General features: G+C 50.2%; 1 protein-coding gene, 1 long non-coding RNA gene and 1 pseudogene across 8 annotated transcripts; 2 read left to right on the forward strand and 1 right to left on the reverse strand.

The window, feature by feature from the left end:
- Positions 1-45709: 45709 nt before the first annotated feature.
- LOC143671229 (uncharacterized) lies at positions 45710-48762 on the reverse strand. Of its 2 annotated transcripts, none has more exons than XR_013169509.1 (3): positions 48712-48762; positions 46161-46335; positions 45710-45932 (listed from the first exon to the last, which is right to left on the reverse strand). It is a non-coding gene; the product is annotated as an uncharacterized LOC143671229 (long non-coding RNA). The 2 variants fall into 2 exon arrangements; XR_013169510.1 differs by lacking the exon at positions 48712-48762 and adding an exon at positions 46555-46645.
- A 773-nt stretch (positions 48763-49535) lies between these two features.
- On the forward strand, positions 49536-118133 carry MAMLD1 (mastermind like domain containing 1). Of its 6 annotated transcripts, none has more exons than XM_077146254.1 (6): positions 49536-49800; positions 91016-92602; positions 93861-93983; positions 111827-112070; positions 116621-116705; positions 117213-117329. In XM_077146254.1, the coding sequence occupies exons 2-5, from the start codon at positions 91070-91072 to the stop codon at positions 116659-116661; spliced, it is 1941 nt and encodes a 646-aa protein (XP_077002369.1). In that variant the 5' UTR covers positions 49536-49800; positions 91016-91069; the 3' UTR covers positions 116662-116705; positions 117213-117329. The 6 variants fall into 6 exon arrangements, with proteins under 6 accessions (XP_077002369.1, XP_077002370.1, XP_077002367.1 ...); XM_077146255.1 differs by having other exon boundaries at positions 117128-117235; XM_077146257.1 differs by lacking the exon at positions 49536-49800 and adding an exon at positions 50536-50615.
- A 17095-nt stretch (positions 118134-135228) lies between these two features.
- LOC143672176 (adenosine receptor A2b pseudogene) lies at positions 135229-136190 on the forward strand (annotated as a pseudogene).
- Positions 136191-142422: the final 6232 nt, after the last annotated feature.

The following is a 142422-nucleotide window of genomic DNA, read 5'->3' on the forward strand; positions in this document are numbered from 1 at the left end:
GTGCTCTTATGGGTGGGGCCGAAACTGTCCCATCCCCTTCCCAATCGACACGGCATGGACTGAGCAAGGCCCTGCCCCAGCACCACAAACCCAAACCCTGTAAGGATTGGCTTTTGGTGACAAAGGGATGGCTTGGGATGGGGGATCCATGGGGTGGCTTGGGCAGAGCCTGGCTTTAATGTGCCTTCCACCCTGGTTCGATGAGATGGGGCCGTGCGAGCAGACGGGCTACTGAGCATGGACCACTCCCGGGCCCTGTCCAGGGACACACGCAGGCCCCAGCAGGAGCTGTGGAGGCAAGAGGCCAAACTCTGTGGCTAATGTGGGGCCTGGCTGGGCTGCCCCACCTCATTATCCACAGCAGGGCCAAGAGGCGGCCGGGGCTGAGGCTAGGCAGGCATTTCCCCCACACGCCAAGCGCTGTGCCAATTGCAGCGGCAGGGCTGAGATAAATGTCCTCATCTTGCCAATATCTCTTACCAATTGCTAGTCGACCCGACCTGGAAGCAGATACTGGGCTTTGAGCACAGCCCAGTGATAGCGTCTTGTTCGCATCTGTATAGCACAGTGGCCTTCCAACCCATCACAAGCCTGGCCATTCTTTTTCTCAATGTTTTTATTGAGAAATATTCACACACATGTGGTCCATACATGGTGTATAATCAATAGCTCACACTATCATCACAGAGTTGTGTATTCATCACCATGATCATTTTTAGAACATTTGCATCTCTCCAGAAAAAGAAATAAAAAGAAAAATGAAAACGCTCATCCATCCCATACCCCTGATCACCCCCATCATTGACCGACAGTATTTCCATCTGCCCAATTTCTTTTATCCCTTCACCCCCCTATTATTTGTTTATTTTTTGTCCTTATGTTTTTACTCATCTGTCCACGCCCTGCATGCCATTCTTGTAACAGCAAACTCGTGGCCCTGCGAAGAGCCACACACTCAACAGTCAATTCCTTCAATCAACACTTAAATTTTAATGTCTGCGAAGGTAAGACTTTCAAAAGGGACAGGCATGTTGCAGCTGGACCCCTGTGAGGCACAGCCTTGCTGCGTGGAGTGCTGCGGATTTGGGTGGCTTGTGTTGTTTGTTGATGGAGGCCGTCTGCGTTGTTTGTTTTGCATCTATTCTCTGAGGCAGGCTGAGGAGAGGGAGCTTTAGACTAAAAATGTTTTCAACAGCAGATTCGTGTCCTGCTCTCACCTGGTTGCCATGGCAGCGGCTGGTGTTCTTGAGTGGAAACTCAGGTGGAGGGGGGTGTCAAGAGCTAGAAGGGAGCGATTGTTAAAAAAAAAAAATCAAGGCCTTTGCCTCAATTGCCATATTAATTTACTTCAGAAAAGAAAGATAAATTAGTCCATCAGACTGTTGGGTTCTGATAGAGAAAGCTCTAACTGCAAACAACAAGCTTTCTCCTGCTGGGGCCACTGTGGCCCCTGGGTCTTCCTTCAGCTTCAAGGCCTGAGAGATGGTCAGTGCCCCTGGAGGATTTGTCCATGCCAAGGGGGACCAGCAGGCAGATGGAACTGGGCTTTGAGTTTCAGAATCTTCTGGAACATTGACAGGAGAAGCAAGAAAGAAAAGTCAAAATCCATTGCTAGAACCCTTCCCCCACCGAGTGTTTGGCTTCAGCCATCTGCACATCATCTCCAGAGTGACTACTGGCCAGGAGGTGGCATCTCCAAGGTCTCCTGCTCTGCCTCATCGATTATGTCCTGCTTAGGTCTGTGTGCTACAAGGGCCGCAGAACAAAGTCACCACCCAAAACCCAACAGCAACAGCTACAAGGGGAGCCTTGAAAACTTAGGGCCAATATAGAGGGTGTTTTGTGATCCTTTTATTTTTTGTTTAAAGTCTTGCGTGGTCTCACAGAACGGTGGGGTTGAGGTGGCAGCGGCTAAGTGGTTACTTGTCCTTCATAATTGTTGTTCCACCATCGTGCCCAGGGGCTGCCATGGGTACCTGCATTCTTTCTTGCCCTGCCAATGTCTGTGGCCTCAGATGAACCACTAACTCCGCTTAGATATTTCTCTGAGGATACAGCAAGGTTAGATGAAAGGTGGAATTCTCAAAGCTGGCTCTGAAACATGATGAGGAGGCCCCGATGGAGACAAACATGGTAACATGTGAAGCCTGAACTTTGGGAAGCTCTGGACGAGGTGCTCCCAGAAGATACTACAGATTTCATGTTACTGAGAGAACATACTTGCAAATCATGTATCTTAGAAGGGTCCAGTATCCAGAATATATAGAGCGCCTACAATTCAACAATAATAAAACACAAACAATTCAATTAAAAAATGGGCAAATGACTAGAATATAAATTACTCCAAAGAAGATATACTGACCAACAAGCATATGAAAAGATTATTAACATCATTACTTATTAGGATAATGCAAATTAAAGCCACGATGAGATACCATTTCACACCCACTAGAAGCACTATGATTTTTTGAAAAAAGCACTAAACAAAACAAAATGGAAAACAAGTGCAAGTGAGGAAGTGGAGAACTTGGAATATTCACACACTGTTGGCGGCAGTATTGAATGGTGGTTTCTCCAAAAGTTAAGTACAGAATTATCCTTTGACCCAGAAATTCCACTCCTAGAACGAAAACAGGGACCTGAAACGATATGTGTGCCTTAAAAAGGAATGAAGTTCAGATACATGCTACAACATGGATGAAACTTGAAGGCATTCTGCTAAGGGAACGAAAAAAGACCATAAAGTGTATGACTTCATTTACAGGAAGTGTCCAGAACACGCAAATCTGTGGAGACAGAAGTAGATCAGTGGGTGCCAGGGCCTGGGTGCAGGGGAGGGGGAATGTGAGGGACTGCTAATAGGGACAGGGTTTCTTTTGTGGTTGCACAGCCTCATGAACATACTACAGACCATTGAAATGCACACTTCCGATGGGTGATGTGCTGTTTTGAAAGGATTCATGTACCCTAGAAAAGCCATGTTTCAAGCCTAATCAATCTTGTGGGAGCAACGTTTTTTTCTAGTCCCTATTCAGTACTATAGGTTGGAAGCGTGATTAGGTTATCTCCACAGAAATAATGAGAAAGCCACAGCAGAGATGAGCAGAGCCACGAGGCCGAGAGAACCAGAGAGTCTCCAAGCCAGCAACCTTTTGAGATTCTGAAAGACCAGACAAAGACAACAGAAAGGCAAGAGCCATGAAGCAGACAACACTGTTTTTGCCTTGTGTCTTTCAAGATGTGAGAGAAACCTTGAACTTCATCAGCCTTCTTGAACCAAGATATCTTTCCCTGGATGCCCTGGATTGGACATTTCTATAGACTTGCTTTAATTGGGACATTTTCATGGCCTTAGAATTATAAACTTGTAACTTATTAAATTCCCCTTTTTAAATACCATTTCATTTCTGGCATATTGCATTCTGGTAGCTAGCAAACCAGAACAGGTGAATCGTGTGATATGGGAATTATATCTCAATTTCAGAAAAGATGATATACAAAGTGAAAAAAAAGTGCTCAGCTACTGGGTCTCAAACAAGCGCATGTTTGGTGTTAGCCTTGGGGAGACCCAGGGATTGCATCCCCTGGTCCCTGTTCTTTTCTGGCTTCTAAACCTTTCTTTCCAAGGCCTTGAGCTTTATGATGAACCTATGGAACTAGTCTGGAGTTCTCAGTCCTCCAGGAGGCGCACTGCTGAGGGAGCTGGATCAGTGAGGAGCTCTGGCCTGTCTGAAGAGGCTGCCCAGCTTCTGGTCACTGAGGAGTCCAGGTTGGTGGTGTCCAGGCTCCCCCAAGTACATCTTTGGGGACCCTCTCTAGTGCCACTCCAAGCCTACCTGCCTCAGCACTCACCTGGGTGAGGAGGGCTGCCCAGGCCAGGGGTTCTCTGCCATCTGGCCTTGCTGCTTAGTTTTATTTCAAACACATGATGAGGAGCCCACCTGTGCAGTGTTCATCTGAATGCACACCATTTCTCCCAGCCCCTGAAGTACAGAACCCTCCACACCACCTTGGAAGAGTGCTCTTGGGCCCTGCTTAAAGCGCTTTCAGAAGTGGTCCTTAGCTGAAGTGAGTGCGAGGTGGGCTCCCCCTAAATGTCATTTGATTTGTGAGTTCCTCCTCCTTGCCTGTAAGCAGGTCCAAGTGGGACTTATACCCACTTCCCTTACCTCTCAGTCCCCTTTTGAAGCTCAGCCCTGGATGAAGAGGAAGGAAAGCAGAAGGGCCCATGGGAGAGAAGGACACTGGGCTAAGAGGTGAAGGGCAGTTCCCATGTGTCTCCCACCCAGGGCCTTAAAGGCCACTATGATCCACCTGGTTCTGGAAGTTGTTCCACCAAGGCCCTCCTTTCAACCTTTTGTCTGGAGAGCTTTGAGGACAGTGGCCTGCCTGCCAATCAGAGAGTTCCCTGGTGGGGACAGGAAGGCTTCCACCTGCATCTGTTCTTGCACAAGTCTTTAGTGCTTGGCCAGTGGCTGGGTTGGTGACATGGATGAAAAGATGGGAGCTGTGGTTCCCAATGGCAGTGCAACCATTACAAAATAGGGAATGGACTTTGAAAGGAAGCCATTTGCCAAATCTAACATATCCATTGGTATCTGCTGTTGTTGGAAGGCACCCTCCTCCAAACCTATTGCCCATGACCTTGAATGTACACATATTTGTGGAGTCACTTCCCTCGCTACTTCAGTCCCTGTCCCTCTTTAGCACAATGCCCCACCCCCACACCTGCATCTACAATTGGTGGATCTTCAGAATTTGCTGACACTCCCCAAACTAAACGAGTATTACGGGGGCTGGCTTGTGGCCTGTGGCCCCTTTCTCATGTCTAAGATCCACGGGAAAGTGGTGGTTCCAAGGTTCCAGGGTCACAGCCCATGTTCTCATGAAGCACCATCATCCCACATGGGGCATTTCATCTCATGGGCTGGGGTAGGCGTGAAGATTCTGCCTGATGGGTCCAAGCCCACATGCAACCTGCTAATTCTCTGATGCAAATGTCAGGGCTGAGCATTCTCTTAGCTCTCAGAGCCCCATGCGGAGTTCCTCAAGATAATCATGCTTGAAAAAGAGGGTTCAAGATACAAAGTTGGTAGATCTAGGCTGGGCTATGTCTCTGGGTGAAAAAGCAAAGTGCTTCTCTTCTTTAGAGAAAGTGTTTGGGCGTCAGGCCTGTCAACTATTTCCTTGGCTAGTAGGTCCAGATGGTTCAGCAACCTCCAGGGAAGGACTAGAATGGGGAGGTCCACTGAGGGCCCGAGGGCAGGGAGCCAGGTCCCAAGGCCCGGGTCTCTGTCTCCGAGGATGTGCCCCAGAAGGAAGAAGACCGTGTGGACTCAGTACCATCTCCTGAGACCCACCTGTGGGCTGGGCACCATGTTGGGTGCAGTGGGAGGTGAGGCCACCAAGATGGATTGGTGAAGATTGGCAAGTAGACTGGGAATTGAGTGAGTGAGGCAGGTGCCCCAAACTGTAACAGGCAAGGAATGCTGCGGAGCATCCCAGACAGCCCAAAGGTAGCCCTGGAGATTGGATTCAGGCATACCCTAAATGGCTGGCCACTTTTACCCTTCCAGCCCCCTCCCATGTCTCACCTCTTCCCTCCTCACGTCTGTTTTTGTTTTTTTCCCTGCAAACTTTTATTTTGAAGAAATTTCAAATTTACAGGACAGTTGCAAAAACAGTACGAAACCCACCCAGAGAACTCCAATATACCCCCACCCAGCTGCCAAGATCCTCTAATCGTAACATTTTGCCAGATTATTCCATATTATTCTATCTACCTATCCATGGACCTACCTGTCTGTGTGTCGTCTGTGTGTCTGGCTGTCTATCTATCTACCTAGTTTCTAAGCACTTGCGCGTAGGCTGCAGACGCATTGCTCCTTGGGCTTCCTGCTCCCACATACCGCCCCCGAAGGCAAAAGGACCTGAAGCGCAGTTGGCCAGTCCAAGCACTTTAACGCTGACTTAAAGCTTAGGGTCTAGATCCGGATGCTTTCTTAGCAGCCTCATTTCTAGGGCCCCTGGAAAAGGACATGGGGTGTGTGCCTCCTCCGGCTGCTCTCTGGGCAGCTGTCAGTGCACGGGCCCCTGTGGCATCCCCCACCACCCTCCTCCACACGACATCGAGGACGTCGTCACCCCTTCCTCCTCAGGAGGTGTTGCCCACCCCCACTGCCTTGCCACCCAGCTCGATGCCATGTGAGGGTGCTCAGAGGGTGCTCGCATGCCACCCACTCTTGGCCCCACGACTGCGGCGTCACTGGTGACACCCACCTGGACATGGGCTCTGCCAAGCGGGAAGGGCCCCATAGGCGCCAGCCCGCAGCCTGAGGTCTGCTGAACGCTCCCCTGGCTGTGTCCCCCGGCCTCGGGTGGGCTTGACAAGGCGCAGCTGCCCTGCCCCCTTCTGCTCCCAGCTGGTGGAGTGGGTCCCCTCAAGTTGGTGCCCCCCTGCCCCACTCTGGGGAAGACACATAAAGCACCTGGTACGTAAGAGGCCCCCGACCAAAGACAGATTTATTCTCTGGCTCCGTGGCCAGCCCAGCGTGGTACCTCGCCAATGTATGTTGAAATATTTTGTATTATTTCATCTGAAGCCAAAACATGCCCCGTGAGGTAGGGTCTGCTGGAATACTTTATTCTGTTGAATGCGTGGGGGAGGCTGAGGCCCTGGGTGGCTAATCAGTTACGTCGCCAGCTGGTAAAAGTCAGAGGCAGGATTGGGCCTCAAGCCTGGGCCAGAGCAGGGGGGGGCAGGGATAGGACCTCACCTCCTCATGTGGCCTCTAGGGACACTTAGGCCCAAGCAAGTTGTCCCCTTGACCCCGTTCCTCCAGGCCAGGCACGCATGTTTCAGAGAGGACAACTATGCAGACAAATGGCCTCCCAAGTCCAAGCTGTAGGAGCCCTTGAGGGACCCACATAAGCCCCTGCTTTGCTTCTGTTTACTCACCTGGGTCACAGATATTGGGGGGATGGGGAGGGTAGAACTTGGGCTTTAGAGCCAAGCAGAACTGAATTCAAATCCTGACTTACTAACTTTCCTGTTTCTTCTCCCAGGATCAGTTTCCCAGGGATAAACTTGCTGGGTTGTTGTGAAGAATGGAAATGAAATATGCACATCCCTTATCATGTAGGAAATTGGACACTCTTGAACGTTTCCTTAGCAAAAGTAGAATCAGATCTATGTTTTAAGAGCTCACGAACTGCTCCAAAGAGGACAGAGTGGGGGTGGGGCTCCAGCCATAATCCAGACCAAAAGTGATGATGGCTTGGACCACAGTCTGGTGGTGGAGACAGAGGGAAGTGGATGGACTCTGGATATATTTCAGATGTGGGTGGATAGGGCCAGACGAGGGAGCGAGAGGAGTCAAGAAATAACAAACCCAGCTTTCTGGCTTGGTCCACTGGGTGATTAGTGATGTGGCAGAATCACACGCTGGGGAAGAGGGCGGTCTGAGGGTGGGGAAAGGAGATGATGAGTTCAGTTTGGGGAAGGTTGGTTAGAGGAACCTGCAGACCATCCACACATGATGTCTACAGGACAACTGGCTATTTAGATGGTGAAGCTTAGAACAGGAGCTAAAGGTGTGACAGGCCATCAATGAGCAGAGAAATGTTCATTGAAATTGTGGGACTGGGTGATAGTACTCAGGGAGCATGAGAGCCAAGGGAGCACCCAAAGAGTTTTAAGCCAGGAATAACAAGATTGCACTTGCAATTTGGAAAGGTCATGAAATGGGGGGGATGGAGTGAGAACGCAGGCAAGAGGACCAGTCAGGAGTTTATGGTAGGCCAGAGGTGGTGGTGGCCTGCAATCTGGAAAGGACGAGATGGATCCCAGGCTTGGAGGAGTTGAGTGGATAAGATCTGGTGCCTGATCAGATGTGGGAAATGAGAGAAGGAAGCCAAAGATGACTCCCAGATTTTCAGCCTGTGTGACAGGGTCACTGAGGGCCCATTTAGTGAGATGCCAAGCCCTGTAGGAGAAACAGGACTCAGGAAACATTGCAAAGTGTGAGGTGTCTGTTGGGAACTCTTGGAAAAGCTATCCCAGAGCCAACAACCAGTGCTCAGAAGGGCAGGCAGATGGTAGAGGAGAGGGCAGCCTGCCAGCACCAGTGCTGGCTTTCACCTGGTCACCAAGCAATGAGGTGCTGCAGTGAGAGACACTGGCCCCGTGGCAAGGCTGGGCAGCATTTATGGGCCTTGGACCCCCCCAGTGGCCCAGAAGGCTTTGCCAACCTGAAACCCCTGTCCTCCTGATGAGGAGGTGGCAGTTTGTTGGCATGCGCTGGGCAAAAGCCAAGTGAATTAGTGGATCAGTCACCGGAAGTGAGGGTGTGAGGTGCCCAGTGCTTTGCTTCAGACAATGCAGGAAGGGCCAAGGCCGAGGAAGTTGAGCACCTGAGTTCTGCCCTCCCTCAAGAGGTCTCCAGAATGATCAGAGGAGTTTGGCTGGCAAGAGAGTGACATGACATGCCACCTGCAAAGCTGGGCAGGTTTAAGAAAGGATCTTGGGAGGTGCTAAGGCCTCCAGCCCTGGGTATAAAGATAGGAGCAGGGAGAGAGGGCTTTCCCGTATGCAGGGCACCTCAGGTTTTCAGAGCACTTCCTTGGCCACTGGGACCTGATATCCCAATGCCTTTGAGCAAGGACTAGGCTCACCAACTGACACCTGGGGAAATTGAGGCTGATCCAATGAATCCAGCTCCAATAGAGCTTGTCTTGAACCTAGGGCTCCTACCTCCCAGCCTGGTGCATCATCAGCTTTTCCCCAGCAGAGGTGCTGGGCTGGCCCGAAGGGCTCCTAAAGGTGATCATTAAATTGTCAAAAATGTGGTTGATGTCACATTGGTAGTTTCAAATCAGCCTTGATGGGAGCATTTGCACTGTGGACACTGGCAAATGCGGACAATCTCCCACCAATGATAAAAGGGTGTCAGAGTCCGCACTTAGGCCTGAGCCTTACAACGTGTTTACAGCACCTGCCCTGGGACACGGAGCCATGCTGATTTGCTGCTGAGGTCCATAACCCAAAGAGAATTTCTTGCTTTCCCCTCTTGCAACACCAGGTCTTAAATTATGAGAGGGACTCTTTGGCATGGGTCTCACTTCACTCCGATTATATTATTTAGGATTTCAGCCTTTTAGCCTGACTTACATCATTATGGAAAAAAGAAGCAACATGTCAATACCAAATCCCAAGGAGGAAGGCTCAGGGATATAAGAACCCCAAGCGATGAAAGGCCCCATTTAAGAAAGAAATAGAGCTCTGTAAAAAAATAGGTATATTATTTGCAATACATCATGTTACTTTTTATGTAAGAGCAAAATGAATTAGGGCGTTTTCAGACTTTTGGAATGAAAGGAGATACAGAGAAGACAGTTTCTGCTGTTCACCCTTAAATAAATAGCTGCTGTTCTTGCTTGTTAAGATGTAAAATTTCCAGATCTAAATGTCAGAGAATTCTAGGAAAAAATTGCAAAACCATTACTTCATAAACATGTAATTGTGCTATGGCTGCTAAATGCAATGCCATTCTATAAATATCACAGTTCAGGCCTCATCATCTATAAATAGACCCAGCTAATTACCGGAAATATGTTTTATTTCTTGAGTTATAATGGAGTAAATTACAGCGTCCCCATTTTCCAGTGGCAGAGTCCACTCCCCATTTTGGGGGTGTCTAACCCCCTAGGCTATGAATACTCATCAGCACTTTTTAGGGCAAGGGCGGAGGGGGAGGCGGTTATTTCCACTTGCCAGAGCCCCAGCCTTGAAGCTTGGGGAGTGTTTAGGCTACATTCAGGGAGATGGGTGTTGACACTTCTGGCCACACTGCTAAGGGTGCCGTTGTTGGGGTGCATGGGCACCCGAGTGGATAAGCATGGGATGCCGTGGACTCCGAAACATCTGGAATGCTCAAATCATGTCCTCGAATGCAGTGAAAGCTAGTGCATGCTTCGCTATAAAATAGAACACCTTGTCTCCTTCCCCCACCGCAATGCACTCATCGGCGCCATAATGGGGTTACATCAGAAAGTCACACAGCCTTGGTGATCTCAGACATTCCATGGCCTGGGGGGAGTTATCATCAGTGACTTGCCTTTGCTGGGCCTCAGGGTCCCCATTAATGAAACTGGGGAGGCTGAGAGGGCCATGGGGAGACTGAGTCAGAAGAGATTAGTTCCATTCTGACATCATCTTGGGCCATGACCTTGGGCAAGTCTCCTCCTTTCTCTTGGGCTCAGTTTCCCCAACTGTGTTAAGAAAAGGAACAGGCAAAATCCTGGCCCTTTGACCAATGGTTCAGTTAACTGTTGGACACAGCCTCTGCCAGGTCGCAGCATGGGTTGCAGCCGCACCGCTGGGCTAGGATTACTGTTCTAGGAAGATTGTCCTGAACATGTCATGTGTACATTCCTGCCCTGACTCTATAAAGGATTGGGGCAGGGGATGCATGGTCCCAGGGTAAGACAATAGGAATACTAAGGAAAAATGAAGAAGTAGGGAAAGGAGGAAGAACAAACTTGGGAGCTTCAAGGATTAACATGATTTGGGGACTAAACATGAAATTTAGCCATGAGTTTACCGGCAGCCAGAGCAAGCAGGAAAGGCATGTAGGACTCCAGAGTTTTCCTGGTCTGAAAAGAGAAAACATCTTTTTAATCTTTTTTATCCCCCAAAAGACCCTGCACGGTCACATGGCTATTCTGCCGGTTGACTGGGAAGGAAAAGAGAGAGCAGTGTCATTCTTGTGTCCCCATATGTCACCAGCCCCTGTCCCCCAGGTCCTCATCAAAGCCCTGGAAGAGGGGCTTGGCAGAGATCAGAGCAGAAGATTGGGGTGCAGGGCAGGGGGCAGGGTGGGCTTCCAGGTCTTCAGACCCCCCACCCAGGTCTCTGGCCCACGATGGGTGCCAGTATCTTCCTTGGGTGGGCGAGCCCACAATAGTTGGCAAGGAGCAAGGTGGCCCCTCTGCTGGCGAGGGCAGACGCTGTGAGTGTGGCTGTTCACTCTCAGCCAAGCCCACGCACTTTTCAGTTAGAAGATGTGAGTGTCCCCAGAGGCCTGGCTGCCTCTTTGTTCTCTGCATTTGGATATTAGTTTGAGAGATTAGTGAGCAGATTCAAGAGTCCAGCTCAGATCATTTAAAAAATCTCTTCCCTTTCAGATTTCATTTCTGCTCCTTCTGGCAATTTCAGCGATTCTTTTCCAATGCTGGATTTTCTCCCTGCTCCGCTCCTTGAGGATGGGGTCTGGCTAAGCTCTGCCCTGGACGGGAGTGTGTGGGTGCAGGGCTGGAGCACTGGCCCCGGGCTGCCCAGCCTCAGGTGCTGCAGCCCCACCCCCACCCTCCTCCGTCCCCTCCCTCTCAGTTGGCCCTGCTCCCCTGCCAGGCAGCCCCGGCAGCAGCCCCTCCTCCCCCACTTTCAGCCTCCACGGGCTCCCCAGCTTTGTCTCTGGGGCTCTGAGAAGTCAGGCCCCCACTGGGTGCACTGCCCATGGGGCCTGAGCCGGGGATGGAGGGGACACACGTCACTACCTGAGCCTTTGATCTGACTCACTTCCCAGAGCCCAGGGAGTGCCCCCACCCCCACCCAGCCCCCAGGCCCCCAGCCCGTCTCAGCTGACTTGTGGGTGTGACGGTAGGACAAGGCCCCAGAGGTTGCAGCTGGAATTCCATCATCTGCTCCAGAGAGGGGTGGGGTTCCCAGCAGGCAGGGCTGGAGGGAGGCCCCAGCCCTAATGCAGTTCCATGGTGCCTTGCAGCCCATGGTCCTCTCTGAGAACCACCTGGTGCCCAAGGCCAGACTCGTTGCATCACAGTTGGACGCCTGTGACCTTGTGGAAACTCAGCTCTGCAAAACTCCACAATGCCAGAGAACTGTGAGGAGCTACGGATGATGTCCCACCCTGGAATCGCCCCGGAGAGTGGTGGGGACATTGGGTGGGGGAAGGCCTAGCAGCTGTTAAGTTCAAAAGGGTTGGCGCCAAGGGAAACCAGTTCCCTCTGCCGTTTTGTTCAAAGAAGTCTTGGAGAGGAGGAAGCCCTGGCTTCTTTATTTGGAGAGGACAACGAGAACCTCTGTCTGGCAACGTGTTGAGAGGATTCAAATTATGTGGAAATTGCCGTAAGTGGGAATACCATTTACTCAAACCTCTACCAGTTTGAAGAATAATTAGCTAATCAGTTGCACAACAAATCTATTTTGAGTCCCTGCTGCACACACAAGGCTGAGCTCTGGGGAAACATCCCAGCTCTCGCCCTTCCATACTCTCTGTGAAAGAAGATATGCCCCATGGCCAGAGAGGCAGAAGGTTCTAGGAAACGGTAAGAGATGCTTACTGACTCTTCCTGGACAGTTAGGAAGCCTGTGGCTTGGACAGGGACTTTCAGCTCATTGTCCCCCTTGGTGTGACAGCGTGTATTGGGCTGGGGGAGCAGGTGGCCACATGCCGTAAAAAAGACGTAACTCAACAAACTCAAAAGATTTGAAATCACAAAGTCTGTGTTCTCTGACCATGATGATATCAAAGTAGAAATCAAAAAACACATCAAAGTTTGTGAGATACAGCCAAAGCAGTGCTGAGATGGAAATTTACAGCACTAAATGCATACCTTAGAGTAATGGAAAAGTTGCAAATCAATAATCTGTCTCCACTTTAAAAACCTAGAAAAGGAAGAGCAAAATAAACCCAAAGCAAGCAGAAGTAAGGAAATGATAAAGGTAAGAGAAGTTATCAATGAAATTGAAAACAGAAAACCAAAAAAATGAATAAACAAAAAGCTGGTGAAAAGATCAATGAAGTTGACAAACCTGTAGCAAGACTGACAAAGAAAAAGAGAAGATGCAATTTACTAATATCAGGAAGGAAGCACATCCATCAGTCATCAAAAGGATGTTAAGAGAATACAGCTGACAACTCTATACACGTTATTGAATCAGGATTAATAAAAAGGGCTGCTCTCCCAGGAAGGATCAAGATGAAAACATAGCTTTTCTAGGGTACATAATAATGCTTTCAAACTGGCACGGTCTCATTTGTTATAGAAAAATTAACTCAAAATGGATCATAGTTTTAAACCTAAAACGTAAATGTAAAAGATAAATTGGACCACATCAAAACTAAAATCTCTGCTTCTGAAAGACGTTGCTAAAAGGATAAAAAGACAAGCCACAGAGTAGAGAAAATATTTGCAAACAACATATATGATAAAGAGTTGGCTAGTATCTAGAATTATATAAAAACTTTCAAAAATCAACAGGAAATAAACAAACAATCCAATCAGAAAATGAGCAAAAGACATTGAGAGATAATTCACCAGGAAGGATCCATGGAGGGCAAAGAAGCACCAGAAAAGATGTTCAACATGATTAGCCATTAGGGAAATGCAAATTAAAATCATAGTGGGATTTCACTAGAGATCTATCAGAACTGCTAAAATAAAAAAGTAACAACACCAAATGCTGACAAAGATGTGGAGACCTTACAGCACTCACCCGCTGCTACTGGGAATGTAAAACATTACAGTCATTCTGGAAAATAATTTGGGACTTTTTAATAAACTAAACATAAAACCATCAGCTAACCCATCAATTGCTGCTCTTGGGCATTTCTTCCAGAGAAATGAGCACATCTGTCCATGCAAAAACCTGTGTAAGAATGTTCATAGCAGCTTTATTCATAATAGCCAAAGAAACTGGACGTGACCTCAATGACTTTCAGTGGATGAATAGTTAAACTGTGGTCCCCCCATACCAGGGAACGCTACTCAACAATGAACAGCAACTGCTGGTACACACAGCAGCTTGGGTGGCACTTTGCTGAGTGAAAGAAGCCAGGCTCAAAAGGTCACATAGTGTATGCTTCTATTGACATAACACTTTCAAAATGAAAACAGTCATGACCTAGAAGACAGATCAGTGGGTACCAGGGGTCAGGGATGGTGGGGGGAGAGGGGTGTGTGTGTGTGTGTGTCACATGAGAGAGAACTTTGAAAGGATGGAATAGGTTTGGCCACTGATGGTGGTGGCTGGTGGGTGCACAGAGTTACACGTGCAATAAACGGCATAGTATTGTCCACACACATTGAGCTGATGTCAGTTTCCTGGTGTTGATATTGTGCTGTAGTTGCAGAAGACAACTGGGTGAAGGATCCCTTTGTAGTATGTTCGCAGCTTCCTGTAAGTCTATTATGATTTCAAAATAAAAAAATTAAAAAAGAAAGCAGAGGCTGCAAGGTCTGCTACAGCGGAGAGAGCATGGTTTCTCTGAGCCTCAGTCTCCTGCTCTGCAAGATGGTGCTGATAAAAAGGCCTCTTCCACAGAGCCTGGGGGCAGCCAGTGGCTCAGGGCCCGGGCATGGTGACGGCCCATGGAAGCCTGATTTATTGTGGACCAGACAGGAAGCCGCCCTGCCACATGGCACAGCCAAAGGGGCCCAGCAGGCAGGCCTGGTCCTGTGGCACGGTCCCTGTGGTGAGGAGCTCGGTGGCAAGGTGGCTCTGGCATGCTCCGAGATGTGGGCACAACTGGGCAGGCGGCCGCCGCTTTCCCCAGTTCCCCTGGGTTCGGCGAGGAATCGTGGCAGGGCTTCAAGTGGTGCATGTGGAGCTGCGTGGCGGTAACAGATGTCGTCACACATTTCCTGGGGCAAGGGCGGGAGGGGAAACCAATCCCACTGCTTGCTTCCCCTGCTCAGGCTGCTTCCCCAGGTCCACTTGTGCTCAAACCTGCCACTTTTCCCTTGGGAGCCCTCCACCTGCCCCCCAAGGCCTCGGCCCAGGCTCTTCCCAGCGCCCCCTGCCCCCCCACACACACACTCAGCAACACCCCAACGTCGGACCTGGGCCGGCCCGGGCCGGCCCTGCCCGGCGGCCTGGTGGCTCCTCAGTCAAGGCGCACAATGAAGAGTGGCCTGGGCCCTGGCAGCAGGTAGCTGTACTCACACTGTCCCCTCCGCACTGTGCAAGGTGGAGGCTTTGCAGCCAGACTCACAGTTCTGTTTGGCCGCTGTGGGCTGACAGGCAGCAGATGGGGGATGAGCACTAGACTGAGAGTCCAAAGACCTGGATTCGGGGGCTGGCCCTGTCTCCGACTCATGCACTAAGGAGCCCAGCGCTGCTTCCAGCATAGAGCCTGTTAGGTTGTCATTAAGACACTTTTATTGATTACGTGTTGAAATGATGTTTCAGGTGAGCTGGGTTAAATAAAAATACTACTAAAATGTCAGTTTGTATATATGTTACTAGGATAAAATGTAAGAAAATCCATGGACCTGGGGGCTGCGATGGTGGCCCAGTGACAGAGTTCTCACCTGCCATGAGGGAGACTCGGGTTCCATTCCCGGCCCATGCACATCCCAAACAATGGACCACAGTTAATAGTTAAAATAACAAAACCACTTTCACCTCTTTCTGTTGTTCTTGTGTGGGGTTGCTAGAAACTTGAAAGGGACAGATGTGCATTGCGTTCTATTTCTACTGGCCAGCACTGCTGTAGCCCAACTCATCATTCACAAAGAAGGGAGCTAATGCCCAGGCAGGGAGAGGTAGAGTTGGCCTGGCCCCCAGTCGCCCCGGCCCCACAGGCTTTGTCATCAATTGTCCTTTTGCAACCATCAGTTTGACCAACATTAGATCATCAAGGGACATTGAGGGAGGTGAGAGGCAGAGTGACATCACCCGGCTCAGGCAGCACCACTTAAGGGACAGCTGGCCTCTGGGGAATGGCGAGGGAAATGGGAGCATTTAATAATTATGTAAAAGAGTTACTTGGCCCCAAAATCAGTGTTTAGGGGTTCGGCCTGTCTGTGGTGACAGCGCTGCGAACTCCACGGTTTCCATTATGCTGCACAGTGCTACACTGGGAGATGGAATTAACTTTTTTTTCACATGGGCAGGCACCGGGAATTGAACCCAGGTCTCCAGCATGGCAGGCCATCACATCGCCCTGGCTTGACTTTTGGTTGTGTGGCTTTTAAGTTGTTTGTTGCACGTACTAAAGTAAGAAACTGTGAGCAGCTGGTGCACAGATCCAAGTCTCCCCCGGGCCAGAAGGAAGAGTTAAGGATGAGAGGGCAGGAGCCCCTGATGTGGGTCTCCAAGGGCTCCATGGCTATCTGGCCCTCTGGCCCAAGTTTCTCACGGCCCACAGGCTCTCTCCAATCCCTTGAATTACTAATTTCAGCCGCTGCCCAAGAAAGTATTATTTATCCTGAAAAATACTCTCTTCCTTCCCACAGGGAGTGCCCATGTAAGTGTGGGGCTGCAGTCCTGGAAATTAAAATCTGCACGTGGAAAATGCAAAAAGAAAAGCTAGGCATTGCCTGCCATGGTGCTTTCAGGGTTTTCTTGAATAGCAAGAAATTAAAGAAATGCCTTTCAATCAAAGTTTATATCAAGCCTCAAGAAAGTAAAAGTCCATTATCTCTAAATGGAGCGCTGGGTTTCCATGTGGGCCTTTGCATCTTGAAATTGTGTGCACCTCGCTGGGCTAGGGTGAGCATGAAGCTTGGGGTTTCCTTGGGATCGGGGTGCAGGGGTGGGGTGGGGGTGGGGAAGCACTGCAGCTCCTTTCTCTACTGCGTTTGCGAATGTAATTAACAGATTGCAATTAGCAGAGAAATGTAATTTGCACTACAAACCTTTCTGGCCCACATTTGGTCCGAGTTTTTCTCCTGTGCTCCCCGCTTTGCCAATTCCAGGCTGGGGAAGAGAGCAGGTTAGCCAACACCCACTCTTCCACGTCTCTCCTGGAGGTCAGCATGGGCTTTGCCCGCTTGGCAGCGCCGGATCCAAACAAGGCACTGGAGGGACCTGCAGCTGGCAGGGCTGGGGCAGGCAGAACCGAGCCCAGGAGACTGCAGAAGCACCGGCACTCACGGCCCACGTCCCAAACCAGGGAAGGCCGAAAGACTGGGACTGTTCACATGTGTCTTTCCACTTGCCCTAAATAGTTTTGCAAGATGCTACTATTGGGGAAAAACTGGGCAAAGGGCACCTGGACTGTGTCTTTTGTGGGTGTGGGTGTCTTCTGTACTGTATTTATTTATTTTTTAATATTTTTTTTGAGAAATCTTCACACACATACAGTCCATGCATGATGGACAGTCAGTGGCTCATGGCATCATCACATAGTTGTGCATTCATCACCATGATCATTTTTTAGAACATTTGTGTCACACCATGTTCTAGTTTGCTAGCTGCTGGAATGCAATATACCAGAAACGGAATGGTTTTTAAAAGAGGAATTTAATAAGTTGCTAGATTACAGTTCTAAGGCCGAGAAAATGTCCCAGTTAAACAAGTCTATAGAAATGTCCAATCTAAGGCATCCAGGAAAAGATACCTTGGTTCAAAAAGGCCGATGAAGTTCAGAGTTTCTCTCTCAAGTGAGAAGGCACATGGTGAACACAGTTAAGGTTTCTCCCTCGGCTGGAAGGGCACATGGAGAGCATGGCATCATCTGCTAGCTTCCTCTCCTGGCTTCCTGTTTCATGAAACTCCCTGGGAGGCATTTTCCTTCTTCATCTCCAAACCACTGGCTGGTAGACTCTCTGCTTAGTGGTGCTGCAGCATTCTCTGCTCTCTCTGAATCTCTTTCATTCTCCAAAATCTTTCCTCTTTTATAGGACTCCAGAAACTAATCAAGACCCACCTGAATGGGTGGAGACATGTCGTCACCTAATCCAGTTTAACAACCACTCTTGATTAAATCACATCTCCAGGGAGATGATCTAATTACAGTTTCGAACATACAATGCTGAATAGGGATTAGAAGAAACGGCTGCCTTTACAAAATGGGATTAGGATTAAAACATGGCTTTTCTAGGGGACACACATCCTTTCAAACCAGCACATGCCAGAAAAAGAAATAAAAAGAAAAAGGAAAAAACTCAAACATTCTGTACCCCTTGCCCCTCCCTCTCATTGACCACTAGTGTATTTACCCTTTGTCCCCCTTATTATTCATTTATTTTTATCTGTTTCTTTAATTCAGATGTGATATCTCTTAACAACTGCATGTGAAACTAGTTATCTCAAAATTTAAAAAGTTAATTTAAAAAATTGTTTCATAGGTTGCTTCTTACAAGAAATGTTATCCACAAACCCATCTGTAACTCCTCTGTGCCTCAGTGTCCTTACCTGTGAAATGGGGATATTAAGAAGCAGCTGTGGCGCCTCTGTGGGATGTGGCTTCTTCCCCTGGTGCTGTGGTCACAGTCATTGGGTGTCAAATTCTTTGGTGAGAAGCCTGAAGACTTTCTGACTCAAAATCCTTGGAATCTGACTTCTGTTTCCTCCTTTGGAAGCTTCTAGAATCTTCTCCTTATTCACAATGTTTTGAAATTTCATGACACTGTGCCTTCCTGCAAAGTTATTTCATTGTTCTGATTCACTTTGCTAAGTGCTCAGTGGATCCTTGAAAGCCGGAGACCCCTGGATTTTTGTTCTAGGGAGTTTTCTTGTTCTCAATAATTTCCATACCTATTTTTTTCCTGTTATCTCTCTTTGGAAACCGTATTGGTTGGATGTCTGATCTCCTAGATTGCTCTCCAATTGCTCAACTCTTTGTCAGTTTGTTCTACTTTGGGGGATATTTTCTCCACTCTACCTCCAAACTTCTGTTGATCTTTTTTTTTTTCTTTTTCAGGTATCATATTTTTATTTTCCAAGAGCTATTTCTTGTCCTCCAATCTTTTTTTTCCTTTTTTCTTTTTGTAGAGTCTTATCCTTGTTTATGACCTGATACCTTCTCTTAGCTCTCTAAGGAGTCTCATTTTCAATCAGGAAAAACAATGGTTGCACTGAACTGCTGTGGAAGACGGGGCTCCCAGGGGAGGACAGTAAGAGGCATTCTGCTGCGGTAACTCACTGCTGTCCCCTGCAGAAAAAGTGCCAAGAGTCGTTGTGCTGTCGGGGTGTGGAGGCTCACTGGAGATGAAAACGCAGACCCACCAGGACCATCGGAAGCAGAGGGGCTGCCGGTAGCCAGTTCTGCCCATGCGCCCGCACCCCAGGACGGGCTCAGCTGGGGAAGAAGGGAGGGGGAGAGTCGCGCGGCCCCGCTGCCCTGAACCCTGCCTGGCGCCCGGCCCAACTCGGGAGAAGCCCCCTCTCCTGTGGGGCAGCCCCGCTGCGCTGGCCCGGGGCCCCGGGGTGTCGGGGCGGCTGAGAGCCGGGCTGTGTGCCCTCGGGGACCCTGTGGTTGCTGCCTCCTCTAGACAAACTGGAGACAGACCCAAAGAGGAAAGAAATCGTCAGCTGGCCAGGCAGGGACCCGGCCTGCGGAGACGAGGCAGGACGGAGGGCTCCAATTTCCTTTCCGTCTCCTGCCTGTTCTGCACTGCTTTCAGTGTCTTAATTGATTCCATCAACCGTGCTTGTCTTCCCTGGACAAGTCCGTCTTTACACAGAAGAGGCAATTACCAGGGTGGGTTCCATCCCATTGGGCAGAAACAGGCAGGAGCCTCTTTGGGGCCACATGAGATTATATTATCTGAATAGACTCTGAGATTCAAAATGAGGGCAATTATTTCAGACTTATAGCCTTTTCTGTTAGCCTAAAAATATCTGGTGCTGGTGCCAGGCCTCAAGGCAGGAGGGCTGACAGCCCAAGTCTGCCTAAAGGGCCCGAGCTCAAGAGGGACACAGGGCAGGCCCCAGTAGGCTGTGTGACCTGGGGGAAGCTGCTTGCCCCCTCTGAGCTCTGGCTGCATGATCCAGGACAAGAAGCTAAGACTCCCTGCCTTGCCCCCATTAAAAGAAGTTTAGAGGGCAGGCCACAGTGGCTCAGCAGGCAGAATTCTCGTCTGCCATGCCTGAGACCCGCGTGTGATTCCCGGTGCTGCCCATGTTAAAAAAAAAATGTTTAGAGGACCCCACGAGATTGTGGGCATCGAGGTATTTTGTCATTTATATGAGAAATATCTGTAATAGGAAAACTCAAAGAGACAGAAAGCCAACTAGAAGCTACCAGCGGCTGGTGGGGGTGGACAAAGGGGACAGGGTTTCCATTCGGGGTGATGGAAAATGCTGCAAATGGATGGTGGTGATGGTAAAACAACATTATGTATGGGATTCATACACTGAATTGTATATATGAAAGGGGCAAAACTGGGAACCCTTATAATGTGTATGGTATCACAATGTTTTTAAAAGGCTGAGAAAGAACATCCTAGAAGCATAGCATTTATTGAATGAAAAGACCTTTGAGATAATCTCGATCCTGGAATAGGTTTTGTAGGGCCCGCGAGCTAAGAACGTCCTTTACAAATGAAGACCTGTAACTGATTTGATAAGGAACACTAACTTAGAACTCCAATTCAACAAAGCATTTTCCCGTAAAAAAGGGGAATTTTATTCCTCTCATGAGTAAACTTGTATTACAGAAAACTTGTGCTCAATTATGATATTTTGATATTTTGAATTTCATTAATAAAAAAATGTGTGCAGAAAACATAAGGGGATGAATGAATCAAATATGTCACCAAAGACAGACAAAGGGGCAAAAGGGAGCTATTTTGGGGGAAATATCCAGAACCTAAGGGCCCAGCTCCCTTGTCTGCCACCCCCTGGCACCCTTGATTTCAGGAGCGAGTCCTCAGGAAGAGGGAGTTTCAAGTGTATGTGGAAATTTTGGCCCCAGCTTCTGCCTGCATGGTGGTGGCGGGACTTGGAGGCCACCAAAGTTCCCAGTACATCGTCACATCTGAAGAACAACACACAGGCTTGTGGGGCTCGGTTGTCTAGCCAGGACACTGAGGGGTGGGGAATAGCCTGTGAGGGCTCCTGTGTCTGAGAGGGTTCTGGGTGGCCGTAGACATGACCTTCACAGTTCCTTCTGGAGGACAGGGAGGGTAAATGACCCCGTCAGGAAGCCTGGTGTTTCTGCTTTGGGGTCACGCATGATGTCTGCAGGATGCCCCTTCCCTGTACCCAGGACATAGTGACGCCTCATTAGGATGAGGAATGAGGATATGGAGCTGGTGTGGAGCTGGGTCCCAAGGGCTTGGCTGTAATTGTGGAAGCAGCTACCCTCCACCCCAGAGCCTCAGCTTCCTGTGCCACTTTGGAAGTGTTGTATACCCCCAGAAAAGTCAGGTCTCTAATCCTCATTCAATATTGCTGGGTGGGATCTTTTTGACTAAGTTGTTTCCATGGAGATGTGACCTTCCCAATTGTGGGCGGGACCTTTTGATTTGGTTGTTTCCATGCAAATGCATCTCTACCCATTCAAGGTGTGCCACTTTAAAAGGGAACCATTTTGGATAAAGCTTCAGAGCCCACACACCCAAGACGAGTCCCAAACATTTGGAAGTGCAAAAAGAAAATGCCCGTGGGAAGGCTGTTTGCAACGAGAAACCAGAGTCCCAGCAGACCCCAACAACATGCCTTCCCAGCTGACAGACGTGTTCCAGATCCATTGGCATTTCTTGAGTCAAGGTATCATTCCCCGGATGCCTCAGTTTGGATGTTTTTATGGCCTTAGAACTTCAGATTTGCAACTTAATGCATTCCCTTTACAAGAACCAGTCCAGAGGGAGGGGCCAAGATGGCAGCTTGGCAATGTGCACATATTACTTCGTCCTCCAGAACAACTACTAAATAACCAGAAACAGTACAGAACAGCTCCCAGAGCCACGATAGTGACCAAACACACAGCGTACCCCAGTCTGGACCAGCTGGACCGGCTGGAAGTCTCCAGAACCGTGAGTTCCCCAAGCCGCAGTGGCCGGCGCCTGGTGCCCCTCCCCCACAGGCGGCTTCCCAGAGAGAAAGGAAAGAAACTCTAACAGTAGCAGGGACTGAGTCCAACCAAACACCAATTGTGGCATTAATAAACAAATTCTGACTACTAAAAATAGGCCCCCAGCTCAGACGAAACTGATCAAGGCGGAGGTCGCCTATTGGGCTAGCTGAAAAAGAAGAAAGGGGATGAAACGGAGCCTTCTGTGGCTGTTTCTATGGAGGCTTGGCTGCCTCTGGATTCAGCAGCGGGATTACACAGGCTGCAGCGGCCCCAAACGCAGAAACAGGCTGCTTTCAGGGCTGTATCCCACCTGAGTCTTCCCCACAGGAGGGGTAAAAACGCAACTCAGGTGGAATCCCTCTCTCAAGGAATTCAGACCCCAGGGCTTCACAATTTGAAGCCATTAAAACCAGCCTACAATCTTTCCTCTGTCTCCACCATGCCCCAAGTGGGGAGAGCCTTCCAAAGTTAAAGGAGCCACAACATCTTTTGCTGGGGGGACCCGCAGACAGACAAGTGCCACATACTGGGCAGGATAAGAAAAACAGAGCCCAGAGACTTCACAGGAAAGTCTTTTAACCTGCTGGGTCTCACCCTCAGGGAAAACTGACGCAGGTGACTCCTTCCCCCAGAAAGGAGGCCAGTTTAGTCTGGGAAAACCCGGCTGGAGTCTGTAATACCTATGTAGACCCTCCTAAGGGTGGGAAGGGAAAAGGCACCTTACAAGCAGGACAAGAAACAAGAAAACAAGAACTGAAAAATTACCCTCTGTTAAACATAACTTAAGCTAGAGGCCCAGAAAAAGCTGAACTGAAGGTCAAAGAACAGATAGACAACAAACTCATCTAGCAAGAAAACCCTAGGTAAGAGAAGTAAAAGGAATCTCCAGAATAAACTAATTAAGGTAATTAAATGTCTAGATGCCAGCAAAAAATAACAAATCACACCAGGAAAATTGAAGATATGGCCCAGTCAAAGGAACAAACCAATAGTTCAAATGAAATACAGGAGCTGAAACAACTAATTCAGAATATACGAACAGAAATGGAAAACCTCATCAAAAACCAAATCAATAAATTGAGGGAGGAGGACATGAAGAAGGCAAGGAATGAACAAAAAGAAGAAATGGAAAGTCTGAAAAAACAAATCACGGAACTTATGGGAATGAAAGATACAGTAGAAGAGATGAAAAAAACAATGGAAACCTACAATGGTAGATTTCAAGAGACAGAGGTTAGAATTAGTGAACCAGAGGATGGAACATCTGAAATCCAAAAAGAAACAGAAACTACAGGGAAAAGAATGGAAAAATACGAGCAGGGACTCAGGGAATTGAATGATAATATGAAGAGCACAAATATATGTGTTGTGGGTGTCCCGGAAGGAGAAGAGAAGGGAAAAAGAGGAGAAAAACTAATGGAAGAAATTATCACTGAAAATTTCCCAACTCTTATGAAAGACCTAAAATTACACATCCAAGAAGTGCAGCGTACCCCAAAGAGAATAGATCCAAATAGACGTTCTCCAAGACACTTACTAGTCACAATGTCAGAGGTCAAAGAGAAAGAGAGGATCTTGAAAGCAGCAAGAGAAAAGCAATCCATCGCATACGAGGGAAACCTAATAAGACTATGTGTAGATTTCTCAGCAGAAACCATGGAGGCAAGAAGACAGTGGGATGATATATTTAAATCACTAAAAGAGAAAAATTGCCAACCAAGAATCCTATACCCAGCAAAATTATCCTTCAAAAATGTGGGAGAAATTCAAACATTTTCAGACAAAAAATCACTGAGAGAATTTGTGACCAAGAGACCAGCTCTGCAAGAAATACTAAAGGGAGCACTACAGACAGATACGAAAACACAGAAGAGAGAAGTGTGGAGAAGAGTGTAGAAAGAAGGAAAATTAGATATGACATATAAAATACAAAAGGCAAAATGATAGAGGAAAGTACTACTCAAACAGTAATAATACTAAATGTTAATGGATTGAACTCCCCAATCAAAAGACATAGACTGGCAGAATGGATTGAAAAACAGGATCCTTCTATATGCTGTCTACAGGAAACACATCTTAGACCCCAAGATAAACATAGGTCGAAAGCGAAAGGTTGGGAAAAGATATTTCATGCAAATAACAACCAGAAAACAGCAGGAGTAGCTATACTAATATCCAACAAATTAGACTTCAAATGTAAAACAGTTAAAAGAGACAAAGAAGGATACTATGTACTAATAAAAGGAACAATTCAACAAGAAGACATAACAATCATAAATATTTATGCACCGAACCAGAATGCCCCAAAATACATGAGGCAAACACGGCAAACACTGAACAGAGAAATAGACACATCTACCATAATAGTTGGAGACTTAATTCCCCACTCTCATCAATGGACAGAACATCTAGACAGAGGATCAATAAAGAAATAGAGAATTTGAATATTACAATAAATGAGCTAGACTTAACAGACATTTATAGGACATTACACCCCACAACAGCAGGATACACCTTTTTCTCAAGTGCTCATGGATCATTCTCAAAGATAGACCATATGTTGGGTCACAAAGCAAGTCTCAACAAATTTAAAAAGATTGAAATCATACACAACACTTTCTCAGATCGTAAAGGAATGAAGTCGTAAATCAATAATAGGCAGAGCACCAGAAAATTCACAAATATGTGGAGGCTCAACAACACACTCTTAAGCAACCAGTGGATCAAGGAAGAAATTACAAGAGAAATTAGTAAATATCTCGAGGCGAATGAAAATGAAAACACAACATATCAAAACCTATGGGATACAGCAAAGGCAGTGCTAAGAGGGAAATTTATTGCCCTAAATGCCTATATCAAAAAAAAAGAAAGGACAACAATTCGGGAATTAACTGTCCACTTGGAAGAACTGGAGAAAGAACAGCAAACTAATCCCAAAGCAAGCAAAAGGAAAGAAATAACAAATACTAAAGCAGAAATAAATGAAATTGAGAACATGAAAACAATAGAGAAAATCAATAAAACCAGAAGTTGGTTCTATGACAAAATCAATAAGATTGATGGGCCCTTAGCAACATTGACAAAAAGAACAAGAGAGAGGATGTAAATAAATAAGATGAGAAATGGAAGAGGAGACATAACCTCTGATCTCACAGAAATAAAGGAGGTAATAACAGGATACTATGAACAACTTTATGCTAATAAATACAATAATGTAGATGAAAGGGAAAAGTTCATAGAAAGGCATGAACAACCAACTTTGACTCAAGAAGAAATAGATGACCTCAACAAACCAATCACAAGTAAAGAAATTGAATCAGTCATTCAAAAGCTTCCCGAAAAGAAAAGTCCAGGACCAGACGGCTTCACATGTGAATTCTACCAAACATTCCAGAAAGAATTAGTACCAACCCTGCTCAAACTCTTCAAAAAAATTGAAGTGGAGGGAAAGCTACTTAAATCATTCTATGAAGCCAACATCACCCTCATACCAAAACCAGGCAAAGATATTACAAAAAAAGAAAACTACAGGCCAATCTCTCTAATGAATATAGATGGAAAAATCCTCAACAAAATTCTAGCAAATCGAATCCAGCAACACATTAAAAGAATTATACATCATGACCAAGTAGGATTCATCCCAGGTATGCAAGGATGGTTGAACATAAGAAAATCAATGTAATACACCATATCAACAAATCAAAGCAGAAAAATCACATGATCATCTCCATTGATGCAGAGAAGGCATTTGACAAGATTCAACCTCCTTTCCTGTTGAAAACACTTCAAAGGATAGGAATACAAGGGAACTTCCTTAAAATGATAAAGGGAATATATGAAAAACCCACAGCTAATATCATCCTCAATGGGGAAAAACTGAAAACTTTCCCCCTAAGATCAGGAACAAGACAAGGATGGCCAACTATCACCACTGTTATTCAACATCATGTTGGAAGTTCTAGCCAGAGCAATTAGACAAGAAAAAGAAATACAAGGCATCAAAATTGGAAAGGAAGAAGTAAAACTATCACTGTTTGCAGATGATATGATACTATATGTCGAAAACCCTGAAAAATCCACAGCAAAACTACTAGAGCTAATAAACGAGTACAGCAAAGTGGCAGGTTACAAGATCAACATTCAAAAATCTGTAGTGTTTTTATACAGTAGTAATGAACAAGCTGAGGGAGAAATCAAGAAACGAATTCCATTTACAATTGCAACTAAAAGAATAAAATACTTAGGAATAAATTTAACTAAAGACACAAAAGAACTATACAAAGAAAACTATAAGAAACTGTTAAAAGAAATCACAGAAGACATAAATAGATGGAAGGGCATATGATGTTCATGGATTGGAAGACTAAATATAGTTAAGATGTCAATTCTACCTAAATTGATTTACAGATTCAACGCAATACCAATCAAAATCCCAACAACTTATTTTTCAGAAATAGAAAAACCAATAAGCAAATTTATCTGGAAGGGCAGGGTGCCCCAAATTGCTAAAAGTATCTTGAGGAAAAAAAACGAAGCTGGAGGTGTCACGCTGCCTGACTTTAAGGCATATTATGAAGCCACAGTGGTCAAAACAGCATGGTACTGGCATAAAGATAGATATATTGACCAATGGAATTGAATAGAGTGCTCAGATATAGACCCTCTCATCTATGGACATTTGATCTTTGATAAGGCAGTCAAGCCAAGTCACCTGGGACAGAACAGTCTCTTCAATAAATGGTGCCTAGAGAACTGGATATTCATATGCAAAAGAATGAAAGAGGATCCGTATCTCACATCCTATACAAAAGTTAACTCAAAATGGATCGAAGATCTAAACATTAGGTCTAAGACCATAAAACAGTTAGAGGAAAATGTAGGGAGATATCTTATAAATCTTATTTTTGGAGGCGGTTTTATGGACCTTACACCTAAAACAAGAGCACTGAAGAAAGAAAGAAATAAATGGGAGCTCCTTAAATTAAACACTTTTGTGCATCAAAGAACTTCATCAAGAAAGTAGAAAGACAGCCTACACAATGGGAGACAATATTTGGAAACAACATATCAGATAAAGGTCTAGTATCCAGAATTTATAAAGAGATTGTTCAACTCAACCACAAAAAGACAGCCAATCCAATTACAAAATGGGGAAAAGACTTGAACAGACACTTCTCAGAAGATGAAATACAAATGGCCAAAATGCACATGAAGAGATGCTCAATGTCCCTGGCCATTAGAGAAATGCAAATCAAAACCACAGTGAGATATCATCTCACACCCACCAGAATGGCCATTATCAACAAAACAGAAAATGACAAGTGCTGGAGAGAATGTGGAGAAAAAGGCACACTTATTCACTGTTGGTGGGAATGTCAAATGGTGCAACCGCTGTGGAAAGCAGTTTGGCGGTTTCTCAAAAAGCTGAATATAGAATTGCCATATGACTCAGCAATACCATTGCTAGATATCTACTCAGAGGACTTAAGGGCAAAGACACAAACAGACATCTGCACACCAATGTTTATAGCAGCATTATTTACAATTGCAAAGAGATGGAAACAGCCAAAATGTCCATCAACAGACGAGTGTCTAAACAAACTGTGGTATATACATACGATGGAATATTATGCAGCTTTAAGACAGAATAAACTTATGAAGTATGTAACAAGATGGATGGACCTAGAGAACATTATGCTGAGTGTTTTAGCCAAAAACTAAAGGACAAATACTGTATGGTCTCACTGATATGAACTGACATTAGTGAATAAACTTGGAATATGTCGTTGGTAACAGAGACCATCAGAAGATAGAAATAGGGTAAGATAGTGGGTAATTGGAGCTGAAGGGATACAGACTGTGCAACAGAACTGGATACAAAAACTCAGAAATGGACAGCACAATACTACCTAACTGTAATGTAATTTTGTTAAAACACTGAATGAAGCTGCATGTGAGAATGATAGAGGGAGGAGGGCTGGGGACATAAATGAAATCAGAAAGAAAGGTAGCTGTTAAAGATCGAGATGGTATAATCTAGGAATGCCTAGAGTGTATAATAATAGTGAAATGTACAATGTACAAATTTTAAAAATATTTTTGTATGACGAAGAACAAAGGAATGTCGTTATTGCAGGGTGCTGAAAATAGATGATAATTAATACTTTAAATGTCACCTTATGTGTGAGACTAAAGCAAAAAATGTTTATTTGGTACAAAATTTATATTTTAACTAGAGCATTTCCTAATATAACTCATGTAGATAGTTTGATTGAATGTCATAAGTACTTGGAATCTCAGGTAGCATATGAGATTTTGTTGGTTTGTCCAGAGTGATGCCCTGATGAATCCCAGAGTGATTTGATCAGTGACTGGAAAGGTATTTGCAAGCCCCCTTCGGGGAATGGTGAGAGTGGGGAGAAATTCAACTTCCTCAAGTTGAATTCTTGATATTCTCACAAGCAATGTGGACAACCAAAGCTATGGGCTGAGCCCCCAGTCTTGGGGTTTGTTCATATGAAACTTAACCCCACAAAGGATAGGTCACATCTACTTAAAATTTAGGCCTAAGAGTTACCCCCAAGAGAGCCTCTTTTGTTGCTCAGATGTGGCCTCTCTCTCCAGCCAACACAACGAGCAGTCTCACCACCCTACCCCTCTCTACGTGGGACATGACTCCCAGGGGTGTGGACCTTCCTGGCAATGTGGGACAGAGATCCTGGAATGAGCTGAGACTCAGCATCAAAGGACTGAGAAAAACCCTAGAATGAGCTGAGAATTAACATCAAGGGATTGAGAGAACCTTCTCAACCAAAGGGGGAAGAGTGAAATGAGACTAAGTGTCAATGGCTGAGAGATTCCAAACAGAGTCGAGAGGTTATCCTGGAGGTTATTCTTATGCATTAAGTAGATATCACCTTGTTGTTCAAGATGTAGCGGAGAGGCTGGAGGGAACTGCCTGAAAATGTAGAGCTGTGTTCCAGTAGCCATGTTTCTTGATGATGATTGAACAATGATAATAGCTTTCACAATGAGACTCTGTGAATGTGAAAACCTTGTGTCTGATGCTCCTTTTAGCTACTATATCAACAGAAGAGTAGAACATATGGAATAAAAATAAATAATAGGGGGAACAAAAGTTAAAATAAATTCAGTTTGAAATGCTAGTGGTAAATGAAAGCGAAGGGTAAGGGGTAGGGTATGTAAAATCTTTTTTTTCTCTATTATCATTTTATTTCTTTTTCTGTTGTCTTGTTATTTCTTTTTCTAAATCAATGCAAATGTACTAAGAAATGATGAATATGCAACTATGTGATGATATTAAGAATTACTGATTGTATATGTAGAATGGAATGATATCTTAATGTTTTGTTTGTTAATCTTTTTTTAATTAATAAAAAAAGTTAAAAAAAAAAAAAGAACCAATCCGGTTCTGCTTATTTTGCATCCCGGCACAGCTTTAGCAAACTAATAAGGCCCCCAAGTGCAGCCCCTCCCCAGAGGGTGGGGCACAAGGAGAGAACAGGTGCTTTGTCCTCCGGGATGCTCAGTGGCAGCCTCAGTGGCCACTCAATAAATGCTGCCCCTTCCCTGGCCTCTTGCAACGCCTGCCACGCCAAAGCCACGTGAAGATATGAGAGGCGGTTGCCCCGCAGTCGGTTTGTAATGCTGAAAAACAGCTCCCCTGCTGCCTGGCCCCAGAGAATTGCTCCGAGGGCCTGTGTGTGTGCGTATGCATGTGTGTGTGGTATGCACGTGTGTGTACGCAGGTTACTGAATGCTCTCCCTGCAGTCTCTGGGGCAGGTCCCACTCAGACTAAGCAACAGTGTATGATGAATCTTATCCGACAGCAAGATTTCTGTTTAGCAGCAAAGATAGAAGCTCAGCTTGGTCCAGAAAGAGATGACAAAGAGATATGCCTGCTCAAGTAGGCCCTCAAGGAAGGCCCTTGGAATTGAAACCTCCTAATTAACATGAAGTCACGAGCTTGGTCCTGCTCAAAGGGTACTGGGTGGGGCGGGAAGGGGGCTTGCTAAAGGCGCACCCATAGAAACCCCTCCTAAACCCTGGGGAGAAGGCAGCAAGAGACCCCACCCATTGCCCATGGACACCGCTCGGCCAGCATTGCCTCTTTTGGTTAGTGCCAGACCTTGGGACATCCATTCCCTGCACCCTCTGGAGGTGGGGGAGCAGTCAAGCCTCAAGAACTCCAAGGCTAGATGGGTTGGTCCTCGGCCACCCCTGCAGTGTTTTGGCTCAGCACTTGTCCTGACACTCTCAGGGCTCTGCCATCCCCACCCTGCTGACCAGCCCAAGGGGGCCCCTGAAGCCTCCTTCTCTGATCTGAAGCCCCACATCTGCCACTCACTGTGGACCCATCCTCTGATTCCAGGTGCACTCGCTTTTTGCACCTCCCCTTCCAGCTGCCTAATGACAAGCTGAACTCTGCTCTCTGTGTCTCGCCAGCGTGTTGCTGGGAACTGTGCTGGTCTGAAGCTGCAGTCATAGACCAGGAGAGGGGCAGCTGGCAACACAGAAAATTTCTAGACAATGACCAATCAAATCCAGCCAAACATTTCAGACAAAGCTGTCGCCTCCCTACTTCCATCAGTATAGGCTGCCTGGGGAGCGCAGCCTTCCCTCCACAGTCAAACCATGGAAGAAGGCACACACCTCCCCCTTGGGGTGACGCTGGAGGGCCAGGTAGGGACTCGGGAGTTTCTTCCCCGCCCAGCACTTTGGGAGCCCACCCCGCTTCCAGTGCAGGGAGTCCAAACAAAGCCTACAGATAAAAAGCAGGAGCAGATGTGCACCCTCAGAAGCTTTCGCGTGCTCTCTCTCTCTCTCTCCCCCCAGAAATGAGTCTCAAGATGTGAAAGGGGGAAAGCATCTGAGCTGCCCACTAGGCCAGGAACAAGGTAGACAAAGTAGGGCTTTGGGGCTGAAGCCAAGCAAAGGTGGCAAAGGGCCACAGTCAATGGGGGTCTCGTAGGGCCCTTGAGAGACCGTGGGGCTCCTTCGGCAGAAGGAGTGGCTCCTAAGACGAACTTCTGCGTGGCTGCCCTGGCTCCTGTGCTGCAAAGGCTCTTCCAGGCTGCACCGAAATCAAAAGCAAACTTCTAAAGACAGGGCTTGGCTTCGTGGGCTCATAGCTCTCTGGACTTTCCCGGCTCCCTCTCCATTTTCTCCCGCAGGCTTTTCCTCTAGTAAAATCCTGGCATATTGTTTGCACCTGGGCTCTGCCTCAGCAGGTGCACAGCCAAGGCAGGGTGAGACTTTCAGGTGATGACTCCCCCTAGCTGGGGCTCAGGGACCAGGCAGCAGACCTTGGCTGCCTCAGCTTGGTGCTCTGTCCCAGAGGGACTTCCAGGCCAAAGGCCAGTGGCTGATCAGGACACGGAGGAGCCCGAAGGCTCAGGCCAGCGTGTGTGCCTCGTCCACGGGGATTGCCCCTTCCCACCCAAGGAGCAGGCAGCATGGCCACAGTCAGCAATGTGGGGCCATGGCTTCTGGTGTAAGGTTGATTTGGGTTTAGTCACCAGATCCACCTCTTACAGGCTGGGTGACCTAGCCCAGATTTTCCTGACTTTGCTAAGCAACAGTTTCCAAATTTGTTTCCGGTTAGCTGGGACTCATTCATCCATTGAGCAGCCACTGAGCACTGACCCTGTGCTGGCCCCAGGACCCTATGCTGGGCATCAGGGCTGCCCAAGAGGGAACAACCTTTGCCCTTGTGGCCTTTAGTGTCGGGGAGGGGGCAGAGCACAAACAATCGCACAAACAGGCACACAGAGCCCAACTCAGCCTGGGGGTCAGAGAAGTTTTCTCCAGGTCCTCACTTGGAAGCCAGGACCTGAAGAAGGAGGAGACTTCAACAGGCAAAGGAAGATGGAAGGAACGGGGCAGGAGGGGGCAGCACTCTCCTCCACACCCATAATACTTTGCAAACATTCTTCTATAGGGGGACAATGTTTATAGTCCCTGTTTTAGAGTTGAGGCCATTGAGGCTCAGGGAGGGTTCGCGGTCCCAGAGCAGTGGCACCTGGCCACTGATGCCAGCCTGGAGTCCTTTTCCTGGACTTTGGTGCTACATTAACAGCCAGAGATGCTTTGGGGAGTTCACACCACACGGTTTGGTATCTTCTTAGCAGAAACAATCAATCACTTTCTCAAGCTCTTTTAATTTTTAGATCAGACACTAAATCAGGTCCAGGGGCATACAGCATAATTAATGCCATTTTTCTCCAGGTGTTGAGGTTTCAAGTGCCATCACCCCTGACTAATCCCTTTCTGTGACACGGTCGGAGCTGTAAGGTGGGGGCACTAGGGGGGGTCTTGTGGGGTCAGCCCTGCCCCAGCCTCCCCCCACCTCTAAGCTTGGGGGCTTCACAATGCTTCTGGAAAAACCAACTTCCTCTTTCCAGACACCAGCGGGGCTCTCAGGCCAAGTCCCCGAGGAGCTGGAAAAAGGATCTCACACTGCACCAAGCCCCGCCCCCGCTGCCGCCTCCTTATCAGGCAGGCAACTTGTCTGCTTAATAGTATGACTAAGTGACCATTACATAACTCCGCCATCTGAAGCTGGATAGAAAATGTTGTGGCTGAAGTATTTTGCTTTCTTCTGTCTCCAAAGTGCCAGGGGAGAGAGCTTCCCACATGCCAGAGCTTCCTACTCTATTTTGGGCTGATGCTTCATGAATAAAAGAAGTTGTCCTGCCAACTTCAGAACACACCTGTCCTCACACACTGGGAGGTCAGCTGCACTGGTCCGTCGTCTCCCCACCGCCCCCTACAGCAGCGTGCCAACTCCAATCGAGCAGAGAACAAGAAGTTACTGGAACTAACCTACTTGCTCTTTCTCCTAAATTCCCCTGAACCAAGGACAGAAAATGCACTTCTTTGACAAACAGCCACCTGAGTACTGACCACAGAATCTTCCCACCTTGGCTTCTGGGCTTCTCCTTGGGTGCCGAGCAGAGGGCAGAGAGATCTGGGCAGATTCTAAAAGCCGGTAAATGAGCTGGGTGGCTTTGGAAAGAATACTGGCCCTCTCTACCTGTGTCAGCTCATCTCTGAAAGGGAGGAAATACCTGCCTTGCAGACCCTTCTGGAATAACTGGGACACTTGACTGGGCATGTGGACCCCACTTCGTGTTTATTGGTACCAATGGGAACGTTCCCCCTGCCCTAGGAGATTCGGGATTATTACCCTACATCCCGCTAGATTCGCCAAGTTTGGGCTACAGAAGTCCCATGCCAAACACATGCTCCTTCAGCTTGGGAGTGGAGGGACAGTTCATATGCGCACATTGACCTGGTTACATGGAGAACCTTAGAGTCACACCTCACATTAAAGCCATTTCATGCCATTTCCTTTCCCAACACTTGGCCTGTCATTGCAAAGGGTCCAGCCCCAAAGATCAGCCATCCCACTTCTCAGGTCAACCCTGGCTGCTTGGAACATGTTGCAGGTGTTGGGATAGGCCCCGATCCTCTCTATCTTTGCTGGTGGCAAGTCTCTTGCTCCCTCAGGAAATACCAAACTGCACCATGAGGATGTAAATGGGTGTGAGAAGAGGCCAATATTTTTCTTGGCTACAGGTTGAATGGTGCAAGGAATTGGTAGATGAAGAGTAATGTGATGGTTTAAGTTCAGGTGTCAACTGGGCCAGGTGATGGTGCCCAGTTGTTCTGTTGCTGTGGTCTTAAATCACCTGCCCTGAAATTCATCTCCAGCTCATTACATCTACCATCAGCTAACGGGAGTGCCTTCCACAAGGAGTGGCATTTAATTTAATTAACTGGAGGCTTAAAAGGAGAAGTCAGAAGAGTGAGAAGTAGCTCAGCACAGCTCAGCTCAGCGCTCAGAGCAGACATAGACTCAGATGTTTGGAAGTTGCAGAGAGGAAACCAGCCCAGGGAAAGCCGTTTGAACCCAGAAGCTGTGAAAGAAGGCCAGTAGACATCACCATGTGCCTTTCCATGTGACAGAGGAACTCAGATGAAAGCTAGCTACCTTTCCTCTGAGGAACTGTAAATTGTAAGTAAATAAATCCCCTTTATAAAAGCTGCTCCATTTCTGGTATATTGCATTCTGGCAAGTTTTAGCAAACTAAAATAACTAGGTTTGTATGTGAGAGCAGAAAAGAAAATGAAATGTTTCTGTAAAGAGGTAAACATTGCTAAAGGATCACTGCTCAGGATAAATTAAAGAAAGAGAGAGAGGAGAGAGAGACAGGGGAGTTGTCGAGAGGAGGCTCCAGCTCTCTGGTTCACAGAAGGCTGACCTGTGCCTGAAGACCTCTGCAACTGCCCCTTCTCTCAATGTCACTTCAGTTCGCCTCACATGTTGCTTTTGTAGGAGCCTCCTGAGGCCCACAGCTGCTCTGGGGTCAAAGGAGATTGGAATACCCCTCTTGGAGAATCCTGAAGCACATAACACTGAAAAGAGCCTGAGAAGTCCTGCAGTTTAGCTTTGCTGAATTTTGGTGGGACACTCCTATTAGCAAAGTGAATGAGAAATATGACATGGAAGTTGGGGTGAATGATACCCACAGTGTTGCTTCCTGTGAAACGGAGCTCGAAGACAGGGTGCTGGAAGGAGCAATGGGCTAGGAGTCAGGAGACTTTGATCTCAGTTCTGGTCCACCAGTGACTTGCTGGGCGGGTCCCTCTCCTGTCTGGGCCTCGGTGGGACTAAGGGACGTTACAACCCTGACAGGTGGCCTTGGGTGGAGAGGACCCTTTCCTGGTTCTGGTTGATTTGATGGAGGTGGGGCCTCCTGAGTGGCCGATGACCCCATGTTGCCATCACCTGCTCCTGACTTCGCCCTGCCACTCACACTGGGGGTGGTGGTGTGAGCTCTGCTGGCTCAAGAGAGGGTGAACCTGGAGGCTCTCATCAGTCCAGTGCTGCTGGTCTGGCCAGCAGCAAGCGGGCCTGCTCTCCTTTAGGATTTGCATGTCTAAGGAACTCCAGGGGATACTAAAGCTGCTCCATCACGAATGACACTTTAAGACCCACTGCCTTACACTGACTAAATAGCTCCCAGATGCATTTAAGATGGTGTTTGAAAACTGTTAACTACTTTAGAACCGAGAACCTATATTGAAGATCAATCAGGAATGAAGATAGTGTATCTCCTACTTGAGAATATAAGTCAGTGAGAAACCCCAACATGTGGTTCCGGGTGCACAGGACCCCAGAGGCTCTGGAACATCCCTTTGGGTTCTGTCTTGGTCTGACTCCTTTCCAATTAGCCAAAGTCTAGCAAGCCTTTTAGCCAGTCTTATTTTTATCACTTGTGAGATAAGACCTGCCTTATAAAGATTTGGGTGGCAGTTGAAGGCCTTGAGGTTCTAATTCATGAGTCCTAGAAACCTGTGCTCCTGGTGGGGACTTCAGCTCCCCTCACTTATCCTCTTCTAGACTGTGAGTTCTCCTTGGGAGCAGGGCCCCCAGCTCTGACCTTCTGGGGTCCACTGCTCTGAGGTTGTTCAGAGGCTGCTAAGGGTGGAGTCAGGATGCTGATGGGGAGGTGGTGTGGGGAGGGACTGTGTGGGGTCCCCCCCAGGAGCACCAGCTCGGAAAAGGGGACTGCCCCCATGTCCTTGTGTTGCTTTTCCAATGGTGCAATACATCTATCTGTGGCATGGCCCCAAAGGAGTCTCCTGGCAGCAAGCCTGGTGGGGTGGGCAGCCACAGAGGTGGGAGAGCCCATCCACAGCCCACCCCTGCTCCTCTGCAGACTTGAGGCTTCTGGGGGAGCTGGTGACAGGAGGTAAGTCCAGCCAGAACCCGAGCAGCCCCTTCCTTCCCAGTCTTACCTGCACCCCCAGCAGCAGTTGGGAGCAGGTAAGACTGGGAAGGGGCCCCAGGTGGCTTAGGAGCCAATTCCAGGGCCTCAGAGCCAAAGTGCCCAGGCCAGCATCCTCAGGTTACGTATGGGGGGTCCCATGCCCAAAAAGAGAGGGCTACAGCAGTGTGGGGACACTCAACAGGGTAAGGCTGGGAGGTGCGGGGCAAGCAGGGGGCTGCAGCTGAGGTCACTTACGGTTGCGACAGCCTGGAATATTCTTGTCAATGTTCTGTCCAATTGCAAGCTCACCTTCTGCCACCCTGTTGTCCCCAGTCCCCAGTTGCTCCCCACCCTGCCGGACCCACTTCGCGCCTCCCCAGGGAGCACTCTCAGGTGGACAGACCAGGTGGAAGGGGAATTACGGCTGGGAGTTGTGGCTCCTTGCTTTCTGCGTCGCCTCCTAGCTGACCCCTGAGACTCCTTTCAAGCCCAGTCCAGCGTCCCCCGCCTGACTGGCAGCTAGTGGTCCCTGAACGAGATCAGACTTGCAGGGGCAGGGGACGGGGGGCAGCACCAGGCCCAGAGGCAACGGGGGGCACGTAGGGGTGAACCCACCCACAGCTCTGTGTCCTCCCAAGCAGAGCCCCTCCCATCTTGGGGAGCCTCCAGGAGAATCAGGTGATCATAGGTCATCTGGGGACAGATGGGGACCGACAGCCAAGGGGGCAGGCCCTCCTCGGACTCACCCAGCCAGGCAGTGGCAACCGGGTGTGAGAAATTCAGGGTGTGAGAAAGCCTGGGCTGCTGCCAGGGAAGGGGAAGCCGCAGGCACATCCCTCCCTGTCAGGGACAGGGCAGTAGCCGGCTTCTCCGCCAGCGCCCACAGCTCGAGCACATGGCCCGCCAAGGCGATGCGCGAAGGAGTTGTTCTGGCCTTGAGCCCCGATTTCTCCAAATTGACAGGGAAAGCACCCGACCAGGGCATGCCACGCTGCCCGTGAACTGGGTGAGCCTGTGGGCTGCCGGGTCAGGGGACACGGGCCCTGCTGAATCCCCCGCGCTGCAGAGGGGAGAAGTCCACGGGGTCCCAGTGGAGACGGGCTCCCAGCCCACACAGTCCTCTGACCCCCGAGCAGGGAGCTGGGTGAAGGGGCAGAAAACAGCATTCTCAGCACAGTCTCCGCAGCCCCAGACAGGGCCTGGTCTTCTGTCACCACGGCGGGTCAATCAGCAGAATGATGCAGGGCAGGTTTTCATTTCCAAGGGTTTAATTAAAGTTTGGGTACAATGCACGCGGGCCACCTGTCCGTCCTCCGAGGCATGGCTTATCTGGAAATTGATTGTTCCTTAGACTTATTGGTGGAAGTGTAATTCCTTAGAAGACACTGAAGGCCTCTCTCCCAGCCCCTCCCCTCCCACCACAGTGCCAAGGTTGCGTGCAGGGTGGCCCAGGTGGGTGGCAGGTGGCCGTTCAGTTCACCAGGCCCCCAGCTCCACGTGGGAAGGCCAAGACCCAGAGGGTCCAAGGTCACAGGCAAGTCTGGGCCTGCTGCGTGTGACCTTGGCACAGGGTGGAGGACATTGCCCCTAGATGACCCTAAGGTTCTCCCAAGTTCACCCTCCCTCTCCCCGTCCTTTCCTCCAAGCTGGAGGATGAAGGTATAAAGGTGTCATGCAGTGGCCCGAAAAGTGACTCTTGGATCCCACTAAGGGCAGACTGCAGGGGACCCCCAGAGAAGCCACCAGGCTGGCAGAGGGGCCCAGGGGCACAGGCGGAAGCCTCCAGGGCTCCCCAGGGGTCTGGTGGAAGCAGAAGCAGGCCAGAGCCCCTGGGGTATCTGCGGTGGTGGCCACAGGGCCAAAGGCAGGGATGGCTGGGGACGGGGGCGGCACTTCCTGGGGCTCCCTGCTGGCCCCACTCTCAGCTCAGCTCCAGACTCTGAGCTGGGGATCAAGTTTCATCCTCCAACCCCAGAATAAAAAGGTGGAATCTGAGAGCCTCAAGAATTCCTAGGATTCCTCTCCCGCCCAAATTAGTCCTGGAATGGCCACCTCATGGAGTCCGCCTTTCCAGAGAGGCTTGGCCTCCCGGCCCCAAACCATCAGGTTTGTCACAGCAAGGTTAGGCCCAGGTCCCCAGAGCCCTGACAGTGGGGGCCAGGCTCAGGACACGGAGGCAATGACGGGCCTCGCGCAAAGGTTTATCGTAGAGGTTCAATGAGCTAATCCGTGGGAAGGGCTAAGACAGCGCCCAGGGTACAAATGAGAGCTCGCCCCTCCTGGGTGGTCTGGATATAAGTGGGGAGAAAGAACCATGTGAATTTGGCACTTTGAGGCTTTTGGATTTTAGGCTTGACCCACGCCAGCACTGTTGCTATGGATTTATCCCATTCAGAATGGGGAACAGACTAGAAGCCTCACGTCCTGTCGAGCTGCTCATCTTCGGCCCTGTTTCATCTCTGCGTGAGTCTACCATCTATCACGGAATGTGCCAGCATGAGGACACTGGTGGGGATGCTGAGGGGACCCCCGGACCTAGCCCACGGGGCTGTCGTGGGGGTCACCTGAGTAGAGCTGCCAGGTGCTTAGGGCTTGGGAACCTGCATCCACACCCTCTGAGGAGCCGCTCAATACTAAGACCCCTTGTGACGCCCTTTGAGGCCCCCGCGTGCCCTCATTGGGGAGCAGTCAGGCATGGGGCTGGGAGGAAGGGCCCAGGTGCCTGATGTCCAGGGGTCAAACCCCAGCTCCATCATTTGCCGGCCACGCGACACCGGGAGGGGCACCTTCCCCAGGCCGAAGCCTCCCTTTCCCAGCCTGTCACATGCAGGCACAGCAGGGTCCCAAGGCTGGTGGCGTCCTGTCCGTCTCTGTCCTAAGTGCGGGCACACCGCAGCCCCATGTCCAGGGCGCTCACCTGCTGAATGAGCCATGCCGGGTGCCCATGCTGCCCCCTTCTCTCCGACCCAGCAGGGGCCTCCAGTCTTGATGCCTGTTTTGGCAAGAGGAAGCCACACAGGGCCCTTGTTGTCGGCCGAGCTCATCAGGTGAAGGCCAGGGCGTGCCAAGGCCACTGGCAGCAGTGGGTGGCGGGTGGGAGAAGGAAGAGGAAGGCAGTGGGGGAGGGGTAGAGAACGCCCTAAGCTGGGAGGCAGGACACCTGGGGTCAGATGCCACCCCGCCCCCCACTCCTTCCTGTCTCCTTCTAACCACATGGTCCCAGCACAGGTACAGGCCACTCCCATGGCCTTGGAGATGTGGCCCCCTCCTGGAATGATTTGTCTCTCGTCCACCTTCCCTGCCAGAGGGCAAGCATCCGGAGGACACCCAGAGCTGGGTCTGCCTCCATGCCCAGCACACAAGTAGCATTGGGTGACTAGGAGGTGGCTGGAGGGCTGAACAGGTAGGTGGGTGAGCGCTCAGGGGCCGGCCTGGCACTGTGGGAACACTGCCCAGCCCGAAGGCGGGAACAATTGCCCGGCCCCACCCGCCAGGCTTCCTGGCTCTTCTCCATGAGCCAGCCACACCAAGGGTGCCTTGCCTCAGGCCCTGGCCAGACCGGCTCTCCCTCCAAGCTCGACGTGGCTCGCGGCTGGCTTCCTGGGTGTCACCTGAGTCGCCCACGGTCAGAATCGCGGCCTGTGGGGCAGCAGCCTTGCACCCAGAAGAAAAGGGAGAGCCAAGCCTGCAGCAGGCCTGTCCGCAGCCCGTCCTTTGGGGACCGGCTGCCCCTCTGGACCGGGGGCTGGAAAGCCAACACACATTTGTGCTGTCTGCTGGAATCCTGGCATTTTTCTTTCAGAATACCGGGGCAGTGGGTGTTAAATGTGGGGAGCGGCAAGGGAAGAATGCTGCCGCTCAGTGCCCCTGCCCCGGCTGGTCCAGAGAGCCTGCCTGCTGTCCTTGATCAGCTGTTCCAACTGACCCGTGTCTGGCACCACATAACAGAGGTGGAAGAGGGGGGAGGTTGAGAAGCAGGAGGGGGGAAGGGGAGGGGAGGGAGGCAATCTCAAAAGCTGGATCTCCTAAATTTCCTGATTCCTCCTAAGTTTCACTTGTCTTGAGACTACCAGCCTGTGCCCTGCTAGAGGTTTTTCTCTGCTTGCTTGCTTTTTGTTTTTCTAAAGCAAGTGTGCAAACCAGCAGCCCCTAACCATTAGCTTTCTACAGCCAACCCCAGGGAGAGTCCACAGCAGGACCTTCTATAATGCTCTGGACAAGATGGGAAGCAGCTCCTCCAGTGGGTGGATGGAGAGCAAGCACCCCACGGCCCATTCTAGTCTTCCCCTCTCATCATACAGATGGGACCACTGAAGCCAGAGAGGCCACAGGCTTCTCTTTCCAGGCCCAACTCAAGGCATGTCCACCTCACTAGCCCCCAGCACCCCCCCCCCGGCCTCATTTGAATCCAGCCCCTCATCAGAGCCAGCACAGGCAGGGCTGTAGCCACATCACCAAAACATGCCCACTGGGGAAACTAGTAGCCTGCAGTTCTGGCTTGGGGTTTGTAGCTGGGCATGCATTCGGCTGGGAGCCTGCAGCGCTCATGGACTGTGCTTGGAAGCGCAAGGACACTGGGGCTGCGGCGAGTCTGCATTCCCCACCCCTGCAGGCCTGAGCACACACGCCCAGGAAACACAACTCCTAGACACTTCCAAACGCGCAGGCAGATAAAGCCCGGCAGGCCCCACCCAGACAGGTGCTAAGTTTATGTTGTCTTTGCAGGAGCATCTCCTGTCAGTGGAAAATCTTGAGGTGGGAGTGTGCACCCACCCCCCTGCCCAAGGCAGCCAGACCTGGGAGCCTGAGGGCCACCACCCAAGCCCTGGCGCTCCTGTCTGGTGGGTGCTCTGAGAGGCGGCCCAACGTGATGGTGAAGACTGAAGGCAAATCAGAACCTCACCTCCCCACACTTGGAGCCAGCCTGCTGCCCTCGGTACCTGACTTGTCCTCTCAGCACTTCAGTTTCTTCAACTGTAACATGGACAGAACCATGGCACCTGGCTCGTAAGTGAGCCCTACAGGAAAACTCAAAGCGTATATTGCATAACAAAGGCCCTGAGAAGTCCTGCAGGAAAGAACGCTAGCGAGTTTAACCCAGTGTTTCTCAAATTTGTTCAATCTCAGAACACTGTTTGCTTAAAACTGTTATTCATATCTGGCAAATCTCCTGTTCCATAGAACACCGTTCTGGAACTATTGGACTAGATGGTCTTTTAATGGCCTTCCAGCTCCAACAGGTTAGAATTTTATTAATGTCTGCAAAACTTATAAACTTGGTTGGCTCTCTACTAGTTTTCACCTGTTCATTGAGATGTTGGGGGATAGTCTGGCCAACGGACCAGAATTGTCATACCACAACCGCCATGCCAGTGGCTGAGGGACTTGAAAGTCTGGATTCCACACTGATTGCAGATGCTAGCTGCACAGTAATCCCACTCAGTTCTGCATTCAAAATAAGGGCATTGGCCAAGTGCATGCTGGAGTCCATCATGAAAGGTTTGCAGCAGTGATTCTTTGTTGTTTGGGGTTCATAGATCTTTTTGAAAATCAGAGAAAAGCTGTGAGACTTCACCCCAGAGAGACATGTGAAAACATGCGTGCATATGCACAGCCAGTATTTTGCACCCAATTCGAAGGGCCTCATCATGACCTGAATCTTCCAAGAACTTCCGAGGGGTGTCTGGACCTAGGATAAGGACCCCTGAGGCTTGGAAATGGCCTTGGTGCTCCTTGATGGGACTTCACTTCTGACCACCTTTGATCCCCCAAGGAAGTCTGAGACTATTTTTGTGTCCAGCTGCAAGATGGGGAGGGGAAGGGGTTAAAAGGTGGACTCAGCCCCTGCCCCTCAGTGATGACACTCGAACATGGGTCCCAGCTAAATTAGGAAAGCAACAGGAATTAAGAGTGCGTTGAACAAGAAGGCTGGCCTGGGGCTTCTGCTGAGGGGCTCCGGCATTAGTCACAAAGATAACTCCTTAGAGGTAGGACTTCCAGCTGCAAAGGAAAGAATGTGGGTGATGACTTGGGGGGGGTGATAAGGTCTGACAACAGGTGTAGCTTGTATAAAGGACCACTTGAACAAAGCTTGGGGGTGGAAAAATGGTGCATTGAGCAGGGGCGGGGGGGGGGGATTGGTGGCAGGAAGAAGGAAAGCCAAGCTTGGGTGAAGTGGAGGGTGAGAATGAGCTCCCAGCAATTCAGGTCCCACTTGGTTCAGCAATGTCACCATGCAAAGCCCTGTCTTGCCCAGAAGGCAGGTCAGGCCAGTCAGCTGTCACTCAGTCAACTCAATCCCTCCAGTATTCCCTGTAGCAGCTGCTCTGAGCCTTTGTCACCAGCCTCCTCCAGCCCCTACCCCACCCTGACTCCACTGGCAGCAGGCTCAGCTTGGGCTTTGCAGACAAGATCTCAGCCATTCCAACACGAGGCTTCCACTGTCTTCACCACCCCAAAATCAGTGGACACCTCCCATCCCTCCCTTCCTTCTTTCTTCCTCTTCCTTCATTCTCAGAAGAAGGGTTTCTTCTGCCCCTGTGGATGAGCTAGCCCACATCCCTGGATCCAGGACCCCAGCCTGTCCTGTCTCCTCCAGGGCCTCAGAACTGACTGCTCTGCCCTGGTTGCCTCCACTTCTATCCCCTTAGCCCGACCCCTGCTTCCAAGGTTTTCAGTAATTCCTAATGCATCCTCTCTTTCCATTACCTCTGCAAAAACACTCACCCCAAAAGAAACATTGGTCCCCAGCCCCATCCCCTGACTAACCTACTCATCCTTCACATACCAGCTGGACCATCACTGTTAAGGGACGCCCTGCACTGGAAACTCAGTGAAGGGAGGCCTATGCCGCTCTCTCAGCCTGTGTCCCCCAGAAAGCAGAGCCTGAGAACAAGGCTTATATGGGAGACCTTTGGTGGGGGGGTGGCGGGGAGTGGCTCCTGTAAGAAGCGAAGGGTGAGGGGGGCGATTCAGGGAAGGAGGCAAAGCCAGTACAAGGATGTGTATGTCAGGTTGGCCAATATGAGAGGCAACTGGCTGCTTGAGCCTATAGGACCATCTAAGAGGTCCCATGAAATGTACCTCAGGGTCATCCATCGTGGAGAAAGGCAGTAGCAGCTATCCCATGGGATGTTAATGATCCAGAATGCCAAGTTACACATGTGTGGGTGCTGAGGGAGTTCCCACATTGACCAGTCCCTTGACTCCAGAGAAGCCCGAGGGAGGAGGTGAGACGTATTCACCGCAGGCCTAAGGTGGACACTGGCAGGCGGTGCCAAGCGGACGTGGTCAGAGCTTTCCCAGGACTGGGTGCCCCAGCCCAGGCTGGGATGAGAGATAGCTGAAGCCAAGAGAATTTGAAAAGGGACTTTAAAGTTGCCTGATGTGGCCTACTCCCTGTACCACTCAGATTTGCATGCCCCCCCCCCATACCTAGTTCCTATGTTACAATATTGGGTCTCCATTTTTGAGAAAATGAAATGCTCTCACTTCTTCCTTAAGACATGGGAGGTGCAAGACCAGTCCATCGCATAGGTCCCTTCAAGGTGGTGGCCTGTAATCTGTGCAAAAAGGGTTGGTGATAAAACAACAGTCCCCAAGGCTGTGGCTGATGCCCAGGCCATAACTGCCAGTCATCAACTCCTTCCTCCACCACCAATTCTTCAAATGCTCTACCTTGGGCCAGCACTTTCTCTGGTCTATGTGGCTTGCTTGGTAAGGGCACTCAGCCCTTCATCCCTAAAGAGTCTAAGCCCTGCATTGGGTTCCTACAATGGCCCATTTGCCTTTCTCAATGGACATAAAAGCACCAAGACCGCCGCCACCACCCCCCACCCATGGAGTTGCCTGGGCTCTAAATATTCTTCCGTGCCCCTGCCCCTGCCCCTGTTATATAACAGCAACCTCAAGTCCTCCTTTATTTGTCTGCTTGTTTACTGGTATGAGAAACTCAAGGTGACCAGATGGTCACTACAGCTTCAAATTCAAGAGAGTCTTTAGTGTGAAACTTGGTCAAAGCATTCTTCCCCTCGAACCCGAACTTCTAATCTGTCAGAGACTTAGTCTTCAGGGACAAGGAACACAAAATTCCACAAGCGAGTCACTGGGAGTGATGCTGTGAAGGGCCAATGTCTACATCCACCCATTGCTTTCCAGACCTGTGTATTCTAACTACCATTGGATCTGTGCATACAGTGCATCCCGAAGGACTGTGGCTCACCCCACAATATGTGGTACCCAAGTTGGCATCTTACATAAGACTTTAATGGGTTATTCTATCAGGGCTGCTGGTACTGAGTGATTGAGTACATGGTAATACCAGTGAATCTCATGGTCAGGTACCCATTTTTGCACCTTGTTTTAGTTTGCTGACTTGCTTAAAGCAGGTACCATGAAATGGGTTGGCAATGCTTTCTTTATGAAGACCAGCTGGCAGCGATCCATGGCAAGGCACATGGCAACATCTGCAGGTCCCTCCCTACTCTTCTGGGTTTCATTGCTTTCAGCTTCTTGCTTCTGTGACTTTCTCTCTTTGTCTGAATTTCATTCTCTTATAAATCCTCCAGTAAGAGGATTAAGACTCATCCTGAATGAGGTGGATCATAGCTTTACTGAAGTAGCTTCATCAGAAGGTCCTACTGACGGTTGATTCATACCCACTGGAATGGGTAGTCTGATGGGCCCACCAACCCCACCCCGCCATGCGCACGTGTATCTGTATTCACAGGCATGTGATGGATCGCACCTGAGAGCTGTAGGGGCCCTTGGGACCCATTTTGCCCAGCTCTGTCACCAGGCCGAGAAGCACGTTTTGCCTTCAGCGAACATTTGTCAGCAGCAGCTCCAGGCACTGGGGCTAATACCTAGGTGGATCCTAGCTGTACCCTAACAATAAGTAACATCTCGCCGGTAGTAACTCACGGGCTCCTCACACCAGCCCTGTGAGGCAGGGACCATGAGCAGCCCCAATTTACAGATGAGGAAACAAGCACAGAGAGGGTAAGTAAGCTACCCAAGGCCACACAGCTGGCAAGTGGCGAAGCCTGGATTCAAACCAGGCTCCTGAGAGTTTTGCTTTCCCGCTGGGCTGTGTTGTCTGTAAGGATGAGTGTGAGATGGTTTGGTCCTTGCCCCTCCAGGTCCAATGCTCTGCACACAGTAGGTATTCAGAAAGCCTCCCTTGTACTGCCGGGAAGACCCATAAGCCACAGCCGGTGGGGAGAGAGATGGAGCAGCAGGTACCGGCCAGTGCAGCACGACGTGCTAGAGTCAGCTCAGGAGGGGCCAGACAAGCTTTTCCATAAAGGGGGAGGAGGGTCCAGCCATCAGGCGCTGAGGCACAAGAGCCACGCGGGCAGGGAGCAGCCTGTGCGCATAGCCCGGCGCTGGGAGAAAAGCCTGTGCCGAGGAACCAGGAGTGGTTTGCTGTGTCCGCAACATGTGTTGTCGGGGATAGGTGGATGGCAGGGGCACTGGAGACAAACGTTGGTAATGGCCTGGTGGTCAGGGACCATAGATGCCGGGCAAAGGGGGTGGGACTTGATCTGGGGTAATAGGGAGCCACAAAAAGATTTTAAGCAGGGGAGGAATGAGGTAGGACGTGTATTCTAGAAATTCGCCCTCACGGCTGGGAGGAAGATGTATGAGAGGGGCAAGGCTGGGGGCAGGGAGATGGCTGTTGTGCTCTAGATGAAAGTGGATGCTTACCTACTACGGTGACAATCATTCTAAATTATTGATAGTGGTAGGTGTGGCATACTTAGTCTTACAACAAAAGCGAGCACTTACTGAGCATTATACCATGCTGGGGGCTTTACGTTGATTATTAATTTAATGATCCTGACAACCCAAGAAGGTGAGCTATCACCATCTCCCCTTCAGGGGCTGGTGACTTCCAGGCTGCCCAGGACCTTCAAATCTTGGTTCCACCAGTGCGTGTCTGTGTGATCTCAAGTAGGTTGCTAAACCTCTCTGAGCCTCAGTGTGCTCAGCTCCGAAATGGGTTTTGATGAAGATTCACCGAGCCCAAGGATGAGAAGCATAGGATCGGCACATAGTAGGTGTGCCCCAAGCCGTAGCTGCTTTTATTGTTTATATGATCATGTTTTCCAAACCCAGAATGCCAGAAGCATGTGGTCTGATCTCCCTTGAGACCTCGGCCCGGCGGCGTGCAGGTCTGCTGGTGGGCCCTGCTGGCTTCCCGATGGAAGGATCCTGCGGCTGCAGCCTGGCTGGTTGCTAAGACAGCCAGCAGCCAGGGTTTGGTTTTGTTATAATTAATCACACAGTTGCAAATGGTCAGAAGGGTCCTAGAATGGTGGATGGAGCTTCTGCCCATGTGGGGCCTGAATCACGCCTGTGCTGTGGAAAAAATGTCATTGCATGAAGAGCGATAATTAGCGAGCCATCTGCATACTACTTTTCTCTAGAAAAGCTCTGCCGACGTCTTTCAGCTGCACGGACGGTGCAAGAGGAGCGCGGGCAGCCATCTGGATTTAAGCTCCTTTCCTAAAGCATCTACCCATCTGGGGGGGCGGAGGGATGGCAACTCCCACCCATCCACCCTCCGTTGGGCCTGGAGGGCTTTACCCCTGGCATTCCGGCAGGGCATTCATGGCAGGGAGGAGCTGCAGAGGGCAAAATTGACTAGCAACTGCAGTTTTCTGGCTTCATGGTGAAATCGATGCAAGCCATTCCACAGCCTCTTAATTAACTGCTGGCTAACGAAGGCCTCTTTTTTCTTAAAGGCTCTGGTTTTTGAAACCTGTGAAGTCACCAGGAAATCACAATCAATAGTTCAACAATTTCCCTGTTGCTTCCAAGGCACTTCTTTAAAATGTTTACCACCACTACCATCACCTCCCCCCCCACACACACCCCAGCCCAAATTAAAATGGCTTAAGGATACAGTGAAGAGGAATAATCCAAATTCATTTCCTGAGGGCTCTCGTTCACCCCCTCTATGAGTGCTTTGGGCATTTACCAGTCCGCGCTCCTGTCAGCGTCCATCTCCTATGGTCAGAGAACTCAGGTCCCCAGGGTGGCAAAGGGGCCCTGGATCTCCCAGCATCTGCCTGCTCCAGGAGAAAGCACTCTCCCAGCCTCTGTCCCAGGCCTTGTCTCTCATCTTTCTATCAACTTTGACAGCCACGAGGGAGCCCCTGATTCCAGTGGTCGCCGAAAGGCCACTCTGGTGGCCTGATCAGAGGCCCGCCCCGTGGTGCTTGCGAAAAGCACTTTGGCCTCACTCCCAGCAGCGTTCACCTTCATTTAGGTCACGAGTGACTTGAAGAAAGAGCCGAAAGCTCTGGGCCCCTTCCTGGTGTGTGTGTGTGCGCGTGTGTGTGTGTATGTGTGTGTGTGTGTGTGTGTGTGTGTATACAATCCAGCAGCCCCCAGGAGGGTCCAGAAAGTGCCAGGAAAACAGAATCCCACTAACAGTCATTGAGCAGCCTCTCTGTGCCAGGCACTGTGTGAGGGGTGGGGAACCTGGTGGAGATCAAAACAGGCACTGATTGTGGCCCTTTCCACGTGGCACCCAGAAAGGTCACATCACTGCAAATGCAAGAGACAAAACAAAGCAGGAAGAGGAGAGAAAGCTCTGGAGCTGGTTGTGGGGTAGGGGGAGTGGGGTTGAAATGTTCAACAAGGTGGGCAAGTGACACTGGTTATCAAGACCGATGGAAAGGAGGGAGCACGCCCTGCAAATATCTGGGGCAAGTGCCTACCAGCAACGGGAACAGCCAGTGCAAAAGCCCCGTGGTAGAATGGGCCTGTGAATCTGAGGAAGAGTCAGGAGGTCTGTGTGGCTGGAGCAGATCGGGTGAGGGTGGGAGGGAGGGTGAGGCCAGTGAGGTGGTGGGGAACCCGCTGTGAAGCCAGGGACAGCAGAACTCTCTGCTGGAGTGGATGTGGGATGTGGGTGAAGGAGGAGTCAAGGAAGACTCTAGGGCGTTTAGATGTGAGCTGCCATTCAATGGCTGGAGCTGCCATTCACTGAGGTGGGCAGACCCTGGGAGAGGAGGGGGGCTCCCGGGAGCTCCATCAGGCCGCGCTGAGCTTCAGATGCCCGATGGCAGCGCCGGGGCGGCAGCTGGCGCTCCCACAGCCCTGCAGTGGTGATCTCGCAGCGGCTGCCACGCACCCGGCTGAAAGGAGGGTAAGTGGCAGGAGGGCTGCGTGGAGGTGCTGGGAACTGAGCCCCAATCTTTCAACCCCTCCACCAGCACTCTGCGCTGGAACGAATGGAATTTTAAAAGCATCCTGAATGCTGGGATAAACACCGTCTTCTCCGCGCAGCCTTGTTTAATCTGATCCCCTTCGCGCGCTCATGCACTGCAGGGGACACGGGGGCCCCGCGGTGACTCCCCCTCCCTGCGAGGCTCCCAGGGGCCTGGACTCCGCCGCAGCCTGGTCTGGGACGAAGAGCAACAACGGCTCCTGGGCGGCCGGCCCTCTCCAGAGCAGCCGGGACCCGGCCGGCCACGGCGGATTCTTTCCGGACAGCCCTGCTTGAGCGGCGCGCCCCCCGCCGCGGCCCGCTGGGCCAGATGCGCCCCGGCCCGGGGGCTGCGCAGAGGGAGCCCGGCCCTGGGACTCGCGCCCCGGCCCGCGCGCCGCTCCTCCGCCGAGGCCCCGGGGAAGCGCTCGGAGGTGGGACTCGGCGGGGTGCGCGCGGCGGGGCTGGGACCGGAGGCGTGGGCGCGGGGGGAGGAGGGGCCGAGCGGGCGGCGCGCCCACCCTTTTATACGCGGCCCGCGCTCAGCCGCACGTTCCCAGATGTGGCGCTGACGGTCGTTTTTCAGAGGTGCGGGCGCGAGCCGCGAGCGGGCTCTGGGACTGCGTGGAGCGCTGCTGCGGGCTGGCCGGACGCCGCGTCCCCGGGAAGCGCAGCGAGGAACGCCGTCCCGGCCTGGGGCGCTGCGGGCGGCGGAGGGCGGCGCGGGCAGGGCACGGACAGCCGGCGGGGCGCCGGTGTCCCCGCGGGAGCCGCAGGTGCGAGCCCCGGGATAACCTGCTTGGGAAGGGGCTGAGCGGGCCCGGGGCCACCGGGGAGGGGGGGCTGCGGCCAGCGCGGGGGCGGGGGAGCGGGGAGGGGCGCTCGGCGGGGCTGGAGCGGGGGCAGTTTATTCGGCGTCACCTGAGAGCCCTGGTCCCCGACGTCGCCATAGCCGGCCTGCTTGGCTGTCGGGGGCACGCGCGTGGTGTGTGTATGTGCGGGGGTGTGGCTGTCACTGCGGAGAATGGGAGGCTTTGGACAGGTGACTTTGCGACGACTTCTTGGAGCCTCCCCCCCTCACCCGGGACCGGTCCCTTCTTTCTTTCTCTTTCTCCCTTTCTCTGTGTCTCTCTTGCTCGTTCCCTGGTCGCTATCTCAGTCTCCGTCTATGCCCGTGTCTGGGTGCCTCTGGCGGTCCCTGGCCTTCTCTGGGCGCCCCTCTCCCTCTCGCTGTCGCGCTCTCCCGGTCTCTCGGTCTCCTGTCCCCGTTCTCAGACCCCGGGGCTTTGGTCTGTGCGGGACGTGCGCAGCTCTCGGGTGTCGCGTCCCGGCCGCGGACGGCTTCCACAGCGCGCGGGGCCCTCGGACTCCTTCGGCTCGGGCCAGGGACACCCGATCACTCCGCTGTCGACTTCGGTGTCTGCACGGGCCACCTGCCGCGGAGGGCCAGGCCGCCCCTTCGCTGCGGCGCCTGGGTAAGTGGCCGGGCCCTGGCGCCCCTCCCGCGGCTCCCCAACTGCCGGGCTTCGAGCGCACTGGAGAAGCGAGGCGGTCACAGCCAAGCCAGCCTGCCGCCGCTTTCCCCGCAAAGCACGGCCCCTTGGGCGCGGCCGCCGCCCGTCTGTCCAGGCCTGGAAGGTGACGTGAGGGGGAGGACTCGGGGCGGCGGGGGGAGCGAGCGGGACAGCGCGGCTTCCCCTTTAAGGCCGGCGCCGCTCGTCGCCGTGAGTGTGAGGGTGTGTGAGTGTGCGGCGTGCGTGTCTCCTCCTCCCGGAGTGACACAGCAGTGAGAAATGCCTATCAGTAACTTAAATCCCCGAAACCCCACCTTCCGGGCGCGCGGCGCGGCGCGGGGCGGTGGGGATGGAGGAGCAGATTGAGGCCGCCGCCGGCATGAACTTGGCCGCGAGCTGAAGCGGCGGGCGGGCGCGGGGGCCGCCGGCAGCCACCCCAGAGACAGCCGCGACCACTCGGGCACTGTCCCCGCCGCCGCCGGAGCTCCGCAGCGCGGTAAGGCTGAGCGCGGGCACGGGGGGCCGACTGGTGGGACTCGGCACTTGGGACCCCACGCGTCACGCTCTGAACCGCCGAGGAGCCGGGGCCCGGGGATTCCGCGAGCAGGGGGACCCCAAAGTTTGCTCGGAGCCCGCCGCTCACTTGGCACCGCACGCGGCGTCCCCCTCCGACCCAGCAGGCCCAGCTGAGCGCAGCCCGCATCCCCGCCGACCGCGGCCTCTGCCTGCTGCCCGCGCCCACCGCGCGTCCGGAATCGGGCGGGGGGAGCCACGTACCCGAGAGCGAAGGCGGAGGGGTGCCAGCACGCGGGGTCCCCGGGCTGCTGTGGGCTACCGGGGGGCTCACGTTCAGTCCCGTGGTCCCAGGGTTGCTCGCAGCCGGGGCACCACGGGCACCGGGGCACCACCGGCAACGTTGCCTCCGCGGCAGCTCCCCGAGACCAGGCGGGACGTCAGTGGGCGCTGGGCGCTGGAGCCGCGAGCGGGAGCGGGAAGTGTACGCGGGCGGAACCCGCTGGCTCGCGCCCCCTCCCCGGCCAACTTCTCCCCGCGACGGCGGCCCGGGCGGAGCTGGCGGCTTGAGGCAACCCGGGACCCGGGTCCCGCCCGCGCTCGCAGATCCCGGGCCTCGGCAGGGCGGCAGGGCACGGCGCCCGGGAGCGCGGCCCGGAGCACCCCCCCCCCCGCCCCCCGGAGCGCCGCAAGTACTTTTCGCCGCCAGTCGGCCGGGCCACGCGGGCCGAGTGGCCGGAAAGCCGGCGACGCCGCGGGACTGGGGTCGGTGATGAAGCGCAGCCCAAGCAGACACGGGTAGGATTAGCCTCCCCCGAAACCTCGGCCCCGAAGCCGTCGGAGCCCGAGCACCCCGACGAGCCTCGGGCGTGGGGTTTCGCTGCTCGCCGCGCTCTGGGTGGGGCTAAAGGGGCACCCAAGCGGGGACTGACGTGTGCGCGGGCGGGACACAGAGTGGTGGGGGGCTCGGAGAGAAGAATTCCCCTTACTGGGGTGGCTTGGCGTGGCTGTGCGACAGCAGCCCCGGGCGCCGTCCCCACGGCGGTGTGCGGACAGCAGCCCGAGGCCGGCTCCGGGACATCGCCTGCGCGGCCGGACGCGTTGAGTGGACAGAGGCGGCCGCGCTGGAACAAAGACGCTGAGTCTCCTGGAGCCCAAGCGATTTCCAAGGAGTTGGCCGGGGAGAGAGGCCGGGTCCTCAGGAGGGAGCCCGGCGGGTATTGCGCCGCCCCCACCGGACCCGGCCATCCTGTTGGGGGCCGCGGTGAGCCCGCGGGCGGCGTCGCGGTGCCCACGGGCCGGTCGGGGTCGGCGCGCACCCGCCGGGGCCGCCGCTCGGCGCTCCGGGAGGCTGCGCAGCTCCTTTTCTCCCCCACCCCCTCCCTTCTTGTCTTCATATCCCCCCTCCCTCCCGCCCCCGCCGCCGCCGCCAACAATCCGCTTTATAAAGAGCCCCTTTGTTTCCCAGGAGGCTGGAGAGAGGGAAGGGGAAAGGGACGCAGAAGCAGGGGGCGGGGGCGGCCGCCTCTAAGTGGCTCCGGGCCGCTCGGGACTGGTGGGCAAGTGGAGGCGATGGGGGAGGGAGCGGCGTTTCCGAGGACGCTCGCGGGAAGCCGGGTGAGGCGCGGGGAGACCCCGACCCCCGGCGGCCGCCGCGCGTCCCTAGCCCGCCCCCAGCCGATACCCCTGGGCCCCGGCAGCCCTGGGCGGCGCGCGCTCGGCGGGGTGGGCAGACGCGGCTCGGCCCTGCGCTGGGCGGCCGCGGGCGTAGGGGGCGCCCTCTCCTCGGTTTCGCTTTGCAGCCGGCGCCCCTCGCCGCGCGGGCTCTGGGCGGCTGCCGGGTCCGTGGGGAGGCTGAGACGGCAGAGGCTCCCGGGCTTTGGTCGCCCAAAGCTGCTCACGGCTCCCCGCGCCCCCCTGCCGCACCCACCTCCCAGGGCCTTACACCGGCCCCCTCCCCAACAGAGACTTCCGGAACCCCGGGCTGACACCGAGGCGTGTTGCAAAAAAAAAAAAAGATAAATAACCCTTTAGCCATCCTGCCGACCTTCGCACCTCGCCCCCGCCCTCTACGGTGATCCGCTTCTCTCGTCTTGAAGTTTGTTGGGAGAAGGAGTCTGACAATGAGAAAAATCGACAAGTATGGAGAAGTGGGTGCGGCCCCAAACTCGGGCTGGTGGGTCTGAGCGCAGATTCCTCTCGACCTCTTACCATCCCCGCGCCCCCCCCCTTTGCTATTTTATCTGGTGGCGACGTTTTATTTGGGCTTGTCCCATATCTTTCCCCTTCCACGCTCCCCTCCCCCCTCTGGAGATTAGGGCACTAGGTGATGGGCGTACATTGGTGCTCCGGTCCCTGGAAGAGAAGGTGACCGGTCAAACGCCCACATCCCCACCCTGGCCCCCATCCCAACTGAACCCAAAACCAGAAGAAAGTAATCAAAGGGAAACCCACGGGTTCCACCTTCTCCCCCCTCCCTCTGTGCTTCCCTTCCGGAGCAAGATCATTGGAAAATAAAGCTGCTGATGTGCGAGATGGAACATATGGCGCCTCCATGAGAGAAGCTGAATGGCCTTGAACCTGCCGGACAGACCAGCTGTGTGCTGCCAGCCCGAGCAGCTAATCAGTTTCTTCCCCTTAAAGGAACAGCCTCTTTTTTCTCCACCGCCGGTTTGCATATTAAATAGGATGTGCTCAGGAGGGGCGGAGTGAGGGGCTTCTTTACTGCTTTGTGCTTTGGTGATTCCCGGTGCCTCTCACCTGCTCTCAGGGCTGCCTGGGCCCCTCTGCCTCTGTGTCTCCTGTGTGTGTGTGTGTGTGTGTGTGTGTGAGAGAGAGAGAGAGAGAGAGAGAGAGGGAGAGAGAGGGAGAGGGAGGGAGGGAGGGAGAGAGAGAGAGAGAGAAAGAGAGAGAGAGAGAGAGAGAGAGAGAGAGAGAGAGAGAGAGAGAGAGAGAGAGAGAGAGAGAGAGAGAGAGAGAGAGAGAGAGAGAGAGGGAGAGAGAGAGAGAATGAGTTTCAACACTGATGGCACAATGCTTCTGAAAGTGGAACTTGGGAAGGGGGAAGCAGGGAAAGGGAAAGAAGGAGATGGAGCCGGGAGATTTTCCAGATGCCTGTGAGGAAACATTTCTTTTGTAAAAAAATAAAATCACACAAAGCATAGCAGCTCTTCCTTACCAGATCACCTTAAAAAAAATCATCCTCATCTGCTTGTGGCCATTTTCAGTGTGTTTAAGAGGAGGGCGAAGAAAACCAGTTTGGCACTGGAAGAAGAAAGGCCTTAGGAGACAGAAGGAAATTCCATGTTAGGAAATCATTAGCAAAGGGTGATTTCGACTGTTTTCCTGCCACTGACGCTGACAGTGACACAGATGTGTGGGTTGAGCCAGGAGCGTCACTGAATTTTTAAACTCCACCAGGAAATAGCCTGTTGCTGCTAGGGTGGGGGTGAGGAGGTGGGTGGGGAGGCTGCACATTCACTGAGGGAGATTTGAAAAGCTTGGCCAACACGCTTCCGATCACCCCCCACCCCTTTTAAGTTGACCACCTAAAGGCTTAAAATGCAGCTGTTAATAGATCATCCCTTGGAAACTTGATTACTGTTCACGATTATGAGATGGGCAGCGACTTATCTTAGACACGTGGTTCTTTGGACAATAATTGGACAACTCTCCCTTTTTAAGGGGACTTCCCATAGGCAATAGTACATCTTGGCTTTTATTTTAGATCTGATTTTTTTTCTGCAGCGATACAGCAGAGATCATTAGCCTCAGAACCGGAAACCTGTATTCCTGAAAACTCTCCCCACTCGTCCCACCCACTCCCCACAGCGAGATGATCTTTGAGTCTGAGTCCCCTCCAGCTTGAAAGTACTATGATTTGTGAATGAAGTTGTCATTTTCGGGGAAAGTGAAACATGAAGTTCAACCTTGTCATTGGAGAAAACAGCTAGATGTAAGGAAGCGGGCCTGGGAATTGGAGAGGTAGAGAGAAGAGGGAGGAGTAAACCAAAGGCAAAAGGCCAATCACAGCAGTACTGAAGTGGCAGGTTTTCCCTCTTGGGGTCTTTTGCCAGCTTGAGCTTCTAGCCCACAATCAGAGACTGCAGAAGCTGGGAGACGCCCCACAGGGCCTCGGGTTCATGACCCCTAATCCAGCCTTCTTGGGCCTGCCGGCTGTATTGCTTTCCAGATAACGGGGTCTTCAACTCTTTGACATCAGAATGGTTTATTTTCAAAGGGCTCATCTAAGATGCAGCACGTTTGCTGCTTGGCAGTTATTTAGCAAAGGTTTCCAGGACAAAAACGCCTTCCGCCTGTACCTGTGTGGACCACTGGGGTTCTGTGCTCTTTGCTCCTAGTACAGCTGGGTGTTTTTTTAAAAAACCGCATTTCCAACTTTGAGGAGGCAGCATCCATGCTAGATTCTGCCATTGTCCTGCCGGGTGTGAATGTTGATTTTTTTTTAACGGGGGTGGGGGTGCAAGGTGGGGGGTGACCGTGATGAAGAAGGAACTTTTATCATCTGAGCCCTTTGGCAGTTATCTTGCTGCCATCAATGCAGATACCCACATGGGGATGTAACAAAAACATCTCCTTATCCAAGTGGAGAAGGCCAAGTGTTTGGGGAAGCAGCCAGAACGCTGAGGGTGTGGCTAGACCAACCCCGATATCGCTGGGGAGGAGGCCAGCGGAGGCGGAACAGGACCCTCGGGTTGGGGCAGGGGGTGAGCCAGTTCCCTCCGCACCCCTCCTCTCCTGCACCAGTGGACACATGGCGGGAAGGAAGCTTCTCAAGGCCCAGCTGGACAGGGTCTGGGTTTGTTGACATTAAGCCCGTAGACATCTTCAGGACTCTGCGGAGGGGAACTTCATAAGAGCTGAATGAACATGAAGGGATATCATGGCAAACGCTGATGATCTGCTGTGGTCGTCGTTGTTATTTAATCTGTAGCTGTTTCCTAGGCAGGGGAAGGGGCGCCGTGGGTCAGGAAGTGTGAGGCCGTAGCTTTGATATGTCCTGCCCCCCAGCTGCTGAAGCCCAGGGGCGAAGGGGTTGGGTTTCCTTGACTTGCTTTCTTCTGTCTTCCCATTTGTGTCTCATCTCACAGATTGCCCTGGTTTCCTTGATCCCACCCTTTCTGGCCAGGTCCCCAGAGCTGTCAACTTTGCCACTGGGCTGCAGCACCCAGCCACCCAGACCAAAGGGGACCTGAGACAGGGCCTCAGGGGCTTGGGGCACAAGAAAGACAAAGGCCCTTTGAAAAGGCCACTGGAGAACTTTCCAGGCCCAGAGGGGTGGGTCCCCGGCCAGAGGGCCTCTCCTCCCGGCTTCAGGACTCCACACCGCGTTCTATCTGCATGTGGGGGGTCAGGGGACCTCCGTCCTGGGCCTCCCCTGGAGGAGCCACCCACACAACCCAGCCCTGCTCTGGCTGACCTCTGGCCCCCAGGAAGCCAGTGTCTCTACACAGCACCCCCAGCCCCCCACAGCCTGCTATTTACAAGCCACCCCCGTACTCCGGGCCCCGCTTCTTGCTCTGTCCAGGAAGTAGCCAGTAAGTGGGGTTGTTCAGAAGGCAGTTGTCCTACGGCCCGAAGAATGGTGCCTGGGAGCCCGCCTCCAGGAGGAAAAGGGAAAGGGGGGCCCAGCTTTCTGAGGGGACATGGTGAGGTGAGGACTGAGCCCAAAGGAGAAGGAACGCTGGTCTTCTGCCCCCGTGAAGCCCAGGAGAAGGTGCATTTATAATCGTGGTATGCTATGTCACCTGCGCTACTCTTAGCACATTGGACTTGGAGGTGGAAGTTTGGTAGAAGATCAGAGCTTGTAAGGTAAGAATGAGTTTGGGGTGCAGGCATTGGAGCCTCAGAAAGGAACATCTGTGCCCACCTGCCATGTGGGAGACCCGGTTCGATTCCCGGTCCATGCACCCCCCCACCCCCCCCCACCCCCCAAAAAAGAAAGGAGTGTCTTGGCTTGTTGTGCAGTTGCTGGCATGCAGCTGGGCAGGTAGTCCCTTGGAGGGCTCGGCCCTGTGGGTTCTGTTGGCTGTGGTGGGGGGGGTTGTCTGGGTTGTGCTTTTCATGTGATTTCAGCATTAATATCTGCCGCCACAAGTCCCAGCGCTGACCTCAGAGTTGCCAACGTCATGTGCTCTGGCGTGCGTGCTTCCGAGACCGGCAGCAGCAGCAGAGAGGGGCACAGTGTTTCTGAGCTGCTTGTCTGTTGAGGATTAATTTAACCTCTAATTACTACATTCTCTCTGCCGTCTGCTGCATGAACGTGTTGTAACAGAAGCTCAAGGAAGCATGCCGTTTTATTTAGCTGCCACTCTAAAATTCATTTTGGGGCTATAGAGTTAAGTCTGACACGCTTGCTGTTAAAAGCGTTTGAATGAAGCTGGACAGTCTGATTGTTGGAAGGGAGCCCCCAGGGATGGGGTCGGAGAGCAGTGTGGTGGGAGTCGCAGCCATAGCCCTCCAACGGAGCCCTGGGAATATCAGACAGTGTTGCTGTACTCATCCTGCCGGGACAGCCTGCCTCCTGGCCCGGGCGCTGCCTCTGCAGCAGGACCAGTCCCCTCTACCGGGGGGCTGGGGGGCCTTGGGCAGGCTGTCCCTGCCTGCTAAGGGGGCTGGCGGGTCTCCTCCCCTAGCAGAGGCTGGGGGGTCAGTGTCAAGTTGGAGCCCCTGGGCCAGCCACTACAGCCGTGACATCACAAAATAACCTGATGGGGACCCACCTAGGGGCTACCCGCCCACACACCTGGCCTGCCTACCCCAAATGGGTCAGTCCTTTGGCAGTCCCACAACCCTCTCTCATCCCCACATCAAAACAGCCTGGGAAAGCCAGCTGGTCTCCTGAACCCCAAAATGATTGCGGACTCTCTAGAACAGGGGCCTTTTGTCCTCAGGGGCTCACGGACTGTCCCTCAGGCCCTTTGGCCCGCGCTCTTTCCTGGCCGCCTCAGGGGAGGAGCGTGAGCTCTGCTTGAGCCCCAGAGTCCCCACTTGTCAGGGAGGGATGTGGGAAGGCCAGGCATGCCCAACTTAGGGCATCAGGGGACCATCCCAAAGGGACGGCTGGAGCACACAGTCTCTCTTTAGTGTCAGCGGTCCCCGCAGGGTTCCATCCTATTCATTTTTGTCTGAGAAATTTAACAAAAGCAAATCGCTCAAAGAGGCACCCAGGTCCAACCCTGAAAATGTGAAAAGGCTGCATGTGACAAAGCCAAGAGGACTCCTGAATCACAGATGGGGAAACTGAGGCTAAGAGACAGCAGATGCTTGTCCAAGGTCACAGATGAGCGTGAAGACATGGCCTTGGCCAGGCTCTCGGTCTGCCCCCTTACAATGGTGTCTTTCCTGCAAACCCAAGCCCACCATCATATGAACCCAGCCCCCACAAAAGCTCAGGTCCTCCAAGTCCCTTTTGGAAGGAACTTATTGCTAGGAGCTTGGGCTTCCCTCTCTTTTTTTTCCTGACGTCCCATGATTCTCTGAGCAGCAAGTTCAGTTTTAAGTGGCTTAAGATATTTCGAGGGAATAAATAATAATTATTCTTTTTGAGATTACCAGAGACTCAAAAACGTGGGGGTTTTATCTTTGAAGGGTGTATGTGGGGGGTATGACTGTTGTGATAAATAGCAGTTGTCTAGAAGTCTAGAGGAAGACAGAATTGCTACCTGTTTATGTAGGATTCGGGAAGGGGAAAATGGGCAGTTCGTGTGGAGATCCCTTAAGTCAATGCCCCTCATCTTGCACACAAGGAGACTGGGGCTGTAGGGACAAAATCACCCCGGCCTAGGGGTCCCAGCTCTCAGCCCACAGGCTACGGGTGGGGCTTGTAGTCAGCTGACCCCATCCTTCCCTCAACCATTCAAGAGTTGATCTCAGCACTAATAGAAACTATTTAATTATGTGAAACTTGTACCAAATCAATGCCTAATTTAAAATAAAACAGATTTTTTTCAGAGTTCCCATATGGCATCCTATTATTAACACCTTGCGCTAATGGGGTCCAGTTGTTACAATTCATGAAAGAACATGTTTGTAATTGTCCCTTTAACCACAGTACATAGTTTACAGTATGTTTGGGTTGTACAGCCCTGTGGGTTTTTAAAATTTTTATTCTAGTAACATATACACAACCTAAAACGTCCCCCATTTAAACCACATTCAAATAGGTAGTTCAGTTCTGTTAATTACATTCACAATGATTTTTTTAATAATGGAGGGTAAGTCCTTGGGGGACTATTATTTGAAAATTATTTGAAGTTATTTTATTTTAAACTGATGGGCTGTTTTAGGTTTGACTTCGTACTGTCTAATTTTCATTCTGAGCAAAAATTGCAACCATGCCACCCTTATTTTTGTAAGGAGTTAACTGTTTGTCTTATTTAAAGGAAGCTTTTACTTTCTCAACTCTTTGCACCCACAACATTGAGTGTTTTTTGTTTTTAATCACATGAAAGTGCTGGGGTGCTTATAATTTATGAACATTTGGGGATCATTTCTCTTGGTTCCACTTCTTGTTTAGCGCCCGGCCAGCCCCTTCTCCCAGATGGACTGCAGCCTCCCTGTGTGACATTGGGCAAGTCCCTTCCGCTCTCTGGGCCTCGCTGTGTTAGATTGTTGCAGGTGTGGTGTGATTTGACCAGTGGGGTATGCCCTTCCTATAGGCAACATCTAGTGATTTTCTGAAGGACGTAGGAAGACATGTTCAGATTGGGTGAATTCTGTTGATATGTCTCAAGTTTACTTATTCTAGCTTCTCGTATCTCCACTCTGCTATTGAGCCTACACAGTGAGCTATCTTGTTTCTGTTACCATATTATTTCTATAATTTCCATTTGGTTCTTTCTGATAACTTTTGTTTCTTTGTTGAGATCTTCTGATTTTCAAATTTGTTTCAAGATAATTTGTCATTGCTTGTGAAGCATTTTTAGGATGATTGCTTTCAGTTTCTTGTCAGGTAATTCCGATATCTGAATCATCTTGGCACTAACACCTGTTGATTATCTTTGCTCATTCATATTGTGATTTTCCTGGTTCTTGGTATGAGGAGCATTTTTTAATTGTGTGCTAGTCATTTTTTTCTAGAAGCTGAAAATCTTTTTTTTAATATTTTTATTGTAAACCATGAATAGACATACAAACATTCTTGACATGGTCATGATCAGTGGCTCACAGTATCATCATGCAGTCGTGTATTCATCACCATGATCATCTCTTTGAACATTTTCATCTCTCCAGCAAAAGAAAGAAAAAAGAAAAAATTCATACATGCCATACCCCTTACCCCTCCCTTTCACTGGCCACTAATATTTCCATCTACTCAATTGATTTTAGACTTTGTTCCCCCCTTTTTTTTTTTTTTTTTTTTTTTTTTTTTTTTTTTTTTTTTTAAGAAAGAGGGAGGAAGGGAAGGAAAGACAGAGAGAAGGAAGGAAGGATGGAAGGAAGGAAGGGAGGAAGAAAGGGAAACATCTTTAAACATTTTCTTGTTTTATTGTATTTTGTTTTTGTTTTGTTTTTGTTTTTTACATGGGCTGGGGCCGGGAATCGAACCGAGGTCCTCCGGCATGGCAGGCAAGCACTTTGCCCACTGAGCCACCGCGGCCCGCCCCTTGTTTATTTCTTTATCCACATTTTTTGCTCATCTGTCCATACCGTGGGTAAAAGGTGTGTGCTAGGCATGTTGCACACTGTAGCATGAGCCTTTGGATGGCATTGGGCCTGATGTCTTCGCAGGCAGTCCCCTGCTGGAGTGTAGTGTGGGGACCAGGTGAGGACCTAGGATCGCTTTCCTTGCTGGGCCTCCCTGACTGAAACAGGTGGGGAGGAGCCCAGCTCTCCCCTGGGCTCTGCCGGCACCTTCCTGGGGAAAGTGAGGCACTAACCCACGCTGCTATGCGGCCTCTGTGTGGGGTTCAGCTCAGCTACCTGTTAGGCCGTGCTGGGGAGGGTGACACGGAGGGCTGCTCAGCACTGCCTTTTGGCTGTAAGGCAGGGGTGTGTGTGTCCAATACCTGCTGGGCACCCCTGACACCAGGGCAGGGGATGGGGGAAGCAGAAAGTCAAGCAGCCCTAGTGCCCACCGCCTCTTTGCCCCTCACTGCTGCCGGGTGGGGTGGACGCTGGGTTTCCCTCTGGATCCAGCTGCTACCAGCTGGGGAGGGGACCAAAGTACAGAGCATCCCTGCCTCACTCCGCCTTATTGGGTCTCGTGGCAGCCAGGTGGGGGATGTTTTGGCTCCCCCCTGGTTTTTGCTAACAACACTGGTTGTTGGGGAAAGTGGAGTGTAGACCAGCCCAGATTCCCACTGCTTTGCTGGGCCTCACTGTGGCCAGGTGGGGCTGGAAGTTCAGCTCCCCGTTGGACCTGGCTGGCCCAGGGGGTGGAAGTGGGGAAGTCCAATGCTGATGAGGGTGGCACCTCAGCTGGCCTCTGCCCCTTGCTGACCCTACCCTGGTGAGGGAATGGGGGTGCCATCTGCCTCCGCCGGGCAGGGGAAGGGAGGTCAGTCCCCCCACCCCCGGCTCTGCTAACTCTACCAGCAGGGCTAGCAGAGCGTCCCTGGCCAGTTCCACCAGGCAATGGATGGAAGGTTACCTCCCTATGTGCCCCCTACCCTTGGCACCTCTGGCCAAGGGGACCCAGCATGCTTCCATCTGCTTCTACCTGCTTCCACGGGGCTGTGGGCCGGGCCGAGGTGGCCTCACCGCTTCCACTCCAGCAGTCCGAACCACTGGGGGTGTCGGCTGCAACAAGCTGTGCATTTGCAAAGGATTTTCTGTTCTCCTTGGCTGCCCTGCTCCCAGGCAAGGGGAGCAGGCTTTTCTTGGTACTTTTCTCTTGCCTGTGCCTGTCGGCCATTGCACGTTGGAAGCTTCTGCAGTGCCCCGCCTGCGATAGATGGAGGGCGAGATGGAAAACCAGGGAAGTCACTGCGTGTTGTTCCTCAGATCTCAAGTTTCCTGGGTTCCATACAAGCTTGGTGTTACCCTGTCTAGAACCATTAAAAAGTTCATTGGTATTTTTCTTTGGGGATGTTGGGTAGGGAGTGCATTTTACATTTTTAAATTAAGTTACAAGAAAATGACATCTTTATGATGTTTTCATCCTATTTCAGAGCAAAGGGTGTCTTCCCATTGGTTCACGGCTGGACCTAGCACTTCCTTCATAAAGGTTTTGTACGTTTCTTGTTGTATTTATCCCTAAGGATGCTATTTTCTTCGCTGCCTCTATAAGTGGGGTTTTCACACCTCTTGTGTTTGTCCTCGACCTGGTTGTCATTTGGGTGTATAAGGTAAGCCAGTGACTTGCCAATCTGTGTCTGCAGCCTGTCACCTGGTCTGTAACAGTGCCTCTCCCATCCCCTGGCCAGCCCCCTCAGTCCTGCAGCTGGCCAAGGGAAAAGCCCCACTGCACCTGCTCCCTGCCCCCTGCCAGCTCCACCAGAAACTGGGGTGGGGGGGCGGTATTTCTGGCTCCTCCTTTTGTACCCCTCACCAGCTCACTGATCATTCAACCCCAATAACTCTCCTGCACTTTAGAAGCTGTGGTCAGGAAATCTCAGTGATAGAAAGAATCATAAAACCATCTAGCTCAAGCACTCTTCCAGTGCCTAAACTCTCTGTGCATTGTCCCCTTGCCGGTTTGAAAGGATGTATGTACCTTAGACAAACCATGTTTTAATCTTAATCCCTTTTTGTAAAGGCAGCCATTTCTTCTATTCCCTATTCAGTATTGTATGTTGGAAACTGTAATTAGAACATCTCCCTGGAGGTGTGATTCAATCAAGTGTGGTTGTTAAGCTGGATTAGGTGATGCTATGTCTCCACCCATTCTAGGTAGGTCTTGATTACTGGAATCCTATAGAAGAGGAAACATTTTGGAGAAAGTGGGAGATTCTGAGAGGGTAGACAATGCCACAGTATCAGGAAGCAGAGAGTCCACCAGCCAGCGACTTTTGGAGATGAAGTAGGAAAATGCTTCCCGGGAGCTGGAGAGGAAGTAGCAGGTGACGCTGTGCTCACCCCGTGCCCTTCCAACCAATAAAGAAACTGTGTTCACCATGTGCCCTTCCACTTGAGAGAGAAACCCTGAACTTCATCGGCCTTCTTGAACCAATGAACTAAGGTACCTTTCCCTGGATGCCTTAGATTGGACATTTCTATAGACTTGCTTTAATTGGGACATTTCCATGGTCTAAAAACTGTTAACTTGCAATTATTAAATTCCCCTTTGCAAAAGCCATTCCATTTCTGGTATATTGCATTCTGGCACCCCCTATTCAATGGTTCTCTGGCCTGTGGTTGGACATTTGTTTTTGGAGATGGGAGGCCCACTCCCTTATGAGGCAGCCCATTCCATTTCTGGCTGTTTCCAATTCTGGCATAGTTTTCCAGGTATGTATCCCTCAAATCCATCCCCTCCTTTCTAAAATTCCCACCCTGCACTTGTTCAGCCACCAACCTGCCCTCTTTGTCCCCTGGCCTGGGCTGTTGCTTCAGTTCATAAGGGACCTTCCCCGTGTCCAAAAGAAGTAACATCTTTTCTGAAGGAGCTGAAGGCTTGCAGCCTTGTAGCATAATTATTTCTCAAAGGTTCATTCCTTTTGGGAAGGGACTTAGATCCATTTTTGCACTTTCCACTCTTGCCTTCTTTCCTTGTGGCAGTCCCTTTCACCCAGCAGGGTTCATCTCAGATGTTACTTCTTCTGGAAGGATCTCTCCAGTCTCCTTAATGAGAGTTCATTCCACGAAATTTTCCCGACGTTCTGTGGCCGGTGCTGGGCCGAGCACTGAGTGTGAGCTGCGGGGCACGCCTGCTCCCAGGGAAGGGGGCTCGCAACTCAATGCTCGCTTGGCCACCCATGTGTTTGAGCCAAGCCAGGGTCAGAGGGGTGCTTTGGTGAGACTGCCCTGCTTGCAGTGTGGAGTGCGAATGAGAAGGCAGCACCGAGAGGCAGGGGACATCACCTGGGAGGGGACTGAGGCCGGGGGTAAGGTGACCAGGATCAACCAGGGCAGTGGAGGGAGGCAGAGTCAACAGGCTGCCATTGGCTCAAAGTCAGGGGTGTGGGCTAGAACCTGGGCCAGGAAAACAGCTGTTAACTCAGACTCTGCGGCAGCAGGTGACAAGCGAGCAGGCCTGTGGGGGCTCTTAGGGGCTGTCGTGAGGGAACATTCATTTTGTAAAGCTCTGGCAGTGGCTGAGCGGTGGGGGGGGGGGCCTCTGGAAGGGGCCATCGCATTTTTCAGATGCATGTGCTCTAAAAGGAGGTGCATCCGAAAGTGAAATGATGTGGTGCAGCAGTTGTCACATGCTGGTGTCACAGGAGCAAGGTGACGGCCTAAGAAACCAAAATCACCGGGACCTCAGTGGACACATGTGTGAGCAGAGGCAGCTCCCCGTGTCCATGGACGGAGCTCCTCCCCTTCCCCTAGGCTGTGGGCGGCACCGAGAGCCTGGGAACCTGCAGTGCTGAGCAAGAAAGCCCCACCTCCTCGGCTGCCCTAGTGCTGGAACATTCCATCCGCCCATGTGACTTCTGAATGGCTCGACTTCCCCTCGCCTTGCGAAGAGGTAGAAATGGAAGCATGTAGCACGAGGCGTGCTGTGGCCACTCAGCCCCTCACCCGGAAAGCTAAGGAAGCACAAGACCATGAGAGTGACGAGCGAGTATTTCAGTGCATGATAGAACATGTCAATTCTCTGCAGGTACTGCACACATGCTCCTGTGCTCTGGGGTTCAGACATGTCACTGACGGTTCTTGAATTTGGGCTGCTGGTGTGATTGTTTTACACCTTTATTGAGGTATAATTGACATTCAGTAAACTGCCCAGATTGAAAATATACAATTGAGTAAGTTTTAATCCACATGTATCCACGGGGCAGTGAGCACTTTCCAGGGATTTGTATGAATAGAAGCATGGAACAGGCATTCTTTTTTGCCTGGCTTCTTTCACGCTGTGCAATGAGTCCAAGATCCGTCCCCATTGTTGCACGTGCCAAATGCTCCTTCCTCTTCATGGTTAAGCCTCATTCTGTTGCATGAATTCTGCCACAGCTGATTTACCCATTCACCCAGTGATGGGCATTTCCAGTTTTCAGTGACTACTAATACAGCTGCTCTCTACATTAGGTGTTTGGGACTTTGTGTGGACGTAGGCTCCCAATCCTCTTGGTAAGTGCCCAGCGGTGGAAAGACTGGATCCTTTGGTAGTTGTATGGTTAACTTTTTAAAGAAATGGCCAAACTTCTTTTCGAAGTACCTGTATAATATTACATTCTCAGGCTGGTGTGATCTTTTACAAATGCACGGCTCTGATGTGTGCACCCTGCACTCAGGTGTTTACAAAGTGGATGGATGATGGATGGATGGATGGATGGATGAAGGAATTTGGCACATGTAGCAAAGTGTTGGAGTTGGGGGAATGGAGGGGTTTGTATTATTTTTGTAGCTCTCTTGTGGGTTTGAAAGAATTTCAAACTCTAAAAAAATAAAAAAACAAATCTGCAGCTCCCCATGGAGTTGGCAGAGGTCACTGGTTTTGCACACATGTTCTGCAGCAAATCAGACAAAGTACCGTTTGGCCTGGTTCCGGGGCAGGATTATCTAATGAGATTGGGAGGGGAGGTAAGTGGCGATGTCAAGTGGGACACAGAGGCACGCTGGGACCAGGTGGGTGTCAGCAGCTAACCTGGCCCCTGCGGAGGGACAGCTGAGGGCTGTGGGGAGCTGAGGGAAAGGAGGGGCAGCCCGGGCCTTCGGAGCCTTTCCCCTGGGCTGCTGCTGGGGCCGTTGGGGCTCCCTGCAGAATGAATGGGCAGTTTTTCTGGGCCCTGGCGCCCACCCGTGCAGCCGTGTTGTTACCTGGGTGTGGGAAGCCCTGTGTCTCTGATCCTTCCCAAGGGCCCCTCCTGCGGACCCCCAAAGCACCTGAAGGGTAAAGTCCATCGTTATTGCCTCCATTTTCAGAAGACAGAAAAATAGGCACAGAAAGGTAAAAATCCTTGCACCCTGTCACATGACCATTGAGTGGCAGAGCTGGGAACAGTAAAAAGGAATATTAATCTTATACCATGGTATCTTCTTACTGCCCAAGCACAACCAGGAGACTTAGGTCCCAGTGAGTTGCTGTACCTCTGTGGACATCATTTTCTCCTCTGTGAAATGTTGATAATAATAACAATACCTTCCTCCTTGTGGTGATGTGAGGACTCAATGATGCAATGCCTGTGTGGCATCCTGGCACTGCTTTAGCACTTAGTATGCGTTAGCTAGAATTGTTGTTAGGGAGAGAGCTTACAAACCAAGAGACCATTAGAAACATCAGGTGGATGTCAGAGAAGAGAAAATGTGCCTTGTGGTGCTGGTGAATTTCATTGGCTGTCTATTGGTTCTCCCATCTATAAGACAGCTTTGTCTATATTCTAATATTAAAGCCTGGATTAATATTCTCAGTCTCTGATAATTACTTCCATTTTAGTTATATTGCAAAAGGACCTGTTTTCAAATAAAAAAAAAAAATCTTTCCTTTCTTTACCTTAAAATGTAGTATTTTTATGTACTAATTACTAGGTACTTTACAAGCTAATTTTTACCTGTAAGACTCCAATGCATTTTTTCCCCAATTATGTTGCAAGGAAACAGCCAAAAGTTTACTGATTATGCAACCCTGCTAGTGTGACTTGATTCCAAATGTTGGCTTAGATGATGTTTTTGACCACGTAAGGGGATGTTGATGTCTGCCAGTGAAAATGCTGTATACTAGACTTGCTTTGTGGAGTGGCATTTGGTTGCATGAGCTGTTTTCAAACGCTTCTCTGCTAGCTTGCCCCCCCGCCTGTAAGCCTCTTGCATATGCCGCTTTCCACCTGGTAGATGTGGTAACAAGCGATGGAGAAAGGAAATACTGCGTAGAGAGTTAAGTGAGAGAGTTAAGAACGCTGGATCCTGACAGAGACTGGACAAGCTCTTGGTGGGAATGCTACAAAGGTGCTCTAGCAGGGTGGACATGCCACTAAATTCCTGTTGATCTTGAGGGGCTCTGTGGAGAGCTTAGGTGGCCTGCGAGCGCTTTGGCTGGCCCTTACCCCTGCTGGGGTTCGGTTTCTCTTGCACTGTATCAGTTGTCAGACGCTGCCTCTCCTGTTACTGTTACATTGCGTGGGCTAAACCTTTTGATTTAATTTTCAAACCAGACTTTGCTGGCCTGAAAATTCATAAGGATGGGCCCGTCCCCTTCATTTCCCTTTAGGGTATCATAGAAGGACTTGGCCTCTTCTCATGTGATGCCAAGAGTCTACCAGAAGTTTCCTAACAATCCTGCACACAAAAGAACCCTGCACTCCCCACACCCTGTGTGAGATGTGGATCTCGTGATTTACCCAAATTTTTAGCAGGTGCTGGTGCAGCTGCAGCCCCAGCTTCGCAGGTCCCTGCTCTTTTTTTAACACGCTTTACTGCCCGCGCCTTCACACAACAGCAGCCACTCTGGGAACCGCCATGGGGAAGGGCTAACTGCAGCCCATTTGTCTGACTTGTTATTATTTTGAAACTTCATTCATTGCATAATACTTATGGCTGGTTACCTGGCAGCAGGTGCACAGGCCAGCCACCTGGGCCATCAGCTTGCTCAGCCCAGTGCTTACTATCTGCAGAAGGCTTTGAAGGTAGATATACCAGACACCTGGGCATTACCTGAAGGTGACAGGGAGTTAGAGATGTGGACCGCTGCTGCCATGGTGGGGTCTTCTTTCTGGAAGCCAGGGTGGTAAAATTAACATCCTAAAGTACTGCAAGCCACTTGCCTCACGCATTTCTCCGTCTGGCCTGGTGGTGTGGGGGTCTGTTCCTGTGGCAGTTTTGAAATGTTCCTGTCAAAATGTACCTGTTTTCCAAAATGTCTTTTTAAAGTGTCAGCTTCACATTTAGGACTGGGGAGAAAAATGAACATTTCATAAAGTAAGTCTGAGAAATTGGCTCCCCTGATTGAGCTGGGGCAGTGTGTGGGTGCTGGGTGGCTGGGGGAGCCCAAGCCTGGGAATGGCGGGTGCCCTCCCCTCCTGCCCTTGGCCCTGATGGGGCAGGGGCGCCCAGGACCTCTCAGGGCCGGGCTCCACCTTGCATGGATTTTCATCCCATCATTTCCACATGACAGAGAGGGACTGTTCCTCTTGCTTGGTGGCATATCTGACGCCCACGTGCATGTCTTTGGAATTGCCCTCTCTGTCACCCAACCACATCTGCACCCAAGTTGGTAACCCTTGAATGCTGCCACCCTTTCTAGAGCCATCCTTCACTCGGTCGTTCCTGCTAAGGGACCTTCCTTGGGACTTCTTCTGGGTGCAGGGACTCACGTTCCAGTGGGAGGGGGGACCTGGAGAGGAGAGCTGCAGTGTCGCACCCCACCCGGCCACTGTCACCATGGTACCCACATTCCCATGGTGTCAGACTGGGCACCTGAGGGCACTGCTCAGGTGCCGAAACTGGTGCACAGAGATGTGGGGTCATTTCCTCAAGGCCACGCTGCTAGACAGTGGCACAGCTAAGAGTAAAATGCAGGCCCTTGGGTGCCAAAATCCATGATTTAGCCACTCAGTGACTGCCTCTCAGAGAGGCTACAAGGGGCTGCCTCTGATAATGCCATTCCCCCCCCCCCGCCCCACCCCCCACGTTTATCAGCACTGGCATCCCTGCCCCCAGCTTCCAAGCTGAGACTCTGGGTTTTCCAGAGCCTAGTAGAGTGTTGCTACCCACCCCCCCTCCACATACACACTGGTCTGATCTCAAGATCAACCTGCAAACCTACCCACTGCAACCCTTTGTTTCCCCTGGCTCCCTCCATTGCTTGCTGGCTGCCAGCTGTCCGGAGCTGTCAGAGTCCCAGCAGCAGAAGGTACACTCAAGGAAGGGAAAGGAAAGGTGGGTAGAATCCATTTTTTTAACCGGTCTGTTTGCTTTGCACATCACATCATTACTAGTCGAATTTGGAGAATAGAAATTCAGTAATCAAAAATCCTATGATCCACTTTCTCAACATGAAGATGTCAGAACAGGCATTCCCCAGAAACCCCTATAGAGTGGGGGAAACATTAAAGGAGAAGGAGGAGGTATAACAGAGAAAATGGGATTTAACAAACAAGTCTGGCTGCTGAATCGCTATTTTAATATTCCTTCTAGCCTCTAGTGTTTTGGAGCAGCTAGAAGGAAAAATCTGAGATGATGGAATGGTAGCCCATGACAAACTCTGCAATCTGCTCTGTAACTTGAAAATTATTGCTTTTTTCTTTCTTTTCTTTGTATATATATTTTACAATTGAAACATTTTTTTAAATCTTACATTCTAGACCTGTGTTAAAAATCAAGTGTTTGAAAGTGCCCCACAGAATGTTCTAGAACTACAATAGCGTTAGTCTTACTGCATTGCCCCTCACCTGGCAGGCTCCCACTGGTGGACTTTGCCTCAAGCCTTTATGGAGCTGTGAACACTTACTTCCCCTACTAACTTGATTTCATGGCCACTTTTCATACTCCGTCTCTCCTAACTGGGCCTTATGAGTCCCTGGAAAAGTTCTAGGACATTGTTAGAAAAGGTCACTAGGCAGGTAGGTGAGAGAAAAGCAGGCGATGAATTCTCTGTAGCGTGAAATTGGGGCCCCAAAAGATCTCGATGGGCTCAGGATCTTCTTGGGAGATTTAGCAGGGATAAATGGCGGGTCTCTCCTTTGGGTTCTGAAACCATCTGCCCAAGTGTTGGGGGCGGGGGGCAACTTATTTGATGGGGAACTTGGTATGACTCAGGCAGCTGCCGCCAGTGCAAGTCTTCAGTTCACATCAAGTGGGGACCCCAGGGGAGTGCAGGAGGAGGGTGAGGAGGAGGCTCAAAGCTGTAGGCAGGCAGCCAGCACCCTACCCAAGTGGGACTTGAACCCTGGACTCCTGCTTCCAATTTCTCAGGCCCTGTTGGCAATGCAGTCTGCTGCACACTGAAGACCAAGCTCGGGACTGGTTTCATTTGGCTTCGTCTGAGTATATTGGCAAATGCTTGAGAATTGGACATTTTAATGGAAAGCAGAGAACCAATTGACCTTTATGTATGTGCAGGGTAGAATCCTCTAACTTCCAATGCCAAGAGAAACCCAGCAGAAATGCTCTCTCATGAAAAACAATTTCTTAAGTGTTTATGAAATGAATTTCATAAACCCAGAGGCCTCTTGATCATTTTAAAAGGTAAGACCTTTTCAAACAATACCACTTGGAAGCCTCAAGGTTGTACAGCTAGCGGGACTTCTCTGCAGCCTCACTTTGCTGCTGTACATCATAAAAAGTCTGTCTCTTTTATGAGACCTTCTCTACAACTCTCTCACTCTTGCCTTGGATAAGGAGAAAGAGGAAGGATGAGTACTGGAACCAGTACAACCCAGGAAGCTTGATTGGAAAAAAAACTGGAGTCTTGGCACAGAAGTGTCGAGCTCAAGTGTCTCCAAGCTCCCCATCAACTGCATGCCCAGCAAGGCCCCATCGGTCTCTGAAAAGTCTTCTGGTGATATGCCTTTCAAGCTCTGTTTTAATCCTTAAACCCTAGAAATAAATGTATGTTTGTATTTGATCAGTAAATGGAGTTAAATATTTACCCTTGAAGGAATGGGAGCAAGAAAGACTATTGGAGTTGTTGGGTTTCGAAGAAATCAGTCCAAAAAAAAAAGAAAGAAAGAAAGACAACAGGCCAAGCCAAGTCAAGCTTGGGAGAAACCGGAAGTGTGTGCTTTCCGGCTGGCTCGGGGCTTCTCAGGTGAGCAGAGGCTCAAGCAGGACTTTGGTCTCTCTCCTGAAACCTCCTCGTCCTGCCCATGTGGCCTCTGCAGTTAAGCTCCAGCCGACGGCGTGCCTTTCTTCTGACTCAGGGATGAGAGTTGTGATCGAGAACAAAACGTCTTACTTTGGTGTTCACAGTTGGGTTCATGGGTTGGGGTGACTCTAGGATTTGATTAGGGCTCAGCCAGTGCGCCTTTGCTCATGGTCCATCGCAGAGAGGGAGCTTTTTGCCTGCTATCAACCAGGGTAGCCTATGAAAAAGTCCATACCAGCCTGTCTTACCGGTTTATCACTACTGCCTATTAAATTACATTCATCTTTAATGCCTGCTTGTATACAGTTTTGTTGATAGTGTTCTTGAAGGGAAGTGCTGGGGCCATTTCTGAAAATGCACAGCAATGTTCTCACTTTCTTTGGCAAACAGAGCCATTGCTGCCAACTTGGAAATTAGATTGTTTCCTCCAAAGCTGATGGTAGCAGCCTTGACTATTTTCTTTCATTTGTGAAATAATCTCCAAGATATTTGCAAAGAAGCATTTCCCAGAAAGGAGAGAATTTATTTATTTACTCATAATAAGTTAGTTAAATTGCAGTTTCCTCTCTCCAGATGTGAGGGTGTATTGCATCTCTAAGTGTGGCACTAGGATTTTGCCCTAGTATTTTAACTTTAAATCTCTAGTTTTCCCTCCCGGTATTAATGTTTTAGGATTCTAACCAAGCTTGACTATACAGGAGGGCAGAGGACACAGAGGCTGCACCAGTCTGTCCAGTTCAGTTGTCACCCCAATCCCTCTGTACACAGCCTATGTGAGGAGATCAGCCCATTTTGCAGATGATGAGGCTGAACCTCAGAGTGGTCAAGTGATTTCTCTCTGATGAAAGGGCAACTCAGGTCTCCTGGCTGTCACTGCTGGCATTTGAGTACCAGATGTAACATGTTTACAAGCTGTTACTACACTCTGACGCTCTCGCCCGCTGAAATTGCTATACAACCCAAACCTCGCCAACATTTTCCTCCTCCTTGGCTCCGTGTTTGCATTTTTTTCCACTATGGTAAGTCCACGGACAACTTTATTTCTAAAATCATTTTGAGGGGAAAAAAACACTTTTTTTTCCTTTTTTTTTCCTTGGGGTCAAAGCCAAGCAGCAAAGTCAATTGACGAGAAGGTACAGGGACCAGATGTCACTGTTACTGGTGGGAAAGACCCTAAGCTTAAAGAGGAAGCCCGTCCCCCAAGGCCTCTCATGCTCTAATGCTTCCCAGAAGTGTGTGTGTGTGTACGTGTGTATGTGTGTGCCCATGCACACATGCATGTTTACACTGCCATATGAGTGGGATGACCTAGCCCTGCAGAGTCCAGCGGGTCTCTCAACATCCCCAGCACAACCCCAGCTTTGATGGTCAGCCATGGAAAAGCTTTGCCTTGGTCTACTGGTTTGCACTGGTGTCATCTTCATGAACTTACTTTTATTTTGCCAGTGTATGTCCAAGGGTTCTGTCAGTTCTCGTCAGTATGATGTGTGTGACCATTTCAGTTTGCTAAAGCTGCTGGAATGCAATATGAAATGGATTGGCTTTACAAAGAGGATTTCTTAAGTTACAGACGTACAGTTCTAAGGCCATAAAAATGTCCAAACTAAGGCATCCAGAGAGAGATATCATAACTCTGAAGAAAGGCTGAGGGCATCCAGGGTTCCTCTGTCACATGGGAAGACACATGGTGATATCTGCTGTTCTTCTTTCCTGGCTTCTGGGTTCAAACGGCTCCTGTGGGGCCTCACTTAGCTTCTCTGGGGAAGATTCGGGGTTTCATCTCTTATCTTAGCATCTCCAAATGTCTGTGTTCTGGTTTCATCTTTCTGCTCTGTATTGGCTGACTCTCTCTCTCTCCATGAGCTCTTTTGATGACTCCAGTAAACTAATTTAGACCCTCCTTGAATGGGTAGGTCATATCTCCATGGAGACAACTCAGTCAAAAGGGCCTACCCTAAGCAATAGGTCTGTCCCCACAGGATTGGATTAGGATTAAGAGAATGTGGCTTTCTGGGGGTACATAACGGTTTCAAACCAGCACAGTGGCAAAGAACAGGGTGATTCTAAACAAGTCCAATAAAAAATGAGGCCTTTAAAAAACTGGCCTCACGTTACCTTGCAGGCCAGTTCTTCTGCAGTAGCTCAGGTGACAAGATCAGCATTGCTGTCATGGCTTATCTGGCCTCATTTCTTGGTGCCCCCAAATTCCAGAAAACTGTGTTCCCTGTTTGACATAATGGCTGGCCACAGTGTACTGTTTGACTTTAGACGCAAATAAGTTTTCAAGCATGGCTGGCTTGAAAATCAGTTTGCTCTCAGCTGACTGGATTCTGCTTTCCCAGCCCATATGTGGGAACCCTGACCCCAAGTTGATTCATCACTGAGTGGCATGTGACACTCAGGATTGGGGGAGTGGCATTTTTAACCTCAGTGGCACAAAGCTATCCTCAAACAAAAGATAGAGAGGATGGGGAGTTCTAGGAGAATTTCAGTATACATAAGCAGTTACCCTCAACTTTTTCCTTCAAACCCCCCCCAGCCCTAAGCAACCACTAATCTACTTATTATCTATGGATTTATGTATCTGCACATTTTATTTAAATGGAACCATACAACATGTGGCCTTTTGTGATCAGCTTCTTTCTTGGTGTTACCAGACAAAGACAGTGGATTATTTTGCCCAGTGTCCTCAAATGACCAATTCCTGAGACACCAGGGCTTCAAGGAGAGAAAGAGTTTATTGCTAGGTACATAGCAGGGGAGCTGATGGCCTAGCGGCCCCAAATCTATCTCCCCAAAGTGAAGTAATTCTGATAGTTTTTATAGTATCAAAACATGGGTAGAGTTTAGGATAAATGAGTTCAGTGTCCCCAGATGATGTAATTAAAGGTGATCTAATTACTGAGCATGTGCAAACTGATGACTTGCTTAGCTACAGAATGTAAGAAAATGGTGGAATGCGGTATAGGTGACTTGGAGGTTAAAAGTCTAAGCTATTACACATGACAGGTGGACTTGTTTTGGTTAAACCCAGTCTCGGTTATCAAGATGACATTGGACTTGGGGTGGGTTAGTTCTGGGCTGACCCAAGACCCTTTGTTAATAAACGTTAGGAATTGTCTTTAATTATCACAAGACTTTATGTCAGAAAACTGGATAAATGGGTACAAGTGAGGGTCAATCATAAGGTTTTTACAATTGTAAGGGCACAAGATAAAGGGTAAACAACCTTTTTCAGAGATCAAGGCAGCTGGATGACAGTTCAGAGATTTCAGGTATTTCCCTCTGTTTACTGCAATATACCAGAAAGCAAAAAGGAATACCTACACAATAATTCAGTTATCAAAATCTGTATGGCTAGAAATATCCCTTTATATATATACATACATATATATATATATGTGTATACCACATCTTGTCTATGTACCACATTCATTTGTGGCTGAATACTTTGGTTGTTTCCCCTTTTTTGACTATTATGAATAAAGCTGCAATGGACATTCATGTACAAGTTTTTGCATGGAAAAATGCTTTCATTTCTCCTGATCTATGTGGAATTGCTGGGTTATATGGTAACTCTGTGTTTAACCTTTGGAGGACTTGCCTAACTGTTTTCCAAAGCACCTACATCATTTTACATTCTCATCAGCAGTATGGGAGAGTTCCAATTTTTTCACATCAATTTGGGCTTTTGAAAGTCATCTTTTAAACATTGAAATTGTTGTTTTAGAATATTGATTGATTGATTAGCACAAGGCTATAATGATATGCCTTGAAGCGCTTACATAATGTCAAAACAGGAATCTGGAGACTTGGGTGCAGCATCGTGTCCTCAAAGATTTCCCTTGTCCTCACCCTGTGTGGGGGGCCCAGACTGTGCAGACAAGTGAACCTCGAGCTCGGCTTCCAGAAGCACTTCACCTTTTTCCCTTCCAACCTGAAGCCCAAGACTGTTTCTGCTTCTTAGTTCTTTTCCTTTGCTACCACCTGGCAAGGTAGAGGAAAGGTGCCAACTCTGTGGGGTGATTTCCCAGGCCTGGATTCATCTGCTGGGAAGGAGGAAATGACCCAGCAGTGCAGTGGTGTGTGCTGAGACCGTGGGACCCTTTTTGGAGTTGGCCAAAGTCAATATCAGGCAGGGCTCCCTCACTAGCCTCCCTTCTTTGGCCCCTGCTCCTCAGTCCTGGATCCAGCCGGTACCCAAGCAGGGGGACTGAGGCCAATGGGGGGTCAGGCTGAAGCTCCAGACCAGAGAATCAGGCCTTTGTTCAGGAAACTCCAGGCTCTAGACCCAAATATTCGAAGGAGGTCACCACCAAGGCCTCAGGCTTATCCCCTGAAACACCCAAGGGAGATTTAAGTAGAAATTACAATTATTATTATTTTGGGGGTGCATGGTTCAGGAATCGAACACAGGTCTGCACATAAAAGGCAAGCATTTTACCCCTGAACCACCCCTGCACCCAAGTGGAAATTATTTTTGAAAAATAAAAGCATCTGTAAAAACTTCAGTAAATTACTTGACAAAACAATGCTTCTAAGGAAATGTCCCCAGAAGTAATAAGAGACATCACTTTCCCCTGGATTTGGACACTGAAAACAGGAAGTTATAAACACAAGTGCAGACAGGTCCCGTGGTGGTACATCCTACATAACAGCAGTACAACATCAGAATCAGAAATTGATGTTGGTACAGGTTTTTGTTCAGACTGAAGTGTTCATACCCCATACAATCAATGCCCAAGAGCACTATTTCATTCTGATTGGTTTGTCGTGCTGTCTCACTGTGGTGTTAATTTGCAGTGCTCTCATAGCAAATGATGTTGAATATAACTTGCATATGCTTTTTGGCCATCTGTGTATCCTGTTTGGTGAAATGTCTTCACATCTTTCACCTTTTTTTCTAATTTTCTAATTTCTAATTGGTTTCTTACTGTTGAGTTTTTATCATTCTTTATGTATTCTAGATACAAGTTGGATATGAAGTTTGAGAACTCTTTGGCTAGCTCTATATTCCAAAGATTTTCTCTTATGTTTTGCCTAAAATACTTTTGGTTTTATGTTTTACATTTAATTCTATGATCCATTTTGAGTTAATTTTTGTATAAGATGTGAGGTTTAGGTTGAAATACTTTTTTTTTTTTACTTCCTATAGATGTCCAATTGCTCCAGAACCATTTGTTGCAAAAGTTATCCCTTCTCCATTGAATTGCTTTTGTACCTTCGTCAAAATTAGTTGGGCAGGGTGTGCAAGGGTAGTTCAGTGGTAGGATTCTCACCTGCATGCAGAAGACCCGGGTTTGATTCCTGGCCCATGCACTTCCCAAACAAACAAACAAGCAATAAATGAACAAAAAACCAAACAAGAAAAATTCACCAAATGGTGCTGCAATAAAGGGATACTCACATAGAAAAAGAATGAAATGTGACCCCTACCATACAGCATCCAAAAAAGAAGAATTAATTGGACATATTTGTGTGGGTCTATTTCTGGATTCTCTGTTCTGTGCCACTGATCTATTCTGAATACAAGTCCTTCTTCAGATGTAAGATTTATCTAAAAATCTTATAGTTTTATATTTTACATTTTGAGTTCATGTTTGTGCCACCATAGTCTTGATTACTCGAGTTATAGATAATTCTTGGAACTGGTTAGACTGATTTCTTTCACTTCATTCTTTTTCAAAATAGTTTCAGCTCTTCATCTTCCTTTGCCTTTCCATATAAGTTTTAGAATAATCTTGTCTACAACTAAAAAGAAAATCTTGATGGGATTTTCATTGCTAGGAGTTATGTTAGACCTGCATATCAAGTTGGGGAACTGACCTCTTTGCTATGTTGAGTCTTCCAGTCTATGAAAATGATCTATCTTTCCATTCATTTAGACTTTCTTTGGTTTCTTTCATTGGTGTTGTGCAGTTTTCAGCCTACAAGTTCTATACATGTTTAACTGGAGTATTTTTTTAAGCGATTTTAAGTGGTGGTGTTTCTAATTCCGATATCCATGCGTACATTTCTAGTATATAGAAATACAATTGATTTTTGCATGTTGATCTTGTATCCTATGACCTTGCTGAACTCACTTATTGGTTCTAGAAGGTTTTTTTGTAGATTTTTTGGGATTTTCCATGCAGACTTTTTGAGGAGTCAACAAAATGTTTTCCACAATGCTGAACAATTTCACATTCTCACCAACACTGTGCTAACATTCAGATAGTGTGATAATTGTCACTTCAGTCATAAAACACAATTTAGAAAACTCAAGAGGAGTAGGAGAGTCTATTATATTTACCTATATTTTTGCTCTTTCCTTTGTTCTTTCTTCCTTGCTGATGGCCAAGAGTCCTTTCTGTTTTAGTCATTATCCTAGGAGATTTCTATCATTGACAGGTTCTACTGGTTTTCCTTAATATAAGAATGTCGTGATTCCATTCCTTCCATCCCTGAAGAATATCTTCACTGAGTATTGGTTTCAGAGTTGACAGTTCTTTTCTTTCTGCACTTGGAAAATATTATGCCACTTTGTTCTGGCCTGTATGGTTTCTGATCAGAAACCTACTGTCATTTGAATCATTTTTCTACAGTAAATAAGGCATCATCTCCCTCTCTCACACTGCTTTCAAGACTTTATCTTCACTTTTCAGAAGTTTGGTTATGATGGGTCTTGGTGTGGACTTCTTTGGGTTTATCCTGTTTGGATCTCACTCAGCTTCTTAAAACTGAAGGCTTATGTCTTCTGCCAAATTCTGGAAGTTTTCAGCCATTATTTCTTTGAATGTCTTTTCAGTCTTTCTCTCTCCTTGTCTTCTGGAGTTCCAATGACATGAATGTTAGATCTTTTGTTGTAATCCCACATGTCCCTGAGGATCTGTTTATTTTCTTTCCAGACTATTTTCTTTTGTTGTTCAGTTTGGGTAATTTCTGTTGTTCTATCTTCAGGTTGAGTACTTCTTTCCTCTGTCTCTTTCATTTTCCTCTTGATCCCATGTGTTGAGTTTTCATTTCAATTATTGTATTTTTTTTCATTTCTAGAACTTCCATTTGGTTCTTCTTTATAGCTTGTTTCTTTGTTAAGTCTTTCTATTTTTACAGTGCTGGCATTTTTATTTCAATTATTGTTTTCATTTATAAAATTTCTATTTGTTTCTTCTTTATATCTCATTTCTTTGTTGAGACTCTCTATTTTTACAGTGTTGGCGTCTGTTGATTATCTTTCATTTAGTTTTCAATCTTCCTGGTTCTTGGTATGAAAGGTGATATTTTATTCAAAACTAGACATTTTGGATATTATGTAATAAGACTGGATTGTATTTAAATCTTCTGTTTCAGCTGACTGCTTCTGACACCACTCCAGCAGTGAATAGGGAAGCATCACTTCATCTCTGTCATTGACATCAAGAATGGCAAATTTCCTCATGACTTCTGGGTGATGGTGGGAGTTCCAGTTCCCCACTACGCCTCCACTGATGCAATCCTGGCTGGGAGTGGTAGTCTGTGATCTCCACTGACTCAGAGTGGGGTAGAGTTTGTGGACTCATTATCACTGTGCAGAGATGAAAGTCTTGAGTGTCTGCTAGGCCTCCTCTGACACCATCCTCTGGGGATGGGGAGAAACACCTTGTTGGTCGGGTGGGGATAGAAATCTAGGCTCCCCACATGGCCTTTGCTTAGGGGACAGGATGGATCTTTTCTTTACTGTATCTATTCACATATCTGGGTTGCCAGCTTCTTCAGCTCCAAATTTAGGATACATGAAGCAAAAAGAAAACCCAGGGAACTCACTGCCATATCACTCCTCAGGTCCTGAGATGTCTAACCAGTCTGCTTTCTTCTGTCCACCTTTCAGGGTCTTCTTATTTTTGTTTTATATATAATGTCCAGGGTTTTCAGTTGTACTCAGTGGAGGAATGGGAATAGGTACTTCTCTATATCTCCAGAAGCAAAAGTTTGGGCACTGAAATTGTAACTTCTGATTCTGTACTGACAAATAAATTTGTAGGAAGGAGAGTTGTCCTACTATATGAATGTCTTAGCAGAGCTCTCATTTCACATCCAGATAATGAAAAACAAAAAGAAATTTTCGCTTTACCCAGATTTGCATATGTCTGCTCTTCTGTCATGGAGGGGCGTGCCCTGGGGGAGCCGTGGTCACAGGCTGCTTTGTTAGTTTCCTGTAAACCAGTGTGCTGGGGTCTCATGAGCTCCTTTCAACATCCACTACTTCTTTCTAATGTCTGCCAAGCTGTGAACGTGGTCATCTCACTTAGTTTTCATGCTAAAAGGGCCAGAGTCGGGTTGCTGCCGCTTCCATGGGCCATATGACTCCGTGTAGTAGAGCTGAAGGAGCCCTAGGATATCACTTGATCCAACCACTGAGTTTTCTCATATAAGAAAACTGTGGCTAAGAGAATGGAAGAGGCTTTCCCTGGTTTCACTCACACAACACGTGAAAGCAAGGCCAGACCTAAGACCCCCATTCCCTGCCTTTAAACCCAGTTTAGTTATTCAGGTTGCTCCTCCTCCCAGCCCTTGGCTCTTTGCTGTGTCCTGTGGCCAGGCATTGCTCCCTCATCCCGGCCAATTGCCTCACAGAAGTGCCTCTCATCCCAAGGGGTGGGGGTGGGCCCAATGGGGGCAGTGGGGTGGGGAGGGAGACAAGAGAAGGAATGTGGCTGACCCCACACACACCTGTGCTCAGAGAGAATGTCTGTGATCCACGGGGTGGTCTTATCTTCACATCTGAAAGGCAGTGTAGTTTTTGTCTCCCTAAGCCTTGTGTTTAGGCCGCTTGGGAAATGCCTTGGAGAGCCAATAATAAAATTGCAGGTCACACAATGGATGGCTGGAAAAGTCAGCTTATAATGAAGAGCATGCTTCCCCATTGTGCCATGGTGGGAAATCTTCAGGAGCTCAGAAAGCTCCAGGAATCAACCAGACAATGGGCTGGGGGCGGGGGGAGGGGGGCATTGAATGCTTCTAATCTTAAACTTGAACATAAGCTGTGTTATTGAAATTCTCTGTGCAAACTTGATAAAGGGAACCAAGCCAAAATGTAAGGAACTCAAGTGTGACCTAGAAGAGACCTAGTTGATGAGCTGACCCCACCCCTTGTGAGCCCCTGGATGAGCTGAACATACAATCCAAGGCTCCATCTCAGTCTCCTGCCCAGTGGTCTGTGCATTGCACTCATTTAAGAAGAAATAGAGGATGGGAGAGAGGGAGGAAGATCCTACTTTTTCTCTTAATAGAAATTGACAGTCAGAATGGCAGGCACTGGATGTGTTGCATTAGCTTTCTGGTAGAACTGAGAAAGGGATTCCCATCCGACTCTCTAATCCCAGTGTCCTGTTTTAAAATGTACCTGACACACTTCTACTCTCCTCCTTTAGAACCCAAACACCATCCAGCCCAGCTGAGTTCTGAACCTCAGCTTTGGGGGTTCCAGGGGTAGTTCTAGGGGCCAGGATGATGACAGAAGGGTCATGAGAGCCATTGGTGGGTTGAATTTGACAACGAAAGCTGCCACATCGCCAATCTACCAAGACTCAGCAAGATTCACAGCAAACACAATGGCTGTGATCTCGGTGTATTAGGCTCACAGAGGAGTGGCTTCTTTAATGTCCGAAATTAATAAAGCAGAGAGGAAACCACTCTTATAGAGCTGTGGTCTGCTTCCTTCCTGTTCATAGAACTAGGAGCCCAGAGCTCTGAGGTAATGTCATTTCACGTAATTAGAGGGCCTGTCTTCTCAACTCCAAGGGCAATCCACTTTCAGGAAGCCAGCTTTCTGTTTATTTTAGGACTCCAATGTGTGCACGGGAGAGGGGGCTGATTATTGAAATCTTGCCTCTTTCTTTTTTCCTTCATCATCAGCCAGCAATGTATGGCAACAGTGGTGACCAACTGAGGACATAAGGGTGTAACAAACCTTGCTTCCTAGAGGCCCAGCTCTTCCAGGTGGCTGGGCACTGTCTTCTAAACTGCCAGCCCTGCAGTTAGGCATGTTCTAGAAGGGAATCCTTAAACTCCATCCTAATTACCTTTTGTTTTCTTGCTTCTCTTTTATGGTTGACAACTGAGTCTGTGAAGGACAACCTCCTGGCAACACACCCAGAGTCCATTATTGGTTCCGCCATCCACTCAGAGCCACAGTCCTAGAAGAAAAAGTGGGGTGGGGTGGGGGGTGGGGGGTTATATTTGCAGGAGTCACCTTCCCCTTCTGCTCACCTGCCCCATCAACCCACTTTTAGAAAGCGTGGCTAGTATGTAACTGCTTTGGTTTCTATCAGTGTCAACCTCAGTGTGTGTATTCCAGGGAAGCTGGTCCTTAGAAGCAGGACGTTGGGGTAGCAGTCCACTCCGTTACTCTGGAGAAGTTGCCATGGCTTATGCCATTTGGGGTCTGGGCTTCTCTTTGGAAATGGCCCTCAAAGCCGTTTGTAAACTTTGCCCAAAATTCGTCTCCATTGCTGTTTTGGTTTGCTTTACTGCTGGAATGGAATATTCCAGAAATGGATTGGCCTTTGTAAAGGCAGTGTATTAAGTTGCAAGTTCCAGTTCTAAGGTCATAACAATGTCCAAACTAAGTCATCCAGAGAAGGATACCTGGACTCAAGAGAGGGCCGATGACGTTTCAGGTTTCTCTGTCAGCTGGAAGGGTATGTGGGACGTCTGCTGGCTTTCTCTCCTGGTTTCTTGTTTCAAACAGCTTCCCCAGGGGTGTTTTCCTTCTGCATCTCCAAATATCTGGGTCTCCTCTTGGCTGTGTGGGCTCTGAAGCTTTCTCCAAAATGGTTTCATCTTAAAGGACTCCAGTAGGTGACCCCACCTTGAATGGGTGGAGACATAGCTCCATGGAAACCACCTAATCAAAAGGTCTCACTCATAATTGTGTGGGTCACATCTCCATGGAAACAATATTGAATGAAGATTACAGGACATGGCTTTTCTAGGGTACACAACAGTGTAAAACCAGCACAATTGCTTTGGAGTCCCACCTTGCACTTGATCAGACTCTGCCCTTCTGGTTCCTCCGTGGCCCATGATAACCCTCAGAGGAAGAGATTATTATTATCTCCAGGAAACTGCAGTTCAGAGAGGTTAAGCAGCCTGACCGAAGTCACAGAGCTAGGAAGTGGCAGTGCTCCGAACCTGCAGCCACCACCCCTACTCTGTTGCCCCTTAGACCGGAAACCTGTTGAAAACCACGAGGCACTGAGGACATATTGCACGGGAGGTGCAGGGGCCTTCCTGCCTGGGCCCTCCCCCTGCGGCATCCTGGTCTACAGACTCTTGTGATCTGGGGGAAAGAAGAGCTTTACCTTGTGAGCATTTGGGTATCTACTCATGGTAAATAAGGCATCCAGTCTCTGTGAAGTGGGGGCACAGTGTTTTTGTTTGTTTTATTGATGGGTTTTAACTTTTATTTTTGTAATAGATTTTGTTTTTTATGGTAATTTTCAGTTTACAGAAAAATTATGCAGAAAGTAGAGGGACATCCCATAAGCGCGTGTGCACGCGCGCACACACACACACACACATTCCCCTTACTGTTACCATCAGGCACCAGTGTGGTGCATTGGTTCCAACTGATGAACTGATATTGATACATTAGCATTGGTGAGAGTCCTCAGCTTACCTTAGGGCCCACTCTCTCTGGTGCCCCAGTTCTGTGGCTTTGGACGAATTTGAAAGATCACATATCCACATGACAGTCATACAGACAAGTCAGTGCCCTAAACGTCCCCTGTGCACCACCTCTTCATCTCTGCCCACCTCCCCCTGGACCCCTGATCTTTTTACCATCTCTATAGTTTTGCCCTTTACAACATGTCACCTAGTTGGAATCACACAGTCTGTAGCCTTTTCAGCCTGGCTTCTTTCACTGAGCAATATAACATTCCTCCGTGGCTTTTTATGGCTTGATAGCTCATTTCTTAATGTGTGGAGTTCTAACAGGAGAACAGCCCCCGGTTGAGTGGGTGGGCAGTCACCAGTGCAAGCATCTCAAAGGCGTTAGCTGTCCAGGCTGGGAGACTCCAGGACCTGCATGTGTGTGTCTCACGCCATCTCTGTCTCCACTGCCACCCTGCCGCACATGGGCGCGGAGTTCTGGCTGATCACACAGGACTTTGAGATCACTGGGGAAATGCAAGGTTGTTCTAATTGGAGATATAAGTAAGAGAAATTGAGAAAAGCTGACTTTGCCTTCCTTCTAGAGGTTGCAAACATTCCCAGCTCCAAGTAGCCATCTATTCCATTCATAAGGTAGCTTCTGGACAAGATGGGGCATAAAATGGACAGTGGAAGAAAGGGGGGCGCTCTTTGCTCATCTGGGTTCAGCCACTTCATGGTCATGGGTTATGACCCTTTACTCTTGCCCAGGATGCCCTCTGAGCTTCCCACACTTGGGGGCACATGCTTTTCCCGGCCAAAAGAGCCCCAGGCCCAAAGTAAGGAGACCTCGGGTCTGATCCCAGGCAAGTAACTAGCTCTTTGTGAGAACTTGAGCAAGTCCTGTTCCTCTTGTGGTCAGAAGGCATGGGTGTGATCTCCAGGCTCCTACACTGTGCCAAGCCTTGAGCCAGACCAGGAAGAGAGAACAGTTGCATGTCCCCTTGTGCCGGGCTCTCTGTCGGCATAAGCGCATCAGCCTTTGCCAGGGCATGGCGGAGGATGGAATCAGAGAGGCTGGGAACTCTCCCAAGGTCACAACGTCAGAAGGGTGTGACTTTGGGTGCCCTGACCCTAAAGCTCATCCCCCCTCGGTGCTCCTCATGCAGTTTAGGAGCTTTCTGTGGGCTGGAGCAGGGGACACAGTGCCCCCAGGTTTCCTGGAGCCTTCATCCCAGGGGCAGAGGGAGACAGGCGGCAAACAGGTCAGTGCAGGGAGGCATTGGCCACGGGCTGAGCTCTTGGATCCCGTCCGTTCCCCCCTACTTCTCATGGACAGGGGAGCACATGCCACTTCTAGAGCCCAGGAGGTCCTGAGGACACCAGGGAGACAGCTGCCACCACCACTTCCTGAGCCCTTGAGCCAGTTGCTGGGCCTCAGGCCCCCCATTTCTCTGCCTGGGTTAGGGCTTCTGGGATGACGATGAACAAGGTATGGCTGTGAATGCATTTTTTTTTTTTTGGGGGGGGTGCATGGTCCAGGATTCGAACCCAGGTGTCCCGCATGGAAGGCGAGCATTCTACCACTGAGCCACCCGTGGACCCCTGGGTGTGAATGCATTTTAAACTATGCGGTGCAGTTTGTACTTCTGAATGACCGGAGATCAGCTCCTGTTCAGTTCTTTTGATCAGAAGCGCAGGTGGGGGATACATGTGGCCTGGTCTGCATCTTGGTGCAGCGCTGAGCATTCCAGGTCCGGGGCCTGGGGAGGATTCCTGCCCCCCAGGGACCCTCTCCCAGCACGGAGACCCAGCCAGGCTCTCGCTCCTAAGGACTGGGCTTCACGCCTGGTATCTTGCAAATCTCAGGGTGCTTGCAGGGAAGGTGCTGGGAGGGGGGCAGTTTGCAGCTGGCTTCTGGGAGCTCAACCCTGCCCCTTTCCCAGCTGCCAGGAACCCCTGCTGCCTTTGACCCCTTCCTGCCTGGCCCTTTCCAACAGCTGCTTTGACATTAGGCCAAAGGTAGCAGGTGCCTGGAGCTGGGACTGCCCCACAGAGGGAAGTGGATGCTGGTGCAGCCCTTCTCAGCTGGGTGCAAACTGAGGGGTGACGGCCTGTGGCTCCCCACACTCATGGCTCCTGCTTTCACTGAAACCCCTCCCCCAGCTGGAGAACACAGACAGGTATTTGGATCATACGCCAATAATGGTATTTGGGGTGCCTACTTCCAGGCTCCTGGAACAGAAGTGTTTGCTTCTGAGGCTTGGCTTACAGATTTTAATTATAGAATAATTTATTAAACATCTCCTTCCACCCCCTTTTACTTTTCTTCTCTTCCCCTTCCTTCCCACCTTCTTTTCTCCTCCTCTCCCTCCTCTTCCCCTCTTATGCTAAGTACCGGGCACACAATAAATGCTCAGTAATATGTACCTCTTTGCCAGAAGGTTCCTTAGAAATCGCCCAGCCAAAGCCCTTTGTTGGGCGCAAGCAGAGGCCGGGGGCACACGGTGGGGGGGATGTGCCCAGGGTCGCTGAGCCAGTGAGTGAATTCATCACTGAAAAGTGCTTGTCTCTTGACCTTGTACTGGAAATGAGAAGAGAGCAGGGTCATTTGCAGAAAAGCTTTTTCTTTGATGATTGATTCAAACCTGCGGATGCCAGCTGCGCCCTGTCACGAGGCCAGGGGCTTCGGGGTTCCGGAGATGAGTAGGAAACAGCCCCACAGCCTTTGGAGACTTACGCTGTGGACGTGGGCAAGGGGCAGGTGCAACCTGGGATGGGAACAGGAGGACAGAAGGCGAAGCTGTAACTTAGGGACCCTTAGATGCCCTGGCAGGGAAGGGGTGCTTTCATCTGCTGGACAAAGGCTGCCAACGCAAAGCCAACAGGGATTCTGGAGGAGATGCTGTTCACTAACTGATGCTTGATAATAATTAATGCTTATTAATATATTACTAATAATTAATACTATTATTAATAATGATAACTATCATCTGGGAAGGTAAAAATAATACCTGCAGCAAGAGGGACAATTTGGAATCAACTTTTTTGCCTTGGGGAGGATGCCCCATCTCCGGCAGCGGTCAGGAAACTACGGCCTGTTTTTGTAAAGATTTATTGGAACAGAGTCACGCCTGGTTGCTGACACATCATCTACTATAAAGAGGTGTGGAGCTGTCACAGAGACTGTATGGCCTGAAAAACTGAAACTTTGCTCTGTGGTTCTTTACAGGAAAAGTTTGCTGACCCCTGAGCTGGGGCACTGGGTACTTGGCTCCTTTTGTCAGAGGCCCCTGTCCCTGTAGCATCCATTTCTCCCACCCCTTTTGCATGCAGAGTGGATTGTTTACAAACAGATCACTCCTCCGCCGAGCCCCTCTGCCCGGTGCCACTCTCTCCAGCTGCCTCTTTTGCTGGAATAGGCCTGAGGTGCCCAACTTGGCTAGTGGCAGGGCTGCCTGTTTGACACTCTCCGACAGGCTGACCATTTCCTTGCCTCTTTTCCTCCCACTAGTCAAGCCTATGGGGTTTAGAACAATGAACTTGGCCTATATAAAATACCTCCAGGAAGCCAGCCTCCAAATACCAAGACCCAATTTCTGCTTTCTGGATACAAGGCTTCCAGTAGCTAAGTGCACAGTTGCTAACCACTGCCTGTGCTTTCTCTTTAGCTACACGACAGCTGGGGAGCTTAGAAACTCCTTGCCCTTTGCTGTAGTTAAATCTGTCAGAAAATTATTCTAATGGCAGCATATAAACAAACACAAATCTCCTGTGCTTTCCCCAGTAATGCAGTTTCAATTTTCCAGGTGAGAAAAAAGATAATTATGAATGACTGCGAGAGGGCTGTTTTGATGTTTTCATTAATAACACATTCAGACTGAATCTTTTTCCTGTGGCCCAGTTGGTGGAGGTTCTCATAGAGTAGTATAATGAGAAAGAAATGTCCTGCAGGCACCCCTGTCCCACTGCCACCAGCATCATCATCATCATTGCCACCATCATCACCTCCACCACCATCACCACCATCACCATCAGCACCATCACCACCACCATCACTGCCACCATCATTGCCATCATCAGCATCACCACCATCTCCACCACCATCACCATCACCACGATCATCACCATCACCACCATCATCATCATCACCGCATCACCACCATCATCACCGCCATCACCACCACCACCATCACCATCTCTACCACCATCACCTCCATCTCACGCACACATACACACACACACGCACACAGTTCCAGGTTTTATGACACCCCCCATGATGCACTCACAGACACTTTCTGCATATCGTGCAAAAACTATAGATATTTCTTAAACTGCCAATATTTTCAATATGTGACCTACTTCTGTTACTGCGTGCTTTGGGGCTATGGGACATCAGTGTGTATTTGTGACCAAAATTGAATTAGGACTCATTATAAGAAAGGCCAACATCCCCAAATGCAAACTTTTAAAAAAAGATAACTTTGGAGGAGGGATGTTTCCCTTGTACAAGGGTTGCTTCAGGATTGCCTTCCAATGGCAAACTCTTGCTACATTGTGCCGTGACCCGGTTTTCAGAAGTTAGCCTTATGCACAGCTTTGCGGAGCACATCCAATGACCAAAGACAGAGCTGCCTTGAGTGCAAATGCTGCTAAGTTAACCACATAAAAGACTATTTTAGGACGACCAAGAATGTTGTGGTGGAGAGACAGAGAATATTTAAGAGTGGAGAGAGACAGAATATTTGGTATCTACTCTACACCATGCGTGGTGTTATGCTAGCTTCACATCTTCCAGATTTGTGAAAGGCTCTCCCCATTGTACAGGTAAGAAAACAGAGGCTCAGGGATGGAGAATGACTTGTTCAAGGCGAGCACTGGTTAGAGGCAAGGTTGAGACAGGTTGTGAGGGTTCAAGGCTACTGTGTCCAGCCTTCTCACCACCCCACACTGCTAAGTTCTGCTGTTTGAGTCGGAGTCTAGAAGTTTCTTTGGTGATTGAATTACCTCCTCCAAGCTGGACAAGGACAGGTTTTCAACCGCTGTTCCTGGTGGTGGAGCAGAGAGAACTGATTCAAATCCTTCTCAGACACCGTCTGAGGGCATTGTGTCTGGCAGTTCAAGCCCCTGAATTTGAACTTGGATCTTCTGACACCCAGGCACCCAGCAGTGCACCCCAGCATTTGAGGGCAAGTTAAGGGTTTTGCTAGAAAATAGATGGGCCCGGGTTCCCAGCAGCCAGGCTCTGTTCATGAACATGCCGAAAACAGCACTAGGATTTCCCTCCTCTGGCATGACCCTGCCTTTCTCTCGGTGCCCCGGGATAACCTCCCGTTACCTTTGGGGCCGGCTGCCTTACTGCTGGGGCACCCAGGCACCCACAGCTGCACACACCCGACCTCTTAGGCCCTGCTGCACGGGCCACCCTGGTAAGAGAGTGTGGGCATCCCGAGGGCCCCTGCCCTTCCACCTCCCAGGACACCGTGACTCAGGGGCTACTATGCAAGAAAATGTTTGCCCCCCTGCAGGCCCAGCTGCTGCTGCCTCAGCCACCTTATGCTGAGAGATGGGCAGCAGGTAACAACGGTCCAGATGTAGGAGGGCCGGGGGAGCCGCAGGCGGTGGGGACTTGCGGAGGAAAAGGCGGTGCCGTAAGAGCCAAACCGTGGAAAAGACCCATGCATTCACCGGCTGATGAATGGATGAGCCAGATGTGGTGATCCATTCAAGGGAACATTAGTCAATCTTAAAAAGAAGTGACACGCTGGCACGGGCCACCTGAATGAACCTCGCTTAGTGAGACAAACCAGACTCAGAGGATTCCATGCATATGAGACGTCTAAGATAGGCAAATCCACGCAGACAGCAGGGACTGCCAGGGGCTAGGGGCAGGGGGCAGTGGGAAATGCTAATAGGTGCGGGTCTTCTTGGTTCCCTTTGAGGTGATGAGAACTTTCTGGAAGTAGGTACAGGTGCTGGTTGTGCAATGCTGTGAATGAACTAAATGCCACTCTGTTGTTGGGTGGATTTCACCTCAGTTGAAAAGATTGTGGAAGGATGCAGAGAAACTGGGTCCCGCACAGAGGTTCTCAGACCCCAGGAAGCAGCCCTGGCCTGTCTCCTCCCAAGACACTTCCATGCAGCGTCATTAGCGGGATACAGGTGATTGCTTAGGGGGGCCAGGAGGAGGAGCTTGTTTGAGGAGGGAATAGCCTTCGATTCTTCTCAGGGGATGCCTGAGGAGATGCCACAGGATGAACTGTGGGATTGTTACATCCTTCTAGATCTCTGGGTGGACTTGCCACTTATTTGTCAGGGGACAAACCAAGGTCCCTATGTGAGGACAGTTCTGCTCCCTCTATTGTGCCTGATATCTTCATTCTGTCTTTCAGAAAAAGTCTTGTGGGGACAACGCTTGGTCTTGGAGGGCTTGCAGTCTAATCTAGTTGGCCAACATCAGGTGCCTGGAAACTCAACGGGGGCAAAGTGCAACAGCGTTAAAGAAAGTTTCTGGTGGAGGAGGGATGTGTCCGTTAGAGAACCGAGAGCAATCTTCACAATCACCTTTTTTAATTTTTTCCCAGAGCCTCAGTGTCTACTTAGGGAAGGAAATTGAGGCTCCCCAGCTGACCTTTTCTGGAAGCCCCCAGCCTTCCACAGCCTTGCCCAGCAGGAAGTGGTTCATGCTGCACCTCAAGAGTGTCCAAAGTCTGTTTTGAATGGCCTGGCAGAAGGAGTCCTGGACGTAGTTCTGGTCTTTATCCTCATCAAACCTATTTTTGTTTTTTCAGCCTCATCTACTCTTAGACTCTAGACTTCTTCCAAGAAGCCTTTGCCCTCTTTGTCATGTGTACAAGGGGAAGAGTTGCCACATTGCCTTTGTTCAGAAATAAACTTGCCTTCAGAGCTGAACTTGGCCCTGCCAGAAGGGCTGCCTTTGTTTCCGGGTTAATGAGGGGGTGGGGTGCAGTGGGGCGAGGTGCAGTGGGAACCCATCACATGCTTTGAAATGCCCCAGAATGGAGGTTTCTGAGGTCATGGAGGAGGATAGGGCGGCTTTGTCTGCAGAGTTGTGAAATGGGGTAGAGTCGTGCCTTCCAGACACCAGGCCACTGCCCCTTGCTGCCTGCCCCTCTCCCCAGAGCCCAGACCTCAGACTGTCCCTGTCATCGAAGTAGCTGTGTGACCACAGGCACATCACGCCTTATTCTGTTTTCTGTAAAAAGAGAAGGCTTGAGCTACGCTGCCTAAAAATCCTGCCTGTATTTACTCATTTGCTTATTGTCAAAATAATAAAAACAACAGTAACTCTCACAGTGAGTGGGCAGAGTGAGTGTGTGTCACCGGAGCCAGAGACTGGAGAACAGCACTTGTGTGAAGCAGGGAGACTTGTTTCTGAGGTTGTAGATCGAGTGCAGCAGAGAGGGCCCTGCTCTGAAAATGACAGTCCGCCTTGGCGTCCCGGTGGGGGTGGCAGGCCCCCCACTAAGCTTCTCAGTCCCTGCCAAACAAATCAGCTCAGCAGCAGCACTGGGGGCCAGGCTGGCCCAGAGGCATCAGGGCAAGCCAGTGGAGAGGAGGCCCTGAAGTGCGCCTTTATCACGGGGAAAAATGAACTGGATAATACATGTCCACGCAAAGCTAATGCCTGGCGAAAGCATATGCTGTGACAGGGCATCCCCGAGTCTGCACAGCCCGCCTCGCTTGGCCTCATTCAGGTGTTCTCCAATTCAGCCAGGGCGCCGCAGGCTGGCTGCTGCACGCTCCTGCCTGGAAATCCTAAACCAAGCGCTCCACAGCCTCAAACTATGGGGTCTGAGTCAATGCCTGCTCCGCAGCTGAAACTGCTGCTTCCACCAGCCCCCGCTCCAGCCCCATTCCTGGGAAAGCAAGTTGAGCTTGCCCCTCTCCCCCCTTTAGGATATTCCCCACCTGCTGCAGGTCCTTGGATCCACTAGGAATGGGGCACCCCTTGACACCCTACAGGAGCTTCTTGAGCAAGCTGCATTTGCTTTGAGGTGGATGATAGGACTTGTTTTGGTTTGCTGGCTGCCAGAATGCAATATCACCAGAAAAGGAATGGTTTTTCAAAAAGGGAATTTATTGAGTTGCACACTTACAGTTCTAAGGCAGTGAAATTGTCTCAATTAAGGTAGGGCTATAAAAATGTCCAAATTAAGGTATCCGGGGAAAAATACCTTGGCTCCAAAAGGCCAGTGATATTCAAGGTTTCTCCCTGAGCTATAAAGGCACATGCCAATATCTGCTAGCTTTCTCTCCAAGTTTCCTCAACGGCTTCCCTGGGTGCATTTTCTTTTTGCATCACTGAAGGTCTCTGGGTGTATGGGTTCTGTGAGTTCTGGTGGCTCCAAAGCTTCTTCCGAAATGGTTCCCTCTTAAAGGGCTTGAAAGGGTAGAGACACATTTCAACGGAAACCACCTAATCAAAAGGTCCCACCACTATTGGGTGGGTCACATCTCCATGGAAACAATTAGAAAGATCCCACCCAATAATACTGAATGAGGATTAAAGGATGTGGCTTTTCTGGGGTCCACAATAGCTTCAAACCGGCACAGACTTATCAGTCCATTTCATACATTGACATTTTTAACATATTGCATTGCCTGAAATTTGGGAGGATGTAGAAGCACGCCCTGGGCCTCAGCGGGCTATAAGCCCATCCAGGGAGAGGAGCCAAAGGTGAGGGACTCACAGGGTCAGCACCGCAGGTTCCAAAGTGCCACGTAGTGGTCATTTAGCCCCCACCTTCCTCTAGCCCCACCCACCCCGCACACGGCCGCATGAAGCCGCTGGTTTCCAGAAGTGCCGCACACCTCTGCTCCCCAGCGCCGTGCACAGACCCATGGTGGGCAGCTTACCCAAAGTGCACAGCCCAGACTGGAGCCTTCCCTGGGGTGGCTAACCCCCAGCGGAGGATGCATCCGCACCTTCATATGTTACAAGTCCTTATCATTGAAAACCAGTGCAGACAGGGAAATGCAGAGAATAGAAAAGGATTAGCAGTCGTAACTCCCTGATACTAGAGTGGTCAGGTGTGGACACTGCCAGGTTAGATTTGGATGCATATAGCAGGGTGTGTGTGTGTGTGTGTGTGAATAAATGAAATCATACTACAATTACTGTTTGTCGCTTAGGTTTCCCCTTAAACAATAGCTCAGCTGGGTTCAGAGAGCAGCCCTAGACCTGCTCATTCCTCGAAAAGCTCTGTTGTATGCCATTTATCCTGCCACCTGCTGCCTTTGACCAAGACACGGAGGCAACTTAAAAGCTAAATATCTAGGTTGTGCTCTTCCTTTTGAAAAATTGGGGTATCTGTAGGCAAGAAGGAATTGAAAACATCTTGGTGCCTTCTAGTTTGCCCTTCAACACGTACCATCTAGTGATTTCTGCGGGGTTTCGCTGAACCCTCCTTTATTGGGCAAAGAATATCCTTTTACGGCTTTCTGTCATGTTGAGTATACAGACAGCATAATGCATTGCTTGCAATGTAACAAGACAGTTTCAATGAAACAGAAGAATAAAGAAACAAGCATTGTGGTTCCAAAAACAGGCTGCGTTTCCTAGTTTTGACAAGTATTGGTCTTTAAGCACAGAGGGCTGTTTTACCTTACAGGTTTCCTGCTCGTTAGCTTTAATGTGCCAAAACTATAAAAATGCCCTCTCTCTCTCTCTCTCTCTCTCTTTCTTCTCTTCCAGCCACAGGGAACCATTAAGAGGAGACACGAAAAAGACAACCCCCAATTCCTAGGCATGGCTGAAGGGGGTTACCCTAATAAAATTAAGAGGCCTTGCCTTGAAGATGTCACCCTTTCTTTGGGTCCCTGTGCCCATTCCAGTAACCCGTGTGCGGAGCTGCAGGCGCCCCCGCTGGCGATGAACCCTGGCTCCGCCGGCCCTCCCCTACTGCTCGAAACTAATCCCCTGAACAGCGGTGCTTTGGATTCCCCATTGGTGGTGCCTCTGGCTGCAGACATGGGGCTGAAGGGGCCCGCTGGGCCTTACTATGACAGGGTCAGCAGCATGCCGCCTGTCGACCAGGAGCTTCGAGATCTGCTGGAGGAGCTGACGAAAATTCCAGAGCCTTCTTGCAGTGAGCTAGATCTGGAGAAGATCCTGGGGCGCAAGCCTGAAGAACCACTGCTCCTGGACCAGCCCCAGGTCCCCACCCAGATGCCACACCTGGGTAGCCTGGCGTCCCGCGAGGAGTTGGCTTCCAGTTGCAGCCACGCTGTGGGTGTGTCGCTTCCGATGCCACCCTGCTCCGCGGGCCTTGGCTACTCTCGTCCCTCCACCAGTGGGCAGGTGCCCTCACCCAGCTCTTCAACGGCCCAGGCCGAGAACCAGGGCCCAGCCACGATCCCTGTCGCGCTGGCCCCGCCGCCAGTACCCCAGTGGCGCCATGCCCAGCAGCTGAAGGCGCTGGCGGCCAGCAAGCAGGGGTCTGCCACCAGGTCGCACAGGCCTGCAGCCAGCTGGTCGGGCCTGCCCCCTCTGGGCCCCTCCCCCCCGTCACGCCCAGCACCCTCGCAGCAGCCCCCGCCACCGTTCAGCTCCCAGAACCTCCTGGCGTCGTGCATGTCGCCCGGCGCCTCACTCTCCAGTATGGCCAGCGGCCGCACCTCGGCCCTGGGCCCCAACGTGCCCTACGCACCCGAGAAGCTCCCCCAGCCGCCGCCGCTGAGCCCGCAGAGTGCCATCCTTGCCAGCCTGATGGCCTCCCCCACCAGCAACCCCGGGCCCTCCCCGCCCTATGGGCCGGAGCAGCGCTGCAGCCCGGGCTTGCCGCAGCAGTCCTTCACCCCGCAGTGCAATTCGGCCCGGGCCCTGGCGGCTGCCGGCGGCCCACTCCGCCCACTCAGCCCGCTCAGGCCACAGCCGCCAGCCCCGCCAGCCAGCGCCAGCTCCAAGGCCCTGAGCACCAGCCCAGCCAAAACCCTGAGCATGATCGTGCGGCAGGGACTGGCCGGCCCCAGCCCAGCAGCCCCGGAGCCCTTTCCTTTCGGCAGCACCAAGCCCCTGTCGCATTTTGTCTCGGAGCCAGGCCCCGAGAAGGCGCCCTCCATGCCCTCCATGCCCGCTGCCTCCAGGCAGCCTTCCCTGCTCCACTACCTGCAGCAGCCAACACCGGCGCAGTCCCCCGCAGCCATAGCCACGGCCACGGCCATCCTGGAGCAGCAGCCGCCGTCTGACCGCTCCGCACTGCTTCTGCAGCAAATGGTGCAGCAGTCGCAGTGCCTCCCACGGGCTGCAGCCCTGGATGCCATGCCCTCCCTGTCCAGGCAGGTAAGACCCCCTCATGGCTGGATGCATGGCTGGGCCATCTGCTCTCGACCCCTGGCTTGGGAGACACACCCCAACCCCTGGCCTTCCTAAGGCTGGACTCGACTCAGGAATAGGTTACCCTGTGTGGTTAAAGCACGGCGTGCCTGAGGCTCAGGTCTTGTCACTTTCCTGGAAGAGACCCTGTACCCTTGGGGCTCTCCCATGGGAGGCAGGGAGGGAGCAGGTGGGAAGTGCACCCCACCGGCAGCATGGTCCCCACCACAGGCCAGTGAGGACTCCTTAGGGCGCCAGGAAATTGCACTGAAGCAGTTAAATCCTGTGCTACCCAGTACAAGGGTGCAGGCCAAGCCTTCTGGAAACGGCCCGGCACACTTTCACCCAGCTCCTTCGGTGTGCTTCAACCTGCACTGGGTGCTAGGCACGTCCCAAACCGTCAGACAGTCACTCTCATTATTGCCGCCCCCCGAATGCTGAAATGGGGGCCCAGAGAGTTGCACTGGCTTGCCCAGAGTCACACCGTCAGCAGGGGGCCCTCGGTCTCATCAAGGCCTGCGCTCTGGGTCCCTGGGCCCCACCGGGATCAGGAACAAATGGTGACCCCAATCGCATCACTCTTTCGTTGCTTCACGGTGTCTGGGGCTCTGGAATCCAGGCCACCCCTTTTGCTGTACTCTGTCCTTTAGAAGAGAGGGGGCTGCACACATGTGTGAATTCCAGGAGGCAGGGGTCCTCGGGAGCTGGGGCATGTGCCCTGGGGGGGGCAACCCCGACACTCCCATGGCCCCCCCCGTTCCACTGCCCACATTCAGGGCCTCTTGCATCTTTGTCCACGCTCTTACAGTTGGCTCTCAACTCGTTCCCCCCGATAAGCTCTCTCTGACTCTAAAACAGTGACCTGGTCACATTTTGGACTTGCTACAACATCTTCAGAGGCCCGTAGCATTTCCTTCCCACCTTGCCTGCCTTGCCTGACTCCTGTGGCCCCTTGAGTCACTAGCCCCTGTAGGAGCTCCTTCTTGGGTGGCTCCCGGGCCCTCTGCCTCCTCTTCCATTCAGCAGTCAAGGAGATGCTGCCCCCCCGCAGGCTCGGCCCAGGTGGGTGGCCAGGGCCCCTGCAGCAAAGCCCAGCAAAGCGCTTCCCGCTGGGGACCCGGTCCGGCCCCAGCACACCTGTGAAGCTGAGCAGCATGCCGGCAGGCCCTCAGGGCCCAGGACCCTCACAACGGTTCCAGAGCACTGTGCTTTGCTTCCGTCCTAGGCCTGTTGCCATCTATTCGCATGGTCCTCTGCAGCCAGCTCGCTGGAGCGCCGCCCTCAGCATTGGAGCTCTCTCACTAGCAGGCAAGACCCTCAGCCTGGAGATGCGTCATCACCCAACATTGTGAGCCTCTCTCTTTGTCTTGTTTTGTCCTCACTGGGGAACCAGCTGGCGGTCGTGACAATCACACCCAACTGGTGGCCTGGGTGGGGTTGGTTGAAGTGGTCAAGAGCAAGTCCAAGCAGCAGAGCCCAGGCGGGCCCCTGGCAGAGAAGAGGGCCTGGACTCCCAAATGTCTGGCTGCTCAGAGGCCAGGCTGCCCAAGGAAGGGTCTCGGTGCTTCTCCTGCCTTTTCTCATTTCAATCCTGCAAGGTGGGGCATGTCATCATTTCTTTTAACACTGGGGAGACTGAGGCCCAGGGACGCTACCTGTGTCACCCACAGTCACACAACAAGTCAGGGCCAGAGCACTGCTTCCGGAGCCTTCCATTCCTGCCTTCACTTCCCTGAGACCATGTCCTCCCCAGCATGTGGGGCTGATGGGCTTGCTGTCCCTGTGACTAACTCCTGACCCTGAGCCCCCAGATTTGTTTTCTGGGGTGCTCAGAAGTGGCCCTTGAGGTAGGTGTGGGCCAGGAGACGATGGCAGTAGCCGGGAGGCCTGTGGGCACCTCTGGAAGGCCTTGTCTGCCCACTGCTCTTTCTCCCAGACCCTCTCCACTCCCGCCCCTCTCCCAGCACTGGGCTGCTGCCTGTCCCGCCCCAAACACTCGCCTCTTTCTATCTTCTTTGCTGTCCCCTGGAAGAGTGAGCAGAGTCTTAAAGTTAATGGGGACAGGCCGCGAGAAGGAACAGCTGCTGTGGTCGCCGTGGAAGGACCAGCCATTTGTTTTCAGCTGGAGGTTCATTTTTCAAGGAGCAGTTTCTAAATATAAAATGAGAATCAAACTCTTGAGTTTGTAAGCATCAGTGCAAAACCTAGCTGTCTCTAGTAGTGCGTTCTGATTTGCTGATGAGTATTCCTCAATGTCGGCAATTTCACTTTCCTAGCTGAACAAATGATCTGATGGCAATACAACATTCACTTCCAGTTGACCCGAAAGGACAATGCCATCTTGTTTCAGGGTGACAGTTCAGGGTGGTAGTTTAAGCAAGGGTCCTGGAGGCAGACAGAGCTGGAGTTCGAGTCCAGCCACTGATGCTGACTGAGCTGTGTGCCATGCGCCTGAGTTACTTAACCTCTCTGGGCCTCGGCTGGAAACAAGGAAAGCAACAGCCCTGTTTCATAGGGAGCGGGAGGACCGGGGAGATGGTACGTGTGGGGCAAAGTCACACCCCCCTCCTCTGTATTATTTCTACAGGTCAAATTTTCCCCAAAACAAATTTTGGTGCCACAAAATTACATAAGTTCTGGTTTTCAGAGCTTTTTGGACTTGAAATGACAGATAGAGGATATGCACCTGTAATAATCAAAAGAGATGATCTTTACTCAGTGATGCCCCCTCTCTTTGGAGTCAAGACCCCCAGCCTTGCCTTATTGCCAACCCCTCCTCGCTGTGTTCTCCCCACTTTCCCCAGGCTGAGTGGCATCCCTTTGTTCTGAATCAAAGTGAGGCGAAAGGAGTTTTGTTTCCATAATTTGACACCCCTTCTCCCTGAAGACAGCCTGAGGCATCTTTTGGTATTGCAAAATTAGGGTTAGGAAACACAACCTCCACTGGACAGTCAGCGACTGTAGAATGGGGCAGTGACATTGGCTCAGGGGCAACTAGTACATCACACAGGGGGTGGGCAGGGCTCTGAGCACACAGCTTCCAGGGGGTAGGGAGGTAGATGGTGGCCAGTTACAAAAAAAGAACCAAAAACATCCCGAAATCTTATTCTTGAGGAAGGTTGAGGCATAGGGAAGGTGGACAGGGCAAGAAGGAGCCAGATGTTGAGCAGATTTTGAGAGGGGAGCAGAAGAGTGCCCAGCTCTGCCCCATGACATCTAGTGGGCTTTCCACCCCCGCCAACAGGCCTGGTCTCTTCTCAGCTTAGGCAGCAGCTGCCGCTTGGGTGACAAATGGAGAGGATGTCCCTTCTCTGCTTGGGTGACAAATGGAGAGGATGTCCCCTCTCCCCTCCCAGAAGAGTTGGCTCTGCCCAGGGACTCCTCTCTCAGCTGTCCTTGGCAAACCAAGTCTTCCCAGCATCATCCACGTTAACTGCCATGATTCCAGAAGGTTCCCTAAATTCCAAACATCAGTAACCCAGCAGAGTGAGCTCAGACTGCCTCAGTGTCCCAGTTCCTCTCTGGCTCCCAGGGATGAAGGGTGACTTGGAGAGGAGAGAGGGATGGGAGAGGGGTGCCCAATGCCCCTGGGGCTGTCCCCCCAAGAACAGTTTGTAGATGAATACCCAGGTTTTGCCTGGGCCACCTCCTGCTTCCCCTTGCCTTCCCTTCCCTCTGTTCTCTTCCTTCCCTTCCATTTTCAGGAAGCACCCTGGCCCCTGCTGCTGGCAGCTGACAGCTGCTCATGATGACAAATGAGAGACAACATCCCTGAAGGGATGAGCCCCTCCCTGTCCTCTCCACCACTCAACACTGCCCGACACCCCCGCCAAGCCCCCCAAAAGAACCTTCCAGAAACCCCAGGTTCCTTTTGGTGTGGACTTCCCACTGAAAACCAAAAAGTTAATACCAGGTTATTTAGTCAAAGAGAATTCCCTATTCTTGCCAAAGGCACACCTGCCCCGTTTCCATCTGGAGAAAGAGGGTCGAGAGAGATCTCTAACAGGCCTTTCTCCATTCTCAAAATTGTTCATGAACACTTAAAAAGTGACCATTACCTCCCTGAAATAAATGCCCCCCCCCAAAATCAGACCACCAAATGCTGTCAAGGGAGGGCCTATGGCATTGACCTGGCAAGTCCTTCCCCACCCTGGTGCCTGGCGACCTGGAACCTGTCTGTTCTGCGAAATTTGCTTATTCTAGGTATTTGACATAAACAAGATCATAGGATATTTGTCCTTTTGTGTCTGGCTTCGTTCATGCCACATGCTGTCTTCAGGGTTCATCTGTGCTGTGGTATTTACCAGCACTTCACTTCTCTTAATACTGAATAATAGTCCATTGCATGGAGAGACTACACTTTGTTTATCCATTCATTGGTTGATGGGCCCTTGGGTTGTTTCCATCTTTTGGCTGTCGTGAATAATGCCGCTATAAGACAAGTGCACAAGTATCCGTTTGGATCCCTGCTTTCACTTCTTTGGGGTGTCTACTAAAAAGTGGTGTTTCCAGGTCATATGGTAATTCTGTGTTCAACTTTCTGAGGAACTGCCAAATTGATTCCCACAGCAATGGCAGCAGTGGCACCATTTTGAATCCCCACCAGTGTATAAGGATCCCAGTTTCTCCAGGTAACAAGCAACACTTGTAACTCACTGGTGTGTTTGTTTTTTTATTAGTAGCCATCTTACTGGGTGTGAAAAGGTGTCACATTGTGGTTTTGATGTGCCTTTCCCTACAGGCTAATGACTCTGAGCATCTTCCCATGTGCTTATTGGCCATTTGCATATCTTCTTTGGCAAAATATCTATTCAAGTCCTTGGTCCATTTTGTAATTGGGCTGTCTTTTTGTTGTTGAGTTGAAAGGTCCTTTATATATGCTGGATATTAAACCCTTATCAGATATATGCTTCGCAATTATTTTCTCTCATTCTGTGCACTGCCTTTTGACTTTATTGATAAGGTCCTTTCATGCAGAAGAGTTTGTAATTTTGATGAAGTCCATTTTATCTATTCTTTTTCTTTGGTTCTTCCCTGCTTTCTTCTAAAAGTTTTACCGTTTTAGCTCCTATGTCTCACTGATCTATTTTAAGTTAGTTTTAACCATTTTTATTTTTGTATTTAAACACAATGGCATATACAAGCTAGTTATTATTTTCTAAATTGAGCTGCAAAGAGCTGTTTGAATTGGGGAAATGTTTTTAGCTGCTTTGGGAAGAAATACCTACATTTTGAGGGTAAGGAGATCACCGTGTGGGGAAAGTTTTGTTTTAACTACTCTGAATTGCCAGGAAAAGCAGCTCCAGGCTGTTGGGTTTGGGAAAGGCAGGCTTGGAAGCTCTAATGTTACCAAGAACCACGTGTGTTTTTTCCTAGTTTCTTTTTTTGATTTCTGAGAGCGGAAATTTAAAACGAGCCACTTGTCAAATGCTAACCTTTTAAACTCCACTTCTTTTTTCTGCCAGAGGCAGTTCACAGCCGGCTTATGAAAGCTGAAAATGCAGCCACTTTCCAAAACTCTCCTGTCCGGGCTTTTGTTTGTTTTGTCTTCACATACCTAGAGAGAAGCAATGAAAATTGTTGATGTCGGGGTGCCCAAAATGACACCTTTTAAAAGTGGAGTGTATACATTATTTTATACTAAACATGTGCTGGACTGTGCCTCGCCACGGCACTCGGCAGCCCCCACCCATCTCCCTGCCTCAGATCCATTAAATGAGCCTACCACGTGGCTTTGCGGAAACCTTTCCTGAGTCCATTTGTACTTTTAGCCAGTTCTGACCCTTGGGGGTTGGCGCATCCCCCTACCTGGGCTACTTTTGAGCTTGCAGGGGAAGGGAAGGGGAGAGCGTTCTCAGAGCTAAAGTAGCACTCCAGCCCCAACCCTCCACAAGGAAAGAGTTACTGCTTCTTTCTGGGGAGTTGCAAAAGTTTTGGCTCTGATTTGATTGTGTTATTTTGCCCACTGCTTCAGTTTCTTTGGTGGTGGTGGTGTCTCTCCGCTGGATGAGAGCTTCTCACGTTAGTCCCCCCACACCACCCCCGAAAGCAGGGCGGCTCCCGGAAGCTGAAAACAGCGTGAAGGTCCAGAGAGATGCCCCGGCCCCCGCGTCCCCACCCCCAGGCTCACCTCTGCAGCCATCCTGAGCAGCACAGCTGGGGCTCGAGCTTCTCTCTCAGAGGGATAAAGCCACAGCATTTACCCATTTCCTCCGAGCTGTGTTCCTGCTCCCTGCATTAACTGTAAGTTTCGTGGTAAATTAGAAAATTAGGATGAGCTGGCCCACTTCGTCAGTTCTTAGTCCATGTCTTGCTGTGCTTTTGGAGCTTTGAACTTGCAGCTAAACGCACGGGTTCCGGCTGGCTTCTCCCCCTGTAGATGACCAACAAGTGCTGAGTAGAGCAGGTGAGCGTAGCTGCGGGACCCCCAGCTTCTGTGCAGGCCATGGCTGGTTGTGACACATCTCTTTGTGGGCCAACCTGATGGAAGAATCCTCCCCTGCAATTTTGAACAATGACCATTTATTTCCATGGGACAAAGCTTGGAGCAGGGTGCGAGGTCCCCCACCACTTCTGAGCTATCCTGTGACCCTCTGCCATTACCATGTCACCCTGCCTGTGACGTGTGCTGGGAAGTGCACAAAGCCACAGACTCAAACAGACCTTTCTAGTTTCATGTCCTCAGAAACGTATGTTGATGACAATATTTGCTAATTTTCCCCTAATCAAAAGTGTTATTTGATTTTAAAATAATATGAAAGCAAAATTGAAAAGCAGCAGAAAGCTGAGCTGCCTCTGCTTCAAATCCTGTGACAGCAGCAGGGCTGAAAACATGTGCTCTCCCGATTTTGCTTGGGCCATCGGGTTTTCTGGAACAGCAGGGGGTGGAAAAGTGCAACCTCTGGCCATGGCCTCGGCCATGTCACTCCCTGCTGGATGGCGCCTGAACCTTGCCTCAGCCGCTGGGGGATGCTGTAGTTATCCCCCACACCACACCACACTTTGCAAAAGGCGGGTTTGTAACCGAGGCCCCATCCATTCATAAAACTGAGTTTGTTGGCAACTTAAACTCCCACCAAGTCACTGCTGCAAGTGGAAAAGCCGTGTAGGACTTGCAGGGCTTGACTGACCCTCTGAGTTTACAATCCTTCTTCATGCCTCAATTTTTGAGACAATTTACAACATTCTAGTCCAGTGTGCAGCACCGACCTCTTCCCTGCAATTGCCTCAGCCATACCCCTATGGGCCCTGCCTGGGCTCTTCGTCCCCTAAAATGCCAACTCCAGTGTGCCCCCAGAGAAGAGGTTCTTGAAGGCCGAGCTCTCCTTTCTAACTCGGTAGGCAGGTGGTCTGTGTCTATTTCCAGTCCCAGGACATCAGGTTTTGGACACAGTATTGGTTTCTTAAGAAGGAGAATGGGCCCTCATGAGGATTTCTAGAGCCATTAGCATCTTGCTCAGCAACACCTCTTGCAGGCTTTTAAATTTTTGTTTACTGTTATTACCTCTGAAATCAAATCTTGACTTTCTGGTATGTTCTTGGGCTTTTCGAGGGATTTAAAAATTCACGAGCTTGGGGCCAATAACTGCTTTTAGGAACTAGCACTGCCTATTTTCTGTAGATGAATTCCAGTTTGAGTTGTCAATTATTTTCCTCCCAGAAACCCACAAAGTACAGATATGAGTTTGCATCGGAAGTGAATATGATCCAGAAATTCTTAATGTTGTTGTGCTTCGCTGTTGCTTCTCAAATGTGCTTAGCATTCCCCTAATGCAAAATAGAGTATTTAAGAGCTTGAGATCTGAATGAAGAGCCCAAGATGACAATATTTGATCGAGCTGGGCATGCTTACTGGAGCGTGCTGTGCAGGACTTTCAATGAGCTGGTCTGTGAGGAATCATAAGGGTTCCAGAGCTCCATCATTTGACATTTGGTATGCTCCCCCTCGAGGGATGTGTTCAGTTGCAAGTAACAGAAAACCTGACTCAAACGGTTTAAACAATAAAGGGGACTTACTGGCTGCTGTGAATGAAAGTCCAGAGGTTCGGGAGACGTCAGGGCTGGTTTGATTCAGCCGCTCCCCAGTGACCCCAGAGGCCATCTCCCCCCCTGCTGGCTACTCTGCCTTGGGCAGCACGGGCATCGCCCTAAGACTAGCGCCCCCTGGTGGACACATGACAGCAGCAACTCCAGGGGCTGCAGGAGAGAGGGCTGCTTCTAGAAGCTCTGCCAGAAGAGCAAGGACGCCTCTTTCCCAGAAGCGCACAGGAATTCTTCCAGGTATATTGGCCTGAATTGACCGCATGCCCACTCTGCTGCTTCATTTCAGCCTGAGCTAAGTGCGCCACCCCTGGAACCCTGGGTGAGGCCAGGTCCCCCCAAAGCGTATGGGCTGCATAGGGCAAGTGAGGCCACCTGAAAGAAAATCAGGGAAGATACCAAAAGATGGCTCGATGTGAGCCAAACCCCCATGCAGACACCTTGCAGGCCACCTACCCCTAAGGGAAGTCCATTTACCACCACCACCACCACCACCACCCCCAATACACACACAGCCAAAAGGGATCCAGCTCCACGTCTCAAAACTCTGGGTAAAGTGCTGTCCTCAGGACCCGGGTACCTGGCCACCATGCTCACTTGGCAGTAAAAGAACAGGGATGCAGCAATTGAGAAACAACAACGACGACAAACACTTATCTTGTTGTAGAATGCAGATTTGCTCTCGGGTCTGTCCAGTTCCACCAGGGCATTTACTGTCCTTGTGCCCCGAATGTCAGGTGTGCCTCGCCTCCCTGAGACTTGGTCTCCCAGTCTGTCTAACATGAGGGTCTTGAGGAGATGGTGCTGCCCCAGCTTGTGTGTGCATTGGCATCACATTGGAACCCACAACGCTGGGCCGTGCCCCAAACTCTCTGATTCAGCAGGTCTAGGGTGGTGCCTGGGAATATGCATTTGTAACAGGTGCCCAGAGGATGCTGATGCTGCCAACCCAGGATGCTTCTTTGTGAACTACTAGTGTAGGTGAGACCAACAGCCCCTCCGATTTGACCCTTTGTACTCTGGGATTTTTCTTAGCTACGCCTCCTGCTCTACACCACCTTCTAAGTGATTGTTTTGCAAATGGGATATACACGACACTACCACAAACCTGCTGGTCCCAAACCCTAATGGCCGTGGTGTCTGCAGCCAGCTCCCCTCCCTTCTTCTCCATGGGAACCTGGTGTCCTCAGGGGCCCAGAGCACACCTATACCAGCCCTCCTGGGCCTCCTCTCTCCCCAGGCAGCATCCCTGGGGCACCCAGCTCCCTCTCTCCCCCAAGCCCACAGGATTTCCCAATGGGCACTTGAGGATAGCCAAAGAGGCAGGGTTTGGGGGGACTGATCTGGGTGAACCCCAGTTTTCCCACAGGGGGACTGGGAGTCCAGCAAGTCTGGAAAAGGCTGACCTCAAGTGGCAGCCCAAGGCTCCGGATTTACTTCCCAGGGCTCTGAGCCCAGACATTCTGCGCCTTGCAGGCAGCAGTCTGGGAAGAGGCTGTGTCCATCCTATGTTGTCCACCGATCAGCAGCCAGGCCGTAGTTCTCTGCCCAGACCACAGCCCTTTCTCCTCCACTGCCCTGAGCCCAATGCGCAGCTCATTCCATGCAGTGCACTGTGTCACTGCCCTCCTTTCTAGTTGAGGACACAGGCTGAGAGAGGTGCCATGACAAGCCCGAGGTCACACACCCGCCAAGTGCACGGAGGGGCTAAGTCCGGACCCCAGATCTCTGGCCCCCCTTCTGGCACTCTTCCCTGCCCCTCACTCCTCCCCCTCGACTGGTGACACAGGATTAACTTGCCTCCATTAGTCCTCAGACCATCTGCTTTTTTTTTAACTTTATTTATTGTATAATATAACAATATATGCAAAGCAAAGAAAGGAAAAAGCAATAGTGTTCAAAGCACTCCTCAACAAGGAGTTACAGGACAGATCCCAGAATCTGTCATGGGCTACCATACCATCCTCTCAGATTTTTCCTTCCACCTGCTCCAGAATATAGGAGGCTAGAGGGCTTAAATATTTTTTTATCATCACAATCGATTTTTTTCCTTTTTCTTTTTTGGAAAAATAACATATATATACCAAAGAGCTATAAATTTCAAAGCACAGCACTGCAATTATTTGTAGAACGTATTTCAGAGTTTGGTATGGGTTACAATTCCACAATTTTAGTTTTGTACTTCTAGCTGCTCTAAGATACTGGAGACTAAAAGAGATATCAATTTATTGATCCAGCAATCAATTTGTTCATTAAACCCTACCTTCTCTGTATAACTCCACCATCACCTTTGATCTTTCTATCCCAGTGGTTAGGGGTATTTGGGCTCTGCCCAGTCTGTTTTCATGTTGGAAGGGGCTGTCCATAATCTGCAGTGGTGGGATGGAACTAGCTGATGTTCTGGAGCAGCTGGGCCCCCCAGGGACCACTGCCTTTGCTGCAGGTGGATGGGCATGTCCCCCAGACTCTCCGGGGCAGGAGCCCGCCCTCCTCTTCCAGTGTGTGACAAGGCTTGGGCCCAGCCTGTTGACCTTGATGGAGTCAGGGCTAAAGGGCCGTGGGCTTGATGGCTATTGCCCCGGGCAGGGGCTGGAGGGCTGGAAAGGAGCAGCGGCGCTGGAGACCCCAGAGGCCCAGTAGTTGGAAGGCGGAGGGCAGCGAGGAGAAGCGAGGTGGGGGGCTGCTCTTTGCTCTTGCTTCCTGGTGGGACAAGAGGGATGAGGCAGGCTTTTCGGCATGTCAGGGAGAGAGACGTGGTACTGGGCCAGGACTGGGTGCAGGGGCTCCCTGCCTTGGCCTCGCTCGTGCCTGGGCATCTGAGCCGTGGGGGGCTGGTTCCTCTCCCTCCCTGCGGGTGCGGGTGCAGGGCCATGCTGGGCCCTGGGGAGCCCCCCCCCCAGTCTAGACCCAGGAGGCTGCATTCCTAACCACCGGCCCCCAGAGGCTGCAGTGATGTCGCCGTTGGGGCCCTTTAGGGCAGGAGTGGGGCAGCATGTGCTGGAAGGGGTCTTGGAGCCTCTGGATTTGCACCAAGGCCCTGCTCCTGTTTCTCTGTCTGGGTCACCATCGAGGACTTCCCACGCTGCTCCCCGCCGCCCCTGGGTCTCCCAAAGCCTCCATGTCCCCTCTTTCAAAATGCAGCCCAGAAAGGTGGGCCTGGGGGTCCCTGGCGGGGGCAGTGCAGGGACTGACAGTGGGGCCCAAGGAAGCCCACCCATGCCTTGCTCCTCTCTCCTGGCAACTTTCCCCCAGCCGCACTCACTGGAGGGCACCTGCGCATCCATCTCCTCCTGTCCCCTCCTCACCTGCCTGAAAGGCCCAGGTGTTGTGGCTGCCTCTGGGGCATGGGGTTTAGTAGGCTTGAGGGCCTGGACATTGCAAGTTGCCTTGTGAGTCCTGGCGGGCCCTGAGTCGTCTGTCCCCAGGCCCCTGGAGAGGGGTTCACAGCCAGCGGTGCCCAAACTGAGGACCAGGGTCCCCCGAGGAGTTGGGTGGCTGTCCCAAGACTCACCTCCTGGATACTGAGCCCCTGCAGCAGCTGCCGGTCTCCCCTCTGCCCCAGGGCCCCTATCCCTAACAATCTTGAGCAAACCAGTGGAGCCCTGTCTTTCCCACAGAGGAAGACGACTGCACTAGGAGCTCTCTCCTTTCTCCTCAAGTTACGGAAAGGGTCAGTGCGGTAGGGAGAGGAGTGGGCCCCAGTGAGGGAGGGCAGGTCAGAAAGATCAGACGGGAGGGGAGCCTCCAGCAAGAGGAGAGCAAAGAATGGTCTCCCCTCCCGGGAAGGAAGGGACGCAGCTGCTGCGAGAGAACCAAGCAAGGAGGCCCAGGACTCTATATGTAGTTGAGACGCCCCCTGTGTGGCTGACGTCTCGGGGGAGAGGCCGAGCCCCAAAGCCTGAGCCTCGGAAGGGTTGGCGCTCCTGAGGAGAGCTGAGAGAACCTCCCCACCCGTCCTCCCCTCCACCTGCAGCGGCTCCAGACAGAGCTGAGATTTGCTCCAGAAAAGTGAAGTACTCCCCCAACTCCAAAACGAACTTTTGTAACCTCGAAATGGTGATGACCATACACAAACTTGCATTGTTCCTTTGACAGAGCACCATATTCCCACTCATGGGCTGCCCGTTTTTCCTTTTTTAAATCCATACATCCAGATGAGTGTATAAAACATATCAATAAAGCCAGCCCCCATGTACCCACCACCCAAGTTGAGAAACACAACAAAAAATATCCCCACAGAAGCCTTCTATGTGCCCCTCCTCCTGCAGAAGTAACCAGTGCCCCGATTCAGAGATGATCATCTCCCACTTTCTATTTAGCTTCCCCACTGTTGGATGGACGGTTAGACAGTCACTTCATTTTGAACCACCAAGTGGCAAGCCAAGAGCTAGATGTGTAAGGGGAGAGTCCAGTTGCCACAGGTGGGTGAAGGCTGCCCCCAGCTCCCCCTCTTGAGAAACCTGTGACTGAAGCCACATAGAACACATAGAGGGATTGGGCTACTCTATTTTCTGCTTCAGGTTTGCCACAGCCTGCCTCTGGAAGGTCCAGCTGCCAGGTGTAGGTCAATGGTGCACACCTCCGAGTAATGAAATGAGTGTCCTCAGCCGATCCAGGTAGCAGGGCCTGCTGGAAGGCGGAGTAAGAAAGTCACTAGCAAATGGTCATCCAGAGACCTGACCCAGGGAGTAGGCCCCTAGACCTCTGCCAGGGCCCAGGCATGGCAGATGCCCATGGAAGCAGAGGTGGGGAGGGGCCCGCTCAGCTTCGTAAACAGCTTTCAACCAGCCCCCATCATGTTAATCGGCCCCCTTCACCTCCCAGGGTCAGAGAGGACAAGATCAAGCTGGTTTCCAGCTTTCTCCTCCACCATCTTGTAATTCAACCTTCTTTGGTTTGTTAACTCTTTAAGAGTTAAGAGTCACTTAGCTCTGGGGTATCCTTGCAGAACTATGTTTTAGAAACAGAAGAAAACCCTTACTATAGTTTGAATGGCACTTCAGAAGGGAGTGATAAAGGTGCATGTACTAAATCTGGTGTCTAAATCCAAAAGTCTCCAAAGGAAATCCTGTCACTCCCTTCCTCGGTTGCCCGAATGTGACGGTTAGTTGAATGGCTCTATGGAAGCCTGGTGTACGATGGCTGTACCCAGCAGGGACACACCGAGCTGGGGGTGTATGTGTGGGGGGGATAAGCATAAGCACAAAGGTGATGCTTTGAACATTGCTTGATCCTGAAGCATTTTTAGTGTTTGTGATTAAAAGCCTGAAATTTGGAGTAAGTCAGACCTGGGTTCTTCTTCCAGCTCAGCCACTTACTTACCATGTGACTTTGAGCAAGTTACTTTGCTTCTCCGAACTTTAATGGTCCCACTTTTGGGGGTGCTATGGGGAATAAATAAGATAAAACCTGTGATATCTTTCACTCAGTGCCTGGCACATGGTACAAGTTCAATACATGGTAGCTGTTACCATCATCATCATGAAACACTGAGAGCTTTCCAGAAGCTTGTCAGAGCAGCTAGTACCACAGGCTGTTGAGACTCCAGACATCAAAGAACCTTGATGCACACGCCCCTGCCCCAGCTCCTGATACCCCCGGTAGCAATCATCTTGGCTCCGCTTGCTGCCAGGGTGATTCCCAGAGGCCCACCTGGCCCAACTGAACATGTGGTCATCCTACCTCATTACCCAGAAGTACTGACAACAAACCCAATGTTCGCCATACAAACATGAAATTTAAATTTAACTTCATTAAAAGGACACACTATTAAAAATTCCATTCCTCTTTCATACCAGCCGCATTTCAAGTGTTCAACAACCACATCTGACTGGTGGCTACAATATTGGACAGTCCAGCTATAAAGCATTCTGTTCTTTCCACGATTAAATGTTCAGCAGCCTGTTAAGAAGGCATTCAGAGGGGTGGGGAGGATTGTGGGGAAATGGTGGAGAAGGGGGCTCCAGGAATCAGTCCCTCCACTAAAACAGCTGTTGAACTGGCAGGAACTGTCTGAATCAGCTGTTTTGAAACTCTGGAGTCTGGTGGAACACTGTGCGGCATCCAGGGAAGAGCTGGAAGAAGAGGCTGGTAAATTGTGGTAAATATTGGTGAATTTCACCTTCTGTACACCAGCTACCATCTCCCATCCCCCAACCACATGGCAGGCAGCAGTAGAGACTGCAGCCTCAGCTCCAGGTGCAGTTTGCTGGTACCAGGGTGGGCTCTAAGGACCTAATCCTCCAAAACCCAGAAGTCTATGGTCTGATTACTTATCACCGCTTTCGATCAGCTACTTCAGATTGCTAGGTGGCCAGCTCTGAGGGCAGCCATTGTTCCAATCCCTCTTAGACAAAAGGAGTAGAGGAGTCTTAAAGAGGCAGTAGCTTTTTTTCTCTCTTTTCCTCTTTCCATTCCCATTTGGGAGCAAAACTACTTTAGAAAAGTCACAAATTGACAGCTCCAGCCCTAAACAACACAATAATGAAACTCAGCAATGCTGGAAGAATGGAAGAATTAGCTATCCAGAGTTACAACAACACAGTACTCAAAATGTCCAGTTCTCAACAAAAATTTACAAAATACAAAAGAAGCAGGAAAGTATGGCCCATTCACAGAAAAAAAAAAGAATATGCTGAAAACCTTCCCTAAGGAAGCTCATACATTACAACTGTTAGTCAAAAACTTTAAATGAACTCTTAAATATATTCAATAAGCAAAAAGAATTCATATACAAAGAGTTAAAGGAAATTAGGAAAATGTCAGAACAAAATAAAGAGATAGAACTTATGAAAAGGAAATTTTTTGAAAACAGAAATTTTGGAGCTATTAAGTACTGTAATTGAAATGAAAACCTCATTAGACTGATTCAACCACAGATTTGAACAGGTCGAAGAAAGGATCCATGGACATGAAGGCAAAACAATTAAAATTATCCAGTGTGAGAAGCAGAAAGAAAAAAGAATTAAGAAAAATGAAGAGTTTAAGGAACCCATGGGGACACCATCAAGTGTCCCAACATATACACCGTTGGAGTCCCAGAGGACAAGAGAGAGAGAAAAGGGCAGAGAGAAAGTATTTAAAGAAGTAATGGCCAATGGTAGTTCAGTGGTTGGAATGTCTGCCTTTCATGCGGGAGACCAAGGTTTGATTCCTGGACCGTGCACCTCCCAAAAAAGAAGTAATGGTCAAAACATTCCCAAATCTGATGAAAGATGTGAATATACACATCCAGGAAACAAAATGAAGTCCAAGGAGGATAGACTCTAAGAGATTTACACCAGGACACATTATAGCAAAATTGCCCAAATCCAAAGACAAAGGATTTTGAAAGCAACAAGAGAGAAACAACTTGTCACATACAAAGGATGCCTAATATAATTAACAGCAGATTTCTCATCAGAAACCATGGAGGCCAAGAAACAGTGGGATTACATCCTTATAGTCATTAAAGAAGAAAACTGTCAACCAAGAATGCTAAAATTATCTTTCAAACATGAAGGAGATTTACAGATAAACAAAGCTGAAAGAGTTAATTAACAGAAAACCTACCATACAAGAAATGCTAAAGGGAGTCTTTCAAGCCTAAACAAAGAACACTACATAAGAAGAGGTAAAGAACATTGGTAAAGGTAAATATAAGATCTTGTAGTGTACTTTGGTTTATAACAGCTTTTTCCCTCCATATGACTTAGGGAAATGCGTAAAATAATATTTCAAATCTATGTTAAAGATGTAACCTGAGACAATAAGATAATGAGGCAGATATATCTAGGAGTAGAGTTTGTATACAACTGAAATTTTAATTACAAAGCTAACCACAAAGAAAATTAGGATTATAGTACAAACTCTGAAATCAGATCCAGGTCTGTATCACAGCTGTCTGTGTGATCTGGGCGAACCCATCTCCACTTTCACAGGCTATAAAGTGAAGATAATCTCAAAGGTATGTGAGTACAGAGCTCAATAAATATGTTAGCTGCTGTTATTTTCATTGTATGATTACAGTCATTCTTCTTACTGATGGGTTTAATATCCCCACAGCCTTGAGAATGGATGAGTAAATGTGCTTAAACATGAGTAAGGCTCAGTGGATCATTGACATTCATTCCGAAAAAGAGACCAGCGCAGTACTCACCAGATTATAATCTCCCAAGAGCCTGTGACATCAGACCAAGCTCATAACTGAGTAAATTTGATTAGATTTTCCAAGTATTTGCTGATTCCTTTGCTTGTGTCAGGCCCTCTCTGGGCAGAGGAGGGACAGAGAAATGGTTAAGACTTGGTCCAGCAAGAGTGATCAGTCACCCAGGAATATACAGCTGCAGGAGGTAGACCTCAAAGAATATACAGGATTCCCAGGATGGAAACTTAGAGAAAGGGCATTCCAGTCTTGAGTGAAGCAAAGAGGACAAGTCCAGAAGATGAAACCACGGGGCTGGGTGCCTGGACAACCCCAAGGAGATGGAGGTGACTGGGTCTAGGGTAGAGTTTTTGACACTATGGACCACGAATCCCATCTGCAAAGAGGGTGGGAGTCAGGTGATGGAGAGCCCAAGGGCAGACTTTGCAGGATGCTCTAAGTCTACTTCAATGAAATTCAGAATCATGTGGGACCAGCCAAGCCCACAAGTGAGTAATCATGCCTGCCGATTATTGACTTACTTGCTTTTCTGAGATTTTCAGTGACATTAAAGAGAGGGATGGATTTGTCTTATGTTTGGAAACCTTCAGAAGTTTAAATGTCCCTAAGAACCTTTTCTTTGTGGGGATGAAGGTGGAGGGAGCCTTGCACTTAAAGGGTGTGTGATCAGCACTTTCTTTTCCCACTTAAATAAAACTAAGAAAGCGCAGGTGCATCAGCTACAAAGCTCTCATTCAGCCAGACTCAGGATTGCATCTCATCTCTTATATTTATTTCATTTTGTAACTGGGGGTTGCCTTGGTCTGAGAAGGGTTTGCTACCATTCTAGTCCACCAGGCCCCTCCCCACCCTGTTGGGCTGCTTCTGCCAATGGTGCTTGGCACAAGCCATCTGCAGGGTTTTCTACCGATGGACTCCCGAGGCCCTGCAAGCATATATTCATGCTGATGGGGTGGGGGTGGGGGGATTGGAGTCCTGCTTCCTGACCCATCACTAATCCTCTAAAATCACATGAAGCTACCGGGACTTCCTGAGTAAAAGCTTAAAATGCTTCAGTTCTCTACAAATAAACCCCATGCATTGCTTGTAGAATGAGTCATCGTGGAGTGGGCAAGGAAGCAGAACTCCAATACAATGCACAATTCTTGTACAAGTGGCTTTAAAATAGTGTTTACAATTAGCAAGGAGCTAGATATACAAGCATACAGAACTGCCAATTGTAGAAAGTGATATTTCTGCTCATGTCCCCAGTGACGTTGCTCCAAGGACAAATTGGAGCTTAATGAAATGAAGCTGCAGGTGGCCAGTGAATACTGAAATGACCCAAGGAGAGGGGCACTGAGCCTTCTCCAGTCGGTTGGTAAACTCCATCTGAATGTCAGGGAAGTCTTCTTCACAAGTATCTTGAGTCGCTTGGTAAAAATATTTTGTAGTGTTCTTTTGTTTTTGTGTTTTCATTTTTTATTTTTTATTTTTTGGATGGGGCGGGTTGTCATCTCTAAAACTCTCTACATAGTCAGGTTGTCTTCCTATTCCCATTTTTACGAATTTATCACTTGTTCTCGAAAATCTGTCTGGAGTCTCCCACCTCCCATTTAAAAGCCTTGCTAATACCTTTTTGGATGATACCTTTTAACGGTTTCTACATTTCAAAAATTGTTTTCCATATGGCAAGTTAATGAGTAAACATACACTCACCTCCATACCAGGGCAAACTACGTGGGAGCAAACCTGGGTTTACATCCTGCTCTGCTATTAACCAAGGGTGTGACTTTGGGCAAATCCTTAACCTCTCTGGGCCTCAGTTTCCTCACCTGTAAAATAAGGACAATAGCTCCTACCTCATCTATGTCTTGATTATAAGGATTGAGTGAGACCAAATATTTAAAGCATTTGAGTTAGTGCTGGCGCATAGTAAATGCTTGAGAAATTCAGTGGTGACAGGTTTTATTGTTATTTCAATTGACACATCCAAATGTCTGCTCAACTCTCATCCATTGCAAAGACTTGCGCACAGTAGGTGTTTACTAAGTGTCTATTGCAACGAGTTGAATCGACTCTGGGTGTTCAGCTTTGGGGGCGAATGTTTCCCTTTACACTGGGCTGTCTGGTAGCAGATGGAGGGGGCCCCTCGCAGCCCAGGTGTTAAGAGCTGCTTCATATAGAAGAAAAGCTGCTTCTCATCAGGCAGGTTTCCCCTGGGACTTCTGGCCCCCACTGTTGCCAAGTGTTTGGTGTGCTTGTCGGGGCTGTACCAGCCACTCATTTGAGCTTTGAAGCTTCCCACTATCAGCTACAAGCGTTTTTTAATTGCTTTTGGCTGAAAGCGTTGGGTGATCTGTTCAATTCTGGCGACATCCCAGTCTCCTGAAGTAGGATGGAGAGGTGAGGTGCCACCCACACACGAGTCCCAAAACCTTGGGCCCCTGGAGGGGTGAGGTCCAGCAGAGGCTGCAGTTCAGGAGGACCTGGCTGCTGGGAGATTCACACTTGACTGTTGTGGTTTGGCACTCACCATTTGGTTTTGCAGATTCGGCAGCATGTGTGCACATTTACCCCCAGACCTGTTTAGAGTTGTGTGCATTGCTGCATGGGGCTGGAGGTGGGGGTGGGGGGTGGGGAGCTGTGATTGGTCAAGGTCATTGGAGATGAACCCACTACTTGCCCTAGCTTTGTTCCTGCTTTCAGCAAGACAGTAATTGCTCAAGGCAGGGGCTTCTTAACTTGAGATCCCGGGGTGGAGCATAAGCCCCTGGAATTGTACGCACAATGTCGGAAGGTGCTTCTTTCTGTGAAGAGAGAACGTAGCTCTTAACTGGTTCTCAGAGGAGTCTGTGACCCAAAAATAAAAGTTAAACCCACAATGCTCTTGGCTTTGGTTTCCCCAAATCAGCTGTGTGTATCAATGCCCACACCCCAAAGACCCAGCCAGGGAGTCAGGGCAGTGACGGTGGAAAGCGACAGGTCTCAGGCCAGCAGCTGATGGATTGTTCAATCGGTTGTTGTAGACTCATGTAGACAAGGCCTGCAAGCTTGGGGAAGCCAGGCCCCCCCAGGCCAGCCTCAGGCGACAGCCCCCGTCCTGCCAGGCCCTGGGGAGCGAGTCCTTCCTGCCCGGCAGCTCCTTTGCCCAGGAGCTGGCCCGAGTCACCTCCTCGCACAGCGACTCAGAGGTGGCGTCATGGGGCGGCTGGGACCTGAAGGCCTGGAGGCAGGCGCCCGCTCCGCCACTGCCTAGCTGCGACGCTGCAGGTAAGTGACGCCCCTCCGTGCCTCCCTTTCCTCACCTGCCAGCCGGGGCCCCTGCTCCGCCCTCCTGCAGCCCGTAAAGCTCTGCGCTCCACCTGCAAGGGCTTTGCACCTGTCGCTTGCTCGCCCTGCTCGCTCTTTACCTTCTCCCAGGCATTATTTTGCAAAGGGACAGCAGAGGTGTCAGAGTGGGGTGCACCCCCCCACCCCCCGCCGACAGACTGTGAGCCCGAGGGGGCCAGGGTTGAGCTGCTGCACCTCCGAGTCCCCCCCCAGTTCCCGTCTGCTCCATTCAGGGGGTGCCTCTCCCGCCTGCTGTGTCCTGTGTCCTGCGCCCTCACTCCCACGGGAGGACTGGCAGCCCGGGCCCGGAGGACAAGACCCCTGGGGTGGCCGTGGCTCTGGATCATCTTCCATATTGGAGTGCGGCATCCATGGGAATGAGAGCACAGCGGCGGGCCCGGGCGCCCCGATTTCGCCTGGGCTGTCACTTGGGCGCCCGAAGGCCTGACGCACACAGGTGTGCAGGGGGCTCGGGGTGCAGAGCGGCCGGGCAAGGCCAGCATTTTCCCAGGGCCTTGCATGGGGACGGGGCCCGGGACGCCCGGCCTGGCCCCTGGCTCTGCTGCCCTGTCTGGGACGGCCGGCGGTGGATCCCACGGCGGGGCTGGGGCGGCTCTTTCTCCCCCTTTTACCCCCTTTGCCCCTCGGGCTCTGCAGCGGTCTGCCCTTGTGCTGACCCCAGGGACCTGTGGTCCAGCCAGGCTGCTGTTGGGGGTGGCCCCGGTCCTGCCCCGCCTCTGGAGCCACAAGCCAGGGCCCCCAGCTGGCCTGCCTCGCCCCCCGCCCCCCATCCACCTTATTAGCTCTCTTCCCAAGCCGTGCCCTTTACCCAGCTGAGGAGGGTGAGCCTCATGCCTGGTCCCCAGTCCTATCCGGGAACCTTTGGAAGTTGGGCTCACTTTGGGGGGGGCAATGTGTGTGGGGGGGTTCCCCGCTTTTAGCCTAACCCAGCCCTGGGACTCGGTGCAAGACCCAGGCGGCGGGCACCACAGGGGAGGAAGAAAGACGGGCTACAAGGATGTGTTTCCTGGGCCCAGGCGCCCTCCCAGCATGTGAACCGAGGCCTTCCGGGACCAGCCACCCCAGCACCCCCAATTCTGCGGGGGAGCCCCAAGGCAGCTCACACAGCAGTGGGGCAGGTGGGAAGGCAGAACCCGGAGGGCAAAAAGAGGCCTAGACGTCTCTGTCATTTGGTTGTGATGGTACTTGATGGCAGCTCCAGATGGCTTCACACCCCTGGACAGTCCCGGCTCCTACACCCGGTGGTGGGGTGTGTGCAGAGGGAAGCTCCTAGCGAGCTAGCCCGGCCCCAGGTCTCCCTAATTTAGAGGATGGCCCTTGCCAGGGCCTACCACTCTCTTTCCCTTAGAGGAAATCTTGTCTGCCCTCCACTGTAGGGAGGCCCTCTGGAGTTCTACCCAGTAGCTGCTTGCACATTTCCAATGATGGGGAGCTCACCTCTTGCAGGCATCCCCTTTCATCTTTGGCAACCAGTGACCAGAGGTGTTCCTGGTGACTGGGGCTGCGCTAGAGTCAGCAGAGCAAGTTTTAGGCCAGACATCTTAGCACCGAACCATCCAAACGAATACTGTGTCCTCACGAGGAGTCCTCCTGGGAAGTCATGCACGGCCGCTGCCTTTTGACTTGTATCCACGACTCAGATCCACTCTGCAAGGCAGAAAGATTGCCTTCCCCAGGACCCCTTTGCCACAGTGCATCCCTCTGACCTGAGAGTGCTGTGGGGTGCGGGAGTGAGCACCCCGACAGTGTGGGAGCCCCCCACCAAGTGCAGGGCTTGATTCTGTGACCCCATGCAGTGTGCTACCGACCTGCCAGTTCAAAGGAAACGTCTGAAGGGTGCAGGGGCCGTTTCCAAGTTTGGCAAAAACCATTAAAAGAGGGTGCCGGGCCTTATGGAGTAACAAACACTCCCACACTAGAGCTGGTTGCCTTTGGGACGGCTCATGCAGGGGCCCCGGAAATGGGCTTTACAAAAATAAGGCCTTCTCACAGAAGCTGTCTCCCTCAGTGCCCCCTGCGAGGCAGGGTGCTCGCACGGCGGGCTACCGCTGTCCCAGCCAGGCTGAAACCCAGGGGCCAGTGACCTGCCCTCCTGCTGACACCCCCCACGCCGTGAGCGTTAGCCTCTGCCCACAGCGGTGGCGGAACTGACGGTGACGAGGGCAGAGGGACACACCAACACGCGGTAGCTGACGAGAGGGCAGGCGGGGCACCCAGGACACACAGGAATGGGAGGGGCAGTGGGGGGTGGCAGTGCCCCGCTGTGAAGCTGTCTGAATGTGGCTGGAGGGAGGAGGCTGAGGATGAGCCCAGGGCAGTCATTTCCTGCTGGCCTTGTCCCAGGCTCTCCCCCGAGGCGGCCCAGGGTGGGGGTTGGGAGGCACCCAGCGGCCACCCGGCACTGTCCCGGGGCGGACGGTGTCACCCGGCAGTGGTCAGGCCAATCGCAGGCCCAGTGGACGGGGCGGCCAAGCCTGGGCTGCAGCTTCCAGCCACCACTTCCTCCCCGGCCCCGAAAACATTTGTCATTTCCTGTTTGCTCCCTTTTCTAACGGGTCTGATGGGCAGTGTCCAAGGGCAGCAACTGCTTCCTTGGGGCTTATCTTCAGAGCACACGGATTCAGAACAGAGGATGCAGCCTCCAAAACAAAACTCAGGCGGTGGCTCCTCACGAGGTGGGGGGGGTGACCCTGGGTCCACAGGGTGGGGGACTTCGGCCAGGTGGCAGCGCGCTGTGTGGACGCAGATTTCCCCTTCGGCTCTGGATGCTTGAGATTTGGCAGCCCTTGGGTGACTGCCCGCCAGCCTCGGCCCCACCGGCCTCTCCCTCTGTTGTCCATGCCCTAGGCTTGTCTTTCTTTCCACCCTCCCCTGGGGACTTTTCTGTCTCTCCCCCCTCCCTCCTAGGCTCTAGCCCCCGCCCCCCACCAAACAACAGTGTCAACAGGCCATCAGTGGGGATGGGAGTCGTGTCGGTGTAGACCTAGCCACACACGCGTCACTTCGGGCAAGTCGCTTAACCTCTCAGATGTCGCATCAAGAAGCTGGGGACGGAAACGCTGTGCCTCCTCCTGTTACAGCAGGGCCAAGGGCAAGGAGAGAAGTGGGGGGTGGCAGAGTGGGGGTGCTGCCTGTCCAAGGGAAGCCACACGGCCCAAACTAGCTGTCCACCCTGGCAGCTCAGGTGGAGCCCAGCGTCCCCCCACGTCCTGATGGGGTGGCTTTGGACAGATGTGTGACCCACCCCTGCTATGAGGCTGGAGGGAAATAAAGTGTGCAGAGCATGCAGGGGGGCAGACCAGTGCCCCCGCACCCACACCTTCCAGGAGGACGAGGCCAGAGCTGGGACAGGTAGGGGTGAAGCGCCGGATGGGGAAGCAAACCCACGTCCTCCCAGGACCACGGATTTGTCCCCTCTGCCTTGGCAGGGACTGCTGCCAGGCCCAGGAGCCAGGCACGCCCCCAGGCGCCCACCCCTTCCACCTCCAAGCCCACCCCCTCCCAGCCTTACTGGGCACCGAAAGCTGGGAAGGCAGGGCCTGCCCAGGCACGAGTTGTAGATTCAAGTCTTCTGGTATCTGGGGTGACACAGGTCAGAAAGTTGCCGTGGGAGCTGGGAGAGCTCACTGGGCAGGGCAGGCTTCCTAAGGACAGGCTGAGAGGTGGCAGCAGGTGAACAGAGATGGCAGGGCAACTCCGGCCCCCGGGGTGGAGGGCTGCGAGCACTGGATTAGGAGTCCCAATCTGGAACCGAATGCCCATCATTTGATTCTTTCCCCCTTCGCCCCTTGAATGGCTCCCAGGCTCTGGGGCTGGGGCTTTGGGCCTCCCCTGCCCGGCGGCCTGGCTCCGGGAAGCTCATCCGCATTGCCCGTGCTCCAGGCAGTCCCTCCTGGTATTGGAGAGCACATCCACCTGACTGCGTGATGGATCTGCCACTCCTGCCAGGACCTCCCGGGACGAGGCTGGTGTCAGGAGTGCAGTCCCCACCCCCATTGAAGCCATCCTCCCCACACAGCCTGTTTGGCCGCAACTCTCAGTGCCACTGTAGGCATGTTCCAACCCAGGTAGCATTGTGTAGAACTGTCACCTCCCTCCTTCTACACACACTGTTTCTAGTAATGCAACCTAATGTTACATTTGCTCTTTTGGTGGCCCATCTTGAGCAGACAGACATATGAAGTGCCTAAATCTTTTTCACTATGCGCTCTTGTTAGTAAGCTCTGTCTTCCCCATCCACTCCCGTGCTGTTGCAGCTGGGGCTTTGAACCTGAGAGCAGAATCCTATTTGTATTTCTACCCATGGAATTTTGCTTGGGAGGGTGGGTGTGCATGCAAGTACATGTTGGTGTGCTCGCTCAGGCTTTCCGCTACACCCAGCACCAAGTCCTGGGTCCCCACACAGCCACCGCAAGGCTCAGATTTCTGGGGAGCCATCATCTAACATGTCCCTTTCGTTTTCTGTTTAGCAAGAGAAGCAGAGCTCAGGTCTTCCGGCAATGATCCCTGAGCAGGGGAGTGAGTACCTGGCCCAACACCTGCATCAATTCCAAGGTAAGCAGTTAAGGTCCTGCCCAGCCCCCAGGGTGGGTCCGAGGCCCCCAGCGGGAGGCACCCCAGCCCAGCTTTGCCGCCAGTGCAGTGATGAATGTCATCAGCATTCCTGAGCTGGGGAGGCGCAGGTAGCAAACCCACCGGTCATGTTCCCGACCTCACAGAGCTTACAGGTTAGCCAGGTAGGGGCCCGGGCCTCAGGTGGGGCGAGGTAGGTGGCTCGCACCTTCATTTCAGCCCAGTGCTGCCTCCACACTGTGCTTCTCAATTCCCCTGCAAAAGCCACTGTTCCTTTGGGCCCGTGTCCCACCTGCCAGGGGCATGTCAGGCAACCTTCAGCTGCAGGAAAGCCGGTGGTCCCCAGGGGTTCACCTTATGGGGTGCAGGTTCAGTGTGGTGAGAACAATCCAGCCCTGTTCTAGGAGAAGCCCGACTGCTAGCTGAGAGCATGGACTCCCGGGTCCGATGCACCTGGGCCCGCCTCCTGACCGAGCCCTCTCTCTGCAGCCGTCCAAGAAGAAGTCACCTCCAAGTGTAGCTGCAGCAGGTCCAGCTGCCCGTCCCGCCAGCACATGACTCCATCCAGGCCTGGGCTCCTTCCCCATAGCCTGATCCCAAGAGTTACCCCACCCGCCTGGTACCAAGGCTTGGCTTTGCCCGACCCCCCATTTCCCACACCTACCCGCTCGGGCCAGACCCTCCTGGCCAGCCCGGGCCCTGTCCCCCAGCGTGCGCAGTGTCCCGAGGCAGTGTTGTGGGCAGCGGCGGTCTCAAAGGGGGCGCCTCTGGGGGCCCCAGCGTTTCCATCCCAGCAGGCAGCTGTGGTCCCCAGTCCCGTGGCTCTAGGAGGCAGACCCGGCCGGAAGGTGAGTGCCACCCTGGCCCACCCCCACTTCAGCCTGCTGGGTGTCCCCAAGACCCTCCGCCAGGGCACGGCCAGCTTCAGCCCCTTGAGTCCCATCCAGGGCATTGAGCCACCGAGCTGCGTGGCCTCTGCTGCTGCCACGGCTACTGCCGCCACTGTCACTGCCAGCCTGTCTCCAGGTCCGTTTGACAGAGTGGGCGCACCCCCTGGGCTGCCCCCACCGTGCAGTGTCCCTGTGTCCCCCGACTGCGCGAGCCCCGACGAAGACTGGGCATGCAACTGCGGCCCCCCAGAATCCCCCACGTCAGTGCCACCTGCGACAGCAATGTGAAGCCGTAGCAAATCCCCAAGGGACCCCACACCCCACTCCCGGCGGCCCCACGTGTCAGTTGGAGTGTTCCGTCCCCCTGGCTTCCGCGACAAAATGAAAGCTTGCAGTTTTTCCAAGCTACCGTCCTGTACATATTTGAAAATTTTTGTAAATCTGTTTTTCCTAAACGTTAATGACGGAAGTATTTATACTTCATTTTGTGACTTTGTAAATAAAGTGGAGGCAGAGCTTTTGTTTGGGTATAGTTGCGTTTCTCATACACTGTTTTGGGTTTCTTATACCTTGTTGCAAATATGCAGACTGTTTTGTTCGTGCAGTGACACCTTGCCAAGCGGGGAGGCTGGGTTGCTTTGGGTTCCGACCAAGAAACGTTGTGCAAACTGACCCCCATCCCCAATACACAAGCACTTGGCGCTGGCTTTACACTCCTGCTAAAAGGCCTGTCGCCTTGTGTGATTCTTAATCTCTTTTGCAAACCTTGCACTCCCCACCCCGTCCCCAGCCTGTTACCTGATGAGCGTGTTCCAGCGGGAGCTGTGGGAGCCTAAGTGCCCCTCCAGAGGAAAGTTCGAGAAGAACCAGCGTGGGGGCCTTTAGCATTCGGGCCGAGAAACACCGGGTGTGCAGTTGCCCGGTGTGCACCTTCTCGGGGAGCAGGGGAGGTGCTCCTCCCGCTCTCTCGTTCTGATGTCAGACTCTGTGGTTTCGGGGAGAAAGTCTGTAAACATTGATGGTTGCTTTGGGGTTGTCTTTGACGGCTTTTATCTGCAATTATCGTCATGTATATTTAAATATCTGTGGTGGAAACCCACGCCCGCTGTCCTGTAAAGTTTCGTCAGTGTCCAGACTTTGCGTGGTCACCTTGAAACTGTCACAGCGTGGGCGACCACATTGGAAACCAGAGTTTGTTTCAAGCCGGCGTGTTTCTTCTCCATTCTGTAATAAACAGCCAGAGGAAAGCGTTTCCGGGTTTTCATTTTTGGGGGGCTCGTGCTTTCAGAGGTTAGCTGCTGTCCTGGGCATCGCCGCGTGGAAGCATGTCACTGCTGACCCCTGTCCCTCATTTTACACAGGAGGAAGCCAAGGGGTAGTGGGGAGGCCGTCCCAGGCTGGGGACAGGGGGGACGGGGAAGACGATACACGGGCTTGCCCTGAGACCCGAGACTCTTCTTTCCTTACCCTTCTAGAGCCACCACAAATGCAGGTCACTGCCCTGCCAACCTGCCCTCCAAACTGGAAGGAAACGCACACAATGGCATAGAAGGCCACTGAAAGCTGGAACTTTTTTTCAGGGCTCATGGGGGCCCACCAGGGGGTGACAGATCCAGTTTAAGACCCACCTCGCCCCATGCTAGGTTTCCTCAGGACACCCATATAGGGCGGCTCTCCAGGGGTGCCTGGGGCAGGTGACATGTCTGTTCCATGGGAGAGTAAAGTACTGTCACCTCACGGAGATGCCCCCTGGGACCCCGGGACACTGCCATGTAGCTGAGCACCCATGCAGGCACTGGCCACGGACAATGGGCCCGTCCCCACCCGTCCCTCCGTGCCTGGGCCCAAGTGGGGATGACAGGGCGCAGGAGGGGCCAAAGCCCTGAGGTGGGCTCCAGGTCCAGCCCTGCAGGGGAAGGGCTGCCCTGGTTCCCACTCCAGCCCCGGAGCCCCTGTCCCACCCCCCCAGAGCCCCCTGTCCCACCTCCCCCCCAGAGCTGCTGTTTCTCCTGGAGCCCGTTACCCCCTGGAGCCCCTGTCCCCCCCGGAGCCCCTGCCTGGTGCCTTCAGAGCCCAGCCCGCGTCTGCAGCCGGCGGGTTGGCTGCAGGGGCTTCGGTCCAGTCTGGGCAAAGACGACAGCGAAGACTGATGCCTGCCTTCGGCAGGCGTCAGGGGCTCCAGGAGGGACCCACATCCCCTCGAGGGTGGAGAAGAAACCAGGTGGGGAGCCCCCCCGCCGTGTTCCATGTCCAGCAGGGCCTAAAGGTGCCAGTTGTCAACCCTGTCACAGCCTTTCCCTCTGTCCCCCCGCCCCCACAGGCAGCAGAGCCTCCCTCAGGGCCACGCTGGGCTCTCTTGTCCCCATCTCTCCAGGGGGCACAGGGGCAGCCCAGGGACTGCTGTTCTAAACCGGCCAGCCAGGCTGCGGGGGCCCACATCCCCGAGACACCCCCGGCGCCCCCAGCAGTGCCCACCCGGCCCCTGGCCCCCCAGCCCTACAGAAAGAGCCGAGCCGGGGACCCGAGGCGGCCAAGGCCGGAGGAGCCCACACTGCATGAAGCCGGCTGGGTGCAGGTCGGGGAGCCGCCGTGGAGCCCCCTGGGGTGGGACACTCGAGGGAGCAGAAGCCTGAGAGCCAGCACCCGGGCCGGGCTGGGGGCGCAGCGGTGCCGGGAGGGTCCTGGCAGCGGGCAACACAACATGGGGACACAACACCCTGAACGGGATGGAAAGGGCTGCGCTATCCTAAAAATACAAAAATACAAAAGCTGAGCTTGGCCGCATGAGCTGGTCCTGTCTCCTGCTCCCCACCCCAGCCCTGCAGCCCCCGAGACCCCAAATCCATTCGGTCCTCCAGCCCAGAACCCATGGGCGAGCCTTGGTGTTTGTCTTTCTGTCACCCGTTTTCTGTCTTGGAGAGATGGAGTTCCTTTCTCAAATTAGTGACACTAAAAATCCCAGCAGGATTATTCTTCAAATGTCAGAAAATGATTCACAAGTTCATATGGGGTCAAAATGAACCACAAGAATAGCTAGGACGTTTCTATGAAAGAAGAATTGGGACAGGGCTTTAGCACTAGCAAAAATAAAAAGCATCACAAACCTATGACATTTAAAACAAGGGGTACTGACCCAAGACACATGGGTCAAAGGAAAGGAAATAGATGCACGTGTACATGGAAACTGAGAATATAAGGTGAAGGAAACATGGATTCTTCAATACACAATGTTGGAATAATCGACTAGCCATTTAAACAATGAATTTAGATCTTCACTCCTGACACCCAAATAAGTTCAAGTGACTCAGAGATTAAAATACAAAACAGAAACCACAAAAGCATTGTAAGGAAACAGTGGATATTTCTATCATATCGGGTAGATAAAGGTTTTCCGATCACATGAAACCCAGAACGATAGAGGAAAAGACTGTGTACAGAAAAATAAGCCTTGAACTCAAAAGGTAAACAAGAAATTATATACGTGTGTATTATTTTTGGCACATGTGACAAAGGGTAATATTCTTACTGTTTAAAATTAGAAGGAGATTGCCCACAAAAAGACTGGTACAAGAGTTTCGTAGCAATTGCATTCACCACAAACCACAACCTGCCAGGTGTCTGCGGGCCGGGCTTTCGTTGAGTGCATGGAGAGGAGCCATCAGTTTGTGCCAGTGACGCTTCTCTGTAGTCTCAAGATCTTTGGAATTGTTCTTTTATAAATTGTTTCCATTTTCAGCTTCTTTGTTACATTTTTTACCCATATAAACATTTATTATTTTGTAAGCATTTCATTAAAAAAAAAGATAGAGCTCTTTCCAATCAATAAGGAAAAAAGGTATGCAATGAGAGAAAAATGAGCGAAACCCAGTTTATAGAAGAAATGCAAACTGCCAGTGAACACAGAGACGGTGCTAAAGCTCACTAATAAGACAGCCGATGACCCTCTGCCATGTCCTTTCTGCCCAAAATTCATGATCGCCAGTTTAGAGGGGGGCTGGGGATACCTGCACTCTGTCTCCTCGCTGTCGCTTGGAGGACAAACACAGGCAACTTTTGTAGGGCAATTTCGCTGTGCATCAGAGCCACCTGTGGAGCTTTTGAAACCTACACATGACCCAAAGCTGATCATTCTGTGGGGCTGGGGTAGGGCCTCCCCTTGCCAAATGTAGGAAACAACCCAAGTGTCTGTAAAAGGGAGTGATTAAAGCCATTCAATGGAGTACCACACAGCTATTAAAAAGCATATGGAACTTTCCATCTGTTGGCAGAAGGACTTCCAAGGCCCACCTGTAGCAATGTGAGGGACTTCAGCATTACCTTCCCGTTTATACCCAGAGATCCAAGAGGAGCTCCACGCTGTGACTGCACTTCCATGGACCCAGCACATAAATTGGTCCCAGTTTTGGCTCCTGAGTCTTCCCAGATGCCCTCAAAAGAAAGTTCTCAGGAAGACTTAGCACCTCTCATCCTCCCCACTCAGAAATGCTGAGAGAGGGCCTTAGTAACTTGATTGCCAAGCCTGGGCACCCCACCCCCTCCACCAGGAAGGCTGCCCCCAAAGCAGGACAGTGAGGAGGAGACCCACAAAACATTGTTGCTTCTGCCAACAAGACTGACGAAACAGAGTCCTGACGAAACAGCCCTCGCTCAGCATTTGCCCTCGCTCAGCATTTGCCCTCGCTCAGTAGTCACAGTATCAAAATAAGTGGAGGGTGGTGCAGCAGTGGCTCCATGGCAGAGTTCTCACCTGCCATGCTGGAGACCCGGGTTCGGTTCCCGGTGCCTGCCCATGCAAAAAAAAAAAATTTGTCTTCCCCAAAGGATGGAGAGCAGATGCTTTCTGGGAACTGAAGACAGTGTAGAACTGTCAATTTTGCAACCACAAGATGGAAAATTATACCAATCTTGGGAGCAGCAGATTTGATCCACTTTTCAGTGGCAGCACCAAACTTTTCCACTAAGAATCTTAGGATCACTGTGGTAGGTTTTGGAGATGGATGCTGCTTTTTCCTCTCCTCACATCTGTCTTTTCTCCCTTTCATGTTATCCAGTGTTTTGAAGTTATCTGTATGGTTTGAATGCCCTTCTGATTTTTATTTGCTTAGCTCCATTTTATGATTGGCCATACTGTGGCACATCACATGTGCCTTTTCTGATTCTAGAATCAATGATAAGACAAGACCCAATACTGACAGTTTGAAGCAAAAGGTTGTTGGGGCAAAGGGTTCTGTAAATAGACACCAGTGATTTTAAACTGTGCTGTTTAGGTAAAACACAATTGCGCTGAAGTCAATATGAGAAGCAATATTTTTCTGCCCCACACCAACTGGCTTTCAATTTTCAGTACCAAACAAATTGGTTTAAGGGGAATTACCACTAAAATTCAGTTTTAATTATTTTTTAAAAAAGAGCCTGCAGCAGGAGCCGCCAGGCACTCTAGTGGAGGTGGGAGCCCTGTCCTGGACGCTGTTGCTGGCTGTCCCCCATGCCTTTTCCCCCCAGCCCCCGACACAATCTGCTTTTCAGTACATGAGAAGGAAAAGTGGACTTCCAAGCACTATTGCCAATTCTCCATAAACTGAAATATTCTGGCCCTTGAAAATGTGAAAGACGTGACACGGAGTCCTGGTGGAAATGCAACTTCCTCATGCCCATTCTTGGGGGTCCCTTTGCTTTCGGTTTGGTAAATCCACCTTCCTGCACTTGAAAACACAGGCCATGGGTGGCAGCAAATGAGGACACAGGTGGCAGGGACTGCTGCCAGGCCCAGGAGCCAGGCACAACCCCAGTCGCCCACCCCTTCCACCTCCAGAACAACTACTAAAGAACTAGAAACAGTACAGAACAGCTCCCAGAGCCACGACAGAGACCAGACACACAGCGTACCCCATTCTGGAATGGCTGGACCGGCTAAGAGTCTCCACTGCAGTGAGGTCCCCGAGAAGCGCACGCTTCCCTAGGCCGCGGCAGCTGGCAGCCGGAGCTCCCTCCCTCCTTCCCGGGCCGGCTGGGAGCTTTGGATCGGGTTCCCCAAGCCGCGGCGGCCGGCATCCCTCCCCACGTGCGGCTTCCCAGGCCAGCTGGGAGCCTTGGAGAGGCGGTCCCCCAACCAGCGGTGGCTGGTGACCAGAGCCCCTTCCACACACGCGGCTTCCTGGGCTGGCTGGGAGATTTGGATCGGTGGTTTCCCAAGCCACGGCGGCCGGTGCCCCTCCCCCATGCGTGGCTTTCCGGGCAGGCTGGGAGGATCCGAACAGCAGTTCCCCAAGCCGCGGCAGCTGGTGCCCCTCCCCAACAGGTGACTTCCCGGAGGGAAAGGAAAGAGTCTCCAACAGTAGTAGAGACTGAGCCCAACCTAACACCAATAGTGGTATTAATGAACAACTTCTGACTACTAAAAATAGGCCCTCAGCTCAGGAGAAACTGATCAAGGCAGAAATCGCCGATTGGGCTAACTGAAAAAGAGGAAAGGGGGCGAAACAGAGCCTTCTGCAGCTGTTTCTACGGAGGCTTTGTTGCCTCTGGGCTCAGCGCTGGGATTACACAGGTTTCAACTGCCCCGAATGCAGAAACAGGCTGCTTTCAGGGCTCTCTACCACCTGAACCTTCCCTGCGGGAGGGGTGAAACACAACTCAGGTGGAATCCCTCTCTCAAAGAACTCAGATCCCAGGACTTCACAATTTGAAGCCATTAAAACCAACCTACAACCTTGCCTCTGTTTCCACCACACACCCAGCAGCAAGAGTCTTCCAAAGTCAAAGGAGCCACAACATCTCTTACTGGTGGGATCTGCAGACAGACAAGCACCACATACTGGGCAGGATAAGAAAAACAGAGCCCAGAGACTTCATAGGAAAGTCTTTCAACCTGCTGGGTCCCACACTCAGGGAAATCTGATTAAATGCCCAGACGCCAGCAAAAAATAACGAATCACACCAGGAAAATTGAAGATATGGCCCAGTTAAAGGAACAAACCAATAGCTCAAATGAGATACAGGAGCTGAGACAACTAATTCTGAATATACGAACAGAAATGGAAAACCTCATCAAAAACCAAATCAATAAATTGAGGGAGGACATGAAGAAGGTATGGGATCAACAAAAAGAAGAAATGGAAGGTCTGAAAAAACTAATCACAGAACTTATGGGATTGAAAGACGCAGTAGAAGAGATGAAAAAAAATGGAAACCTACAATGGTAGATTTAAAGAGACAGAGGATAGAATTAGTGAACTGGAGGATGGAACATCTGAAATCCAAAAAGAAACGGAAACTATAGGGAAAAGAATGGAAAAATTTGAGCAGGGGCTCAGGGAATTGAATGATAATATGAAGAGCAGAAATATACGTGTTGTGGGTGTCCCAGAAGGAGAAGAGAAGGGAAAAGGAGGAGAAAAACTAATGGAAGAAATTATCACTGAAAATTTCCCAACTCTTATGAAAGACCTAAAATTACAGATCCAAGAAGTGCAGCACACCCCAAAGAGAATAGACACAAATAGGCATTCTCCAAGACACTTACTAGTTAGAATATCAGAGGTCAAAGAGAAAGAGAGGATCTTGAAAGCAGCAAGAGAAAAACAATCCATCACATACAAGGGAAACCCAATAAGACTATGTGTAGATTTCTCAGCAGAAACCATGGAAGCTAGAAGACAGTGGGATGATATATTTAAATTACTAAAAGAGAAAAACCGCCAACCAAGACTTCTATATCCAGCAAAATTGTCCTTCAAAAATGAGGGAGAAATTAAAACATTTTCAGACAAAAAGTCACTGAGAGAATTTGTGACCAAGAGACCAGCTCTGCAAGAAATACTAAAGGGAGCACTAGAGTCAGATACGAAAAGAAAGAAGAGAGAGGTATGTAGAAGAGTGTAGAAAGAAGGAAAATCAGATATGATATATATAATACAAAAGCCAAAATGGTAGAGGAAAATATTATCCAAACAGTAATAACACTAAATGTCAATGGACTGAATTCCCTAATCAAAACACATAGACTGGCAGAATGGATTTAAAAACAGGATCCTTCTATATGCTGTCTACAGGAAACACATCTTAGACCCAAAGATAAACATAGGTTGAAAGTGAAAGGTTGGGAAAAGATATTTCATGCAAATAACAACCAGAAAAGAGCAGGAGTAGCTATACTAATATCCAACAAATTAGACTTCAAATGTAAAATAGTTAAAAGAGACAAAGAAGGATACTATCTACTAATAAAAGGAACAATTAAACAAGAAGACATAACAATCATAAATATTTATGCACTGAATCAGAATGCCACAAAATACATGAGGAATACACAGCAATTACTGAAAAGGGAAATAGACACATCTACCATAATAGTTGGAGAATTCAATTTCCCACTCTCATCAATGGACAGAACATCTAGACAGAGGATCAACAAAGAAACAGAGAATTTGAATATTACAATAAATGAGCTAGACTTAACAGACATTTATAGAACATTACACCCCACAACAGCAGGATACACCTTTTTCTCAAGTGCTCATGGATCATTCTCAAAGATAGATCATATGCTGGGTCACAAAGCAAATCTCAACAAATTTAAAAAGATTGAAATCATACACAACACTTTCTCGGATCATAAAGGAATGAAGTTGGAAATCAATAATAGGCAGAGTGCCAGAAAATTCACAAATACGTGGAGGCTCAACAACACACTCTTAAACAACCAGTGGGTCAAGGAAGAAATTACAAGAGAAATTAGTAAATATCTCGAGGCAAATGAAAATGAAAACACAACATATCAAAACCTATGGGACGCAGCAAAGGCAGTGCTAAGAGGGAAATTTATTGCCCTAAATGCGTATATCAGAAAAGAAGAAAAGGCAAAAATTCAGGAATTAACTGTCCACTTGTAAGAACTGGAGAAAGAACAGCAAACTAACCCCAAAGCAAGCAAAAGGAAAGAAATAACAAAGATTAGAGCAGAAATAAATGAAATTGAGAGCATGAAAACAATAGAGAAAATCAATAAGACTGGAAGTTGGTTCTATGAGAAAATCAATAAGATTGAAGAGCCCTTAGCAATATTGACAAAAAGAAGAAGAGAAAGGACACAAGTAAATAAGATCAGAAATGGAAGAGGAGACATAATCACTGACCTCACAGAAATAAAGGAGGTAATAACAGGATACTATGAACAACTTTACGCTAATAAATACAACAATGTAGATGAAATGGATGGGTTCCTAGAAAGGCATGAACAACCAACTTTCACTCAAGAAGAAATAAACGACCTCAACAAACCAATCACAAGTAAAGAAATCAAATCAGTCATCCAAAAGTTTCCCAAAAAGAAAAGTCCAGGACCAGACGGCTTGACATGTGAATTCTACCAAACATTCCAGAAAGAATTAGTACCAACTCTGCTCAAACTCTTCAAAAAAATCGAAGTGGAGGGAGAGCTACCTAATTCGTTCTATGAAGCCAACATCACCCTCATACCAAGACTAGGCAAAGATATTACAAAAAAAGAAAACTACAGACCAATCTCTCTAATGAATATAGATGCAAAAATCCTCAACAAAATTCTAGCAAATCGAATCCAGCAACACATTAAAAGAATTATACATCATGACCAAGTAGGATTCATCCCAGGTATGCAAGGATGGTTCCACATAAGAAAATCAATTAATGTAATACATCATATCAACAAATCAAAGCAGAAAAATCACATGATCATCTCCATTGATGCAGAGAAGGCATTTGACAAGATTCAACATCCTTTCCTGTTGAAAACACTTCAAAGGATAGGAATACAAGGGAACTTCCTTAAAATGAGAGAGGGAATATATGAAAAACCCACAGCTAATATCATCCTCAATGGGGAAAAATTGAAAACTTTCCCCCTAAGATCAGGAACAAGACAAGGATGTCCACTATCACCACTGTTATTCAACATTGTGTTGGAGGTTCTAGCCAGAGCAATTAGACAAGAAAAAGAAATACAAGGTATCAAAATTGGAAAGGAAGAAGTAAAATTATCACTGTTTGCAGACGATATGATACTATACGTCGAAAACCCAGAAAAATCCACAACAAAACTACTAGAGCTAATAAATGTGTACAGCAAAGTAGCAGGTTACAAGATCAACATTCAAAAATCCGTAGTGTTTCTATACACTAGCAATGAACAAGCTGAGGGGGAAATCAAGAAATGAATTCCATTTACAACTGCAACTAAAAGAATAAAGTACTTAGGAATAAATTTAACTAAAGAGACAAAAGACCTATATGAAGAAACTACAAAAAACTGTTAAAAGACATCACAGAAGACCTAAATAGATGGAAGGGCATACCGTGTTCATGGATTGGAAGACTAAATATAGTTAAGATGTCAATCCTACCTAAATTGATTTACAGATTCAATGCAATACCAATCAAAATCCCAACAGCTTATTTTTCAGAAATAGAAAAACCAATAAGCAAATTTATCTGGAAGGGTAGGGTGCCCCGAATTGCTAAAAGTATCTTGAGGTAAAAAAACGAAGCTGGAGGTCTCACACTGCCGGACTTTAAGGCATGTTATGAAGCCACAATGGTCAAAACAGCATGGTATTGACATAAAGATAGATATATCGACCAATGGAATCGAATAGAGTGCTCAGATATAGACCCTCTCATCTATGGACATTTGATCTTTGATAAGGCAGTCAAGCCAACTCACCTGGGACAGAACAGTCTCTTCAATAAATGGTGCCTAGAGAACTGGATATCCATATGCAAAAGAATGAAAGAAGACCCATATCTCACACCCTACACAAAAGTTAACTCAAAATGGATCAAAGATCTAAACATTAGGTCTAAGACCATAAAACAGTTAGAGGAAAATGTAGGGAGATATCTTATGAAACTTACAATTGGAGGCGGTTTTATGGACCTTAAACCTAAAGCAAGAGCACTGAAGAAAGAAATAAATAAATGGGAGCTCCTCAAAATTAAACACTTTTGTGCATCAAAGAACTTCATCAAGAAAGTAGAAAGACAGCCTACACAATGGGAGACAATATTTGGAAACGACATATCGGATAAAGGTCTAGTATCCAGAATTTATAAAGAGATTGTTCAACTCAACAACAAAAAGACAGCCAACCCAATTACAAAATGGGAAAAAGACTTGAACAGACACCTATCAGAAGAGGAAATACAAATGGCCAAAAGGCACATGAAGAGATGCTCAATATCCCTGGCCATTAGAGAAATGCCAATCAAAACCACAATGAGATATCATCTCACACCCACCAGAATGGCCATTATCAACAAAACAGAAAATGACAAGTGCTGGAGAGGATGTGGAGAAAGAAGCACACTTATCCACTGTTGGTGGGAATGTCAAATGGTGCAACCACTGTGGAAGGCAGTTTTGCAGTTCCTCAAAAAACTGAATATAGAATTGCCATACGACCCAGCAATACCATTGCTAGGTATCTACTCAGAGGACTTAAGGGCAAAGACACAAACGGACATTTGCACACCAATGTTTATAGCAGCATTATTTACAATTGCAAAGAGATGGAAACAGCCAAAATGTCCATCAACAGACGAGTGGCTAAACAAACTGTGGTATCTACAAGCGATGGAATATTATGCAGGTTTAAATCAGAATAAACTTATGAAGCATGTAATAACATGGATGGACCTAGAGAACATTATGCTGAGTGAGACTAGCCAAAAACTAAAGGAGAAATACTGTATGGTCCCACTGATGTGAACCAACATTAGAGAATAAACTTGGAATATGTCATTGGTAACAGAGATCATCAGGAGTTAGAAACAGGGTAAGATAATGGGTAATTGGAGCTGAAGGGATACAGACTGTGCAACAGGACTAGATACAAAAACTCAAAAATGGACAGCACAATACTACCTAATTGTAATGTAATATGTTAAAACACTGAATGAAGCTGCATCTGAGCTATAGTTTTTTTGTTTGTTTGTGTGTTTTTATATATATTTTTTGTATTTTTTATTTTTATTTTTTTCTCTGTATTATCATTTTATTTCTTTTTCTGTTGTCTTGCTATTTCTTTTTCTAAATCGATGCAAATGTACTAAGAAATGATGATCATACATCTATGTGATGATATTAAGAATTACTGATTGCATATGTAGAATGGAATGATTTCTAAATGTTGTGTTAGTTGATCTTTTTTTTAAATTAATAATAAAAAAAAAAAAAACTGTTGGCGGGCCGCGGTGGCTCAGCGGGCAAGAGTGCTTGCCTGCTATGCCGGAGGACCTCGGTTCGATTCCCGGCCCCAGCCCATGTAAAAAACAAACAAACAAACAAAATATAATAAAATAAGAAAATGTTTAAAGATGTTTCCCTTTCTTCCTCCCTTCCTTCCTTCTCTGTCTTTCTTTCTAAAAAAAAAAAAAAAAAAAAACTGTTACTTATAAGATGGGAGTTCTTGGAACATGGAGACCAGATTTTTATTCATCTTTTCATTCCAAGCATTTAGTATATTGCCTGTTGAAGTTTAATTGCTCATTTGTTGAATTAGTTCATTAATATCTGCTATGCATGATCAGTTGCATAAGATAGAACATAGCATAAATGTCAAATATTTATAAAAAAAAAAGAGGTCCCACCCAGCAGTGGGTCTGCCCCCATAAGACTGGATTAGAAGAACATGGCTTTTCTGGGGGACATAACAGTTTTAAATCAGCACACCTACTTTCAAGCTGACAGCGCTCTCTCTGTGCTGTGCCCGCCATCGTCCTTAAAGACACGGTGACTACATTCTCCAAACCACCTCATCTCTCTCTCAGCTTTGGCCGTGTGGACATGGCCTTTCTGGTATGTCCAGAGTCTGCGTCCACCATTTTCAGCTTCCAGCTCCCCATGCCCCTTTCCTACCTGCTCTTTTCCAATGGGAGCTTACTGGTCTCACTGGTGGCCTCTTCTTTTTCCCTCTTCTCATGATGGGTTTCTAATTCCCATCACGGGAAGAACAGAAAAGTTAGAATCCACTTTGGATACTCCAAACAGGAGGTTTGGGTCCACAGCCAGACAATAGTATTGAAAACCAGGCTTCCTCTGGGGAAAAGGTGTGAGTTTTTCCCCTCTAATGCCTTTGCTTCCTGTGAGGCTATAGCACCCAGTCATTCGGTCAGCACTGAGCTAGGTGATGCTGTGAAGGCATCGTTGTAGATCTCCCCCCACCAGACCCCAATCACGTAAGCCAATTCCTTGCAGTAAATCTCTTTGCATATATACATCCTATTGGTTCAGTTTCTCTAGTAGAACCAGCTGATGCAGTTCCTGTTATTATACCAAGAAGAAGCCCATTTCATCATATGCTAGGGGTAGCAGAGGGTCAGAATATAATGAAAAGGAGACAGAAAGCACTTCCTTCCTTCTCCTCCACTTCCAGCCAGAGGAATGGTGAGAAAAGGAAAGAAAAAGGGAAATGAGGCAGACAAAGTGACCCCCCCTCCTCTCTGAGACTGGCATTCCCTGAGGGGTCTGTGCTAAGAGGCCGGTGACCTTCTCCCCATCCACAGTCCTGGGATAAGCCCTGCTTTGGGCTCAGCACCACATGCAGGGTGGTGGGACCTGAAAGCCCCCTGTAATTCCCCCCACAAATGCCTTAAAGACACGGCAACCACATTCTTCAAACCACCAAAGGGATGCTTGTCCTATTGAGATAAAGTTGTGACACTGTGTTTTTTAAATTTGAATTCATTTTAAAAATGGAAGATTTCACCCCAAAGTTCTGAGAGATGTTGTCTTTGACCTAAAATAACTTTGCCTCCAAAAACTTACTCTTAACACCTATAATAGTGTTTGCTCTGTTGCTCAATGTTGGCCGGGCACTGGGCCGGGCACTTTAAATGGTGCCTGGTGAGGTGGGACTTGGAAAACCTAACTCCTTCGCCAGCCTCTTCAAGATCCTTGGAGCTGAGTCCCAGGCCCAGGCCCTCTCAGTTCTGACAAAGGCTGCTGCTCCTTGAGGCTCTCGATGCTCAGAGCTGAGCTGGGCTTGGCTCCAGGCCCCAAGAGAGGGGCTCGTAAGTGCCAAGGACAAGCTGCCCCAAGGATGGGGAGGGGAGAGAAGCGGGAGGGCCTGGGAACCTGGCAGGGCCAGCTGGGAGAACATTCCATAGTCTGTCTCCAAGCTGGGCAGAGAATAACTAGGGTTGAGCATGGATCAAACTGAGGCGTCCCCAAAATCACATTTTCCCAAACAGTATGTTTAACAGCAGAAGTGTTGTGACCGCTTCTGGATTATTTCACATGTTCTCTGTTGGAAAGAGGCCTCGTGTCTGGTGGGAAGGGCTCCATCACTTTCTGGTGGTGTGATCATGGGCAACTTCAGCAGACCTAGGAGGTGGGGACTGTTTGGCTCCTCATTTCCAGCAGAGACACTGGGGCGCCATGATGGTGGCAACCTGACAAGGCTGGAGCTGGAAAGTGGCAGAGCCTGGACTCAGACCTGGGACTTTCCAGTTCCAGAGCCCACAAGACAACAACACAGTTTATGGTCCAAAACTGTAATAGTAGAGGTAAAGATAGTAGAGGAGGCGCAGCTATATGCTGTAGGTTCCAACAAAGACGTGTTCATTCATTTGTTCATCAGAAAATGAGGTTGGGGAATAAAAGAAGCATGAGAGCCTACCCCTGCCAGGACACAGAGGGTGGAAAACTGGAGGTCTTGAGTCAGAATAAGGGGAAGGGGCCCGGGAAGCTGACCCAGAAATACTCTGGCAGCAATGAAGGATGGGGTTCAGAGAGACCTAGACAACAAGAACTTGCAGGCCAGATCCCCCTCTCTCAATATGGGGACCAAGTCAGGTCCCAGAGAGAAGCTGGTGCTATTGGGCTGTTGTTAGCCACCTAACCCCTAACCCCAAGAATAAGATAATAGCTGCAGCAGCTGGGCCATCCCCAGTCCTCCTGGGAAAGCAAACAATAAAAAAATCCCACCAACATCCCTCGTTAAATCCAGTCAATCCATTCAAAGGATGGAATCTGTGGGGCTGGGATGGGACTCCAAGGATACATGTCCTACAAGAAAGATGGGCCATTTGAGCATCTTCATAAGTGAAGGGAGCAGCCCACATCTTGAGGCTGAGTTGCCCACTCTAAGACACCCTTCTCTACCTTTATTTTTAAAATTGGCACAAACTGGCTTTGAAATTGAAGATATATAGGTACTGGGGAGCATCTGTGCACACACATGCCTGTATCCATGTCTATCCTTGTGTGCTGTGACTATGTGCAAACATATGCATGTGTGTGTGTATCTAGGTAATTTGTGTGTGCGTGTATAATCCAGGACTTTGTATGAATCCAAGTGTAATGAACAGTGAGCATGTATTCTGGGGCAGGCCAGGCACCATGCTAGGTGCTGGGGAAAGAGTTGTGAGCCAGCTCCAGGGGGACAGAGGCCCGGACCACAGTGAGTATAAGGGAGTAAAAGTGGGTCAGTGCAGCTGGGGCAGAGAAAGGGAGGGCGAGCATGTGTGCACAGGGCAGAATCAGGCCGTGCGGGCCTTGCAGACATGCTGAGCATTTGGGGCTTTATCATAAGAGCATCTGGAAGCCTCTGGAGGGTTTCAAACAGAAGGGGTGATGTAAACAAATTTCCACTTTTAAAAATACTCTCCCTACACTCTTCTCCCCACCAACTGGGAAGAGCCAGAGTTGAAGCAAAAATCACTTAGCTCTGGCAGCAGTCCTAGGTAGAGACAATAGTGGCTTGGACTGGAGGGGCAGAGATAAAGAGAAGCTGATGGATTTGCGCGATCAACGCGTAAATTGGACAGCACTTAGTTATGAATTGTATTAGTGGATGAGAAGGAAAAATGCATAAAGGTTGTGTCCTCCAAAGATAGGCCATGCTGGAAGAGAACCAGGCTTGAGAGAGAAGATCATGAGCTTGGTTTGGGCCATGTTGAGTTTGAGGTACCCGTGGAAAATCCAAGAGGAGATATCAGGAAGACAGTTAGATCCATGGGCCTTGTCGTGAGAAGTGAGGTCCAGACTGCAGAGCAAAATTTGAGAGTCATCAGCACATAAGTGGATATTAAAGCCAGGAGAGGGTGAGATCACCTAGAGAGGGAGTGAGAAAAGAATGGGTCTAGGAGGGAGGCTTGAACTCCCAATGTCTAATGTTCATTAGAAGAGAAGGAGCCAGCAAAAGGGAGAGAAAAAAAGTGACCAGAGAGGAAGGGAGGTACAGGACGGTGGTGCATTACAGAAACAAAGGAGAATGGAGTGTTGAGTCAAAGACTGTCTTCATTTTTAGGGCTGTTGGCATAAAGTCCCACAAACTGAATGGCTTAAACAACAGGAATTTATTTTCTCATGGTTCTGAAGACTGAAAGTCCAAAATCAAGGTGCCAGCAGGAAGGCCATAGGGGAGAACCTTTCCTTGCATATTCTATTTTCTGGCAAGGAAACAGTCACCAGCAATCCTTGGCGTTCCTTTGCTTGTGGCAGCGAAACTCATCTCTGCTTCCATGTTCCTGTGGTCTGCTCCTATCTGCCTGGCTCCAGACTTCCTTGTCTTATATGGACACCAATCATATTGGAATTAGGACTCACTTTAGGACAGTTTAGTTTCTTCTTAACTAATCACATCTTCAAAGACCCTATTTGGTCACATTCACTGGATGGAGGGTTAGGACTTGAACCCCCATCTTCTTAGGGGCCCATAATTCAACCCATAATATGCTCTTAGGAGGTCGAGTAAAGTGAGGATGGCAAAGGTCCATTGGACTTAATATCAATGTAACCAGAGCTATCTGGGTAGAGGATTGGACCTGAAGCCTGCCTAGAGTGAGATGAGGGCTGAGTGAGAGGTGCAGAAGTGGAGACAAACAGTGTGAACAATTCTTTCTAGAAGCTTATGAATGAGAGGAAAGAGATGAGATGACAACTGAAGGAGGGTATGAAATTGATGGAACAGACTTGAGCCATTGGAGGAAAGCCCCAATAGAGGCTGAAGATTCACAAGAATGCAGAGAAAGTTGATTTTGTTCAATTCTGGACCAAGACCCAAGGGAGGGGGATCCCCTCTGGTGACTGGTCTGCCTTCAGAATCTCAGTCTTAAGCCTCAAAAATCTCAGAGGAGGGCTCAACACCGTTTGGTGTCCTACTACACTCCTCAACTATGTCTGTTTTTCCCCTTTCCCAAACAATTTCACATTTTCTCCTCTCTCCTCAAACCTCCCTCCCATCTCCACTCCCAGCTGATGCCTCTTCCTTCAACCATCTCAAAGACAGTAAAATCAGACCAGAACTGATCACCAAACCTGTCAAGGACTTGCATCTGCACTCACTCATCTTGCCCTCCCTCCTGCTACCACAGATAACACATCCCTGGGTCTCCATAAGGCCAGCCCCTCCACATGCCTTCTGGGTCCCAGCCCCATCACCTTTATAAGGGCTTTGCTCCTACAGTGATCCCTTTCATTGTGTACCATCAGTTTCTCTCTTCTCTGGACCAAAGTTCTCGAAAGACTTATCTAAACATGCTGTCTCCATGTCTTCATTCCCATCATCTCCCCACCTCCTCCTATCTGGGTTTCCATCCCCATCACACCACTCAAAAAGTTCTTATAAAAGTCACCAATGGAGGCGCAGGGCGCGCTGTGGGTGGCGTTGGAGCTGGCCATCATCGCACTGTCAGTGGTTGTCTGTGGTGGCAATGTGCTGGTGTGCGCTGAGGTGGGCACATTGAGCACGCTGCAGATGCCCACCAACTGTATCCTAGTGTCCCTGGTGGCAGTCGACATGGCGAAGGGGCTGTTGGCCATCCCCTTTGCCATCACCATGAGCCTGGGCTTCTGCACTGACGTCCACAGCCGCCTCTCTCTCGCCTGCTTCGTGCTCGTGCTCACATGGAGCTCCATCTTCTGGCTCCTGGCCGTGGCCATTGACAGGTACCTGGCCATCCATGTCCCACTCAGGTACAAGCGTTTGGTCACTGGAACCTGGACAAGAAGTGTCATTGGCATCCTCTGGGTCCTTGCCTTTGGCACTGGATTGACTCCGTTCTTGGGGTGGAACAGCAGAGACAAGGCCACCAACTGCACAGAGGGAACCACCAATGGAGGCTGCTGCCTCGTGAATTGTCTCTTTAAGAATGTGGTCCCCATGAGCTACATGGTATATTTCAACTTCTTTGGGGTGTCCTATCCCCATTGTTCATAATGCTGGTGATCTACATCAAGATTGTCATGGTGGCCTGCAAGCAGCTGCAGCGCTCAGAGCCAATGGACCACTTGGGGACCACCCTACAAGGGGAAAGCCACACAGCCAAATCCTTGGCCATGATCGTGGGGATCTTTGCTCCGTGCTGGTTACCAGTACATGCCATAAACTGTGTCACTCTTTTTTCAGCCAGCTCAAGCGAAGGAAAAGCCCAAGTGGGCAATGAACGTGGCCATTCTTCTGTCTCATGCCAACTCTGTGGTCAATCCCATCATTTCTGCCTACCGGAAACCACTATACTTTTCACAAAATCATCTCCAGGCATGTCCTCTGAGAGTGGGAATGGGCAGGGAGGCATGCAGCCTGCTCTTGACCTATGACCTAGGCTCTGGCCTTTTGGAGGAAAAGGTATAAACTCACAAAAGACAAAGGGACACGACATGAGTGAGTGATTCCCACTGTTACAGGCATATGGGCCGCCTTCTCTGAGAGCTTCCCTATTTAGCTAATATAAATATGCAATTCACAAGCTCTAAGGGTTGACAGATTTATTTTTGTGGCATTTATAGTTCTACTTGGCTGCTCTTACTATGTAGATGATGCTGACGGTTTCAATAGATTCTAAAAGGCAGGGTTTTGTTTGTTTGTTAACAATCTGCCCCTTATGTAGGAAATGACTGAAGCCATTTTACTGTGAAACACTGTGAACTATGATAATGAAAATGTCTTTAACTTAGAGGCAATGGAAAAATGAGTTGGATATATTAAACATATATACTTGTTCCTAGGAAGGCTACCAGGAAAATTAAAAGTATAATTCTTCAATCAAGAAACTGCTGTTAATTTACAGAAATGATATTCTCGTACATTCTTAAGTGGAGTATTATCAGATAACAATTTTGAGCTCCTTATTTTCCACACACAGAAAACGTATGCTAGATGAAGAAATTGGAGAAATGGGATACTTCCTCTGCTACATTCTACTGGATTCTACAGAATCCAGTCCCTGACCCATGGGGCTCAGGAATGGCCCACCACACAAGGAAAGAAGCAGCGAGGACCAGGAGCTCACAGCAGGGCTTCCAGAATAGAGATATCTCCGGCCCATATCCATGGCCAGAAGTTTCCCCCTTCTAGAGCTAGGTAGTTTTGTTGTTGTTGTTTTTGTTCTCTCCTAAGTTCAAGTTTGGTAGTTGTTTAGAACCCAAAGTGTGAAAATTTTACTAAGTAAAATTATAGAACTGTGTGTATATACCAGGTGAAATAAAAAGAAAACTTTCCAAAAACAAACAAAAGTCACCAACACCCTTCATCTTGTCAAAACTACTGCTTAGCTTCCAGTTGGCCAAGATAGTGTATAATGCTCTCTAGGGTGCCTTTCCCCAGCAGAGTCTTTGAACAACTAGCACAATCTGGCAGTGCCATTTTCCTCAAATTTTGCAAAACAGTTAAAGGGTTGCAGTAACTGGGTGAATGCTGAAATCAAGACAACACAGGATTAAAAATGGTAGGAGAGGCTCAGACTGTCCTTGCAGGCCTCTCCCCCAGCCCTTCCTTAGGGTCTAGTCTCTGATTCACTGTGGGTCCTTGGCCATGTTCTGGCGTGCTGGGGTGCCTGTATGTCAGTGCCAATCTATCAGGTGGCGGCCTGAAGGACTGAACCAGGACACAGGTAGAAGCAACTTATGGACAGCTCAAGCAGTATTAGAACAAGTTCCTCAAAGTGGCCTGGGGCAAGGATAACCTCCTTAAGACAAACAATGGCATACCCAGGAGGGGAAGAAAGTCTATTTCATAGGAAGTAGAGGGGTCATTCAAATTCCACAAATGAGGGGATTCCTAAGGACACAAGCAAGCACAACCTCAGGACAAGATACAGGCTCAAGAAAAGATGAGGATCCTGTACCCTGCATTCCCCTCGGGCTGGTCTTCTTCACAAGGGGGCTAAACTCTGAGGGGGAGAACCAGCCAACGCAGAGCCAATTTGCAAAGACTGTGAAAGGTGTTTTTGCATTGGTTTTTTGTTCTTTGTTAGCTCTTGGCACTCAAGGAAATCTGTCCTATCATAGTGGGGTAAAACCTAAGGAACAGACAGCTCAGGGACTAAATCCCACAGTTAACACTTCTGTGGGCAGGGAAGTCTACAGAATCCAGTCCCTGACCCGTGGGGCTCAGGAATGGCCCACCACACAAGGAAAGAAGCAGCGAGGACCAGGAGCTCACAGCAGGGCTTCCAGAATGGAGGTATCTCTGGCCCGTATCCATGGCCAGATGAGGAGAGTGCCAGTTCACTGCCCTTAGTTTCCAGTCCTCCTGACAGTTCTCTAAGGCAGGTCTCATCAGCCCAAAGTATTAACCTCACTTATATCAGGCCCCAGCCACATCATCAAAGGCGAGGTCCAGCCATGGAGGGAGGAAGGATGGGAATTCAAGTCCACCTGATACACCTTTTCTTCCCAACATGCTGGTGCTTCTGAAAATTGTCCACTGAGTGTCTCTAATAAGGGAAGAGAATGAGATGCAGACCCAAGGGATGTCTGGAGGCACAGCTCAAACTTACCCTTCGCAATCTTCTGCTACAGCTTAAAAATCCACATGCAGTTTACATCCTAATATGTAATATATTGATGCATTAACTAAGTTTCTCTAGAGAAACAAAATGAGCAGGAGATATCTGTAGATATAAAATTTATAAAAGTGTCTCATGTAACCATGGGAATGTACGGGTCCCAAGGTCTATAGGGCAGGCTGTAAGCTGGCAAGCCCAGTGAAGGTCCTCAACAAACTCTCAGGAGAGGCTGGCTGGGCAACTATGGGAATGGAAGAGTCCAAAATCCGTAGGGCAGGCTGTGAAGCTGGTGACTCTAACGAAGGGTCTGGATGAATTCCACAGGAGAGGCTCACCAGCTGAAGCAGGAAGAGTGCCTGTCTCTCCAGAATCCTCCTTAAAAGGCTTCTGGTGATTAGATTAAGCATGACTCATTGCAGAAGATGCTCTCCTTAGCTGATTACAGACGCAATCAGCGGTAGATGCAGCCACCATGATCGTGATTTAACTCCATGAAATGTCTTCATAGCAACAGACAGGCCAGAGCTTGCCCAACCAGAAAATGGGCACCACCACCTGGCCAAGCTGATACATGAACCTGACCATGACAATCAGTGTTTGTTTTAATATAATAAAAGCATCTTTACATTACTTAAACCCTCCTGGCAGCCCAGGTATGGCAGGGCCCACTGGCACAGGCAGAGAGATTCATAGGAAGAAGAGGGGGTGTAGCTGTCTCATCAGAGGGGTGTTCCATCAGCCCTGTGCCCATGCCCATGGCAGAGGAGGGAGCCAATCCACAAAGTGTCCAGGAAGGAACTTGGGGCTGCAGGACCCAGGGGCTGCAGGACCCTGGAAAGCAACTCACAAATACATAGGATTTTTGTAGATCAAACACTCTCTTTGTCTCAAGCACACTGGCTGTGACTTCAGAGAGATTGCAGGTTCACAGCAGGGGAGGGGTTCTCCAGCTGGCTAAATTGAGCCCCAAGGGGTTTCTCCATGGTAATCCCAAGAGGGCTTCTTGGTTCCAGGCCTTCCCGACCCAGGTGGCCGTTCTGTGCAGGAGGGCACACAACACATGCCTGGGCAAGCCTAGCAAGTATGGTGGGCAGGAGGCTCGTCTCACTTAACCTTCTCCCAGCAGCACCCAGGAAGCCCCCAAGCCTCCCTTGAAAAAGGTGTGGGGCCACAGGGCTGGGTCATGGCCCGCTGTGGAACGGGGCTCGGGAGGGAGGTATGGGGATGCCCCTCTCTCTGGGTACTTGGTGGACAGGGGTGTCCTGCCCTAGTCCAGGTCGCTGAGCAGCCTCTGAGGCTGGGAGAGCTACAGCAACTTCTTCAGGACCCAAAACTACCAAGGGCCTGAGCTGGGATTCAATTCCAGGATGAGTCCTGGGGGAGGTGGGGGGCAAATCCCAGCCTGAGAAGCTCCATTTTGGTCCATTACATGGGGATTTCACCTGAAATGAGGGTCTGACTTGCTTTTGCAAATGTCAAAACCACTACACCCTGGCAAAGCAAAGGAGCCGCAGACCCTCGGCGGCACCCCTCTGTCTGTAGTGTGCCCCTGAGAAGTGGGGTGCCAATTCCTACGTCACCACGTGGTGGGGAGGAGGGCGGGGCCTGGGAACAGGTATGGTTAAAATGACCCTCGTGAGTAGTATTAGTGACCAATGTGTGGCAAATCCAGAAGGTGAGACCAGGCTGGGGGGGAGGGGGTCAGGGGGGGAAGGAGGAGGGACATCGGAGACTAGGAGGGGGCAGTGAGGGAGGGAGGGTGGCTTCTTAGCTGCTGGGCAGGGCTTCCAGGTGGGGGGTGGGGGTAGGACTCGGACCATGATGAGGACTTGCAGTCCTGAGACCTAAAGCGGCATTAGAGATGGAGAGTGCCTTTGGGGGGCAATGCCTACTGCTGGGCCCCGGGGGCATTTGCATCTGCGGGCTGGGTGGGGTCAAAGGACCCCAGGTCTGCAGCTTGCAGGCTCCGCCATGCCCATCCTTGAGCTAGAAGAGGCCAAGGAAGTAAAAGCAAAGGCATCACTCCATCTCTATGGTAATCAGGCAACCTCGACACTGAACATGAGTAACTTAGCTGGGGCGGGAGGGCAAGAAAGGTCTCTGGGGACGTGTCATTTAAGCTGAGAATTGAAAGTAATGAGCCAAGCCTGCAAAAAGCAAGGCAGAGAGCGGCAATTCCATCCTTCTGTTTTCTCTTGCAGGACATGGAGAATATGAAATGCTCCCTTCCTATGCACAGAAAAGTGACAGACCCCATTGCATTGCTTGACATGGATTCAGAGTGTTCTTGGTGGGAGTGGCCCCCTCCCACTCTGCCCCTGGCCACTGACCTGTTGCAGCCAGGGCTGGCGGAGAAAATGCAGGGGGTCCCGTCACATTTGCATTTCACATAAGCCACAAACAATTGTATAATATAAGTATGTCCCCAAGATTGCATGGAACATACTTATGCTAGAAAACTAGCCATAGTTTATCCAAAATTCAGATGCAACTGGGCGTCTTGTATTTGAATTTGTAAAAACTGGAAACCCTGGCTCTCGCCAAACCCAGCAGGAACAGACCAGTGACCAGTGTCTGGCCACAAATCTGGGTCACTAGAGAAATTCCGGGTGTGAGGGGGAGCACAAAGGCTGCCCCAGCGGTGGCCCCGACCGGCCAGCCCCCCCGGAGGCAGCCCTGGGGTGGCCATCACACATATTCCCCTCTGGGCTGGGCTTCGGAGGGAGCTGGTTCCTCTCTGCAATTCTGGAACTTTCCCAACTGCGCCCTGCTCCCCGACCATCAGCCCCACCTCCCTCAGCAGCCTGCTGGGCCAGCACGGCAGCACCTCTTCCCAGAGCACCGACTGCACCCCAGGCTGTGGCCAAGCAGCCCCTGCCCACCAGGAGCCTCAGAACTGCCATTGGCCAATGACACTTTAGGTCACTTATTGCATTCAGGACTCATGGATGCAGATATGGAGGTTCAAAAACAAGGCTAGGAAGTTGGGGAGTGGGGATTTCAACCGAGAGTGCCCTGCAGGGAGAGCTACCCGTGCTGGGGACGCTCTGGGGAGGGAGGGGTGCCTTTGGAAGGATGTGGGGAGGTGACTATGCAGAGAGGTGTCGGGGTGGAGGGGGGGAAAATGAGGCCCATCCCCAGGATGGACCATGTGCCCAGCCTTGGGCTGCCCAGCCCCGCGCCCCTGCAGATGCGGTGTGAGAACTCAGGCGCCTTGTGGTCCCTAGCCCCGTTTGGAAAACCACACTGCATGGGGGAAGGTGCCCAGAGGCCACAGACCTCCCCCAAGGGGCCAGCCCTGAGTCTCTGCAGCAATTGCCAGGCTTCATTCACTCACTCATTCAGTTATTCATTTCTTTGGCCGCAAACATGTTCTAAGCGCCTGCTAGGTGTGGGATCCTGTGTAGGTGTGGGGTGAGTGTGGGGGTGACCAGATGAGCTGGCCCAGTCCCTGCTGATAAAATTCTCCAGAGAAATCCCTGGGGACCCCTCGGAGCAGAAAAACAAAGAACCCCATGCCCTTCGTCCTCTTTGAATTCCACCTTGAGTTTCGTCTTCATGTGTTTTGAAAAGTGAGCCCCCACGTGGCCAGCTGCCCCCCAGAGGAAACCAAGCCCAAAAGCTACTTCCATTCTTGCAAGTGCTCTGGCTTTCTTGGTTGCAACAAATCTTTGGCATTCTGCACAAAATGCTGTAGTCTGCAAACTCGGCTGCGTTTGTCTTTCGACACATTTGGGGGGTCTCTGGGGCTGCGGGCTCTGGTGTCCAATCGCCAAGACCCCACGTCCCAGGGAACCCCTTCCTTTTATTAGGGACTTTGGTTTAGGGTTAGTTTTGATTTTATCATCAGAGCTTCGATTTGATTTCTTTTCATTTCTCCCTCTAGCTGTCTAATCTTCTGCCTCTCTCAGAATCTAGGAGGCCTGCTTAGCCAGCTCCCGAACTGGGTCACCCATTACACAGCCTGGAGTCAGGGCCAGACACCTGTCCGGAAGGTCCCTTCACCTGGGGCCCCTGCTCGGTCAGCGCGGGATCCTGCATCC

Source organism: Tamandua tetradactyla, chromosome X (genome assembly GCF_023851605.1).
Source record: "Tamandua tetradactyla isolate mTamTet1 chromosome X, mTamTet1.pri, whole genome shotgun sequence".
In the NCBI taxonomy this organism is placed as follows: Eukaryota; Metazoa; Chordata; class Mammalia; order Pilosa; family Myrmecophagidae; genus Tamandua; species Tamandua tetradactyla.

What these genes read in the sequence shown, in the direction of transcription:
- MAMLD1 (XM_077146252.1), top strand. Translation starts at nt 91,070, where the DNA reads ATGGCTGAAGGGGGTTACCCTAATAAAATTAAGAGGCCTTGCCTTGAA. An exon ending in TGCCCTCCCTGTCCAGGCAG is followed by an intron (nt 92,603 to 93,860) that starts GTAAGACCCCCT and finishes CTTCCGTCCTAG; the next exon opens with GCCTGTTGCCATCTATTCGC. An exon ending in ATGCGTCATCACCCAACATT is followed by an intron (nt 93,984 to 116,620) that starts GTGAGCCTCTCT and finishes TTTTCTGTTTAG; the next exon opens with CAAGAGAAGCAGAGCTCAGG.